We start from the raw sequence: 116,821 nt of genomic DNA, 5'->3' as shown, positions 1-116,821 counted from the left end.
GCAGAATATCTTGGTTTAGATGAAAACCCGAGACCACCTTCGGTAGAAAACTAGGATGAGGGCATAACACCACTCTATCCTTGTGCATTATCAGATACGGTTCTTTACAAGAGAGGGCCACCAATGCTGATACTATTGTGGCAGAAGAAATGGCCACCAGAAAAATGAATTTCCTTGTCAACAAAATTAAGGGAATTTGTACTGGTTCAAAAGGCTGCTTCTGTAAAGCTGACAGAACCAAATTTAAATCCCAGGGGTTCAGAGGCGCCCTAACTGGAGGATTAAGGCGCATTACCCCTTGTATAAAGCTTCGGATCAAAGAATGCGAAGCAAGTGGACATTGAAACAGATAAGGCTGAGACTTGGCCCTTGATGGTACTCAAGGCCAGTTTCATCTCTAACCCATTTTTCAGAAATTCGATGATTCTGCTTGAGATTTTCTGGGGTGACAACCCCTGGATTCACACAAGGAGACATATGCTTTCAAGACTCTGTGATACAACATTCTGCAAGCTGGCTTTCTTGCATCACGGTAGATATCACAGGGCCCGAAAGCCCACGATTCTTCAGAATGTGGGTTTCAATAGCTAAACCATTAAATTTAGCATTTGTAAAGTAGGATGAAATACCGGTCCCTGGGATAGCAGGACGGGGCGGTAGGGTCTAAGGAGAGCCTACCGCCATCTTCACTATTTCTGCATACCAAGCTTTTCTGGGGCCACCAAAGCACAGACTTCTCCTGCCTGATCCTGCAAAGAAGTCTTGACAGTAACAGAATAGGAGGGAATGCATAAATCTGAGAGAACTGATGCCATGGAGTTACCAACGCATCTGTCCCACATGCAAGAGGATCCCTCATTCTTGACACAAAGTTGTTGACCTTTTTGTTGAACCTGGACGCAAAGATCTACATCCGGAACCCCCCCCCCCCCCCCATCTCTGGCATATGGGCAAGATGACGTCAGGGTGAAGAGACCATTCCCCTGGGACAAACTGCTGGCGGCTCAAGTAGTGTGCCTGCCAATTTTCTACCCCCCCCCCCCCCCCGGAATGAAGACTGCCGATATGCATTGCACATGTCTTTCTGCCCAGATTAAGATCTAATTTACTTCTCCCTGAGCTGCACGACTCTTGGTGCCCCCTTGGTGATTGATATAAGCCACTGCTGTGGCATTGTCTGACAGGGAAGCCCTGCAACCTGAGTGTCCAGGCTTTTAGGGCTAGATATGCCACACGAATCTCCAGAATGTTGATGGGTAAGCCCCTCTCGGTCTTGGATTGTGTCTCCCTTGGACAGTCGACTGTTCCAGAACTGCCTCCCAACCCGAAAGACTGGAATCTGTTACCACTGTTCAGGTAACTGGTAAAAGATTTTCCTTTCCGCAGATTTTCGGGTATAAACCACCAGCTGAGGCTCTGACGCGTTGTAGGGGACAGATGCATCGCAAAATCTAACACCTGAACCTTCTTGTTCCAGGCTGATAGGATACTGTTTTGCAGTAGCCTTGAATGAGACTGAGCGTAGGGAACTGCTTTAAATGAAGCCACCATCTTCCCCAACAACCTCATACAAAGATGAGAAGAAAGAAGGACCCTCCTTTGCCCTGACTACCCGAATCAGTTCTCTTATAGCACTGATCTTTGGGGTAGGAATACCCTCTGCTGGGCTGTATCTATGAGCAGACCCAAATACACTAGTCTTCTTACTGGTTTTAAAGAAGACTTCTCTAAGTTGAGGACCCAACCTAGGCATTCCAGGTAGTTGATTGTGGTGACCAAATTTTGGTCCAGGCAGGCTACCGCCCAGTCTATCAAGAGCAAGTCATCTAGGTATGCTATTATTGTTATACCTTGGGCCCTTAATCGGGCCAGAGGAGGGCCAAGATCTTTGTAAACCCCCGAGGTGCAGTAGCTAGCTTGCAAGGCAGAGCTACTAACAAAGTGACATTTTTCTACTTCGAAATGCAGCAATTTTTGATAAACAGGGAAAATAGGTACGTGCAGGTATGCATCCTTGACGTCTATTGACGCCAGAAGTTCTCCTTGTAAGATGGAGACTACCAATCTGATCGATTCCATGTGAAAGGACAGTATCTTTAGAAATCCGTTTCGATCTTTGAGATCTAGAATGGGTCTGACATCTCTGTTTGACTTTGGTATCGTGAAAAGGTTTGAATAAAACCTCATTCCCTGCTCTTGCATGGGAACAACCATGATAACTTTTTGCGACAACGCTAGGAGGAGAGACTTTTTCTCTGGGTACATTTGATCTAAGGAAACAAGGGAATTCTCTAGTTTGTAACCTAGAGTTATTGTGGAGACCACCCATTTGCCCCGAAATTCCTCCTGCCAGAGCCCTGAGAACTTTAGTAGTCTTCCCCCCACTCGAGTGAGTGGGGGAACCCCTTCATAAGGAGGTCTTAGCGTTTTGTCTTGAAGACCTTCTCCCCCAGGACTTCTTTTGTCCCTGGGGTTGACTCTGAGTTTTAACCTTTGAGCCTGACGGAGGAGGCCATCGTGACTGCCTGGAGGCTGACTCTGGCACTGGAGAAAGCATCCGTTTAACCACTTGCCGACCACCGCACGACGATATACGTCGGCAGAATGGCACGGGCAGGCATAAGGGCGTATATATAAGTCCCTGCCTTCCCGCGGGTGGGGGGCCCGATCGGGCCCCCCCGGTGCCTGCGGCGGTCGGCATTCGTTCGGGAGCGATCCCGGACGAGGGGACGGCCATTCATTCATGGCCACCCCCTCGCGATCGCTCCCAACGAATGGAAATCCTTCGTGACATCACTTCCTCTCCTGTAATGTAAACACAGGAGAGGAAGTGATGTATTCTCTCCTCCGTGTCGGTATTTTTCGTTCCGGCACCGAGGAGAGAGCATCGGTGAGTTGCACCAACACACCACACATACAGTAGAACATGCCAGGCACACTCACACCCCCCTTTACCCCCCGATCACCCCCCCAATTACCCCTGCCCCCCCAGTCACAGTGACACCAATTGCATTTTTTTATTTTTTTTTTGCATTGGTGTCATTTGTGACTGTAATAACTGTTAGGGCAGTTAGGGTTAGCCCCCTTTAGTTCTAATGTACCCCCCTAACCCCCCCAATAAAGGTTTAACCCCGTGATCACCCCCCGTCGCCAGTGTCACTAAGGCTGGGTTCACATTGCAGCGGTTTATGAGAACGGATGTGATTCGCACCGCACTGCAGTGCAAATCACATCCGATCTCTGTGCGATTCGAGTTCAGCCATACAGATAGTATGGCTGAATTCGCATCACACCCGCCGCAAATGCGCACGGGACCCTTTTTTTGGTCCGCAGCAGAATCGGATCGCATGGGTGTTCACACCATGCGATCCGAGTTTGCAGATTGCACTGCGATATGCGAACTGATCTGGGGGTGTCATTAACATTTCACTGACACTCCCAGCAGTTCGCATAGGGCAGTGTGAACTGCCGCCAGGAGGCATGCGATGCGGGAACCCGCCGCGGATTCGTGGCGTTCCCGCATCGCTCCAGTGTGAACCCAGCCTAATAAGCGGTCATTTTTCTGATCGCTGTATTAGTGTCACAGGTGACGCTAGTTAGGCAGGTAGGTATTTAGGTTCGCCGCAACTTTTTATAGCGCCATGGACCCCCATATACTACTACCCCTGATTGCCCCCTAGTTAACCATTTCACCAGTGATCACCATATAACTGTTACAGGTGACGCTGGTTGGTTAGTTATTTTTTTTATAGTTTCAGGGCACCCGCCATTTATTACCTAATAAAGGTTTAACCCCCTGATCACCCGGCGGGTGTCATTTGTGACTGTAATAACTGTTAGGGCAGTTAGGGTTAGCCCCCTTTAGTTCTAAGGTACCCCCCTAACCCCCCCAATAAAGGTTTAACCCCGTGATCACCCCCCGTCGCCAGTGTCACGAAGGCTGGGTTCACATTGCAGCGGTTTGAGAACGGATGTGATTCGCACCGCACTGCAGTGCAAATCACATCCGATCTCTGTGCGATTCGAGTTCAGCCATACAGATAGTATGGCTGAATTCGTGTCGCACCCGCCGCAAACTCGCACGGGACCCTTTTTTTGGTCTGCAGCAGAATCGGATCGCATGGGTGTTCACACCATGCGATCCGAGTTTGCAGATCGCACTGCGATATGCAAACTGATCTGGGGGTGTCATTAACATTTCACTGACACTCCCAGCAGTTCGCAGAACTGCCGCCGGGAGGCATGCGATGCGGGAACCCGCCGCGGATTCGTGGCGTTCCTGCATCGCTCCAGTGTGAACCCAGCCTAATAAGCGATCATTTTTCTGATCGCTGTATTAGTGTCACAGATGACGCTAGTTAGGCAGGTAGGTATTTAGGTTCGCCGCAGCTTTTTATAGCGCCAGGGACCCCCATATACTACCGCATAAAGCCCCCTGATTGCCCCCTAGTTAACCCTTTCACCAGTGATCACCATATAACTGTTACAGGTGACGCTGGTTGGTTAGTTATTTTTTTATAGTTTCAGGGCACCCGCCATTTATTACCTAGTCTCACTAGTGTACCCCTAAATTTAGGGGTGTCTACTTTCCAAAATGGGGTCATTTGGGGGGGGGGGGGGTTTGTGCCATCATGGCATTTTATGGCCTTCAAAACTGTAACGCCCTTAGAAAGCCTGAAGGCGGTGCTTGGTTTTCGGGGCCCCGTATGCGGCTAGGCTCCCAAAAAGTCCCACATATGTGGTATCCCCATACTCAGGAAAAGCAGCAGAATTTATTTTGGGGTGTCATTTCACATATGCCCATGGCATGCGTGAGCAATATATCATTTAGTGACAACTTTGTGAAAAAAATAAATAAAAAAAAAAGTTTGTAATTTTCCCGCAACTTGTGGCAAAATATAAAATATTCCATGGACTCAACATACCTCTCAGCAAATAGCTTGGGGTGTCTACTTTCTAAAATGGGGTCATTTGTGGGGGTTTTGTGCCATCTTGGCATTTTATGGCCTTCAAAACTGTAATAGGTAGTGAGGAGTGAAGTCAAATATTTACGCCCTTAGAAAACCTGAAGGCGGTTCTTGGCTTTCGGGGCCCCGTACGCGGCTAGGCTCCCAAAAAATCCCACACGTGTGGTATCCCCGTACTCAGGAGAAGCAGCAGAATTTATTTTGGGGTGTCATTTCACATATGCCCATAGCATGTGTGAGCAATATATCATTTAGTGACAACTTTGTGTAAAAAAAAAAAATATATTTTTTTTTTTGTCATTATTCAATCGCTTGAGGCAAAAAAATAAAATATTCAATGGGCTCAACATGCAACTTATCAATTTCCTTAGGGGGTCTACTTTCCAAAATGGGGTCATTTGGGGGGGTTTTGTACTGCCCTGCCATTTTAGCACCTCAAGAAATGAGATAGGCAGTCGTAAACTAAAAGCTGCGTAAATTCCAGAAAACATACCTTAGTTTGTAGATGTGACAACTTTTGCGCAAACCAATAAATATACAGTTATTGACTTTTTTTTTACCAAAGACATGTGGCTGAATACATTTTGGCCTAAATGTATGACTAAAATTGAGTTTATTGGATTTTTCTAATAACAAAAAGTAGAAAATATTTTTTTTTTCAAAATTTGCGGTCTTTTTCCATTTATATCGCAAAAAATAAAAATCGCAGAGGCAATCAAATACCATTAAAAGAAAGCTCTATTTGTGGGAAGAAAAGGACGCAAATTTTGTTTGGATACAACATTGCATGACCGCGCAATTACCAGTTAAAGCAGCGCAGTGCCAAATTGTAAAAAGACCTCTGGTCATTTACCAGCAAAATGGTCCGGTCTGAAAATGGTTAAAGGAGGGATGTATACTCCTTTTCTTGACTGGTAAAAGGGTGCTTTTCCCACTAGAGATCCTTTGGATATAATTGTCCAAATCCTCGCCAAACAGTTTTGCACCACTAAAGGGAAATCCCGCCAGGAGTTTCTTACATGGTGATTAGGCTGACCAATTTTTCAGCCATAAGATTCTACGCATGTGTGCCAAGCGTAAGGCAAGAGGTCTGAAGGATAGACTCTCTGATAGCATCAGCAGCAAAACACAAAGCCGCTGGTAGGTTAGCTAACCCCCAGGCTTGCTGTTAAGGTAAAGCTTTAAGCACCTGTTTAACATGGTCTCTCAAATATTGACAGACTCAAATTGCTGCCACTGCAGGTTGAGCTACTGAACCTGCCAACGTTCCTGCCAAACATTTTTTTAATAGGAATTCCATTTTCTTATCCGTTGAATCCCTAAGCATCGGAGCATTGCCAACAGGACAGACAAATCAGGCTTTTGTTTACAGAGGAAATGGCAGAATCAACCTCTGGTATACCCCACATCTTAGTAAATTTTTCCTCCATAGCATGAAGTGTAGAAAACTTTTTAAGAGGAAAGAAAATGTTTATCTGGGTGACCCCACTCAGAATAGATGAGCTTTTCCAGCAAACCATGAACAGGAAAAGAATGTGCAGTTTGAAGAGGTTTCAGTGAACCCAGAGAAGAAGTGGGTTCGTTAACTGACTCAGGTATGGGTAACTTAAACGTGGAACGGACCAATCCAGCAAGAATTTGCACCAACATCTTCTCATCCTGAGAAGCTGAAGAGGGCCCTTCTCCACTAGATTCCTCAGAAGTGGAATCAGTCTCCTCCCAATACTCTGAGGATTCCTCTCCTTTATCCCAGAGTTCCTCACTCTGAGGGTCCTGGGTGACAGAGGGGGCCTAGTGCGTTTTCTTCCACTGAGTGAAGATGCAATTAAGACCACTAATCTTTCCTCTAAACTGTTTATGGTTGAGGAAAAAAACCTCCTGTGTAATGTACACACGGGCTGAAGTGCCAGAAGCAGCTGCAGCCCCTGACACCTCTCCCTGGCCAGCCCCCCTGGGTCCTGCAGGGGGGTAAGGTGCTGCAGAGGGGGGGGGTCCTCTCAGCCCCTTTTCTTCGGGGTACTTGTACCTCTTCTGCCCATAGTGCAAAGCAACAAAAGGTAGAGGTACCACAAAAAAAAATGCACTGACTGCTAAGCACTGTAGTTCAGAAACTGTCGCTGCTACTAAAACTCAGTCTGGTGCCTAAGTAAATGGTGCCTGGGAATGCATGTGTCCTCCACACTCACATGCACCCGTCAGCTGTGTCCCTCTATAGGCTGTGTGCATATGAAAAAGAGTGCACTTTAAAGCCTGTGTAGCCTACTGCTCGCCCCCCCGCTCATTTTTTTTAACCCTGCTGGCAAGCATGGAGGGGAGGCTGGGGCAGAGGAGAGGGAAGGGCCGGTGGATGTGAAGCCGCTGTAATGGCGGTGTAGGGCGGCGGGTGGTGCGGTATGCCAGCGGTCTCTGCCCAGGTCTGTCTTCGTCCCCTAATCCGTGGAGGGAGAATCCCAGAAGGAAAAAAAAAACCCTTACCTTCATCCTTCCTGGAGCATGGCTTGAGGAGCATAGAGCATGGTCATCAAGCAGACAGATCAGGCATGAAAGGTATGTGCTCTTGGCAGCCCCCAGTGGCGACTATAGGCATAGCACACATTTACTTAAAAGGAGAAAACCTAGAATTAGAAAAAGACTGGGGCCCCCTTGAATAGGGGGATCTGCAGTTCTGGGCCCGTAAAACACCCTGCCTGGAATATGGCAAAAAAAAATAAAAAATACTGGGTCCCAGGGTCCAGCTCTCTAAAAAGAGAAGCGTTACAGGTAAAACCTAAATTTCTTCGGACACGAGGCCTGGGTACCATCCAATTCGGTCTGGAAAAGACACTTTGAATGGATCCAGTTGCATAGCTGGCCCCAGTAAGGATATTCCAGCGGAGCTCATTTTACTTGTGACCAACACCTAAGACACTGGTGAAAAAACTGGGAGGTAGCTCCAGTAGGGGGGAGGGGTTATATGGGGGATTAAACTTCCTGTCTAGGGTGTGCCAGTGTTCAATCACTTAGTGATACCCTATAAACCATCAGTAAGTACAGAGTCTCTGTGTCCCGTGATGTACGAGAAAGAAATAGGATTTTTGTGCCAACCATAAAATACCTTGCCTCTATTTACAGCCATTGCTCTTAATATTGCTTTCCACAAGACAAGCATGCCAGTCAAGGGGAGGAGTTATACCCTATGAGGCTGGCCTTCTAAATTCTTCTGTAGGCAGCAGTATAATCCAGTTCAAACATCCTGTCTTCCTTAAATGGACCCAGAATATGATTTTAGGAATACATAAAAAAAAAGTGTCCCCAATTGTCTTTCAGGGCAGCAACTGAAAACAATCTAAATCCTCTCCCCCTCTTTCCAAAATGAAGTTTCCCTTCTGCAATTGTACCCTTGGAAATTCTTAGTCTAAACCTTTGTGCAAAACATGCATCTCTAACCTGGATAAAGAAGAGTCTTCTGTCCAGTGTAGAGTGTTTGAAAAGTATCCACCAACTCCTTTGACACAACAATCTCTCTCTCTCTCTCCCCCCCCATCGATGATGGCTAGTTTCCCAGTGCAGCAGACCTCAAGTCAGTGTGGTTATTCCATCCAATACTGTCACCCACCTCAGCTGCTTAAGAGGCTAGTGACTCAAGGGAAGAGGAAAGCAGTACGAGGTCTTACTTTTACAAAGGCTCTGAGGAGAAGGAAGTGGAAAGGAATCCAGTTACAAATTGTCATTGGAGAAACACAAATTAAGGCAGTCTACACTACTGTTTAAATACAGGAAGAAGAGTTGTCTTTGCACAATTGTATGTACCAGGAACTGGATGAGGTGAAGGGTTAAGTGTTCCTGGTACATAAAGTTTTTCTGATGCAGTCAGGGGTGAAAATATTGGAAAGGGGCATTTTTTTTTTTAAACAAAATCTATTAAAAGATTATTGAGTTGAGGAGGCTGCGTCCTCCAATGTAGTCATGTCTGCGATGTTATGGTATGGCATGACCCTTTCTTGCGTTTGAATAAAATTATATTTGAAAAAGATTATTGAATCTATGGTCTGAAACAAAAGATCAAAGCTAGACTGTTTTTGCATACGTTTCCAAGAAAACGGATTTAGCGTTTGAAGATATTGGTGTATTAAAAAAAAAAAAAAAAAAGGACTATGGATTCCTCCCCAAAAAAGCTTGGGAATCTACTTTTTCAACAATACAATCAGCTATGGCCTTGACATGGCTAAAAACCTAGAGTATTAGCTTTGCCAATTAAAATATCACCTTGAGGCAGCCATCTCCTAAAGAAAAATTGTTGGAAAACGTTCTACACTTTTGAAAGCAGTAGGGTATAGAGCAGACAACTCAGCCAGGTCTATATTGTAAGGTCCAATGAGTAGGGTCCTCTGATTCCTCCTGTATTGTATCTGTACCATCTGCCTCATATTGTAAAGCGCTGTGCAAACTTTTGGCGCTATATAAATCTTGAATAATAATAATAATTCAAGCTCTGGTTAGAGAGCCCTTTTGGCTGAAAATTGATCTGGGCATTCTACATCTAAGATCAAGCTCTGTGGTGTCCCCTCTCTTGTTTGGGCCAGATTTGGATTTAAAAATATCCTGGTTAGGAGAAGGAAAAAAAAAAAAAAAAAAAAAAAAAAAAAAGCATTTTAGGGAAACATGCCTTTCTTCCCCACTATTGACAGTCCTAACATCTTAGTGATCCCAGAAGAAATTCTGTCCTGCTTCAGGCCTTCCTTTTATGGTGGGAGAGTGCGACATCCAGTGCATTCGTAGGCAATGTAAATGCTCAGAGGTACAGAAGGTATAAATAATATAAAGTCCAAGTCAGGCTTATTTAGTGGCATCATGAGTGTCCATAAGGTTGGTAAATCTTCTAAATAAGCATCTATGTTGTCAAAATGTTGATCTTCCTGACTGTACAGCCACATACTGCTCACAGAGCTCTTGCCTCCAAAAAAAAAAAAAAAAAAAAAAAAAAAAAAGGAGAAAAATAAGCCTCAGAATAATATCATGTGGTGGGATCAATTGTGTGGCGTCCGTGTTCCCAAACGACATCTGAAGTAACTGATCAATTCAATCTATTATTATTATTATCAGTTATGTATTCCTTTGTCTAGTCCCTATAGTTCAGCTATCTATCTATACGCCAAGCACATGCTATCGTTAATATCACAATACTACCACCATTGGCTATGAAATCAATACACGGTCTAAGATCAATTAAATCTCATTTATTTCCCAAGGAAATAAGAAAGCGTGCATAAAGTATCAATAGAAGTTACAATAATACATAGCATACAATTAGAATACAATATAAGCCTTATACTTATCCAACCCTCGTGACTGTGCCTCCTGATGGAATAGAGACCGAACTCATTGTTGCAACCCTTTTTGTTAGACATACCTCAGCCATACCACACCCCATAGCCCACCCTACTTTTCCCGTGGACCTGGGGCATTTCCTCCCCCAGGCTAATCACCTCGGACAGTCCTGCCATACTTGGCCTCTGGGGGGGCAGTGTCTGCCCATGAATTGCAACTGCTCCGACTGGGTTCCCATCTTGTGGTTCGTTCTCGGACGCCCCTCCTGCTCACTAATTATCTTCTTTGTTCTTGCAGACAGACCGGCACCATATTGTCTTTGAAGTTCCGTACAATCCAGGTGGGCTGAATAGAACTCATTCTGCTATTCAGATTGTGTTTTGGTGCAACATTCCTTTAAACATGTGGGACTGCAAGTATCAATATGGCCGAATTGGGCTGTACAAACAGCTGTGTAGAACTTTATATGCATAACATTAATTCCTGTTTGATTCCAACATATGCCGCTTTGCGCCTAAAAGGCGCACACCACCCTTCTTTAGACACGGCTCCTATTGAACAGTCCATAACTGTCTTAACGTGTGTAGTTCCCCAACATGTGCTTCCCGAACCAGTACCTGTGGCACAGTCCTTAGCTTGTGTAACACGTGGTTGTTTTCAACGAGCGCTCCAGAGACATCTCTCATGGAACAGTACACAATTGTCTTACCACGCTGTGTTTTCAATGTGTGCAGAAACAGGTCCTATGGAGCAGTCCATAATTGTTTTACCATGTGATGTTTCCCAACAACATCCATGTAGGGGATTTTGGATATGGGTCACGATCTATTGGAAGAGTCTTCTCTCTGTTGTAAAGTGGGTTAACCGCCAAGTCCCATGGTTAACGTTCAGCATTCATCATTAGGCAAAGTAAAAGAAAAACAGGCCTCCCACAGTGTAATATATAAAAACATGCAATTTATTTAAGTAAAAAAACGCAAGCTTACCTGTGTACAGCACTTGTAAAACACGCTCCTTGCGTCACTTTCGGTTTCTCGAAATTCCGGCCACGCCCTACACATTACGGCACAACATGTGACTACCCCTGATGAAGTCACATGTTGTGGCGTAGGGCATAGTTAAAATTGCTTTTAACCAATTTTAATTTAAGAGGCCATTTGGCATCTTAAATAAATTGCACATTTTTACATATTACACTATTACAGTGGGGGGGGGGGTCTGTTTTCTTTTACTTTCCCTAATGGTGAATGCTGAACGTTAACCACGGGACTTGGAAGTTGACCCAGTTTACAACAGAGAGAAGACTTGTCCAATAGGTTGTGACCTATATCCAAAATCCCCTACACGGATGCCATACATCTGATCCCACCACATGATATTGTTTTGAGGCTTATTCTCCTTTTGGAGGCAAGAGCTCTGTAGCATTACGTGGCTGTTCAGTCACGAAAAACAACATTTTGACATCGATGCTTATTTAGAAGATTTGTCACCCTTATGGACACTCATGATTGTCGCCACTAATTAATAAGCCTGACTTGGACTTATATAGATATATATTATATATATCTATCTATTATACACACACACACACACACACACACACATTCTTCATTTCATTTTGGATTATATTGTATTTTACACATACATTTAGATTATTTCACTGCATTATTTACTTGTTAGAGTTCACTCTGAAATCTGCACAGATCATTATTTACTATTTGTGTGTAAAGTGTACACTTTAGATCTAGCAGTGGTTTCATATATTTTTAGTTTGGATTGTTCATCACATATTTAGTAGTAATAAAAAACGTAAATGACTTAGGATAGACACAAAAGTGGTTGGAGAGGAGGGGGAAGCCAACTGGAGGGGCAAATAGGCCAGGGTTCCTGGCCAAGACAAGAGGTGGGGAGATCCTCCAATGGCAGAGACTTGAAAGCCATAGCTCTGGCTCTTGTTTCTTCAGCAGTCTTTTCAGAGTCAGCACATCCAGATTCTTTCAGACAATGACTAGGCTGTTGCATACTACAAGTTTTAAGAAGAAATATCAGATTCTGATCACTCCATTCTGGACCTGGACTACACTTCTAGGTCTTTCGACCAGGTCTCCTTGGATTGTGCCATTCACAAAGGATCTGCTGCCTCAAGGCCCCCTGTTCTGTCCAAAGATCAATCACCTCAGATTAACAGCTTTGTTTGAAGAATTGCTGAGACACAAGTTTTATCATATCAGCTTATTTTACACCTTACTGTACTATAAAAACATGGTCATTTTTCAATTCATGTTGAATGTCAAAATGACTCACTCTTTGGAGATCGTGTTCATTTTAGAATTCCTTTAAGACAAAACAGATAAAAGGGTTAGCCTTTAGCACCCTAAAAGCTCATTTGGCAGCACTGAGCGTTTTTCTGGAGAGAACCTTGTCATTGGACCGTTAGATTGTGCTGTTCTGTAAGGCTCGGACCAGGTCCAGGCCAGTACTTTAGATTTTTTTTTTTTTTAAATCGTCAAATGTTTTGCAAGGCCTTACTAAAGGGCCTTTTTAAGCTTTGGAAGAAGCATAATTAAAAGGATGTTGTCTTTGAAGACTGTGGTCTTCGTTGCAGCCACCTATATTTACCTCAAAACATAACCAAGAAAGTCTTCTGCCTTAGGCTTCTTGCACATGGGCAGAAGAGGAAAGAGGGGGAAAAAACAAAAAACAAAAAACCTTTTTGAATATAATCGGGGATGCATTGTTCTCTATGGGGAAAAAAAATGCACACAGCTGTGTAAAGATCAGTAATAAGTACAGAGCCGTAAAGGCATTTGAGCGTAGTCATTTATGATCCACATTTAGTAAAGACACATTTTGCAACACTGGCAATGACAAAGAATTTTACTTATGCATTTTCGCAAGGTCTTTATGGAAAAATATAAATTAGGATCCGTCAAAAAATGGTTCAGAGTAGAAATATCAGTCAAAACCTTACATCTGTGTACAGCTACCCTTTAGTATATCACACAAGTGAATAATACATCTTAAAAAAGTGACCCTTTGCAATTTACATTAGGAGAACTTTATTCCACTGTATACACTAAATTGCACAACACACAAAAATAAAAACTGTTTGTGAAAACATAAAGATCATGTTGGGTTGGCAAGCATGCAAAAACAAATGTTTGCAATTGCTACATTTCCTAATGACACTATGTTCACAATACTATAAAACAGAAGGGGCCTTTTACTGTTGAGCTTCCAAAACTACTAGTTTACTTTGCTGTTGTGCAGACCCAATGGCCTTAGATGAAAAAGGTTAGAGAATTTTTGTAATGAATGGCACGCTTGCTTTGGGTCATTGATTCACAGTATTAAAGCAAGAGGGTTAGTATAACAGACAGGCATATAGACTTTACAGAAGGAGAGCTCAATATACCTGCAGCGTTTACTTTGTGTAATAACAGGTTTCCTTTAGGAAAACCTGTGGGGGTGATGACTTTTGTAAAGAAGCTATTCCAGGTGGCTACAACTCTTATTTTTGTACAGTCCCCTGGGAATCCCTGGTCCCCCCAGAAAAGGGGCCAGATGTACTGGGTCTGCAGTCCCACGCCTCACATCTAAAAAGGGGAGAGAAAAAAATCAAACTGGCCTCCATTTGCAATATAAAAATATCTTGTTTTCCTGACTTATGTGGGTGTCCTATAAAAATCAGAGGTCATGCAGGAACCTAAAATTTACCTTCTTCAAAACGTGGCAGTTTAACCGATTGCCGACCGCTGATATACATCAGCAGAAGGGCTCGTACATGCAAACTAACGTACCTGTGCGTTGCCCTTTAAGAGGTGGCCTGCATGCGTGCACGTCAATATTGTTTGGGAGCCATGTCGCACAACCACGCAATTGTCAGTTAAAGCGGCACAGTGCAGAATCGCATAAAGTGCTCTGGTCAGGAAGGGGGTAAATTCTTTCGGGACTGAAGTGGTTAAAAACTTTTACTCATCTCACAGGTTCATCCTAATGCTACCCAAAGCAGATATTTCGCTTTGGGGGTGGGAAAGAAAGCAAGCAAGAAAATATTCTTATATCTTTGAGAAACTAAATCTCTAAAGCCGGCCATAGACTGTTTGAATCTTGGCTGATTCAGCAGGGACTGCCCAAGGCTCGAACCATGTATGGGGCAGACTGATTGTAAAATTTATTTATAATAGAGAGAGAGATAGATAGAGAGATAGATTGATATATAGATATATATCTATATATCAATCTATCAATCACACACACACTGTATTCTCCCTGCCGGCATGGTTCCAAATCCCCCTCAAAGTCAGTGAACATCACAGAAGCAAGCAATTTTCCCCACCAACCCATGGCTGCAGGAAAGAAAATTGCACATGTATGGTTGGCTTAACACCGCAGCTCCTAGCTTTGCTCTCTTCCTTAGTCTCATTTCATCTTCAGAACTTGGGTTCAATGAAAAAAAATATATATATTACGGGGGAGTAGTTGCAGAGTTCTTGTCTAAGATTCTACTAGGCGATTTAATTGGGCTGTACCTACCCAAAAACATAACATCTGTTTTGGGTGTACCAGTCCTTTAAATGTGCATGCTTCAATACACAATGTAGATTAGATATAATGTATGCATGTATGCCACAATCACCGTTTCTTCAATTCACTTATGACGATTCACAGTCAACATTGTAAAAAAAAAAAAAAAAAAAAAAAAAATTATATTATATATATATATATATATATATATATATATATATATATATATATATATATATATATATATATATATATATATATATATATATATATATAAAAAAAAATATGTGGAATGTTAAAATGTTGACACAAAAATAGTAACATAGTTAGGGCTGCAACTAACGATTATTTTCATAATCGATTAGTTGGCCGATTATTGTTTCGATTAATAACCTTAAAAAAATAAAAATGTGGGTCAAATTGATGTTCATTTTCAACCACAGTGACGGGAACATTTGGAAATCGAAAATGTCTTAGTCAAAGGAATTTTCAGACAGTGTATGTGGTTTTCGTTCAGAAATTACATCGATTTTAAAAACAGAATGTTAAAAACAAGTGAAAATTTCAAGCAAAATTCTTTCATTCAGTGAATGTACAAAGATTTTTCATCTGAATATCCTCATCTGAAAACTGATCTGTGTGGCCAGCATAAGGCTCGGTACACACCTATGCAGTTTGCTTTTGATCTGTTTCTGCAGTGCTTTTTGCTGTGCGTTTTGATTTTTTGGCATGTGATTTTACTGCAATTTGCATTTTATTTTAGGCAGATTAAAAAACACAAATTGCTGCAAAAATGCATTCCATGCTTTTCTGCAGCTTCTCCATTGAAGTATATTGAACCAATAAAGCACCATTTTGCATTAAAAGTCCCTGACCCTTTCAGATGTGAACGTGACCCATAGGAAACCATGTAAATGAACTGTAGTGTATTTCTGCAAAAAGCACCAACAAACACATAGATCTGGTTCACATCTAAGACATTTAGTAACATAATGGGGTTAAACTAAAATGAGCCCTTTATAGTACAAAATAAGCAGATAATCACTACTGTAAGGGGTTCATTTTTTTTACTGTAGAACAGTGAAAGTAATATTTACAGTAGCAATTTGCTGTTTTTGTACTATAAAAGTCTAATTTTATTGTTTTTAACCCCAATATGTTACTGGCCAATTAATCGATTATGAAAATAGTAATCAATTTCATAATCGATTAGTTGTTTCAGCGCTAAACATAGTCAGGACCTCACAGTTACAATATAAAAAGTTACAGCTTGCTACATTTAGTTCTGCAATAAAAGTAAATCTACAAACCCGAGCTACCTCATCCTACAACATATTAAAACTGTACCAAAAATATTTTCACATTTAAAAATGCCTACATAAAAATAAAAAAAATATTCGATTGCACTAAATCCCTTGAATTTTTAAACAATTACTATAAATTAATACAAAATATTTCCTATTTCAGAACAGCTAAAATTTACCACATCAGTTAAAAGAAAAGGAAAAAACAATTGTGAACAGTAATTTGTCTCCTGCTTAGGCTGTACCTCCAGCACCCCCCAACCCCCCCCCCCCCCCACCCGAAGCGCTAACCGTCTACAATCCTTTTATTTTGCAGTTCAGTAATAATTCAGATAACATTTCTAGCTTTTTCATAGAAAAATATAAAATTGAGGGCTTGCATAAGTGTTAATTTAATAGGTTACATAGCCCAACCTAGTTCAGCTCAACTTTTGCAGGAATTAGGTGGTCTCTTAGGCCCCATTCACACCTGAGCGTTTTGTAGCTTGAAGCTACAAAACGCTAGAGGGGACAAAATCTATTATTCTCTATGGAGATGGTTCACATCTCCACTCCATGTCGACTGAAGCCCAAACAAGTTCCAGACCCTTTTTTGTTGCTCGACCCCGAGCAGATTTGGGCGTTTTTCTTCTTTTTACATTGGTCACCTTTTGCCCTGCATAAAATCGCAATAAAATGCCGTAAAAAACGCTGCGAAATCGTGGTAAATTTGCGCAATTTTCTGCTTAAAACACTACGCTCAGGTGTGAATGCAGCCTTAAAGGACCATAAAAAGCCCTTTAAAAAGCAGCCAGTTGCTGAATTGTCTTGCTTACTCTTTTATATTTCATTTTATTTATGTTGGGGAAAAAACACAACACACCTGTATTGAGAAAGTCAGTGCTAGGCTTGAGTGAGGAAAATTATATTGGATTTTAAACACTTACATTCATATTTTGTGGCCGATTTACTAAAGGCAAATGGGCTGTTGAATTTGTAATGGAATTTTCCCTCAATTCAGTGAAGGTAGTGAAAAATTTCCAAAGAATTCCCAAACAGTGAAAAGAAACGAAAAACTTTTACGCATGATTGGATAATATAAGGCAGCTGAGCTTCATCTCATTAAAGCAGCCTAGAGCATTCCTAGGGAGGGAAGAGAAGGGAAAAAAAAGGACCTACCTTGTCAGAACACAGATTACTGCTAGCAGCTATACCAGCTGGCAGTAATCAAAGCCAACAGGGCATCTATGGGCAAATCAGCCTGCCCATAGATGGATTGAATCTTGGAGAGTCCCTGGTGATCCATGTATGGCTGGCTTAAAGTGGTTGTAAAGGCGGAAGGTTTTTTTTTTTATCTCTGTGCAGCAGCCCCCCTAAAGACCCCTTTCACACGGAGGCGTTTTAGCACCTGAAAGCCTCCAAAAAAGCACCTGAAAACTGCCTTGCATTCTGTGCAGTGTGCTTGTAGGACGTTAAGGAAATACAAAAAAAAAAAAACACCCCGATTGCAGCCAAAAACGAGGGGCGCATTAGCGCCAATGGCGCTACAGTGTGAAAGCCCTCTAATACTTACCAGAGCCTGATCTCCCTCAAGCGATGTTGCACGAGTGCTTCGGCCATTCGGGACTCTACCTCCTGATTGGCTGTGAAACAGCAGCTGCGACATGGCCTCCGACAGCTGTCAAAGTCAGTTAGCCGATCAGGAAAGAGGGCAGGGCCGAACTGCGACTCCATGTCTGAATGGACACAAAGCAGTGGCTCGGCTTGGGTGCCCCCTTACCAAACTGCTTGCTGTGGGGGCACTCAACAGGAAGGAAGGAGGGGCCAAGAGAGATGGCGAGGGAGACAAGTAGGATCTGGGCTGCTCTGTGCACCACTGCACAGAGCAGGTAAGTATAACTTTTTTTTCCCCCCTCTTTAAAATCTTTAGTATCGCTTTAAAGTGATGGGATAATTCCCTTGCAAAGTGAACAGCATATGGGCTTGTAGTAAATAGACCACAATATATTCAGTGCAACATAGCTTTTAGAATGCATTTGTACAGGTTTATTTTCAACAATTACTATATTGCTGCATCTGATGCTACTAAGCGTGCAGAGATCACAAGCTATGTGTTAGTACCAAGCATTCATGCACACTTAGCCAACACCAGTATTATAAATTGATCACCTAAAACTTAATAAAAAGTAGTCACAGATTAGTATTTGCCAAATTAGAACCAGGGAAAACCATCCTACATGCACTACAATAAATTATATATCCCCAATATTAGTTTGTGCAAAAAGCAGATAATGGAAAGTAAATGAGCAGAAGGAATTTCTGCATCTTTCCTTTAAGGTGAACATCTTAAAAATTAACAAAGTGCATAAAAAAAAAAAATATAAATTTCACCACTTCAATTAGATCATGTTGGGAGTGGGCCATTGAAAGCTAAAGGATGATACTTCTGGAATTCTTTCATCATTTTCTTTTTCTTCTTATCTGGAACAGCACAATTCCTGTCCACCACTAGCTTTAAATGCTGGATTTCCCTTATGGTGTACGAAAACTTCTCCCTTTCATATTCTTCAGGCGTTAAACGCTGACAAAACGTAAAGCCTGTCACAGGGCAATATAAACATATGAAGTGACAAAATTCTGTAATTTTTTTTATTTTTTTCAAAAAAAAAAAAAAAAAAAAAAAAAAAAAAAAAAAAAACTGTACACAATTTCTACTTTACATTGTTGAGGTTAAACAGACAAATGCAGTTGAAATAGACACGTTAATGGCTTTATCTGCCAAAAGATTTTTTGTTTTCTACATTAGTTTGACATCAGGATGAACAGCAGAGCCTGGGAACCACTGTTGGTTGGGGTGACTTTTCAAAGCCACCCTGATCACCGTTACAAAACAGTCATTGTCGGAACAAAAAAAAAAAAACAACACACGACAGTAATAATATTATATACCTGCATGGTCATCTGGATCCAGTCCATTCTGTAGACTTCTTAATTTTGTGCTTACAAGATCCAACAACTCCATGGGAGTCTACAATGAAGTACATTTAAAATGAGAACTACTTTTATGATGCACGTTAAAATTTCAATAGAAGCAAAGAAGCAAACGGAGGAAAGGTAATGTATTTTAAAAATTACCTGTAAAATACTTTACCTGGCATACACAGCATCTCACAAAAGGGAGTACACCCCTCACACATTTTTGTAAATATTTTATTCTATATCTTTTCATGTGACAACATTAAAGAAATTACACTTTGTTACAATGTAAAGTAGTGAGTGTACAGTTTGCACAACAGTGTAAATTTGCTATCCCCTCAAAATACCTCACACAGCCATTAAAGTCTATACCGCTGGCAAGAATGGTGATTACACCCCTAAGTGAAAATGTCCAAATTGGGCCCAAAGTGTCAATATTTTGTGTGGCCACCATTATTTTCCAGCACTGCCCTAACCCTCTTGGGCATGGCATTCACCAGAGCTTCACAGTTTGCCACAGGAGTCCTCTTCCACTCCTCCATGACAACATCACAGAGCTGGTGGATGTTAGAGACCTTGCGTTCTTCCACCTTCTGTTTTAGGATGCCCCATAGATGCTCAATAGGGTTTAGGTCTGGAGACATGCTTGGCCAGTCCCATCACCTTTACCCTCAGCTTCTTTAGCAAGGCAGTGGTAGTTATAATGGAATACTGCCCTGCGTCTCGGTCTCCGAAGGGAGGGCGATCATGCTGTGCTTCAGTAGGTCACAGTACATGTTGGCATTCATGGTTCCCTCAATGGACTGTAGCTCCCCAGTGCCGGCAGCACTCATGCAGCCCTAGACCATGACACTCCCACCACAACGCTTGACTGTAGGCAAGACACACTTGTCTTTGTACTCCTCACCTGGTTCCCGCTACACACGCTTGACACCATCTGAACCAAATAAGTTTATCTTGGTCTTATCAGACCACAGAACATGGTTCCAGTAATCCATGTCCTTAGACTGCTTGTCTTCAGCAAACTGTTTGATGGCTTTGTGCGGCATATGGTCTGAGTACTAACGGGCTGAACCCCCACCCCTTCAACCTCTGCAGCAACACTGGCAGCACTCATATGTCCATTTCCCAAAGACAGCCTCTGGATAGGATGCTGAGCACATGCACTTCCACTTCTTTCGTCGACCATAGCGAGGCCTGTTCTGACTGGAACTTGTCCTGTTAAACCACTTTATGGTCTTGGCCACCGTGCTGCAGCTCAGTTTCAGAGTCTTGGCAAACTTCTTATAGCCTAGGCCATCTTTATGTAGAGCAACAATTATTTTTTTCAGATCCAGAGTTCTTTGCCATGGAGGTGCCATGTTGAACTTCCAGTGGCCAGTATGGAGAGAGCAAGAACAAAGAACACCAAATTTAACACACCTGCTCCCCATTCACACCTTAAACCTTGTAACACTAATGAGTCACATCACATCAGGGAGGAAAAATGGCTAATTGTGCCCAATTTGGACCTTTTTCTCTTAGGGGTGTACTCACTTTTTTGCCAGCGGTTTAGACATTAATGGCTGTGTGTTGAGTTATTTTGAGGGGACAGAAAATTTACACTGTTATACAAGCTGTACACTCACTACTTTACATTGTTGCAAAATGTAATTTCTTCAGTGTTGTCACATGAAAAGATCTAATAAAATATTTAGAAAAAATGTGAGGGGTGTTCTCACTTTTGTGAGATACTGTAGTATAGGACGCAAACTTTCCTTTAATCAAGGCCATAGGTTATATGTTGCCACCTTCAGATGACAGCACTGGAAAACTAAGTTGTTAGGACAGCCCATATAATTTGTCCATCTCCCAGTAATCTTCATTTTTTAGCAAATCTTTTACTATACTCTAAGAACTTTACAGACAAGACAAAAATGCTTATTTCTCAAGCATACAGGACACTGACTTCCAATATTCTATACCATGAGATATCCAAGAATTAGAGCTGGAGGATGGACAACACAGCAAACAATGCCAAAAGGCCCAAAGTAAGAGAATAGCAGATCGGGTCGGTTGCAAAGTGCACACGAGAATACAGAATGCGTTTGTACCAAGCTCCCCTGGGCCAGTTTGGTGCCACCAGAATTAACAGATACCCTCCATCTCAAATCTGCAAAACAGCCTAGGAAGAATCCATAGCAGGAGAAAGGCATATTTTAGCCAGGACTGCTCCCACCAGGTCGCCACTGTGAAGGTCCTTTGATACCTGATCCTAGCCAAAAACTGCCCACCTTGCTAAAGCAAGATGCCAACAGACCTGCATCTGGCATTCCCCAATGGTGATAGATGTCTCCCACATTCAGGTGGCAAATAGTCCACCTGCCAATCATTTAGTCTGGGACTATGGACTGCAGACAAGGTTGGAAATGTACCTTTTGGTGCTGCCTTGATCATTTTTTGTAAGGCACAGCTGTGGTGTTGTCTGACTGAATTTTCTTTGATCCTCTCTGAAGCTGCTCAGTCCATCATATCAGATAAAGGCAAACAACCCTTAGCTCGAGAAAGTTGATAAAAGCCTGGACTGCCTCAATGGCTACATCCCTTGGACCATTTCTGTCCCCTAGGACTCCTCCCCAGCTCAAAAGGCTGTCATCCATTGTGAGAACAGTCCAGGTTTAAAGTAAAAAGGGCTTTCCCAATTCTGATCAAAGGGATAGTCAGCCACCAAGTCAGTGATATCCCAATCTTAGTAGAGAGGCGCATGGGCTGACCAATGTACACATTTGCAAGCACGCCATGGATCCTTGAGTAATGTCCAAAAAAACTTTTATTCAAAGAGATCACATTACAGCAGAAAAGTACAACATTTTAAGGCCACACATGACCCCTTTTATCAGGCGTGTTGAGGTGGATGAGCTGGTCCCTTGTAGTCAGCACTTTCACCTGTAGAGGCCTGAAGTGAGGCTGGGACTCAAAAGGAGGCCATCATAAGGCCTAGTACAAAAAAATAAAAATAAATCTAATCTATCTTCGAATGAAGTGTTTTAACATGTGCACCTTGGGACAGGAACAAGAAAGAAAAACACCCTGGTGTGACCCAGACCACATTCAAGACTAGGCCCAGGTATAAGCCACAGTCTTTAAATAACAGAAGCCTGTGTCCTGTACAATTAAGAAAAGTTATTTAGATACTGGATACATGCATATAGTAGTAATTAAAATTGAAGTACCTAATGTGGTTCTAAAGGCTACTTTTTTTACCTTCAGAGCAGCCGCTCAGGAGCAAGCCTGCTTGGGTGTCCACATAGCAAGCTGCTTGCTCTGGGTGCACTCGGAAGGAGGGAGGATCCAGGAGTGCCACCCAGGGACCTGAGAAGAAGAGGAGGATCGGGGCTGCTCTGTGCAAAACCACTGCATAGAGCAGGTAGGTATAACAGGTTTGCTTTTTTTTGTTTGTTTTGTTTTTAAACAAAATCACCTTTAATATTGCTTTAACCACAAGCAAATCATCTTCCATAAATATTGTCACAGTAGAATGTTGTTAAAACAGGTCTCCCATCACAGATTCCAAAAATAAGGGCTTTATTTATAATTTCAAGATACTTGGTAGAGCCATGCAAATTATTCATTTTTTTCCCTTGGGCAAGCTGTGTATCCAGGACTGCTGGTTTAAAAACAGATACACAGTCTATGGCAGAGGTTTTCCTTTTGTCTTTACTACATTTTGTTTTATTCAATGCAAATTTCAGCTGATAAAAATGGTAAAGAATATCATTCAAAAACGCATTCTACAGAACACAGACACTTACCCTAAAGAGTTCGCTGGATTTTTCTATTAAAAACACTGAAAATTCTTCACTTTGTGCTTTTGATACCACAGTGTTCTGTGCAATCACTTTAATAAAGGTTTTCATCACTATAACCTTGTTATCAAACTGAAAAGGGAGAAGACCGTAAGACAATTAATCAAATAGCTTTTTTTTTTTTTTTTTTTTTTTTTTTTTATGGAAAACTGTCGTATGCTCTTTTTAAAAGCTAAAGTTTCTCTTTAATAACTAAAACTCAAATGACTTATACATATAGGGCTGTAAATGTTTTTCCTGATTATGAGCTGCAGCACTACCTGTAATTAATGTTACAAAACTCTTCATAGCAACCGAGAGCTGCTTTATCCAGTCCAAAGAAAGCGGATGGTTTAGATCTGATCAAATTGCATTTTTGTGCATTTTATACAACCCAAAGAAGCAGAATGTGGTTTGTTTCAATTACAAGCCCAAAAGCTTTGTGGAAAACTATTGGTTTCCAAAAGCAAATCTTTAAACAAATTTCCAGTTTTGGGCTCTGTACTCCTTAAAAATCTCTTTAACCACTAGCCAACCAGGCTTTTTCAGGCACTTTTTGTTTACAAGTTTAAATCAGTATTTTTTGCTAGAAATTTACTTAAAACCCCCAAACATACATTTTTTTTTTAAAGCAGAGACCCTAGGCCTAGGGAATAAAATGGCGATTGTTGCAATTTTTTTTATGTCACACAGTAGTTGCGCAGCGGTTTTGCGGACAATTTTTTTTATTTTTTTGCTTAAAACACACTTTAATGATTAAAACAAAAACACAATAGTTACCCCAATTTTTTTGTCTAATATGAAAAATGATGTTACGCCGAGTAAATAGATACCCAATGGGTCACGTTTTTAAATTGCGCACACTCGTGGAATGGCGACAAACTGCAGTACTTAAAAATCTATATAGATGATGGTTCAAACGCCGTTACATATAGTAGGTGAGGTTGAAGACACAAGTCCAACCTATGTGTATGATTACGTGTCAGTATTACATTGTATATCCCTGTATGTTACGGTCATTCAGGTTCTTCTCTACTAGTTTTTGGTTTTTTTAAATTATCGATGCCACTGAGACCACCTGTGGAAGGGAATTCCACATCCTTGTCAGTAAAGGGCCCTCTACGTAGTTTAAAGAGGGCCATTTAAAAAAATTAAATTAAAATTAAAGGTCAGCAGCTGCTGGCTCTCGGCCGCCATTCCTTCTAAGGGAAATAGGCAGTGGAGCCTTATGGCTTCACTGCCCGTTTCCTACTGCACATGCGCAAGTCGCGCAGCGCTTTGTGAATGGGACGCGCTGTGTTCTGGAACACACAGTTCCCAGAACACAACGCGACCCATTACCCAGAAGACAACGCGACGAGGAGAGAAGAACGAACATCTCCGCGGAGGAGGAAGAGGAAGATTAGGATTATGTGCCTAGCAACAGGCATTTCTGGTAAGTAAAAAAAAAATAAAAAAATGTTCATTTTTTTTTTTTTTTTTTTTTTTTTAGATTTTTTTGTAATTAATATTTTTTTTTCAGGGTGGCCCTCCACTTTAAGGTTAAACCTCTTTTCTTCCAATTTTAATGAGTGCTCACGTGTCTTGTTAAAGTGGTTGTAATGTTTGTGGCGATAGCTCACATGTGTAGTTCCAATACCGTTTACATATGCGTGCGCGACTTACGCATGTGTTCCATTCTGTGCGAGAGCACACTGAATTTTTTTTTATCTTAATGCATTAAGAAAAAAAAACCTTCTGACTTTAGAACCACTAACTCTTATCTCCTATGCGAGCAGCCAGCCACACGGATTGTTTCTCGGGTGAACTGGTGGAAGCAGTAAGTCCAAGAAACACCAGCGAGTGGCGGGAGGGGAGAGTTAGATATAGTCAAGCTGGAGTAATCAAAAAGATAAGACTATGTTTGGCTTTAACATCTCTTCAGATCCCCGCTATAGGCGAATGACGGCTACAGCGCACGGACCTACTTTGCCGGGAGGGCATCAATAGATGTCCTCCCGTGTTCGAGTAGCCTGCGCGCCCCCTGCAGGGTGTTCTAAGAGACTCGGCTGATCACAGATCGGATCAGCTGATCATGTGATGTAAACAGAGCCCGTAATCTGCCATTTTTCTCCTCACGCTGATAGTGTGAGGAGAAAAAAAAAAAAAAAAAAAGCCAGTCACCAGTAGCTCTTAGAGGGACATCAGTCTCGATCAAGGAGAGCAGCCCCTGCCTCATCTGTGCCACCAATTAGTGTTGCCCATCAGTGTCACGTACCATTGCCCACCAATGCAGCCTCATCAGCGCATATCAAGGAAGGAGAAAAATTTTTTTTTTTAGAACAAACGACAAAACTTTTTTTTTTTCCGTATTTGTTTGTTAAGCAAAAAAAAAAAAAAATGAAATACCACCAAAAGAAAGCTCTGTTTGTGTGACAAAAAAAAATATATAAAATTTAATTTGGGTACAGCGTAGCACGATGGGTGCAATTGTGATTCAAAGTGTGACAGCGCTGAAAGCTGAAAAATTGGCCTGGGCAGGAGGGGGGGGGGGGGGGTGCCAAGTGAGCAAGTGGTTAAAAATAAGTAGACACTTCAACGTGTTGGCACAGGTGCACTTTAGAAGTAGTGAATGTAAGCTCTCAATAAGTTACATATTTATGAATACAAATGTCCCGATTAGACCAGTAAGCATACTTTCAACAGCAGCCACAATAACCATGAACATCAAGTCATCAGCAACCTACATTTGTTTTACATACCTGCTTCTGCAACCTATAAGCGTCAGATTCAGAGGCAGTTGTCATAAATGTTATTAATCTGCGGAGCTCTTCTCTTGCTTGTGGCATTAGCAGCCTTAGATAAAGTTGGATGGCTTCCAAAGCTTGGTTTCTTTTTCCTTGTTCTAGAAAAAAAAAAAAATATATTGAGTCCTTTTACCTGATCTATTGGTATAGTCGGGTAGGGTACAGCTTAGTCCTGAGAGGGTCTTCAACAAATCTATGTCAATCCTGGGGCTTTTTACTGAAAGATAACTTTCTGTGGGAATCTTTGAAACGGGTACTGTTTAAATAAAATCAAGGCCTTAAGAAGCATCACTTACATACTCCTACCTTCATCCTTCATGCCCTAGTGATTCTATTATACCATAAAAATCCCTGGAAAGCACCTGAAACGTTGCTCTAAAATATTCTCATCCTAGGGTTAATACAATTTATTAATATATATATATATAATTTATACCAAAAATAAGAAATCATACCATCACTTCACATATTCAAATATGTGGGGGGAGCCTCGCATGGCCACACTCAATTGTGGCAGCGAGTACGGAGAGAAGATACCCGTCTCCCTGGCATAAAGGGAGGGGGTCTGATGCTGAACATGTTACAGCCAAAATGTGGGTGTAACCTGTAACATATTCATTAAAGGATAAATTCACCTTTCTGAACATCTACCCAGCTGGAAGGTATTCTTCACTAAAATCAAAGTCTAAGCCAATGGTTCTCACCCAAGAGTTCAACAATTCCAGGCAGAATCATAACCATTTGCCCTTCGATAAACGGGTCTCTCTCTTGTGAGTAATATTTTGCAACAACATCAAACAGCATCTTCTTATAAAGATCCAAATTTTCCTCAGAACCTTGTGGTAGTTGCTGACTTAGCATCACAATTTGCTCATCTGGAAAATACTCCAAGCAGTCCACTGCTGCAGCAAGCCATTTATCCAACCTGAAAAAAAAAAAACACACCAAGTACAATAAACAAAAAGTATGGTTTTAACCTCCGACAGACTAGATGTTGTAGACCAGTGAATAAATCAATGTTAAAGTTCATATTCAATACCGTAAGGCCTGTTTACAAGCTGCAGAGCCGTTCATCAGCAACCTTGCAGTCCATTCAGAACTACAAGCCGTCAGCCACAACTGTTGACAGTAGTTGTAGTTTGTGAATTGACAGGAAAATGAATGAATGGCGTAGTCATTGCTATTATCAAACAGTGACAGCCGGCATGGGGAGAAGATCTTCTGCTCACTGCCATGGAGGGGGTGTGGGAGAGACTGCATCAAGATGTTAACAGTCCACCCTAAATAAGGGTGGAACATGTAACATGTTCCAAAAGGTGAACTTCTTTGAGGTAGGTGCATGCACTGGCCTCCTGTGAAATCCCGGTTCACAAGATCAACTGTAGGTCTGAAGAAATGATATCCCTCATAGGCCAAGCGAATCGGATGATCTTTGGATATGGCCTCAGTGTCCCAGCACCTTAACCAGGGCGTCTTGTTGGACTGATGTCCATACAGATGCACAAGCCATCAAAACTGAAGCATAAAGCCCTTATACTTATTCCACCTACTCTATTGCGAAGGGTCTACACCTGGTAATGGAGAGATGCTTTTAAAAAAGGGATATAACCTATTTTGCCACCGTTCGAGAGATCAAAGTAGTTCCCAACACAAGGCAAAGGACAGAATTATCCAAAGAAAATAGATTTAAGGAAAGATTCCAGCTGCTATCCAGTAGAAGTTAAGCACACCCTCTACTGGTGTAAAGGCTTCCCCGTTAGGCCCCTTTCACACTGAGGCGGTGTGTGCGCCAGTGGTAAAGCGACGATATTTTTTAGCAGCGCTTTACCACCACTTTCGCAACGCTATTAGGCTGCTAGCGGGGCACTTTTGCCCCCAGCTAGCGGCCGAGAAAGGGCTTAAAACCACCGCAAAGCTCTGCTACAGCGCTATGCCGGTGGCATAGCCGCACTGTCCCACTGATTTCTATGGGCAGGAGCGATGTATGCACCGCTCCAAAGATGCAGCCAGCAGGACTTTTTGTAGCGCCTTGCCACGGCACCGCTCAAGTGTGGAAGCCCTCTGGGCTTTCACACTGGAGCTACAGCAGTGGCTCTCTCAGGGCACTTTGCAGGCGCTATTTTTAGTGCTGTAGCGCCTGCAAAGCTCCCAGTGTGAAAGGTGTCTTAAGGTGGGACACTGGCCGATCCACAGCGAGTATAGACTACAGTTGAACAAATTTCCTTTCAAAAATTCCAACATATCCAGTTGGGGCTAAAGAACCTTCAGGGTGTTTAAAGTCCAAACAGGTGTAGAGGAAAGGACTTTGCAGCTGTAGGGGCTCTAAAAAGGGGCCAAGGCTGGAGACAGAAGGCTGATTGAAATGGAAAACGGTGCATACTGTATCTACACAACCACTTGTAATTCTGAAGTGACAGCAGGTACCTCCAATAATGTAAAGAGAAGACTTTGGCGCTTCAGAGTCTGAGATGAAGTCTGCGACTGGTAGCTTGACCTGTTCCAAGGTCTCAGATTAACAAAAAAATTGATCTATGCAGTCATTGACGACAAGAATTGGAAAAGGAAGACATTCAAATGGAACTATACCCAAAAGGGGTTATTCTTGTTTGCATCCCATCATCACATTTGGCACTTTTTTTGTTTTTAGGGGGTGTACCCTCAGATAGCCCAGTTAGATGCGAAGCGGTGTTCTGAGCCGGGAATTCGCCCCCAACCCCTTCCTTTTCCACAGCATTGTAATAAAAGTCAGCAGCTGCAGTATTTGTAGCTTCTCTCATTTTTTTGGGACGGGAGCCTGGAGCTCCTCTTGAAAATAGAATTCCATCTTCACCCTAACTAGCCATCTCTTACCACCTATGCTGATGAACCTGTATTAAAAAAAAAAAAAAGGGGGGGGGGGCACAAAGGAGGGTACACATATACTTACCTATTTTCAGCCCACTTTAGTCTGGTCATGTGATCCAGCTACCGTGTCAGTCAGCCAGCCACGACTACAGGTTAGAGTAGGAAGTGCCAACAAAAGTATGGGCCAAGGGAGCCCATCACTGCTCCAGACGTTTCCAGCCGTTGGTTAAGCATTTTCTGCTCTACAACCAGCACAAGGGATCATGTGACCAGGCTGCAGCAGACTGAAAATAAGTATACAGTATACATCTTTTACACTGATTAGTCAGCACAGGTGTTAGGAAGGGGTAGAGGGAATTGTTTTATATAGTTATAGTTTAGTTTAAGGTATTAAGATTAACTACCACAAATATGCTTTATTTCATACATAAGCAAAGCATGCCGACATGTACTGTATGTTCAACAAGAATACCTAGCAATGCTATGTCAGATATGACAGCTAAAGGGTGTGCACTTCACAGTAATGTTCAGCAATTGACTTCCGGGGGCTGTGTCTGGTTCATTGTCATAAGGATTTCCAGTTTCAGTAAGTTTGCTAAATAATGTAAGCTAGGTGAACTGGCTGGACCTGTTTTCTACAAAGAAAAAAAAAAAAAAAAAAAAAAAAAAAAAAAAAAAGGAACCACGCACCCAAGAAAAAGTTGACTACAGTGCTTTAGGAGCACTTTAGTCACAACTTTATTTACATCTCTAGTCCTCATTTGGGTTGCTCATGTATCTGCTTCACAATAAGAATCATAGCAAAAATAGGCTTAATTAAAATTGATCTCCAGGTTTCATTTAATGTTAAACAGTTTGTTTGGATCAAGTTGGCCTAAAAGAACCATTTTACTTCACTAACAGTTGCAGCAGCTGGGAGTGCTGTCTAAACTGTATCTATAGCCTCAGAGCATTCGGTGCTGTGTTCTGGCAGCAGGACAAGACCTTGCCATAACAGACAGACTCAGCTGGGAAAACACAGTTGAGCTTAGAGCTGTTCAGCCATTTAGAGGACGCTTTGTATTCTAGAATCCTCTGATTGGCTATGGTGGAGTTTGTGACAGCCCACTTCTCCATCTCAACCTATTAGAGAAAGCTTTGTATTCATTCGCAGAAGCAGTGACACTCACCATACAGAGAACACCGGTAAACCACATCACTGACTTCTCTCCAGTTACAAAATGTACAGTATATAAAACAGTACTTACTTTGGAAGTTGTAGTGTCTGCATGATTTCTCGGTCCAAGAAAGTATTTGAAACAATATAATCTGTGAAATGCCTCTTGTAGTCTGCTTTTGCTGGGGAATCTAAAATGTCTTCCAAAATGGGTATGTCTACAAGCTGTAAAAGCCGTACCATAACCTGCTGTTTCCACACATTTTCAGTATCTTGATATAAACACACACAAAAAAAAAAAAAACAAACAAACAGACTGTTAGCAATAAGCAAAAAATAAATAAAAATAAAATGGGAATTAAAAAAAAAAAAAGTTTGCATTTCCTAGTCCCAACCATTAACAGGCCAATGACTTATTTTTTTTTTTTTTTAAATAAAGCCTTTCCATTTGCAAACCTTATTTTAAACTCATCTCCTCACTGGCACTCTGTACCTCTATGCAATCTAGGCAGAGATGGCAGATGAAAAAGGCTGGCACAGGGTGCTGTTCATAGCCTTCTGAAAACATCACAGCACCCTGCCTTAGTACTCCTCTCCATCGCTCTCACCCTGATACAAGCAGTTAGAGGGGTTACGCAATTATGCTTTTATGGGTAAAGTCAGTCTGAGGGAGCAGGCGTTCCTAGGCAGACAGCCCTAGATAATACCCACATGTGTGATGCTAAACTACCATGACTGAAAGAACTATAATCCAATGAATCAAAGAGATGGGCCAGAAATGTTAAAGGGCAAGTTCACCTTTGTACACTTTTTTCCAGATGTTTCCATTAGTAGTTGACCAGCTGACCTCATTAACACCCACCCCGCATCATCCACCCTCCCACTCCCAGCTGCATGTTTTTTAAATGAAATGCCAGCAAACAACCATGCCACATCCAAAGTCACTTAACCACTTCAATACAGGGCACTTTCACCCCCTTCCTTCCCAGCCCAATTTTCAGCTTTCAGCGCTCTAGCGCTCTTTCAGTGACAATTGCGCGGTCATGCTACACTGTACCCAAATGAAATTGTTATTTTGTTCGCAGAAATAGAGCTTTATTTTGGTGTTATTTATTCACGACTCCGTTTTTTTTTTTGCAATATAAGCGCAAAAAAAGCGGAAATTTGGAAAAAAAAAACAATATTTTCTTTTTTCTATTTGAAAAGAAATCCAATAAAATCAAATTTTGTCATAAATTTAAGCCAAAATGTATTCTGCTACATGTTTTTGGTAAAAAAAATTCCGTTAAGTGTATAATAATTGGTTTGTGTGATCACGGACATATGTACGCAAATGATCATGTATAGATGTGTGCAGGTGATCACGTACATATGTGTGCAGATAATCATTGGGACATGTGATTTTAGTGGGACATATGTGGGGGACATGTTTTTATTATTAGGGACATGTGTTTTTATTATTTGGGGACATGTATGTTTTGGGGACATGTGTGTTTTGGGGACATGTGTGTTGACTGTGTTTGTACTGTGTGGTGTGTTGTGTGTTTACACTACACTGATGATCAGTAAGTAAAAAGCTGTAAAAAGCAGCCCATACTCACTGATCATCAGCCGGCTGCAGCGTTCTGCTCTCCTCTCCTCAGCGGTGACTTCCGTGTGAGGAGAGGAGAGCCGATTGCCTAGCAACCGGCTGTTTGTTTACATCACATGACGGCCGTGATTGGACACGGCCGTCATGTGATCAGGAGGGCCAATCACAGAGCCCTCCTGCCGATCTGAGATGTGCCGTGTCCGGGTGACACGAGCACATCGGGATCGCGCCGCTGCGCGGGCGCGCGCGCGCGCGCGATCCCGCTACTCCTGAGGAACGTTCCTGAACGTCCTATCAGGAGTAGACGGCTCCCACCCGGCCGTATATATGCATTGGCCGGGTGGGAAGTTTTTAAATACTTTCTTCCCCATTCTGATGCTCAGTTTGAACTTCAGAAAGTAGTCTTCACCACGTTTAAGTTGCTGCCATATTATTGTTTGGTAACACAAATTGCTAATCAGCCAAACAGATGTAACTAATGGAGTGTGAGTGTATACACATACACAGTATCTCACAAAAGTGAGTACATCCCTCACATGCTTGTAAATATTTTATTATATATTTTTATGTGACAACACTAGAGAAATTACACTTTGCTACAAAGTAAAGTAGTGAGTGTACAGCTTGTACCATCATGCTTGACTGTAGGCAAGACACGCTTGTCTTTATAATCCTCATCTGGTTGATGCCACACATGCTTGATACCATCTGAACCAAATAAGTTTTTTTTTGGTCTCATTAGACCACAGGACATGGTTCCAGTAATCCATGTGCTTAGTCTGCTTGTCTCCAGCAAACTGTTTGCAGGCTTTCTTGTGCGTCATGTTTAGAAGAGGCTATATGCAGTGTGCGGCATATGGTCAGAGCACCAACAGGCTGACCCCCCTTACCCCTTCAACCTCTGCAGCAGACAACCTCTGGATATGACGCCGAGCATGTGCACTCAACTTTTTTGGGTTGACCATGGTGAGGCCTGTTCTGAGTGGAACCTGTCTTGTCTGTATAGTCTTGGCCACCATGCTGCAGCTAAATTTCAGAGTCTTGGCAATCTTCTTAAAGCCTAGGCCATCTTTATGTAGAGCGACAATTCTTTTTTTTTTCAGATCCTCAGAGTTCTGTGCCACGAGGTGCCATGTTGAACTTCAAGTGACCAGTATGAGAAAATGAGAGCGATAACACCATATTTAAACACACCTGTTCCCCATTCACACCTCAGACCTTGTAATACTAATGAGTCACATGACACCAGTGGAGGAAAAATGGCTAATTGGGCCCAATTTGAAAATTTTCACTTAGGGGTGTACTCACATTTGTTGCTAGTGGTTTAGATATTAATAACTGTGTGTTGAGGGGACAGCAAATCTACAGTGTTATACACTCACTACTTTACATAGTAGCAAAGTAATTTCTTCAGTATTGTCACTTGAAAAGAGAGAGATATATATATATATACACACACACACACACACACACATATATACACACACATACACACACTACGTTTTTATTGTTTCTCTAATATAAATTACAAAATATGTAGTCTTCTATGCAGCCAGCAGGTGGAGCTCTAGTCTTAACATGCAAAACATTGCATCACTCAGCTTTCATATCTATACAGACTTAATATAACAGGTTATAACATATTCCCTGTGTGTAATCCAGACATTTTTAACTACAGTAAGATATCTTTTATCCAGCTTCACCGCTTACAGCATACAGATTACCTGTGCACCACATTTCTTCTTATAGTTCCTATGTAAACGATCAGTTGAAGCAGGCTTCCAAAAATACCTCCATTCCTATAGTTTGTGTTAATTGATTAAAAAACTACTGTGGACTTCAGTTTTAGAACACAGTAGCTAAAAAAAAAAATCTGCCAGATGGCTTACCTTTTTGTGAAAGGGCACTGGTTTGTTTACCGAGTTCAGAGGTCATATGTGCATTAGGATGCTCACAAATGCAGTGAAGCAGTATATTTAGCTTCTCATTTGCAGAGTCCAAGGCTGAAGGGTTACATATTGTTACAATCCGCTCAGTCCTAAAAAAAAATAAGAAATAAAAAAAAAAAATAAACACACACCATGTGATATACTGTATATATTTAATGTACTTAATACGTGATGTTACTATAGCCAGGTTCAAGCTATAAGAGTACTTAATAACCTTATAAAAAAGGAAATTCTTACTACTGACTCCCAAATAGTAATATTATAAAAAGGCATGCATAATATAACAAAAGAAATTATCAAAGGGAACAGCAAAAAAGTCTGAAGTCATCATATGCTCTTCATCCAATGTTATTCAGGCCAATTTTAGATGTTATATTTTAGCAGCGACATCTATCCACATATTGATTAACATGAGTACCGGCCAGCAATACCCCTTCTAGAGCTGCACGATTATGGACAAAATGAGAATCGTGATTTTTTTTTATTGCTTAGAATAAAGAGAGATTATTCCCACGAGGTAAAATCTTTCACAATATAAAACAAAAAAAATAAAACTTAAGTAATTTTTTCCCCCCAAAAAAATAATGCATTTGAAAGAGTGCTGCACAAATACAGTGTGACATAAAATATAACCACCATTTTAGTCTCGAGGGTGTCTACAAAAAAAAAAAAAAAAAAAAAAAAAATAATTGATTTTAAATTTGAAACCAACAAATGTCATAAAAAGGTTTAATGTTTAAGTGGTTAAACCTTTTTCACTTAGGGTCCTTTCACACGGGGCGGATCAGTTCTGATCCGCCCCGTGGATATCCGTTTGCTCAGCGGGGATCACTCCGCCGATCCCCGCTGAGCAGGGAGATGACAGCTCCGTCTCTGCACACTCCCCTATGGGAGATCGGATGACGACGGACCGCAGTGCCCGTCGTCACCCGATCCGATCCGCAGACGGATGGAAAAATAGCTTTTTCCTCCGTTACACTTTTTCGGATCGGAGCGGGTCGGATGTCAGCGGACATGTCACCGCTGACATCCGACGCTCCATAGAGCTCTATGGAGCACCCGTTCAGGTCCGCCTGAAAAACTGACAGGCGGGCCTGAACGGGACGTCAGTGTGAAAGAGGCCTAACACACAAAGTCTATCCTATTGACAAATTGTTACAATGTTTATACTTAAGTTCAACTGATAAAGAATGTTTTGATTCTTGGCAGACTGCCCAGTTTTTCTCTTCCTTTCTTTTGATGGCTGTGGCTTCAGAAGAGTAGAGCGAAATCTTTGCATAGAAAGAATTGTGAAACACTTTAGTCAAGATCACGCTCTAACCCCTTCATTACCAGGCCATTATTTTAAGTGCTGTAATATAGTTTCACTGACAATTACTCAGTCACCAAACACTGTATCCAGATTAGTTTTTTTTATTTTTTTATTTCTGAGACCAAGCTTTTTGGTGATGTTTATTAGCCACTTTGTTTTTATAGAGAGAGACAGACGCAGAGGTAAATAAGGTTCAGATATGTAAAAAAACAGGATAACAAGGTACAGAGCTAGAAAAAAGTCCCACTGCTCATAGGCTAGAAGGCATCGGCTGTATTCCTATAGGTAATCTCAGGCACACCCTGCCACTGCAGCAGTCAACATGTAAATAGCAAGTTCTGGATGAGCTGCACTCCCACACATGAAATGCTTTATTAGAAAAAAACAAAAAACACACTATTACAGGATGGGTACAAGCGGGGGGTGAAATTTGAAAGAGGTTGACGCGTTTCACACAATTCACGTGCTGTCAAAAAAACAAAAAAAAAAAAAAACCCAAATCTGCAAGCACAATACAGTCTATTATATAGGGTGGATCACGTGAGAGTCCAGGTCTATCTGATGTAGTGATTGCAAAAATCTTTAAGAAAACTTCTCTCATTAAGGCTTGGTTTCCACTAGTGCAACATGTCATGCGACTTGAAACTGCAAAGTTGCATGACCCCATGATTTCCAATGAGTACCGTTCACACCTGTGCAACTTTAAAAAGCAATCCCTGCACTACTTGGTCCCACTTTGATGCGACTTGAGGTACATAGACCTCAAGAATACACAGGCATTGCTTCGAGGAGCATCAAAATCTTGACTTTCAGGTCACAATATTGGAAGCGTAGCCTTAAAATTAAAACAAAAAATCCAAGTAACAATAAAAATAAGAAAAAATAAATAAAAAGTTCAGCACAAAAATAGCATCTTACACACCATGTATATCAAGTGTGACCACAGATCGGAGAAGGTCCAAGATGAACAAGGACATGCCAATAACTTAATACATCGCCAATCTGCTCATTAAAAAAAGGTTCAAAAACCAAACCCCCCCAAACGGTGGTGACACTTATTCATAAAAATTGGTTAAAGCGGTTCTGCACTCATAATAATACATTTGCCCATTCTGTTGCCTCTAGACCGTACATTTGATAATGCCACATTTTTTTTTTTTTTATTAATCTACCTTTTGTAATTCGTAGTTTTATTTTCCTCCCCTGCGGCGATGGGCGGTCTCTTGCGGGGATCAGTATCATTTCCTGCTGAAGCCCGCACTGTCTCCTGGGATCTCGTCCAAGTAATTCCAGGAGACATTGCGGCTAATGCACCCGAAATCTCGCGAGATTTCGGCTAATGCACCCGAAATCACGTGAGATTTCGGCTAATACACCCGAAATCTCACGTGATTTCGGGTGTATTAGCCGAAATCTCGTGAGATTTCGGGTGCATTAGCCGCAATGTCTCCTGGGATTACTTGGACAAGATCCCAGGAGACAGTGCGGGCTTCAGCAGGAAATGATGCTGATCCCCGCAAGAGACCGCCCATCGCCGCAGGGGAGGAAAATAAAAAAAAACTACAAATTACAAAAGGTAGATTAATAAAAAAAAAATAAAAAAAACAACATGTGGCATTATCAAATGTACGGTCTACAGGCAACAGAATGGGCAAATGTATTATTATGAGCGCAGAACCGCTTTAAGTCCCACAGGTATTCTAGTATTAAGGCAAAATAGCCAAAAAACCTTGTGACTTTTTCTATTCCCTGTATCTGCATGAGAATACTGCCGCCATCATGAAAACTATTAAAATGTCGAGCCACATTAGTACCATGTTCCTTTACTATGTTGTAAATGGAGATCGTTTAAACGATCTCCAAGTCTCCTTGTTGTGTGCCCCATATATTGTATCTGGCATGTGATCAGATAGATCATGGTATTGCAGTTAAAACATTTAAATTTTAAAGCTCCTATTATTAGTGTTATACTGAAACCAATCTCCCTTCAGTATACAGGGACAACATGGACAATCATTGACATCACAACTAAAATAACCCACAAAAAAAAAAAAAAAATCAAGCCAAGTCCTAGATTGAATCTGAAATCACTGGGGGATAAGGAATTACTTAAGGAGCCGGGCAATACGACTTAAAACCCCTAAGCAAGATCTTGGCATATATATCATCCTCAGGAGGATAGATAGTGTGCTAGTATATTTATAATCTTCTGAAATTCAAGACTATACAGGGGTCGAAAAAAAACAGGGTGTTAACAGAATCTCACTTATGCTCTTTATTACATAAAAGTGTATCCCTAGATGTGGTGTAAGCAATGTTAGTGGCTCTATGAAGTGTACCCATATCCTAGCCTCTCCTCAAAAACCGCACTTTTCTTCTTCTGAAAATCATCTTCCTCATTAAACACCCACCGTAATCTCAAAAATTGTCCCATTGGTATACTGCAAGTCACATGATTAGGTTGTCCTGAGTCAGCATGGAGTAAGGCATTACCTGAATTTGGTTTGCTGTATATACTAGATGTAATATGACCATACCACTACTTGAAAGTGTAACATCCAGAAAGGAAATAGATTCATTGTCTATCCATCCAGTAAATCGCAGGTTCAAATCATTATGGATTTAAATATAAAAGAAATTGATCTAACTCGCCCATGGTATCTGAACAGGCGAACAACAAATTGTACCTATGGCAGAATTTAATAACCAAGTGAAAGGGGTTTCCATCTCCAAAGATGCGTCCCCTTTCCCACCAAACCCATGTAGAGTTTGGCGAGGGACAGTGAAAAATCGATCTCCCATGGCTGCTCCGCATCTCTGGAGATAGAGACCCCCATCAAAGAAGAAGAAATTATGGGTGAATAAATACTCAAGACACTCCAGGATGTATTCTTTATGGATGGAGGGAGTATTGACTTTGATGATCCAAAAAGAACACAACTGCTTATAGACCCAGATAAGGTATGGAAGAGTAAAGACTGGAGAAGTCACAAGTAATCCAAGTGTCACCATTCTCCCATGTTAACTTTTCACAACACTAATAACTGTTTGGTGTCCCCTTCAGATAGCCAGGAAGGCCCCTCACAATAGGCTGTAATTGGCAATCCACCCATCATTGAATCATCAAAGTACAGGATGGGTACTAGCGAGGGGGTTGAAGCGTTTCAGATGATTTACATGCTTTGTCAAAACCACAAATCTGCAAGCATAATATGCTCCACTATATAGGGTGGATCACGTGAGTCCAGGTGTACTGTATCCAATGTAGCGATTGCTCCGATTGGCTCAGTACACGTTTTGTGACCCTAGCAGTCTAAAGGCCCATACACACGATCAGACTTTTTGACAACAAACATGCAAATTAGCTGTTTTGGAGCAACATCCGACCGTGTGTACGCTCCATCGGACAAACTTTTTTGGTTTTCATCAGACTTTTGTTGGCTGTGCGAACGGACAAACTTTCTGGCAACAAAAGTCCGATGGAGCAAAGTCTGATCGTGTGTACAGAAAACCATAGGACTTTTGTACAAAGTACAAACAGGCATGCTCAGAACCAATGCAAAAGATCAGACAATACAGAAGTTGACCAAAGGTGGCGGTAAAGAGCAGAAAAACCACATGATTTGGTGAAAGTTAGCTGAAAAAGTCCTGCTGTGTGTATGCAATACAAGTTCTCGGCCGATGCCCTTTGTACAAAAATCCAAGGGAAAGTTTGTACAAAGTCCTATCGTGTGTATGAGGCTTTATGATCACTTGGTTCACAGCCATTAACAGGCACAGTAGCTGTCCAACAATTTCTTCAATGTTGTTTACTAACAGCCCAGCACGCTGCCATTTATAATTTTACATCAGTAGAGAAGTGGTTTGACTGCCCATTACTGTGACAGGTTCACTTTACATGAATGCAAGTCAAAGCCATGTCTGGCCTAACAGGAGATACTCCTCACAGGGGTCTTCAACTTTTACAACTGGTTGGAAAATAAAACCAGACTGAATCTAAAATATATATATATATAATTTTTATTTTTTTTCTTCATTTTTAGGTATTTAGCAGTCTTTAGCAGCAAGAACACTGCTAAAGACACTACTCTAATAGTAGTGCTATTTTGTCAGATAGAACACATTATAGTCTATTATTGCCTCACCTGGACTGTCTCCTCTCCTTTTCAAAGCTTTTGTCTTCTGCTGAGTAGACTGTACTTCCTCTGGACTCCACAAATCGATATAAATAACTATTGCTGTCCTCAAACACAAGTTCAGCTTCAGCCTTAAAAAGCTTTGAACCGACTGGCTCAAATATTTTGTGATCCATGAGTGCTTGGCACAGCTGTACGCCTTTAGTCCGAGATATATCATAGCTGCTTAAATACATATTCTGCATAAGATGACACAGAACAACATCTACAGCATCAGAGCCAAGAAAACAGTTTGGGTATGTTCGGAGATGCTGACGTCGGCTCTTTACTTCCACCCGAGTTTTCAGGGCATAGATGATACTGTTCCACAAATGGGTTGCCTGGAAGGGTCCTTTGTAGCCTGCACAGACAACAGTGTCAAATATTAACTTAAAGCTCAACTCCAGACAAACACAGTGAATGAATTAAAATGAAAAAAATAAATAAAAAAGGATTCAAAAGATACAAATTGATAGGTAAAATCAAAACACATAGGACAGAGGTAGTTTAAGCATAAAAATAAAACTATCACTAACACTACAGAGGAACATGCAGCCGAGTCTAGGAATAAAATAGACATTGCTGGTGCAAGGAGACAAGACAGTGGTGTCTGGTTCCTTTACTAATGCATGCTGTGGTACGTCTCCTACCCTAGATAGTTGGATAGTTTGGGCATCTTTTCATGCCCAACAGCTAGAAAATCACGATGTCCAAATTTACTAAACCCAGACATAACAGGGTTGTAGTCCCACCAAGACCACCCCTCTAACGTTTCATCCCATACAGTCTTGATGATCCCTGATCAAGCTGATGAAAATGATAGAGAGTGGTCCTTGTGTTGGCTGCAGCTCCTAGGTTTAACAAAGTTGGATGTCAGCTGTCACCACTGTGTGACTTTCTGCTTTCCAATTGAGTTCATAGAATGTGACTGGGGATTTTTGATTGGTGTCCCAATCCCAACAGTGAAAACAATTGTGCAAGCGTTACAGTGATGTTTTTCACAACTCAGCAACAAAGCAGGACATGGGCACTGCTAACTGGGAGTTCTTTGGCCAGGCTCCTGGGGGGCCTAAATGGCTTACATTTGTGATAAAAAAATTAAAAAAAAACCCCTGTGCAGATTTGTACTACCAACTGGGGCCCCCAGACTGCATACACCAATTTCTTCGCCTTTAAAATCCTTTTTTTTCCCCTGCTAATTTTTTTTTGTATGTGTAGGAATGTGCTACTCAAAAGCCTTTAAAGTGGAAGTAAACCCATCAATTTAAACAGTTAAAAAAATAAAAATTAAAAAAAGGCATTCCAGGAATGCTAACTGCACATTGGCTGTGCTCTCAGCCAATCTATCAAACCATCTAATGGCTGGTGTCATAACAAATCACATGTGCAGCACCATAGCAGTTGAAGATTAAACAGAGGCAAAGATGACAGCTTCCTTGGCTGAAAACGATAGGGGAAGTTTACTTCCACTTTAAATTCCTTTTTTTCCCTAATTTGCGTGTCCCCAATATCATTCCTGCTGGTATCTGCATTGGCTTGTACCACTGCAGACCGTATTGGGGGCATGAGAAGCAGAGTGGCTACATTCCAACATACAGTGGAACCATGCAGAGCAAACCCACTCTCCTATAGGAAATTGGTGAGGGAAAAATGGGCACTTATACCAGGCAAAGTCAGGTCAGTAAACTTATTTACTCTATATGGTCACCAACCTACCACTGGTCAATAAAGCAGCAACACAACACAGATGCGGTAATCTCTCTAGTCTACAAGAAGCAGGTTCAAAATTTAACCCAGCAGCCCTATGTAAAGAAATAGATTGGATGAGAGCGCTGCCTCTCCCCTCTGCCAGTGGATGGCTGCAGAGATATCAAGGCAGATTCTGTTTAGCCAATTCTATGTAAACAAATCTATTATTTAATACAGAACAGGATGAAATTGTGATTTTATTAAAACCAAAATAATATATACATAATAACACACAGTATCTCACAAAAGTACACCCCTCACATTTTTGTAAATATTTTATTATAATCTTTCATGTGACGACACTGAAGAAATTACACTTTGCAGCTATTGCTGTCCCCTCAAAATAACTCAAACACACAGCCATGAATGTCTAAACTGCTGGCAACAAAAGTGAGTACACCCCTAAGTAAAAATGTGCAAATTGGGCCCAATTAGCCATGCTCCCTCCCCAGTGTCATATGAATCGTTAGGGTTACAAGGTCTCCGGTGTGAATGGGGAGCAGGTGTGTTAAATTTGGGGTTATCGCTCTCACACTGGTCACTGGAAGTTCAACATGACACCTCATGGAAAAGAACTATATGAGGATCTGAGAAAAAAAAAAAAAAAAAAAAAAAGGATTGTTGCTCTACATAAAGATGACCTAGGTCAGTGATGGCGAACCCTGGCACCCCAGATGTTTTGGAACTACATTTCCCATGATGCTCATGCATGCTGCAGTGTGGTTGAGCATCATGGGTAATGTAGTACCAAAACATCTGGGGTGCCAGGGTTCGCCATCACTGACCTAGGCTATAAGAAGATTGCCAAGACCCTGAAACTGAGCTACAGCACGGTGACCAAGACAAGTTCCACTCAGAACAGGCCTTGCCATGGTCAACCAAAGAAGTTAAGTGCACGTGTTGACCGGCATATCCAGAGGTTGTTTTTGGGAAATAGATGTACGAGTGCTGCCAGCGTTGCTGCAGAGGTTGAAGTGGGGGGGTCAGCCTTTCAGTGCTCAGACCATACGCCGCACACTATATCAAATTGGTCTGCATGGCTGTCATCCCAGTAGGAAGCCTCTTCTAAAGAGGATGCACAAGAAAGCCTGTAAACAGTTTGCAGAAGACAAGCAGACTAAGGACATGGATTACTGAAACCATGTCCTGTGGTCTGATGAGAGCAAGAGAAACTTATTTGGTCCATATGGTGTCAAGCATGTGTGGCAGCAACCAGGTGAGGAGTACAAAGACAAGTGTGTTTTGCCTACAGTCAAGCATGGTGGTGGGAGTGTCATGGTCTGGGGCTGCATGAGTGCCGTTGGTACTGGGGAGCTACAGTTCATTGTGGGAACCATGAATGCCATGTATTTTGCCATACTGAAGCAGAGCATGATCCCCTCCCATCGGAGACTGGGCCACAAGGCAGTATTCCAACATAACCCCAAACACACCTCCAAGATGACCACTGCCTTGCTAAGAAGCTGAGGGTAAAGGTGATGGACTGGCCAAGCATGTCTCCAGACCCTATTGAGCATTCATGGGGCAGCCTCAAATGGAAGGTGGAGGAGTGCAAGGTCTCTAACATCCTCCAGCTCCGTGATGTCATCATGGAGGAGTGGAAGAGGACTCCAGTGGCAACCTGTGAAGCTCTGGTTTACTCCATGCCCAAGAGGGTAAGGCTAAGCATACTGCAGCGACACCTGCTGCATCGCATTTTTTTTCTTAGCAGCACTATTCATTTGAATGGGTCTCCTTCCGCTCCAAAGTAGATATTTACCAGCACACCAAGGATCGGCACAAAGTGTCGTCCAAACGGATAGTTTATTGCATGATCACAAACACAAGAAAGTGGCAATGTTTCGGAGTCACGCAGGACCCCTTTGTCAGGCATGTGATCATCACATATCTACGTTTGTGACTTGAACCAGTATTCAGCTGGCTGTTGCTGCAGCACCCAAATCTTGAGAGCTTGTCCAGGAATGTGTGCAATGGGAATATGAAGTATTCCTTCCACTCAAAGTGCATCAAAGAACCTCATATACAAAATTTTGGCACAGAGCCAGGTGTCTTTTGCATTGCGGTTATTACCGCGATGTGTCACTTGACAGTCACCGGGGGGGGGATAAATAAAAACACAAACACTGTGTTTGGGGTTCCATTAAGAAATAATGACACCGCAAACACATCCCTTCTTTTGCCCAGGATTCCAGTATGCCCAGGTGTGAATGGAGCCTAAAGGTGGCTCAGACTTAGGCTTCATGCGCACTGGCCATTTGCCCACCTCTGCTGAGTGCCCTTTTCCCTGCAAAATAAAATCACCTTAAAAAAAAAAAAAAAAAAAAAATGCGTCTAATGCCGCAGTTTGCAGACACATCAGGTGGGTACTTATTTCATTGGGCAATTATTTTGCCCATTGAAATGAATGAACATTTAGGAGTGTCAGATTTTTTTTTTTCTTGAGATTAAAATATATACTGAAGGAGCTGCTGGTTTTATTTGGGCTTACCATTACCTCACCTGCTCGCTTCTCCGTCACAGGGGACCCGTTGGAAAGTAGCCCAAATGATATTGAATCAAACACTTAATTCTTTAACATTTATTCAGGATAAGAACAAAAGTCCGTCAATAGAGGGTCAAAAGATAAAGGGGGAGTTCAGGCACCTGGTAATTGCGGGTTAGAGGTATTGGTCAGATCCAGAGGACAAACAGCTCCACAGACTGGATCCAGCAAGCATCAGATAGGCCCCTCTCACTTGACGTAGCAGCTGATAAGATGCTCAAGAAAATCTCTGCCACAGACTTGTCAATTTAACTTAGAAATCTTGAGAGTTTTGAAGAACTACCATACAGTACCAGTTTTCTTTCAGCCGAACCGGCGATACTGGATGGGTGTTGATCCAGGTTGCGTCCTCCAACTGAGTTTTCAGGCTCCTCCAGAGACACCAGCCTTGCACTCGGTCCTCTATCAGAAAAGTCCACCCCTGGATCCTCCAGTTTTCTTGGCCTCTCCCCGCAGGCGAGACAGCACAGGACCACCCCTGGATCAGTAGGCCTCAAGGCTTTTCTGAGCCTACCCTCTCAGTTGCAAAGCCTTGGGCCAGCCGGCCCCGAGGCACAAGACCATGTGACACCGACCCCAGGCCAGGAGGGCCATGAGATCGGGATAGCGGACTCCGGAAAACAAACCACCAAAAATGGTGTCGGTACCTTAAATACCCTCTCCCAGAATGGACAGCAGAGAAGCCACTCCCACTGAGCTATTTCCAAGCAAGAGGTGGTATTCAATACATCCAGCCTGCTTCATTTCCACACTTGCCGACGGTGACAGCGACACCTACAGTCAAGTGGGAACCAGTGCAACCCAGCTGGACTGGTACAGAAACCAGAACCTTTAAGAAAAAAAAAAATTAGCCTGAGCCCAACAGCAGCTTCACACAACTAAATTTGAAAAATAATCGGGTTTGCTCAGATCAAAATATATATATATATATCACACACACACACACACACACACACACACACACACACACACACACACACACACTGCAACTAACGATTATTTTCATAATCGATTAATAACATTTAAAAAAAAAAAAAAAAAAAAAAAAAAAGTGGGTCAAATTGATGTTCATTTTCAACCACAATGACTGGAAAATTTGGAAATAGAAAACTTCTTAGTCAAAGGAATTTTCAGACAGTGTATGTGGTTTTCGTTCGGAAATTACATTCATTTTAAAAACAAGTGAAAATGTCAAACAAAATTATTTTATTCAACGAATGTACAAAGATTTTTCGTCTGAATATTCTCATCTGAAAATTGATCTGTGTGGCCAGCATAAGGCTCGGTACACACCTATGCAGTTTGCTTTTGATCTGTTTCTGCAGTGCTTTTTGCTGTACGTTTTGATTTTTGTGCAAGTGATTTTACTGCAATTTGCATTTTTTTGGGGCAGATTAAAAAGCACAAATTGCTGCAAAAATGCATTACATGCTTTTCTGCAGCTTCTCCATTGAAGAATATTGAACCAATAAAGCACCATTTTGCATTAAAAGTCCCTGACCCTTTCAGATGTGAACGTGTCCCATAGGAAACCATGTAAATGAACTGTAGTGTATTTCTGCAAAAAGCACCAACACATAGATGTGAACCAGGTCTAAGACATTTAGTAACATAATGGGGTTAAAAAACCTAAAATGAGGCCTTTAGGCTGGGTTCACACTGCTGCGGGGGGAGATCCGGATGTGATTCGCACCGCAAATCACATCCGATCTCCGTAGCGATGCGAGTACAGCCATACAGATAGTATGGCTGAATTTGCTTCGCTCCCGCAGCAAACTCGCACGGGACCCTTTTTTTGGTCCGCAACAGAATTGGATCGCATGGGGGTTCACACCATGCGATCCGATTCCTGTGCGAGTCGGCAGATCGCACTGCGATATGCGGACGGATCTGGGGGTGTCATTAACATATCATTGACACTCCCAGCCATCCGCATAGGGCAGTGTGAACTGCCGGCGGGAGTAATGCGATGCGGGAAAACGCCGCGGATTCGCGGCGTTCCCGCATCGCAGCGGTGTGAACCCGGCCTTATAGTAGGAAAAAAAAAAAGCAGATAATCACTACTGTAAGGGGTTCATTTTTTTACTGTAGAACAGTGAAAGTAATATTTACAGTAGCAATCATTTGCTCTTTTTGTACTATAAAGCGCTCATTTTAGTTTGTTAACCCCAATATGTTACTGGCGATTAATCGATGAAAATAGCAATCGATTAATTTCATTATCGATTAATGGTTTCAGCCCTAATATAAATTATATATATATATATATATATATATATATATATATATATATATATATATATATACATACATACATACACAGGGGCGGACTGACCATTCGGTCACGGACCGAGGGCCCGGCCACTAGGGGGCCCCATCAGGGTTGTCAGCCATAATAAAAACCAGGGACAGTATGTAAAAAATCTATGTTTTTTTTTACTTCTGTCCCTGAAATGTCCCTTACCGACATACTTTTAATGTAAAAATCCCGAGATTGTAGTTGCCCCGCCTCTCCACTGCCTCCTCAGCCAATGGGAAAACAGTGTACCCGCCCCCTTCTTCAGTGCGGCTTATTCGAGATTTGAGCAGGAGATGCCGACAGCTGGAGGAGAGAAGAAGAAGAAGGAGGGGGAGGGGGAGGGCACAGCCTGCAGCCTGATAGAAGGTAAGCAACTGAGCTGAATGTATTATTATGAGTGGTTTACCCTCGTCAGCAGGGGGGAGGCTGTGTTTGCTCAAGCAGAGCTCTTCCTGTCTCTGAAGCAGTTAGATCGTTTGTCTGAGAAGTGAACTGCTTCTGGAGGATGTGCTGAATGTCTCCCCCCCCCCCCCCCCCCCATCTGTGCTACACCTCCCTACTCATTACCTGCTTACCAGTACACAGGCACAGTCCCCTCACATGCATTCCTGTGTCTGTGAGCTGCTGGGGTACTACAAGTCCCAGCATGCCAGGAAATGGAGGCAGCAGTGTGTTCCATCAGACTTTTTATAGTGTGTGTATATACTGTGTGTATATATACTGTGCAGGCATGTGTCTGTGTCTATACTGTGTGCGTGTGTGTGTGTATACTGTGCACTAGTGTGTGTGTGTGTGTGTGTGTGTGTGTGTGTGTGTGTGTCTGTAAGTATACTGTGTCTGTGTGTTACTGTGCATGCGTGTAGGTATACTGTGCATGCATGTGTTTGTGTATATACTGTGCATCTGTGTGTATACTGTATGATCCATGTGTGCTCACTGCCGCTCAACAGAATTTGATCCAACAATCCTGTGCCCGTGAAAAATGCCCTTGTTGCCATTCGGAGCCATCTGATTGGTGCACTGCTGAGCTCAACCTCGGATCAGGCAGCAAGGCAGGTCTGGGTGCACACCTGTGCAGTGATAACATGGTGCACAGCTTTTATTCATATGCCCCACTGCCCGATCTGAGGCCAACCACTGCAGTTCACTATTCCGCTGACTCTACGACAGCACATGTGCAGTTCAGAGCCTGCAACATGTGGCTTTATTTTTTTTTTAAAGGCCTTGCCCACCAGCTGCCTACCTCACCAAGCACCAAGGTGCAAAGGTGTATGTGTGTATATTCATGGAAGGTGGCAATCTGGGGGCTCTGCCGTAGGGCATGTCAAAAGTGTCCAATCTGTCTGCCATAATGTCGCAGTCCCGCCGCCATTACTAGTAAAAGAAAAAAAATGATAATAAAAATAACATAAATCTATCCCCTATTTTGTAGACGCTATAACTTTTGCGCAAACCAATCAATATACGTTTATCGTGATTTTTATTTTTTAACAAAAATATGTAGAAGAATACATATTGGCCTAAACTCTGGAAAAAAATGTGTTTATATCTATCCATCTCTCTATCTATCTTACTTTTTTTTTATAGTATAAAGTAAAAAATATTGCGTTTTAAAAAAAAGTGTCTGCCTTTTTTCGTTTATAGCGCAAAAACTAAAAATCCCACAAAAGAAAGCTCTATTTGTGGGAACTAAAGGACATCACTTTTGTTAGGGGAAATACCTCGCACGACTGCGCAATTGTCAGCTAAAGCGACACAGTGCCGAATCGCAAAAAGTGCTCTGGTCAGGGAGGGGGTAAATACTTCCGGGGCTGAAGTGGTTAAGACTCTCCCATTGACCATGCCCATTGTTCGCCATGGTTCACTATGCATGCCACAGATCATCATCTCCTTGGTAGGGGTCCCAGTGCAGTATTTTGCCCAGGGGGACCATGATGTTAAGGTGGCACTGCCCATGAGAGGCTCGTGGTGCCTTTACTAGGTCACCAGCTCTAGGTCTCCTGCCACCCTGCATGTCGCCGAGCTTGGTGCCCCTCCTCTAAAAAAAATAAAAAAAATGTCTGCCACGTGGCGGCCATCTGTAAGCCTGGGGGCCCCATAATCTCTTTTTGCCCGGGGGCCCCATAAGTTGTCAGTCCGCCCCTGTATGTATGTATGTATGTATGTATGTATGTATGTATGTATGTATATATATATATATATATATATATATATATATATATATATATCACACATACATACATAAAAAACGTATGCTCATATATACTATATACACAAATATACGTTCATGGACACCTAGGTTACCATATGGGGGCGTTTAGAGGCAGAAAAAAATGCATCTTTTACGCCCAGTGTGCATGAGGCCAATAAGCACAGCTTTAGGCATAAAGAGAAATAATTGCATTATAGATCAGTTTTTCCATTGGCTGCATATGTACATTGACTTCTCCGGGAGGAGAAGAAAGCAGCACAATAGAAGAAGCGCTAGGAATCTGCCATGGCACGTATAGGACGCACAAGGCATGGCTGTACCTCTCCGGCGGGTTCGAAGCTCGCCCATACTGCGGATCCTTCGGAACCTAGGATTAGGAGTCAAATCTGCCGCCATCCCACCTGCTCGTATCACCTGTGCCTTAGGGCAGTCATGTGATAACGCATTACCCAATCAGACAATTCAGACGGAATCCTGCAGAGCCGAATACGGCGTATGAACGTCGGCTGCCCCCGGCGGCCATTTTTAAACCTGGCAAGTGCCATTTAGGAAATGACTGTCAAAAGTACTTTTTTTATAACACTTCACAGTAACTTGCATTAAATAGTCAATCACTGTACATCTTGTTTTTTATGGTATTTTTTTAATCACTTATAGCTCTAAAGGTGTTGGCAAGAGGCATTCTGGGAACTGCAGTTCTATCACGAAATACCAGTTTATCTCAGGATTTTTTTTCCATTGTAGACGTCAGAACGGATGTGATGCAATTGTTTGTCCGCTTAAATGACAGACAATAACTAGATAGCGGACTGTCTGTACCTGGGTGTCTTCATTTTTGGAGCCATTTTGTTGTCGTCCACTCGTCCTCCATTAAGGTCTAGTCTTCAAAAACATGGCGCCATGCTGTTTCTGCTGAAGGAAGGTGTTGGGGACACTTTTCACAATAGTTTTTATATGTGCCGTGCTTCTAGTGGCGAGAAGGTGTGCTCAGCTGCTGGGAGATGTGGAGCCGCCTGGAAGAGGGAAGCAGTACTCTGGCCTGACAGGTGAAGCGGATCCCCGTATGTCCTGATCACAGGCTCCTCTACAGTCACCGCTGGGGACAGGTAAGGACCGCAAGGAGTCGGCCCTGTGTCTGGGCATGCTGGGGGTCAGTATAAACACAGGGTGGGCTCATGGTACCTGCTGCCCAGTCCCAGCATCTTGTCAGGTGATAGAGGGACAGAGTGGGGTCCCCTTTCCCTTGTCTAGGCTTCCTGTCCCCGGAAATGGTCCTGAGCACTGGTGTCACACTATATGGAGCTCTCCTCCTATGAATGGCATGGGGGCTCCCTAAAGTAATATTTATGGACGAGCAGGCTATACTGTGTCTCATTAAAGTAGCTGGAAATCTGATCAGTAGCACATTATATGCGCTGTAACATGTTACAAGTAATAATAAAAATCATTTTTAAAAGCGGAATTCGCCCTCTGCGCTTTTGTATTTTTATTTTAAAACCCCACTTCCCTTTTTGCTGGATTATCCTTTATTATCATAGTCACATGGCCAGCAAGGCCTGCATTGCTCTGTCATGCCTGCTGTTTCACCACATTGCCATTTTCCTCTCTTATCTCACCGGGGGCGGGTTGGTTGGCTCCTCCTGGTTCTTGGGCCCCTGATGATATGCCATGGCATATGCATATCATGAGGAGGCTGGCTGTTTTAGGATCTTGCAGTTGGCCCTGGTGATGCACTATGGTGTATTCGTGTCATCAGGGGCCTGGCTGTCTCTATCTAGTTCTTTCAGCTGGCCCACTAATTCTGCACCATGGTACATGCATATCATCAGAGGGCTGGCTGTCTCATTCTTGGTTCTTTCAGTTGGGCTTTGATGATGCACTATGCTGTATGCATGTCATCAAGGGCCTGGCTGTCTATCTGGCTCTTGTTGTTGGCCCCTGATGATACACCATGGTTTATGCATGTTATCAGAGGAATGGCTGTCTCTCTCTGATTCTTGCAGTTGGCCCCTGATGATATGCCATGTCATATGTACATCATCAGGGGGGGTCGCTGTCTGTGCAGTTCATACAGCTGGTCCTTGATGGTGTACTGTGCTGTATGCAGGTCACGAGGGGGCTGACTGTCTCTTCCTGGTTCTGGCGGCCAGACCCCCAATGACTTTCGGCAACCACCCCCTAGTGACATGTATACGCCATGGCATATCATCATCAGGGGCCAACTGCAAGAACCAGATAGAGATAGCCATACCTCTGATGACATGCATACGCCATGGCATATTATTAGGGGCCAACTTCAAGAACCAGATAGAGACAGCCACCCCCCTGATGAAATGCATAGCCATCCTTCTGATGACATGCATACTCCATGATGTATCATCAGGGGCTAACTGCAAGAACCAGATAGCCAGCCAACTGCAAAAATCAGATAGAGATAGCCATCCCTCTGATGACATGCATATGCCATGGCATATCATCAGGGGCCAACTGCAAGAACCACATAGAGACAGCCATCTCCCTGATGACGTGCATATCATCAAGGGCCAACTGCAAGAACCAGCTAGAGATAGCCATCCCTCTGATGACAAGCATACGTCATGGTGTATCATCAGGGGCTACCTGCAAGAACCAGATAGAGACAGCCATCCCCCTGATGATATGCATATGCCATGGCATATCATTAGGGGCCAACTGCAAGAACCAGATAGACACAGCCAACCCCATGATGACACGTGCATGTACCATGGTGTATGATTAGGGGGCCAGCTGCTAGAACCAGGAAGATATAGCCAGCCCCCCAATGGCATGTGTATGCCATTGCGTCTTATCAGGAGCCTGCTACCAAGAACCAGGAAGGGACAGCCAGCTCCATGATGACATGAATACAAGACAGCTCATCATCAAAGGGCCAACTGCAGGAACTAGAAAGAGACAGCCAGCTCCCTGTTGACATGCATATGCCACAGGGCATAATAGTATGTATTTTCTGAAATAAAAGCCTACCTGGTGGCACATTTTAATATTTTTTTTGTTAAAGTTTTGTTTAAAATTTAGCACAATGTCTCATCACTAACACAAAAAAATAAAAATCCAGCCAGTTACCCCACTGGAGTAGAGGAAGCTGAATGCCTACCCGTCTTGCAGGGTAGCAAGTTAAATATTTGTGTTTTCATGTGCTCTGTGTGCTGCTGCATGCTGACATTTCCAGGTAAGGATGGGCTCAGGGATGTTCAGATTCTAGTCACTACCCACCGGAGCAATCCCGCCAGGAAGCCGTCACTGCACACTGCCAGTCATAGGCAGTGAGGCATTTTCCGGCCTGCAGCTGCACATACACACGCCCTGACTAGGCTGCTCATAAATGGCGGTGTACAGTGGTGGCTCAGTGGCAGGATTGCTCAGGTGGGTTGGGACTAGGATGAGAACATGCCTGCGCCAATCCCTGCTTCCAGGTATTGGCTAGTATCCAATGCTGGGTGCTGTGGTCCCTTCAACCTGCCAAGAGGGATAGGGTGAACTGATATAGGGATAGCAGTGGTGATTAAGGATGAGCTCCGGCGTTTTCACACAGCCCACGTGCAGAGCCCGCCACAAAGTCTGCACTGCGCTAATCACAGGCAGTGAGACATTTCCCGATCTCTGCAGCCCCGTATCAGGACAATGTCTCACTGCTTATGAGTAGCGCAGTGCCGACTTCCTGGTGGGCTGTGTGAACACCCCGGAGCTCATCCTTAGTGGTGATTCGTTAGGCTTGCCAAACACTGTTCAAAATTTGCGTGATCCAGCAGGGACCTGCTGAATTTGGATACTTGTGTGGGCTCCCCTGCTCAACAGACATTTATATGACGAGTGTAAATGACTCGTGCCAAAGGGACACGTTGGAAAATTTTCCATTGATTAATATCTGCAGTCAATCAGTTGCATCCAGTGATCAGTGTATTCTGACAGTGACAGGTGCCACTGTCAGAATACAATGTCCAAGTTCCTCCAGCCACCTCATTTGTTTGGCTGGAGGAATCCTGTTATTTTTGTATTCACTGAATGAAAAAAGCTCAACATCTATGGCCAGCACAAACCTTCAATTGCATGGGCACCCACCAGCAAGAATCTGCAAATCTTGCCAGTGGCTATACGACCGCAGAGTTGGAGACTATGAAGTCTGCAGCCGGAGTGGTTAGAAAGCACAGTGGGGGCTAGACTTTCTCTGCCATATAATCTAAATTTACAGGTAGGGTATAGAACTATGCCTGCATGGCAGTGAGGTCCTCCCTTTGAACTAGAATGTTTCCCTTCATGGAACTTGTAAAGGTAATCTTGCTCAGAGTTGGGCTTTAATACACAGGTCATAATTCGTCTTTGGTGCTTTAGAAAAGTGCTTAAGCTTCAATATAATCAACTTTTGATAGATTTGTGGCCTTGTCAGACAGACAATTTATTACCAGTGATCTTTTTTATTTTAACGTGACTTCCCACTAAGGAAAGCATAATCATTTTCTGTAGAATCGCTAACTCACTAATCTAAGCACACAGCCTCAGGCCGCTGTGGATTGATACATACTGTGTGGCTGAGTGTTTAAAGCCCACCTTTTTTCCCACTGCATATATGTTTTATGCAGTCAGCAACAAGTTAAAGAGAACACACAACTGCATAGACATGTATGAAAGTTCAGTTAGCTTGATTAGCTTCAGAAGAGGGAGGGCAGTCCATTACGTCACTTACAGACAGGAAAGTAAGACTATCCCAGTCTGCGAACAATGCGTTGAAAGGGTGAAACTGCATTAGAGGCAGGCAGTGATTGGCAGGGAACGTGGCAGCTAATCTGACCATGGAGAATGCAGGCACATGGTGTGTTGGCATGGTGTACTGTACCTCTGAAAAGCAAGCCCTGAAATGTAAAGCTGACCATGCAAGCATACATCTGCTTCTGTGCTTTGCACAGTCAGTATATAACAAGGAAAATGGGGGACTGACAGGATCAACAATTTGCAGCTAAGTCTTAAAGGTGAATGCAGAGCGACTGTCACGCTATACAAACTGAGCAGATGAGCAATCAATTGCTGTAATGCTCCTCAACATGTGACCACTGTGAGAGCTGACATGATACAGAAGCCATTTAGAGGGCTGCAATGAGGTGGCATTAAAGGAATTCTATGGTCGTATATACTTTCATTTTATAACATCAGCATTGTAATAATAGAAGCAGTGTTTTTTTTTTTTTGGCAATCCAGTATAAGCGTACTTGAAAAATCTTCTTTCATGTTGGTGGTCCTGCTTGTTTGCAGGCCATCTCTTTCCACAACTTCTTGCATACTTTGTACCTTCTACTCTGCATTTTATCTTCAATTTTTAAGGACTACATAATCCATGGTACCTTGCTGCCTTTAATTAGAGTTTCTTGCATTGGCTCTGTGTCCTGAAACTCCTCATTTCAGCACCTCTGTAGTTCAGAAGGTGAACTCTGTGAAATGTAACATCAGTGCCTACTCACAGGGCATAATGATTATGTGTCACAGAATTCAAGGAAGTATATGTGCGGGGATCTTCACAACGTAAAGTTGGGTACACACATGCCGAATGTCATCCGATTCAGCAGGAACCAGCCGACTTTCGGTATGTGTGTACCGCTGTCTGTTTAACATAAGCTTGGCTTCTTTTGAACCGTCATGCTGGAAAAATTTGCATTCTATCATTGCTAGTGGGAGAGATCCCTGCATCATACATTGTCGTGTTGAGGCAGGAATCTGTCAGTTTTTTTACCCACTGTTTGAACGGGAAAAAAAACTTAGTGTATATATCCAGCTTAAAGAGGAGCTACATGCCCCCCCCCCAAAAAAACTGCTGTAGCTGCTGATTTTTAAAATAAGGACACTTACCTGTTCAGGGATCCAGAGATGTTCTCACCCAAGCTGGATCTGCAATTGCCTTCGGGTGCAGTCTCCGGCATCTCTAGTAAGGGAAACAAGAAGTGAAGCCTTGTGGCTTCACAGCCTTTTTCCTACTGCATACGCCTGAGTCGTGCTGCACCTTGTGAATGATCCTGTAGTCTTATGGTACCTGTGAGATGTGTCCCAAAAGACTGCAGGGGAACCGATCTAAACCAGAAGTAGGAGCAGGTACCTATCAAAACCAGGTGCCTGCTCCCCCCCAAAAGTGGCAGTGGAGGGTGCAAACAATGGAGCTTTCCCTTTTGGGTAGGGCTCTGCTTTTTAAGAGGTTGTCTCAAGGTTTTTCACCTTAATGCATTCTATGCATTATTGTACAGATTAATAAGCGTAGGGTAAAAATAATTGAAATACAGTGTGGAAATGATTTCAATGATTTTACATTTTGACTATAGGTACACTGTAAGGCAACTGGATTAGTGGTAACAAATTTTTCCACGGACCGGGTGGGGGGGGGGGGGGGGTTTGTTCACGTAGTTGGGCCACAGCTGTACCACAGTGTTCTCAGTTCCCCATCACGTGCCCCTTTACATTACAGTGCAGTACCCTTTAAATGAATGTAACAGGGACTGCACCGTGAAAGGGCACTGTGATATAGAGGGGACTGCACTGCAAATGGGCAATGTAATGATTACAGTGCAGTCTCCTCTATATAACAGTGCCCCCTTTACATTACAGCACCCCTAGCAATCACAGCGCCCCTTGCATTCATGGCTGCCCATTTCCTGTCTAACATCACAGAGACCCCTTTAAATCTCTGCCTCCCCTGCTCAGTCCTACCTTTTGCAGGGCAGAGGCAGGATTCAGCCTGTGTCCTCTCCCGCCTGGCCACCAATGTCATCCTATCAGTAGAGCAGAGGGCAGAAAGATCTGGATGGAGGGTGGAAGCTGGGCACATTATCATGTTCACAAGCGGGTGATTATCTGCTTGTTAATATGAAAAGACTCCCACTCTCTGTGCAGATCTCCAACTACTCCTACCCCCTGCTCTGCTGATAGGATGACATCAGTGGCCGGGTTGGAGATGTGGGAGAAGACACACAGGCTAAGTGGCACGGGTGCACAGCAGGAAGTGAGAGGCGACCCTGGTCTGTGATAGTCCTGTCTGGATTGCGGTCGCCACTCACCTCCTGTTGTGGGCAGCCCTGTCATCAACAGGCCACAGCTTGGGGGTTGGGGGACTCCTGCTGTAAGGGACCTGCACAGAGTCCTGACCTCAACCCGATAGAATACCTTTGAGATGAATTGTGGAAGAAGAGTCAAACATTCCCATAGACACACTCCTAAACCTTGTGGACAGCCTTCCCAGAAGAGTTGAAGCTTTTATAGCTGCAAAGGGTGGGCCAAATCAATATTGAACCCTACGGACTAAAGCCCCATACACACTATCAGATTTTCTGCTGATTTTTGTCTTCAGATTTACCAAAACCATGTAGTGTTAGGGCCTGCCTGATTGCATACAAATTGAAAATCCTAAGGTTTGGCCTCATATTATATGGTTTTGGTAAATCGGAAGGGAAAAAAATCAGCAGAAAATCTGATAGTGTGTATGGGGCTTAAGACTGGGATGACATTAAAGCTCATGTGCGTGTAAAGGCAGGCGTCCCAATACTTCTAGTAATCTAGTGTTTGATGGTATATGTCATGATCTCTAGATGACATACAAAATTCTTTCAATTTCAAGGAGACATCCCCTAATAGTTTCTTACACAAGAAGTAATGCTTGTCTTTATAATTTTATTTGCAGATAAGCTAGAGAAGTGATCACAAGACATACTATTTACTGTTGTTTAAGGCTGGTTTTCTCACTTAGTTCCTGCAGGCCGCATAGTGCTTTCTTTCTCAGGTAAGATCAGCACACGAGCACACAATCAATACAAGAAGCCAATGGGCAGGAATGTCACTCATCAGGTGTCTCCAACAGGGCTTTAAGGTACCTAGCTATGTTGTTTTCTATATCACAGTTAAAGTGGTTATAAAGCACAAACATATTTTTTTTTTTACCTTAATGCATTCCTAGCATTAAGGTAAAAAGTGTTTGGGCATCAGTATTGCCCCTGCCCCTTCTCCCATGTTACTTACCTGAGCCTTCATTCGTCCCAGTGCTGTGCCAGTCTGCAGCTCTTCTTTCTCCTCACCTCAGAATCTTAAAGGCTTTGCTGAGGCAGTGAGGGCCATTGGCACTGTTTTTTATTTTTTTATTATTTTTGTTTTTTTACATTTTATTATGCCCAACAGTGATTTTGTATCATGTGAAAAAAATAAATAAGTAGTACATGTCCTACTTTTTTTTTTTCCAGCACACACCACTGTAGTGCAGTGGTGTTTACTGAACTCGCAGGATTTAAGGAAAATTGCCTTGTCGTGGACCTGTGTTGGGAAAGGCTGCCCAATGCATGGGTTTTAAGTGTTCAGTGTGTTAGATATTAAAGTGGAAGTAAAGGCTAAACCTTCTCTCCTGGAAAGTCTAAGCCTAACCTATCTAGCCCTGTAAGGAAAAAAAAATCACTATACTTACGTGTTCTACAGCCACTTCGGTCCGGTCCCAGGCTGAGCTGTCAGTGTGCAGGAGAGGCAGCCGTCAATGGAAGCCCCATAGTAAGTCTATGGGGGACGTCACTTCCCTGGAATTTCACTACTGTTGTCGGCTTTCTCCTGCACACAGCCTCCACCGTTGGAGACCAGAGCGGTTTTAGAGAAGGCAAATATAGCGTTTTTAATTAATTAATTTTTTGTTTTTATAGAGCTAGAGAGATTAGGCTGAGAATATGACGAGTAGGTTTACAATTCGTTTTGCCATTACTTTCACAAGCTTTTAGTTTTTAGTTTTGGAGACTGTTGAGAGGGATTAGAACATTTGTCAGTTTTTATTGCTGTCTGTGCCCCTGTTAAGGAGATTTAGCCTCTCTATTTGTCCCGTTTTACTATTATCATTAAAAAGAAAATCACAAATTTGGATTTGCCTGTAAAACAAGTAAAAGAGTGGAAATATTTCAATGGGGACACTAGTTCTGTTAAGCTGAGGGTCCCCAAGGAATTCCCTTTGGAAGGATTTCCTCTCTCTTCCTGTTTTGGCTATGGGACAGGAAAGAAAGGTAAATATCTGCAATGGGATACAGATGCAAAAAAATTAAAATAAAAAATCTGACGGAATACAATCCTCCCTTGCTATATCCAAAATGGGACGGAAAAAAGGTTTTGCCCATAGTTTTACTTTAAGTATAAAAAGCTTATTTACTTAGGGGTTAGGTAGGTTCTTTAGTGTGGGGGAGAGTTCTTTTTTTATTTACTGTTATGGTCTGTATACACGATCTGAATATCGTACGAAAACGTTCGACCGAGGAAGGATTGTTCGATTTTCGAATTGTGTGTACACTACTTTCGAAAGCCGATCACGACCGTTCATCCGATATTATTCAATTGGACATGCACGGAAATTTTCCTCGTATGATTTTCGTTTAGTCAGTATAGTTGTCATCCGAAAATACAATACAAATACATTACAACATATGACATCACTTCCGATTTTTTTTTTTTTTTTTTTTTTATTGTGCGAGAATTTTCGTGACTTTATTTAGCTATTCAATTTTTACTTGCGCTTATTAACCAAAAACGGTAGTAGAATCGGTCGTACAATATTCAAATCCTGTGTACGGGGCATTAGAGGAGCTTCAGATTGTTCACTTGTTTTTGACAATGAAATCCATGTATTGAAAAACAGACAGATCTGTCAGCAATAGACCAGTAGATTGGCGGACACTTTTGGTAGCCTCTTTCCCAGGATGAATGGAAATAAATCAATGCAGGGCAAAGAAACAGGTTCTCTCCCCAACAGCAAATACCATTTGGTAAACCTGAGACAAATGAGGAAAATGCCAGTGCTGGGATACTGGATTGATTGGGTAACAAGTGCACGTTAGGACTCTGTGTATGCTTGTTCTGGATAACAGGCTCAAAATATAAGATAACAAAAAGAAAAAAGGTCAATGATCAGATGTAAAACCTTTTTTTTTTTCTTGTTGTAACTGCTCTATTCTCACTTGAAACACCTGAACTTAACCTTGATTTCAATTAGGATAAATATATTCCAGGCACGTCAGAAGAAAACGTGTGTATTGTATTTCAGTTAGATTTCCTTCTGAAAAGTAGAAAAGCCTTTTTCCTGCCAGCGTGCTGGAGAGTGGGACCCTTGCTCTCAGTGGGGAAGCAGTGGTCTAACTGACACTCCCCCTGCTGAGTCTGACCAATTGCTCTGCAATCCACTGAGCTCCCTACTGATTGGCAAGCTCTGGCTTTAAATCATTAGGATGTCAAACCTCTGCAGAGAGACCAATGCTTCCATGTAGACTTTGTAGCGTAATGCTGGCCATACACCTATAGTTTTTTCAGATGAGAATATTTGAATGAAAATTCTTTGCACGTTCAATGAATGGACAAATGTCATTTGAAAATGTCACTTGTTTTTAACAATTGATTTTAAAATGAATGTAATTTGTAAACAAAAACCACATACCCCATCCTAAAAGTTGTTTGAAAAGTTTCTTCTATTCTGCTCCTTCAATTTTTTCCATCACAGTGGTTGGAAACTAATGCCGATTTGACCCCACTAGCACTTATAAAATAAAACGAACGTTCTTAAAATGAAAGCTTTCAAACAAAAATCTATATATGTATGGCAAGCACAAAGCCATGTACACACAATGGGATATTCCGACGGGAAATGTGTGATGACAGGCTGTTGGTGGGAACAGCCGTTTGTGCGCTCCATCGGACAGTTGTTGTCGGATTTTCCGTGAAACAAATGTTGGATGGCAGGCTTTAAAATTTTCTGCGGACAAATGTCTGTTGTCAGATTTTCCAAGCGTGTATACAAGTCCGTCGGTCAAAAGTCCAAAGTACAAACACGCATGCTCGGAAGCAAGGAAGAGCCAGAAGCGGTCTTGTAAACTAGCGTTCGTAATGCAGAATTAACATTCATAACGTGGCAAATGATGAAATCTCGAAAAGCAGCGCACGATTCTCTTCTTCTTTAATGGGATAATAATGCAGCTGCTCTGCTGGTGATACCGATTGAGTTATTACAAACTCATTTTCAAAGGCTTTTTTTTCTAGTGATATCAAGAATTATATAATTTTTTTTTTTTTTTTTTTTTTTTTTTTTTTTGGTGAAAGTTACCACAACATCATTATCCTGGAATTTTTAAGATCAAAGATACAACTATGTTGGTGTCCCTTATTAATGTTACATTGTATTTTTTAAAATGTAACTGCCTACTCCCAAACTGTCATTTGAAGTAAAACACATAGCCAAGTATTATTCTCCACAATTTTTATTATTCTGCATTAAAAAAAGAAAACAAATAAATAAAATTAGACATGCTATCTGCCCATAGTACATAACCAAAAAGTGCATACTATGCAAACAAAAACATAGAAAATATACCAAATCAAATTATTCAACCAAAAAATAAAATAAAAGCCTCATCCATGTTTCCTGCTTCTTAATATAGGGGTCAACAATGCCAAGATTTGGCGAAAGCAGGGGTCTGTCATACGGAGATGATTCCAAAAATAATATGGATTATTCTCCTGGAGCTCCCGCATCAAAGGCATATGACCTAATTGGTCACGATTAATAAAGCAACCAATTTTTGGTCCAAGGTATACTCCTCCTCCTCCTCCTCCTGTTCCTGGGCTGGACTTGGGTCAAAGCAATAACTCTCAGGCCAATAATAAATAACACGTTATCTCCTCCAATTCCGCAACATGGTTGGTTGACGAACGGCCTTTCAGGAACAGAATGAAAAGTGCGATTCAACACTCGCCAAACTTCTACTAACATGAAATTAGCAGAAGGAGCCCAAACGGTGGCGTCTGACAATTGATCTTCCTCTTTTTTGGCTCGTAGTAAGTCTAGTACGTCACTACGTTTGTGTTTGTTGGTCGACAATTGTGTACCGTTTGTATGCAAGACAAAAATTCAGGCACACACCTTCGGACAAAAGTCAGAGGTTTTGTCTGTGGAAAATCCGATCGTATGTACGAGGCTTTAGAGTCCTTCTCTGCAACATACTTACAGGGGATAGGCTTTTCCACACCCATTGTGGCTGGTTTGTTAAAGTGGTTGCCGCCCTAAAAAAAAAAAATGCTTCTGTTTCTTTAAAGCATGATCAAAACCACTGTGCTTTTGCAGTGTCATTTGTCCGATTGTATGTTGTAAAATACCTGGCTGATTCTGCCTGTTCCTGTTTCTCCCATGTGTATTGACCATGGTAATCACAGCTGCTGATCCATGTTACTGTGGTCAGTCTACGTGCCTCCGTCATCCGGCTGTTTGTACAGTCTCCCCATCCCTCCCCGTAGTCAGAGTTGTGATCTCCTCCCAGCCCCTCCCCTCCTGCCTCTTTTCCCCTGTGGCTGTAAATTAACATATATAAATCACTTGAATCCCCACTGTTGTATGAAAATATTAAGTACAGTGTGTCAGTTTAAAAAAAAAAAAAAAAAACTCTAATCCTAAATACTTTTTTGCACATCTGCACTGTGCGATCACATGACCTCGCTTTGCTGGCTGGCATACGTCAGAGGGGAACCACAGCCCCTCCCACTGCTCCCCTTAGATCAGGGAAGGAGACCGGAGGGAGGTATTTAGGATTATGATTATTTTTTTTTTTTTTAACGGACACACTGCACTTAATATCTTCCTAAAACAGAGGGGGTTAGAAGTGATTTATGAATCTGACTTTTCAAACACTTTAAGGTAAAAAAAAAAAACCTGTATACTTTGCACACTTTGGGGGGAATTTATCAAAACTGGAGCATAAAGAATCTGAAGCAGCTTTGCATGGCAGCCAAGCAGCCATTATCTCCTGATTGTTCAGTTAAGCTTTGAAAATAAAAAAATAGAAGATGATTGGTTGCAATGCACAGATGCTCCAGATTCTGGCTGTTCCTGTTTTGATAAATTGCCTTCATTTTGATTGGATGCAGCTGGAACGTTATTAGCAGATGTAAACTGAAAGTTAAATTGGCCATTTAATAGTTTATTGAGATTTGCACATACTTTTGACCATGTAGATAGGTGTAATTGTCAGGTATCCACACATATTTAACAGTATAATGTATACAGTCATCTTCCATGGTATGTGGTACAATGTAAATAGGATTGCAATTTCAGAGCTTATACCTGAAGTGGTTTTGAATATGTTTACGTGACAAGTAAAATCCTGGAAGGACAGATTCATTTAAAATCCAGCAGATACTCTGTACTTCCTATGACCATATACCTGTATATGCAGCTCTGTAATATTTTAGGCACGTTGTCTGTCTGGCTCCTGGAATTTGTCCAGCCTTGCTGGATTACCATATGTCCACGTTATGCCTATGTCACACCTGTAAGCCCTGCCCCCCTGCAATGCATAGGTGTAATTCTGTACTCTTTTGGCCTCACATCCAGTCACTGTCCAAATCTTGCTGCCTGGACCTCCATAACAACACCACAAAGATACTAATACACTCCCTGGTTATCTCTCGCCTCGATTATTGCAACTCGTTGGCCAATCTTTTACATAAGCTGTCTCTCTTTAGTCCATCATGAATGCTGCTGCCAGACTCGCCCCCCCCCCCTCTCTCACCAATAGTTCCATTGGCTTTTGTCCACTTAAAGTGATTCTAAAGGCAACGCTCAGTATGCAGCTCACTCCATACCCTGCTCCCCTAATACTTATCTGAGCCTGTTCTTGGTCCAGCAATCTGCTCTCCCAGCTCTCTGCCTCCCTATTGGCTCAGAGACAGCAGCAGGAGCCATTGGTTCTTGCTGCTATCAATCGCAGGCAGTGGGGGGGGGGTGGGGGTGGTGCTGAGCTCTGCTCTGTGTCTTATATGGGGGGGGGGTTCAGCAGGAGGGAGGAGCCAGGAACATCGACCCGAGAAGAAAAGAACTGGGTCTGCTCTGTGAAATATCATTGTACAGAACAGGTAAGTATAACATGTTTTTTATACAACTGTTTATATTATATTTTATTATAGAAAAAAACGAAACCTTTAGTAATTATTTTCATAATCGATTAGTTGTCCGATTTATTGTTTTGATTAATCAATTAATAACCTTAAAGAAAATGTGGTGTATAATTTTTTAGTTAATATGTAAAGTTAAAAAAAAAAGCAATTCATTCCTAAATATCTCTATACGCAGGGGTAAATATAAATAACCAACTATATGGTCAGGGAGTAAAATCTTGAATCCACTTTGAGAATAACAGACAGAAGAGATATACTCTATCTACTATTAGAGGTTGAATCTGGTAAATATAATCAGACTCCGATCAAATTTTTTTTATTTAAAGAAAGAAAAGTTAAAGACTGTTTTAAGATTTTCAAACAGAACTGTAATATTATATGCTGGCCATACAAAAACAATGTCTTCCTTGGAAAAAAATAGTAATTTTAACCACTTGCCGCCCGCCCTATTACAAATTGACGGCGGCAAAGTGGTTTCATTATCCTAACCGGACGTCATATGACGTGATTAGGATTATGAGCCGCTGCGCGCGCCCCGGGGGCGCGCATCGCGGCGATCGTTGTTGCGGGGTGTCAGTCTGACACCCGGCAACTACGATCTCGGTAAAGAGTCTCCGACGGAGACTCTTTACCATGTGATCAGCCGTGTCCAATCACGGCTGATCACAGTGTAAATGGGAAGAGCCGGTGATCGGCTTTCCCTCACTCACGTCTGTCAGACGCGAGTAGAGGAGAGCCGATCGGCTGCTCCTCTGACAGGGGGGGTCTGTGCTGATCGATTATCAGCACAGCCCCCCCGAGGATGCCCACACTGGACCACCAGGGACACCACTAGACCACCAGGGAAAAGGTAATAAAAATCCATAATCCTCCCTAGACCACCAGGGTGCCAGTCAGCACAATGGGTGCCAATCAGTGCCCATAATGGATGCCAATCAGTGGCCACAATGGGCATCACTGATTGGCATGCATTATTGTTTGGCACTGATTGGCATCCATTACTATAACACCGATGCCGCCTATGAGTGCCCACCTGTGGGCATCCATTACTATAACACCGATGCCGCCTATGAGTGCCCACCTGTGCCGCCTATGAGTGCCCACCTGTGCCGCCTATGAGTGCCCAAATTTCATTTGGGTACAGTGTAGCATGACCGCGCAATTGTCATTCAAAGTGCGACAGCGCTGAAAGCTCAAAATTGGTCTGGGCAGTCAGCACAATGGGTGCCAATCAGTGCCCATAATGGATGCCAATCAGTGGCCACAATGGGCATCACTGATTGGCATGCATTATTGTTTGGCACTGATTGGCACTGATTGGCATCCATTACTATAACACCGATGCCGCCTATGAGTGCCCACTCACCTGTGCCGCCTATGAGTGCCCACCTGTGCCGCCTATGAGTGCCCACCTGTGCCGCCTATGAGTGCCCACCTGTGCCGCCTATGAGTGCCCACCTGTGCCGCCTATGAGTGCCCACCTGTGCCGCCTATGAGTGCCCACCTGTGCCGCCTATGAGTGCCCACCTGTGCCGCCTATGAGTGCCCACCTGTGCCGCCTATGAGTGCCCACCTGTGCCGCCTATGAGTGCCCACCTGTGCCGCCTATCCATGCCCATCCGTGCCGCCCATCCGTGCCAGCTATCAGTGCCAATTTGTGCCACCTATCAGTGTCCGTCCGTGTCGCCCATCCGTGTCGCTCATCAGTGCCGCCTATCAGTGCCACTTCATTGGTGCCCATCAGTGCCACCTTATCAGTGCCCATCAGTGTAGCCCCATCAGTGCCCATCAGTGAAGGAGAAAACGTACTTATTTACAAAGTTTTGAATCTGAAACAAAAAAAACATTTTTTTTTTTCAAAATTTTCGGTATTTTTTTATTTGTAGCGCAAAAAATAAAAACCGTAGAGGTGATCAAATACCACCAAAAGAAAGCTCTATTTGTGGAAAAAAAAATGATAAAAATTTCATTTGGGTACAGTGTAGCATGACCGCGCAATTGTCATTCAAAGTGCGACAGCGCTGAAAGCTCAAAATTGGTCTGGGCAGGAAGGTGTTTAAGTGCCCGGTATTGAAGTGGTTAATAACTTTGTTTGATTTTCCAATTGTTAGTGTGGTCATATCGAAGTTTATATTCAACCACAGTGACGAGAAAATTTAGAAATAGAAAACTTCTTGGTCAAAGTTTTTTAGACAGTGTATGTGGTTTTCGTTCAGAAATTACATTAATTTTAAAACAGAACGTTAAAAGCAAGTGAAAATTTCAAACATTCTTTCGTTCAGCGAATAAACAAAGATTTTTTGCATGAATATTCTCGTCTGAAAATTGATCCGTGTGGCCAGCATAAGGCTCGGTACACACCTATGCAGTTTGCTTTTGATCAGTTTATGCAGTGCATGTTGATTTTTGTGCACATGATTTTGCTGTGATTTGCGTTTTTTGCATTTTTTTTTTTTAGCCAATTTGTTGTTGGGAAGGTTAAAAAACACAAATTGTGGCAAAAACACACTACATGCTTTTCTGCAGCTTCTCCATTGAAGTATATTGAACCATAAAAGCCCCGTTTTGAATTGAAAAAAGGTCCTTGACCCTTTCCAAATACGCAGCAGCTGATAAAAAGTAAGATGTGAACGTTAAATTAACTGTAGTGCGTTTCTGTAAAAATCACCAAAAAACACACATGGGTGGGAACCAGGTCTAAAACATTTAGTAACATAATGGAGTTAAAAAAAAAAAAAGTTGGCCCTTCATAGTACAAAAAGAGCACATAATCGTTACTGTAAGGGGTTCATTTTTTTTTTTTTTTTTTTTTTTTACTGTGCAATAGTGAAAGTAATATTTACAGTAGCAATTATTCACTCTTTTTGTACTATAAAGGGCCAATTTTAGTTTTTTTTTTTTTAATCCCATTATGTTACTGGCCGATTAATTCGATTATGAAAATAGTCATCAATTTCATAATCGATTAGTTGTTTCGGCCCTAAATGAATGTAATTCAAAATGCTAACAACCTGTCCCATCCTCTGGAACTCTTTAACCCATTCTGTCTTATCTCCTACTCTGTCCATCTTTCAGGTGGTGCTTGAAAACCCATCTCTCCAGAGAGGCCCACCTTTAACTAATAAACTTTTACTTTCTCCATCAGATCATCCCCTAGTCATTTTTTTTTTGGTTTGTTTCACTTGACCCTTCCTATTGGATTGTAAGCTCTAATAAAATAAGCAAGGTCCTCTGATTCCTCTTGTAATGAATTGTGTTGTAAATATAGGTCTCCCTCTATTTTGTAAAGCTTGGGGCAAACTGTAGGCATAAACAGTATGTAAATCTTGTATAATAATAATAATAGATCACAAGTTCTGTGCTGTGTAAATTGCCACTTTTTAAAAGCAGGATAACCTATTCATTGTAAAATAAAAACGTGTTAGGCTTGACACCAGTCATGCAGATATCTGTTGAAAGTATTCTTTATGCAGCTCGGGGACTGATATGCTTTTTTTTTTTTTTTTTCTTTTTCTCTTTTCTTTGTTATAATGAAAGGTAAACGAAAATGGAGTCCATGCTGAACAAGCTAAAAAGTACTGTCACGAAAGTGACAGCAGATGTCACGAGTGCCGTCATGGGGAACCCCATCACACGAGAGTTTGATGTAGGGAAACATATAGCCAGCGGTGGCAATGGGCTGGCTTGGAAAATTTACAACGGCACAAAGAAATCCACCAAGCAGGTATGTGTTTAATAAACAGTATTTTAAGTACAGGTTCTATGTCAGCCTTATATAGTCTGCTTTGCTTTGTTAGAAGGCTTGCAGAACCTATTATGCACATTTGTTTTATTTTTTTTATATATATAGTGTGTGTGTGTGTGTGTGTGTATATATGTATATGTATGTATATGTATATGTATATATATATATATATATATATATATATATCTATATATCTCTTCTTCACTCTACTAAGATTGTGTCTGACATTTTAGATTTTTATTGCAGACAATGGTTTTCATTTTTAATTGTGATTATAGGGTCACATAAAGCATGGCCGAGACATTACAATACTCACTACTCCTGTATATTTAACTGAATCATAATATATATGGAAATGTATTTTAATGAATAAGCCCATTTTGTCATTCATTGCTGACTGAAAGGAAGAGGTATGAAAGTGCACCCAATAATTGTGTTCATTGAGTTGCTCTTCTTCTTTAACAGGAGGTTGCTGTTTTTGTGTTTGACAAGAAGTTGATTGACAAGTATCAGAAGTATGAAAAGGATCAGATCATAGATTCTCTAAAGAGAGGAGTTCAGCAATTAACACGTCTCCGGCACCCACGGTTACTTACTGTGCAGCACGCTCTGGAAGAGTCAAGGTAATGCAGCTTTTGCTGCACTTTAACTACATTAAGTTCACTGATTTTAAAAATGCTCTTTTTATTTTTTATTTTTATTTTATTTTTTTTGCAGGTAAAAAATGTGCATTTATTTTTTACTAGGAGCCTGCAATGTATTGTACCAGTGATCGCTGGTGCAATGCAGGACTCCTGCAGACTGTCTGAGTAAGCTATCTGGTCATTCCTCATACGGGCAAGGAGCTGACAGGAAGCATTGATGAACTACCTAGAGCGCTCAACAGCAACCTGGTAGTTCATTGAGGTACTTGTAATTCTCTCATTCACAGATTTCTGTGAATGAATGAACCAGGTGGGCAGAGCTCTGCACAGTTGCTTTTTAATTTTAATTTTTTATTTTTTTTATTGTGAGAACAGGAATGGGGAGAGATCCCTGGCTTGCTGTCCCTACAGGCAGCGGATCAGGGAGATGCTGCAGCAGTGGGGACATGTTCCCAAAGGTTAACTTATCCTTAAATTGATATTAAATCAAAGGTTAAAATATCCTTAAATTGATATTGTATTGAACAGATTAACCACTTGCCCACTGGCTCATGCTGATATACGTCGGAAAAGTGGCACGGGTGTGCAAAACAACATACCCGTACATCGCTTTGTCATCGGCAGCCAGCGGGAGCATGCCCACGAGTCCCGCGGACTCTGTCTGCCAGTGGCCTGCGATCGTGACACGGAGAGGCAGAACGGGGAGATGCCTATGTAAACAAGGCATTTCCCTATTCTGCCTAGCACCATGACAGGGATCTACTGCTTCCAGTGATCGAGAGCAGTGATCTGTCATGTTCTAGTGAGGCCATCCCCCCTACAGTTAGAACACACCCAGGGACCACACTTAACCCCTTGATCGCACCCTAGTGTTTAACCCCTTCCCTGCCAGTGTCATTTATACAGTAATCAGTGCATTTTTATAGCATATTTTTATAGCACTGATTTGCTTTATAAATGCCAATGGTCCCAAAATAGTGTCAAAGGTGTCTGATCTGTCTGCTGCAATGTCGCAATCATGATAAAAATTGCAGGTCGCCGCCATTACTAAAAAAAAAATGAATAATAAAAATGCCATAAATCTTTCCTCTATTTTGTAGACTCAATAACTTTTGCGCAAACCAATCAATATACGCTTATTGCAAATTTTTTTTTTTTTTTACCAAAAATATGTAGAAGAATACATATCAGCCTAAACTGAGGAAGAAACTTGTTTTATATATATATATATATATATATATATATATATAATTTTTTATATTTATTATAGCAAAAAGTAAAAAATATATATATTTTTTGGTTTTTTTTAAATGTTCGCTCTTTTTTTTGTTTATAGCAAAAAATAAAAACCGCAGAGGTGATCAAATACCACGAAAGAAAGCTCTGTTTGTGGGAAAAAAAAGAATGTGAATTTTGTTAGGGTACAACGTCGCACGACCACGCAATTGTCACGACACAATTGTCAGTTAAAGCAACACAGTGCTGTGAAAAAAGGGCTTGGTTAGGAAGGGGGTAAATCCTTCCGGGGCTGAAGTGGTTAATCAGTAAGATCACTTGCAACCAAAAATCCTTGAATTTTACAGCATTGAGCACTAGGGCTGGTGATTTGGTTCTTGTGATGTTAGGAGGAGGTAGTTTGCTACTTTCCAATGCCAGCTTTCTCCAAATAAAGCAAAAAGGCTTGATTTTTGTTTGTTTGTTTTGTTTTAAAGCAAACCTTTGCTTTCTTCATTCTGGGCAAAGCAACAAGTTCGTTTTAATGCTCCCAGTAGCACATACTCGCTCACATTTCCTTTACTTCAGTGCTGGTCTGTTTGGCCACTGAGGCAAATGTGGCTCACTCCCCTTCTTCCCAAATGACCGAGCTGGGGCTTGGCTGTTTACCAAGTTCTGTCACTTGAGGGCAAGGAGTGAGTCCTCAGCTATGTGTAATATCTGATTAGACCAAAGTAGAATATTCTTGCCAGCGGTGGGGGCGTGATGGACAGGTAAGTATATAATGTCAATGAGAGAGTTTAAGGTCAGAGCTGTTTGCTTTAATTTTGTGTCTGACTGGTTTCCAAAGGCTTCATTAAGTTTTCTGTGAAACATTAAAGGGGAAAAAAAATTGTATTCATGTGTGTATTCTTAACTCAAAAAGTACAATATTTCTCTAAGCCTCCACCAAATCTCCGAAGAGGGTGTCTGTATTCATTCTCAGTGTCCCGTTGTATGAAGCCTCTTTTGCTGAGTCCTGATGTAGACTTGGGACTATGGACTATGGGATTTGTAGTGTACACAGTGAAGTGCACATGACCTCAACTAAAGTGCAATGCTCGTTCCAAACAAAGGGAAACGGGGGGGGGGGGGGCTTGGGTCAGGAAAACACAGTAAAAAACGATTTCAAAAATATGTTACAGGCTCATTAAGTAATGGATGTGTATGGATTATTTTTGAAGCGTAGGGATATCATTTAGTGTCATTTTAAAACCCTTTCTATTAAAAACACATGGTTTTCCATAGATACCAGTCAACTTTGCCAATAAAACTTTTTATCTACAGCCTTGTTTTTGCTATGCTTTAACCACTCAAGCCTTTCTTTTGGTGGCATTGGATCACCACTGAATTTATTAAATGAAAAAAGATCGAAAATTTGGAAAAATAAACCCCAGTATTTTTTACTTTCTGTTATAAAACATATCCAATAACATCAAATTTCTTCATTAATTTCTGTGTGTTTGTAATAAAACAAAACAAAAAAAACACGACTTTGTGTGTGATTGACCACAGCCAATCAGATGACTTCAGCCAAAAACCATTGGCCGAAATCGGCTGCCAAACTCGCGCGCATGTACGTGCCCGCTGCCGACCTCTGCTGTGATTGGACACAACACGGGTCGGTAGGGGGCACGTGCATGCGCTCCCCAAACCTGAAACAAAGGCCACGACATATAGGTACACCATGCAACCTGGAGCTGTCACCCACTCGTAGTACAGCTACTGTCGGCGGGGAAAAAGTGGGTTAAAAGTTGTCATCGCAGCCCCAGATGAATGGAAACATTGCTTTGTTTACATTTGGCTTACAATACAGACAAGAAAAGAGAAGAAGGTAGGCTTCCATTTTTAATACCTGCTAATTCAGTGTCTTCTATGCAAGGAGTCCTAAACAATGATTTCTGTGCTACAATGATCTCATGTAGTATATTGAGATTTCAAACAGCCCGTTATGTTGTCTGTTATTACTGTTGTGCTGTGAACTGATATGTCTTCTATTAAAAAATTCATGGGGTTATTTTTAGAAAGCTGTCACAACACTTGCAGTGCGCTGACTATGATTATTGATTGTTCCATACAGGGATTGCCTAGCATTTTGCACAGAACCTGTTTTTGCAAGCTTAGCCAATGTTCTTGGCAGTTGGGACAACCTTCCATCCCCTATCCCTGCGGACATAAAAGATCATAAGCTCTATGATGTGGAAACAAAATACGGGTTACTCCAGGTAGGACTATTTTATGCTCCTAATGACAGTCTTTATAAAAGTTGACCATATTCACCAGTAAAAAAAAAAGGAAAAAAAACTGAGTTCCTAGCAATATCTAGTATCTGCATTGCTTTCAGAAACAAAGCAAAGACAGGAATATCAGCTTTCCCACCAGAAATGGATGTGAAATGCAGTGCTTCATAACACACGATCTGACTTTTTGACAGAAAACATGCAAATTAGCTGTTTTAAGGCAACATCCGACCGTGTGTATGTTTTAATCGGACAAACTTTTTCGGTTTTCATTGGAGAAATGTTGGCTGTGCGAACAGACAAACTTTTTGCCAACATAAGTCCGATGGAGCAAAGTCCGATCGTGTGTACAGAAAACCATCGGACTTTACAAACACGCATCACGCTCAGAACCAATGCAAAAGATCAGACAACAATACAGAAGTTGACCAATGGTGGCGGTAAAGAGCAGAAAAACCATGGGATTTGGTGAAAGTTGGCTGAAAAAGTCTGATCATGTGTATGCTTAACAAGTTCACGGCCAACGCCCTTTGTACAGAAATCCACGGGAAAGTTTGTTTAAAGTCCAATCAGGGTGTATGAGGCTTTAGTTATGACATGTTACAACATACATGTACAGATACTGTCAGTCATCTTAAGCAGCTTGGTTAGTGTTAATAGAGATTGTTCTTTGGGCTAGCTTACATGAATGACAGAGTTTTGCAGGTAAATGAGGTAAAATCCACTGATATATATATTATGATTTGCAGAATATTGTTAGTTTTCAAACAGTTGTCTATTCATAAAAGCTTTATATTCTTTTAACAGAATACAAGATATTCTGTGAATGGATAAAGGCAGAGGAGGGGTGGGTAAACAGAATCTTTCCATGTTCACAAAAAGCCTAGATTTCTGGGGAAAGAATACAAGGCTGTTTTGTGAACTGATTGAGTGAATGGGTAGGAGATGCATGATCTCACACTACTATAGCCAAAACTGTCTCAGACTCGCTTGTTTTGCTTTGAAAGGCATGGTAAGGGATTAGAACCTATGTCAGGTTTTATTGTTGTATGTGTCCCTGGGAAGAGGTGTGTGTGTGTGTGTTGGGGGTTTACTCTATTTGTCCTGGAGACCATTGTCACCAGGACAGAATGTAATGAAAAATCTAAAATGTTGTCACCAAGTCAGGAGGTAAGAGGAAGTCTTCCAGTGGATCCCCAGTTCTATTGACAGCTGTCTAAGAAATGATTTCCTTTATGTCCTCTTAATTTTAAGGCCAGAAGTGAATGATGAGCTTCCCAAATGGGATAAAAAGGGCAACAAAAAATTTTTTTTGATGTTATGTGTCAAAATCGCAAGATGCTGCTGCAAAGTACATTAAGAGAGCTATGTGTGGTGCTTTAAACATTTTTATTAATCGGGGTTATTTTTTATTTTTATTTTTTTTAGGTATCTGAAGGCTTGTCATTTTTACATAGCAGTGTAAAGATGATCCATGGCAATCTAAGTACAGAAAATATTATTTTAAACAAAAGCGGAGCCTGGAAAATAATGGGTTTTGACTTCTGCAATCCATCTGTAAATCCAACAGAACAAGAGGTAATATTCCCAGACAAGTAAGACGTATATGACATGTACATTTCTTAAGACAATTTATATGACCCCCTCAAATGAGAACTTTCCTAAGATAATTGTCAATGGGTATATGACTTTTTTTTTTGTTAAACATGTCTATCAATGTCTTAGCAGCTTTCTGCTTAAGGGATTCCGTAGCTCAGTCAGTGATTTTAAATACATTTTTATGCATTGTACTTCTCACAGAACTTTCAGAAAATCTGATTGCTGCCATTTCTCTCTCTGTCATTATGCGGGAGCATTTGGTTTAAGAGAGTGGTTCTCAACTCCTGTCCTCAGGGCCACTAACAGGCCAGGTTTGCAAGGTAACTGAAATCCATCACAGGTGATATAACTTGCTGCTCAGTGATTGCAGTATTCTAGTCTGCATCTCCCCAAGGTAATACTTAAAATCTGTCCTGTTAGTGGGTCCTGAGGACAGGAGTTGAGAACCACTGGTTTAAGATGACAGACTGGCTTAATAGCAGGGATTTTCCTTGGAATTTAGTGGTTATTGCTAAGCTACAATTATGACCTTAGTTTATGCATCTGTTAAAGCCTATGTGCTCAAATGAACTAAAGGATATTGCATGTGGTATTTGGGTTATGCAATACTGGAACTGTCAGTTCACTAACCCTTTATGTGGTATTTACCTCAAAAAGAAAAAATGCGTTGTAAATACTGTATAAAATAGCGTTAAAGTAAAATTCACTCAAGTAAATAAATGCATGGTAAAATGTTAAATAAGTAGTGGTCCAGGCATGCAATAGTTAAAGAATGTATTTAATTTCAGATGGTCGTTAAGGAGCTGGTACCCACCGTGTCCTTGACTCATCTGCTGTTAGTGGGGTCAGGTGAGTCATAGTTGTTAAAGTTGCAGTGGGTGTCGGCTCCTTAACTACTTCCGGCCTATAGCAGAATGATGGCCAGAAAGTGGTTCAGTTATCCTGACTGGGCGTCATATGACTTCCAGCAGGGTAACTGGCTGACACACCGCAACTCCGATTTAGTTAAAGAATCTCTGACAGAGACTCTTTATCATGTGATCAGTTGTGTCCAATCAAGGCTGATCAAGATGTAAATAGGAAGAGCCGTTTATCGGCTTTTCCTCACTTGCGTCTGTCAGACGCGATAGAGGAGTGCTGTTTGCCTGCTCTCCTGACGGGGGGGGAGTCTGCGCTAATGGTTTATCAGCGCAAACCCAACCTCGGATGCTGGTCCAGGACCACCAGGTATGCCACCCTAGTTCACCAGGGATATGCCAATTAGTGCCCAGGCAGCTGCCAGTCAGTGCCAATGAAAAATGCATGCCAGTGCCATCAGTGATGCCTATCCATGAAATCTATCAGTGCCCACCAGGGCCGCCTTTCAGTGCCCATCAGTACCATCTATCAGTGCAACCCATAAGAACCCATCAGTGCCATCTATCAATGCCCATCAGTGCCTGTCATCAGTGCCCATCAGTGAAGGAGAAAACTTTACTTATTTACAACATTTTATAACAAAAAAAACCTTTGGGCTCCCCCCTCAACAGACGTCTATCTTTTTGAATCAATTTCTTTCAGTGGATTCTGTTGGAGATTTAAGAAGAGCATCTGCATATTATCGGTGTGAGTTCAATGCTTGGCACAAAGAAAACTCAGCTGTCACTCAGTGCAGGAGGATTCAAAGGCAGCAGCCAGACCAATTGTCCAGGAGGAGAAGGCAGCAGTGTGGGCTGCCTGGTAGGGAAAGCCTGCAAAAAAACTGTAGCACTGTTACTCACAAAAGGCACAATGATTTGTTATAAAAAGGGCAGCATCGACAAGTGTCAATCTCAGACATTTTATTTATGTTAGTAGCCTGAAGAGAATTGATTGAAAGTGAATGAAAACCCCTCGATCCCCATTAAAAGCAGCACGTTACACCCGTAAACACTTGTTAGGCACACATTTAACCCCTTGATCACCCTAGATGTTAACCCCTTCCTGCCCATTGTTTAGTACAGTGACTGCATATTATTAGCGCTGATCGCTGTAATAATGTCACTGGTGAGAGAGTAAGAGAGGGTTAAAGCCCCTGTGAGGTTTTTTGTTTTTTTTCCCCCCATCTTTGTCCCATCGGAGAAATGTCCTTATCACCAAAATTAGTGTCCTCTTGGAAGATTGGCTGTATGTCTCCTGTGGATCACAGGAGTGCAGTTTGTTCTGCTTCTGCCCCTCCACAGCCCAGAGCTCCAGTGAGCTCAAGGGAGGGGCAGAGCAGAGAGCTGTGACTGACACTGCTCTGGGAGCTGTGAGAGTCAAGCGATCAGCACAGTTTGATCGCTTGGCTGTCAGTGTAGAGGCGCAGGGGACAGGTGCAGCCTCAGATCGATGCTGCACCCATCTAGGTAAGTATGATTCTTAAAAAAAATAAAAATAATTAGGACTTTATTTCACTCTCACTTTCAGTGATAAGTCACCAGGACAAATACACAGGGTGAATCTGTCTAATGGGGACACAGACGACAATAAAAACCTGACAGGTGTTCTAATCACCCCCCCCCCCCAAATCTATATAAAACTAGATGGAAAGATTTGGCTGCAGTTGCGCTTTAGTGGTTACAATGGAGAAAGAGAGCTCCAAAGTTCTCAAAAGATATAGAAAAAAGATCTGTCTGATACAACGCTATATATTCCAGCCAAACCTGGTGTGCTTTTTATTTCCCTAATGGGGACACAGACAGCAGTAAAGACCTGACAGGTTTTTTAACCCCCACTCTATCTGAAACTAAAAAGAAAGATTTGGCTGCAGTTGCGCTTTAACAGCTGCAAAGTTCTCAAAAGATGAAGAAAAATGATATGTGTCTGATTCAATGCTCAATACACAAGTTTCATACAAGACTATGAGATGTCTAAAACCTGCGTCAGTGAGGATGCATTGTTTTTATACATTATTATTATTATTATTATTATTATTATTATTATTATTATTATTATTGATATATATATATTTTTTTAACTAGACCAAGTTCCTGTGTAAAGAATGGGATCCTAACTTACCGCCATTGTGTTTACCGAATCCAGAATATTTGGCACCAGAATACATATTGTCAGTAAGCTGTGACCCTGCCAGTGACATGTACTCACTTGGCATTATTGTACATGCGGTATATAACAAAGGCAAAGCTATCTTTGAAATCAACAAAAAAGACATTTACAAAAGCTTTAGTAGACAACTGGACCAGGTACTTCCTGCATTCCTCACACTTGGATACATACTTTTTACTCATATGTTGTTTTCATTTTGAAATAATGGAACAAGTTAGGTTCCATTCACACCTGAGTGTAGCGGTTTACTTGCGTTTTTCGAGCATATTTTCTAAAGCACTTTTGCAAGCATTTTTGAAGCGTTTTAGAAGTGTATTACAAGTGTTTTACAGCTTCAGGCATTTTGTTTAGCTAATAGAAAGCACTAGGGGGAATAATTTTGGGTTAGAGAGCTGCTAATTTGAGCAGAAAACGCTTGTAAAATGCTCGTCAGACGTTCCTATTGAAGTCATGTGGCCAAAAACGCTTGTAATCTGCCAAAAAGAAGCTCACTTTTTTGAGCGACAGGCGTTTTGCTTCAGGTGACAGAACGCTCATATGTGAACAGAGGCCATTGAAATGAATGGGATTTGGCTTGTTGAGTGATTTTAGAGCTTTTCCAGCAGAAAATCGCTCAGGTGTGAAAAGGGGGCTTTATACTATTTTCGTTAAAGCTGAACTCCAGGATAAGCAGATATTGTCTAAATATAAGAGGCATGTGTATTCCTACTTGAATCTTGGTGTGCTTTGTGTATTTAAATCTTCCAGATCTGTGCAGTAATTGAGCATAAAATATTGCCTCTGTCCAGGAGCTTGCAGTAATAAAGACTAAGGATGATTTCTGGCGTGTTCGCACAGTCCACGTGCAGAGCCCGCCATGAAGTCGGCCTTGCGCTAATCACAGGCAGTGAGACATTTCCCGATCTCTGCAGCCGTGCATTGGGATAATGTCTCACTGCCTGTGATTAGTGCAGTGCCAACTTCCTGGCGGGCATTGCACGTGTGCTGTGCGAACACCCCGCAGCTCATCCTTAATAAAGACCAGTCACTGCTGTTTTTCTCCTTGTGTAGGGTGACTGGTCTTGTACCGTCTCCTCCTGTAGTGGATTGGAACCTGCTCTACTGTCTGCACAGGCTATCTACAGCACAAAAATTATGTCACCGCTATTTTACAATGCAATAACTGGATTTACAATGGCATTTGGGGCACATAAAGTGTGCCCCAAATGCAGCTATTGATTATATTGAAATGAAAATTCTTGTATCCAGAGTTGGTGGAAGATTCAGCTACCAGTATTAACCCTTTAACTGTCAGGACCATACAATGTAAACTTTTGCCTGTCAGATGGAAGTACTGCTGCTTTCACACACCCTTGGTAACATGTGTACACCTTCTTGTGTACACCTGCTTCACGTTTTTGTAAATATTTTATTATATCTTTTCACACGACAACACTGAAGAAATGACACTTTGCTTCAATGTAATGTAGTGAGTGTACAGCTTGTATAACAGTGTACATTTGCTGTCCCCTCAAAATAACTCAACACACAGCCATTCATGTCTAAACCGCTGGCAACAAAAGTGAGTACACCCCTAAGTGGAAATGTTCAAATTGGGCCCAAAGTGTCAATATTTTGTGTGGCCACCATTATTTTCCAGCACTACCTGAACCCTCTTGGGCATGGAGTTCACCAGAGCTTCACAGGTTGCCACTGGAGTCCTCTTCCACTCCTCCATTACGACATCACAGAGCTGGTGGATGCTGGAGACTTTGCGCTCCTCCACCTTCTGTTTGAGGATGCTCAATAGATGCTCAATAGGGTTTAGGTCTGGAAACATGCTTGGCCAGTCCATCACCTTTACCTTCAGCTTTTTTAGCAAGGCAGTGGTCATCTTGGAGATGTGTTTGGGGTCGTTATCATGTTGGAATACTGCCCTGTGGCCTAGTCTCCGTAGGGCGGGGATCATGCTCTGCTTCTGTATGTCACAGTACATGTTGGCATTCATGGTTCCATCAATGAACTGTAGCTCCCCAGTTCCAGCAGGACTCATGCAGCCCCAGACCATGACACTCCCACCACCATGCTTGACTGTAAGCAAGACACACTTGTCTTTGTACTCCTCGCCTGGTTGCCTCCACACACGCTTCACACCATTTAAACCAAATAAGTTTATCTTGGTCTCATCAGACCACAGAACATGGTTCCAGTAATCCATGTCCTTAGTCTGCTTGTCTTCAGCAAACTGTTTGCTGGCTTTCTTGTGCATCATCTTTAGAAGACGCTTCCTTCTGGGAGGACTGCCATGCAGACTTATTTGATGCAGTGTGTGGCGTATGGTCTGAGCACTGAGAGGCTGACCCCTCACCCCTTCAACCACTGCAGCAATTCTGGCAGTACTCATATGTCTATTTCCCAAAGACAACCTCTGGATATGATGCGGAGCACATGCACTCAACTTCTTTGGTTGACCATGGCGAGGCCTGTTCTGAGTGGAACCTGTCCTGTTAAACTGCTGTATGATCTTGGCCACCGTGCTGCAGCTCAGTTTCGGGGTCTTGGCAATCTTCTTATAGCCTAGGCCAGTGATGGCGAACCTTGGCACCCCAGATGTTTTGGAACTACATTTCCCATGATGCTCATGCACTCTGCAGTGTAGTGGAGCATCATGGGAAATGTAGTTTCAAAACATCAGGAGTGCCAAGGTTCGCCATCACTGGCCTAGGCCATCTTTATGTAGAGAAACAATTATTTTTTTCAGATCCTTTCTTTGCCATGAGGCAATGTTGCAGTTCCAGTGACCAGTATGAGAGAGTGAGAGCGAGCGCCAAATTTAACACACCTGCTCCCCATTCACACATGAGACTTTGTAACACTAACGAGTCACATAACACAGGGAGGAAAAATGGCTAATTGGGCCCAGTTTGGACATTTTCACTTAGGGGTGTACTCACTTTTGTTGCCTGCGGTTTAGACATTATTGGATGTGTGTTGAATTATTTTGAGGGGACAGCAAATTTACACTGTTATACCAGCTGTACACTCACCACTTTACATTGTAGCAAAGTGTCATTTCTTCAGTGTTGTCACATGAAAAGATATAATACAACATTTACAAGAATCTGAGGGGTGTACTCACTTTTGTGAGATACTGTATTTACGCGGTGCAACCTCATGTTTTATAATTTAGCAAAAGATTGGGTAATTTATTGCGTTTGTATGCCCTAACATTAACTTAATATTTTTTTGATGAAATTTACCTTGCGGTAATATCGTGTGAAACAAAAAATAGAAACTACCGCTATTTTATTCTCTAGGGTGTCTGCTTTCAGAAAATATAATGTTTTGGGGGTTTTATGTAGTCTCCAAGCCTAGAATAATTTTTTTTTAAACATGTGCAAAATGTCAGCAAGAGGGCTAAAGGAAAATCATTTCAGAATGCTCGAAAAACTTTGACTGACAAGTGTACCTCTGACACCGATTTATAGTGAACATGCTGTATAAAGCTCATGGTAACAAAATAGTGTATTTTCACAATTTTGTCTTTTCATGTGTGTTGTGTGTTTTTTTTTTTTTTTTTTTTTTTCAGCTCACTCATTTAAGTCCAAATATCCTGGTGAATATCCCAGAAGAAGCCCGGGAACACTTGAAACTTGTTCTAAATGTCACCCCAGCAGTTAGACCTGATGCTGATCAAATGACAAAGGTAGATCCAGTTTACTAAGTTAATATAATATTGTCTATTGGAACATTCTCATTTTTTAGGATCAGCTGTGCCGCAGATGCTTGTGAATATCACCTAGTAGAGAAATTCCAGCAGATCTAACCATCTAAGTGATCTTTTAGCTGAGCGTGCAAATTTATTCATTGTGCAGACATGGTTGCTAACATTATCTAATGGGTGAACTAGTTGCAAAAATCTGATGGGCATCAAAATAATACATAAGAAATTCCAGTCCTATTTATACCCGTATTCAATAAAATTATTTCTAAACTACAAGCTAATGTCTTATTTGATGAACCATCTGTGCTGGAAGTTGACAGCTACATTACTGTACCCAAAAAAACAATTTCTGCAGTCATTCTCACCTTGGCTGTAAAAGAGCTGTGAGGTTATGCTTGCCTTTATTTGCTGCATGCTATTTGTGTAGCTCAGTTCTTTTTAGTTATTTTAGATGTTTGAAGTTAGGTTCTTTTATATACATTTAAATGTCCTCATAAGTGTAATCTCAGTGTAAAACCTTTCTTTGTTATTCTGCAGATTCCATTTTTTGATGACGTTGGTGCCGTGACACTGCAGTATTTTGATTCCCTTTTTCAACGGGATAATCTCCAGAAGTCCCAGTTTTTTAAAGGGTTACCCAAAGTTCTTCCAAAACTGCCAAAGGTATGTATGGAACAAAAAAAGCATTGTTATAGCAATGAATATAACGCCAAGTCTAAAATAAGAATCGGTTTCATCTTCTTTTTTTTTTTTTTTTTAGCGAGTTGTTGTACAACGTATATTGCCAGCACTGACTTCGGAATTTGTGAACCCAGATATGGTTCCATTTGTGCTGCCCAATGTTCTGCTTATAGCAGAGGAATGCACCAAGGAGGAGTTTGCCAAACTTATCCTACCAGATCTGGGCCCTGTCTTCAAGCAGCAGGAACCTATACAGGTATGTTTGTTATGCATCTAATTTACAGTGGCTGTTTTAACACCTAAATGACAGAAGCTAACGCCTGAACACAATTTTGCAACTTTTAACATGTGTTGGTAAGACATATCATTGCAACTACTTTGCGTATCCAGCTGAATTATACCTTGTTTTTTTTTTCAGGATGAATTGGGCTTTCAAATTAATATATATATATATATTTTTTTTTATCATTTGAAAACTAGCCCAAAATAGATTAATAAAATTTAGCTCTACGTTTCTTGCTATTACCAAGAACAACCCAAAATTAATTCTACTCCTGACGATCACAGTGATACCACATATGTTTGTGTTATTTGTTGTTTGTACCTGCAGTACAGCCCAAAGACAATAGTGCACATTTTGCTTCTTTTTTTTTTTTTGTCCTACCTAAGATACACTGAGCTTTTTTAAAAAAACAAAAACAAAATCCTACTTAATATACTGACCAACTTTATTGGAAAAAAGAACCAAGATACAGTAGCATGCCATGGTACATAACATGAAGTACATAAGTGGTGTCCAGACTATTAAACCACAATGCAAACTTAACAATCAGCACTCTTCAGGGTAAGTACAGTCGTGATATAATCAAACAGTAACAACATTCAAGGCCTATGAGCCAAGTAGAGTGTGGGGATCGAGGGCAGGGAGAGGAGGAAAGAAGGGCACTATCAAATTGTGGTCAAGTGAGCGTAATGAGGAGTTGGGCCACAAATGGCCTAAACATCTTCCATCTAGGACGTGACGGCACTGAAAACAGAATATGACAAGGGTTCTATCATAGGAAACCTCTAGACATTGTGAAAAATTATTATTATACAGGATTTATATAGCGCCAACATTTTGCACAGCGCTTTACAATATGAGGGCACACAGTACACTTACAATACAAATCAATACAGGAGGGATCAGATGGCCCTGCTCGTTAGAGCTTACAATCTAGAAGGGAGGGTAAAAATGAAGAAAACAAAACATTAACATAGAGCCTCCAGGGCAGTGTCATACACTGACTTTGATCTTTGACCCTGACATTGACTCTAACCCTACCCTGACACCGAGATAGATCAAACCTTGACCTAGTTAATTTTTCCTTTTCATATTTTTTTTTTTTTACACACACTTTATTCAGAAGAGAAAGCATACACAATTGTCGACTTTACAGTGATTGATCAGTTGATCTGTAACCCAGCTATCCAGTTCTCGATCATTTGTAAAGGACCCAGGGTTCTCTCTGAGAGCATGTTCCCTGTGCTTGTAACACTCTGCAGCATGCTCCCAGCACAAACACAGGTATGCATATACACTATATTAACAAAAGCATTGGGACACCTGCCTTTACACACACATGACCTTTAATGGCATCCCAGTCTTATTCCTTAGGTTTCAACATTGAGTTGGCCCACCCTTTGCAGCTATAACAGCTTCAACTCTTCTGGGAAGGCTGTCCACAAGGTTTAGGAGTGTGTCTATGGGAATGTTTGACCATTCTTCCAGAAGCGCCTTCCCAGAAGAGTTGAAGCTGTTATAACTGCAAAGGGTGGGCAAACTTAATATTGAACCCTATGGGCAAAGAACTGGGATGCTATTACAGTTCATGTGCATGTAAAGGCATCACTTTTGTTGCTGTCTTGAGTGTGATCTATCTGTCAGACTCTTATTTTAGTGCCTGGTGACTTCAGGCTACTCTACATGTCTGATCAAAGTAATTACACAGTTAATTTATTTTGATTGCACAGTGAAGAGTTTTAAGCCCCATACACACAGGCTGAATGTCAGAAGACCTTGGTCGGTTCAAATAAAAAAAAATGGCAGACATTTGGCCCATGTGCATGCCAACCTGTCCGATGTTGGAAAGCCAGCAGGCGACCAACACCAGATCAGTGCTCTCAGCCAATGGCAGAAAGAGCTGATCAGAGTGTCCCCCTGTCAGAAGACAACAGCTTAGAGGAGATCTCTGTACTAATGTTGCATAGTTAGTACAGCGGGTCCGACCAGAGTTGACAGTTTTTGTTTTTTTGTTCAACTTGCTGGGTTGAACGAAAAAAACTGCGTGTACCACACTTTAGATCCAGGTCAAGCGTTTGTTCCACACTGATAATAGCAATCAAAATTAAATAGAGAGGGATCTTTCTGTGTTTTTAAAAGGAAGTGCTCATGTAATATTCCCCTTATCGGCAACCATTCCTCCTACTTTATTATTATTATTTAAGGTATGTCTATAGCAGAGCTTTACATATACATTGCACATTCACATCAGTTCCTACCCTCAAAGAGCTTACAATCTAAGATCCCTAACTGACATCCATATACTAGGGCTAATTTAGACAGAAGCCAATTAACCTACCTGCATGTCTTTGGAGTGTGGGAGGAAACCGGAGTACCTGGAGGAAACCCACGCAGGCACAGGGAGAACATGCAAACTCCAGGCAGGTAGTTTCGTGGTTGGGAATCAAACCAGCGACCCTTTTTACTGCTAGGTGAGCGTGCTAACCACTACACCACCATTTTGTTTGTGTCCTCTCTTGGTTACTGCCTATGAAATACAGCATCTAATATTATTATTACATTTTGAAAATGGAACTGATCTTGGTGTGAAACTGGTGCCATCATCCTAGGTTAAGTACATTAAATATGCCTTTTTATTTTTTTTAATCAGTCTTTTATTTCAATGCTATAGAACTTGTTTTCTGACCTTTAAATTTGATATAATTTCAAAAATGTGTTCTCATTTTTCATGCTGTCAGGCTAGCAACATGGTAAGTGAATACTATTGAGTTCTACTATTTCTTTTACTTGATTTGTCTTTCTAGAGTGACAGTATTAATGAAGTGTTTGTATTTGTTTAGATACTTCTAATATTTCTGCAAAAAATGGATCTCCTTCTCACCAAAACTCCATCAGATGAAATAAAGAACAGTGTATTACCCATGGTGTACCGGGCGCTGGAGGCGCCATCAATTCAGATTCAGGTATGTGAGCTGTATCTGTACATTTGCTGGCCCCATGACAGTAATTACAGTCCTGCATGAAGCTTTAGTGATGGAAAAGTGTGGTTCTGCCTAGATCAGTCAGATACTTGCTTCCATTTTTATTGATGCATAGATTTTCTGGTCTACACCCCCTTTTTTCTTTTACTTTTAATGTGTAAATTATGTCAAATTATCTTTGCAAGACAATATTTTGAAAAAATACAAAAAAGCTGCCCAATTTTTCTGTAAAACCTTTGGTATCTGTTAATGGCCCGTATTAATTTAGTCAATAAAAATAACACAATTTTACTCTACTAAACAATTCAGATGACTAAAATAAAATTAAAATGACATTTTAGTCAAAAAGGCTAAAACTAAATGGAAATTTGACATCAAAATTAACACTGCATTACCACATAAGAATAAGTAGGGGGCATCCATTAAACTGTCATATATATATATATATATATATATATATATATATATATATATATATATATATATATATATATATATATATATATATATATATATATATATATATATATATACTGTATTTGCTGGCGTATAAGACTACCTTTTACACTTAAAAAAAATGCCCAAAAATTGGGGGTCGTCTTATACGCCGGGTATACAGGTATACAATGCTGCCCGATGGATGTCAGCCCCCAAATGTCTGCTAATACTGTATGTGGCTTCAGCAACAAACAGTATACGCCGTTGAGCCAATCCCGGCGAGCGATGTATTCTATTAATGAATACAGAGCCTGCTTGGATTGGAGTAACAACCACTGCCAATCTGAGCAGGCTACATAGAGTAGCCTGCTCGGATTGGCTTTGAGAGAGAGAGGGAGAGAGGCAAGGGCTGATGATGCTACAGCCTCTGCCAATCCAAGCAGGCGTTGTATTCATTAAAATAATACACCGCTCACCATACTTCCCTGGGTAAATCCATTCACTGATCTCCTACTACTATACATCCTGCTATTTGCCTTTGAGGTCTCAGGCACCCAAGAGGGACAGGTAAATCTGGGACATATGACAGGGGGGTTATTAAATGCATTTTGGTGGACAATTCCCATAGAATGTAACCCAAAAGTGGTATAGGTTTGGTTAGTGAAAAATTCTACTTTCCAGAGTTGTGGCGTTCAATAGATCTCTGTTTGTGTTATTATTGTTTGATTTACTTTATGACATAACACAGCATGGCGGATGAGTAGTTGGCATTCTTGCTTTGTATTTTTTAATCGTTCTAATGTTTTTTTAAAATGGTGTTGCCTCAGAAGGGGGGTAGTCTTATACCACGAGTATTGCCCAAAACCTATGTTTTCACTTGAAAAATAGGGGGTCGTCTTATACGACATTTCAGGCTTCAAACATAAAGATATAAAATTTTAATTTTTTGTGAAGAATCACCAACAAGTGGGACACAATTGTGAAGTGGAACGAAATCTATTGGATAATTTTAAACCTTTTTTTAGCAAATAAAAAACTGAAAAGTGGTGCGTGCAAAATTATTCGGCCCCTTTACTTTCAGTGCAGCAAACTCACTCCAGAAGTTCAGCGAGGATCTCTGAATGATCCAATGTTGTCCTAAATGACCGATGGTGATAAATAGAATCCACCTGTGTGTAATCAAGTCTCTGTATAAATGTACCTGCTCTGTGATAGTCTCAGGGTTCTGTTGAAAGCGCAGAGAGCATCATGAAGACCAAGGAACACACCAGGCAGGTCCGTAATACTGTTGTGGAGAAGTTTAAAGCCGGATTTGGATACAAAAAGATTTCCCAAGCTTTAAACATCCCAAGGAGCACTGTGCAAGCGATCATTTTGAAATGGAAGGAGTATCAGACCACTGCAAATCTACCAAGACCTGGCCGTCCATCTAAACTTTCAGCTCAGACAAGGAGAAGACTGATCAGAGATGCAGCCAAGAGTCCCATGATCACTCTGGATGAACTTCAGAGAACTACAGCTGAGGTGGGAGAGTCTGTCCATAGGACAACAATCAGACGTACACTGCACAAATCTGGCCTTTATGGAAGAGTGGCAAGAAGAAAGCCATTTCTCAAAGATATCCATAAAAAGTCTCGTCTAAAGTTTGCCACAAGCCACCTGGGAGACACACCAAACATGTGGAAGAAGGTGCTCTGGTCAGATGAAACCAAAATCGAACTTTTTGCCCACAATGCAAAACGATATGTTTGGCGTAAAAACAACACAGCTCATCACCCTCAACACACCATCCCCACTGTCAAACTTGGTGGTGGCAGCATCATGGTTTGGGCCTGCTTTTCTTCAGCAGGGACCGTTAAGATGGTTAAAATTGAGGGGAAGATGGATGCAGCCAAATACAGGACCATTCTGGATGAAAACCTGTTGGAGTCTGCAAAAGACCTGAAACTGGGACGGAGATTTATCTTCCAACAAGACAATGATCCCAAACATACAGCAAAATCTACAAAGGAATGGTTCACAAATAAACGTATCCAGGTGTTAGAATGGCCAAGTCAAAGTCCAGACCTGAATCCAATCGAGAATCTGTGGAAAGAGCTGAAAACTGCTGTTCACAAACGCTCTCCATCCCACCTCACTGAGCTCGAGCTGTTTTACAAGGAAGAATGGGCAAGAATTTCAGTCTCTCGATGTGCAAAACTGATAGAGACATACCCCAAGCGACTTGCAGCTGTAATCGCAGCAAAAGGTGGCTCTACAAAGTATTAACGCAAGGGGCCGAATAATTTTGCACGCCCCACTTTTCATTTTTTTTATTAGTTAAAAAAGTTTCAAAAATCCAATAGATTTCGTTCAACTTCACAATTGTGTCCCACTTGTTGGTGATTCTTCACAAAAAATTTAAATTTTATATCTTTATGTTTGAAGCCTGAAATGTGGCAAAAGGTTGAAAAGTTCAAGGGGGCCGAATACTTTCGCAAGGCACTGTGTGTGTGTGTGTGTGTGTGTGTGTGTGTGTGTGTGTGTGTGTGTGTATATATATATATATATATATATATATATATATATATATATATATATATATATATATATATATATAATTTAGGTAATATGTACAATCGGTTTGGTTAAAAAAAAGTTGCAATAAGCGTACATTGATTGGTTTGCAAGTTATAGCGTCTACACAATAGGGGGACTTTAATTTATTTTATTTTTTTATTGTTTTTACTAGTAAAGGCGGGGATCAGCTAATTTTTAGCGGGACTGTGACATTGCGGCAGACAAATTTGACCCTCAGTGACACTTTTTGGTGACCAGTGACACCAATACAGTGATCAGTGCTAAAAAAAAATGCACTGATCCCTGTATAAATGGCACTGGCAAGGAAGGAGTTAACTCTAGGGGGAGATCAAGGGGTTAAGTGTTCCCTCGGAAGGTACTTTCTAACTGTCAGGGGGACGGACTGACTGGAAGTAGAGAGCGATCGCTGTTCCTGATCACTAGGAACAGCTGATCTCTATCCTCCCCTGTCAGAATGGGGATCCGCATTGTTTACTCTTCACTGCCATCGCGGGTGACTGGCGGATATTGATTTCGCCAGACCCACGGGCGAGCTACCTGCGGCGCACCTGCAATGACACATGCACAGACCGTTGTACAAGTACCTTTCAGCAGGAAGGCGGTCGGCAAGTGGTTATAGAAGTTGTTAAGACAGAAGTTTTTTTTTTTATCTTAATGTATTCTATGTACAACAGCTGCCCCAGCAACCCCCTAATTACTTAACTGAGCCCCATCTCATTCCAGTGATGTCAATGAGTGTCTTACCCATCCGGTACTCTCCTCCAGATTGGCTGAGACACAACAGCAGCCTTGGCTCCCGCGGCTGTCAGTCAAAGTCGGTTAGCCAATTTAAGGGGGAGAGGAGGCATGGCCGGGTCAGGGCTCTGTGTCTGAATGGAGCTGTGACTCGGCTCGGGGGGACCCTATAGGAAGCTGCTTGCTGTGGGGGCACTCAGTAAGAGGGAGGGGCCAGGAGCACAGGCGAGGGACCCGAGAAGAAGCGGATCCGAGCGTCTCTGTGCAAAACCAACTGCACAGAGGAGGTAAGTATAACATGTTTGTCATATTTTTTAATGAGATTTTACAATCACTTTACCATAAATAATGTTTTTAGATTTAGAGTTGGGCAATTATAGAGAAATGCTTAAATAATGCATTATTATTAAAAATAATATTAAAATGTACTGAAAATTTTAGTAAAAAACAATTAAGACAGCTAAAACTAAAATGGCATTTTAGTCTAAAGACTATGACCAAAACTAAATCTACATTTCACGTCAAAAATAACACTGTTAACAACTGTGTTTATAAAAAAAAGAAACAAAAAAGGGAACCTTTTATGTTACTATTGATACAGAAATAAAGCAACCCAGACTTTGATAGATTTGATTAAACAATTCATAACTCAAAAGTGGTGCGGCAGTATTATTAGTATTATGTTATTACTTTTCGGCTCTCCGGTGCTAGATGGTTAATTTTGGGTGGATTTTGAAATGGTTGTTTCAATGTCAAACTAAAATGATTCACTTATTCATTTTTAGGAGTTGTGCCTAAACATTATTCCTACGTTTGCAAACCTCATAGATTATCCGTCCATGAAAAATTCTTTGATACCACGTATTAAGACTGCTTGCCTACAAACCTCTTCTCTTGCTGTAAGTACAAAAAAGAAAACCACTCAGTCTGGGGAATGTATACACAAGTCACTTTTTTTACTTCAGTATTTCTGTAGCGTTTATATTACAGAGAGGATGAAAAGTATTCTGTTGGCATTTTAATCCTAACATGTACGTTTCTAAAAGGTTTGATGTTCTGAGGTTCGCAATGCATGTCTTCATATTAAAATAGTTTGCCCAGCTTTGCTCACCCCACTGTTCATATATAATGTTGAGTAATGCTTGTAGTCTTCCTATTGGCAGTTTGGGATTGTGAACAGAAGTTAGTTACACTAAATGATATCCTTATTTTTCCAAAAAAAAAATGTTTACACATCAAACTACCTAATGGCCCTGTAGTCTATTTCTCATGAAATAGTTTCTTGCAGTGTTTATCTACCTCCATGTAACATTCTGTGAGCTCTTAAACCTCTCTTTTTCCTCTTGCTTCAGTTTCTTTGGAACAAGCAGTGCATGTTGGTTGTGGTGATGTGTGCTACTCTATACACACTACAAATCCCATAGCCCCTAGTCCATCTCTGGAGCAAGCAAGAAATGGTGGCCATGTTCCTACCTAGAGTGGTGGGACCTTGGGAAAATTAACAAAGCCGTCCTCTAACAGGAAATCAGACCACTTGCTGACCGCTGGCCATCATATGACGTCCTTGACTTTGTGCGGGGATATCTGAATGATGCCTGCAGCCACAGGCATCATTCAGATATCAACTTTTTCAGCCAGCGATTCTCTACACCATAAGAATGATCATAGTGGCTCGTCAGCCACTTGATCATTCTTACGGGCGGCGAGAGGGGATGTCCCCCGTCACCTCTCCCGCCGCCCTCCGGTGCTTCTACCGACTCACCGTTTCACCTTCCATCGGTAAACCGCCAGCCCGTATTTTTACCATAGAGATTTCCAGCAGACCGGATGGTCGCTGGTGTTTCTATGATCTTTCGGAGGCCATGCACGATGTTATGACATCACGCCTGGCCTCTGCATTCAAAAAAACGTCACCTCGGCTGGGAAGCCGAGATCTTCTTCTTCTTCTTCTTCTTCTTCTTCTTCTTCTTCTTCTTCTTCTTCTTCTTCTTCTTCTTCTTCTTCTTCTTCTTCTTCTTCTTCTTTTCTTCTTCTTCTTCTTCTTCTTCTTCTTCTTCTTCTTCTTCTTCTTCTTCTTCTTCTTCTTCTTTCTTCTTCTTCTTCTTCTTCTTCTTCTTCTTCTTCTTCTTCTTCTTCTTCTTCTTCTTCTTCTTCTTCTTCTTTCTTCTTCTTCTTCTTCTTCTTCTTCTTCTTCTTCTTCTTCTTCTTCTTCTTCTTCTTTCTTCTTCTTCTTCTTCTTCTTCTTCTTCTTCTTCTTCTTCTTCTTCTTCTTCTTCTTCTTCTTCTTCTTCTTCTTCTTCTTCTTCTTCTTCTCTTCTTCTTCTTCTTCTTCTTCTTCTTCTTCTTCTTCTTCTTCTTCTTCTTCTTCTTCTTCTTCTTCTTCTTCTTCTTCTTCTTCTTCCTTCTTCTTCTTCTTCTTCTTCTTCTTTTCTTCTTCTTCTTCTTCTTCTTCTTCTTCTTCTTCTTCTTCTTCTTCTTTCTTCTTCTTCTTCTTCTTCTTCTTCTTCTTCTTCTTCTTCTTCTTCTTCTTCTTCTTCTTCTTCTTCTTCTTCTTCTTCCTTCTTCTTCTTCTTCTTCTTCTTCTTCTTCTTCTTCTTTTCTTCTTCTTCTTCTTCTTCTTCTTCTTCTTCTTCTTCTTCTTCTTCTTCTTTCTTCTTCTTCTTCTTCTTCTTCTTCTTCTTCTTCTTCTTCTTCTTCTTCTTCTTCTTCTTCTTCTTCTTCTTCTTCTTCTTCTTCTTCTTCTTCTTCTTCCAGCTGTCCCAGCCTAGAGGTGAGGTCTTATTGACCCCATATCGCACTGTAAAGAGGACTGATCATGCCATATTCCTATTACAAGGGATGTTTACATTCCTTGTAATAGGAATAAAAGTGATCAAAATTTTTTTTGGGGATAAAGTGTTAAACTAAAAAAATGAGTAAAATTAACAATAACATTTTTTTTTTTTGAAAGTGCCCCTGTCCCTGCGTGCTCACATGCAGAAGCGAACGCATACGTAGGTCCTGCCCACATATGAAAATGGTGTTCAAGGCACACGTGAGGTATCGCCACGAACGTTAGAGCTCCTCTGTAACTCTAAACACGTAGCCAGTAAAAGATTTTAAAGCGTCACCTATGGGGATTTTTAAGTACCAAAGTTTGGCGCCATTCCACGAGCGTGTGCAATTTTGAAGTGTGCCATGTTGGGTATCTATTTACTCAGTGTAACTTCATCTTTCCACAAAAAAAAGGTGTTTGAAAAATTTCTGCACAAATAATGTGCGAGATTAAAAGTTGCAGTGACCGCCATTGTATTCTCTAGGGTCTCTGCTAAAAAAAATATATATATAATGTTTGGTGGTTCTGTGTAAAGAAATGATGATGATTTTTACATTTAGGAGAGAAATATCAGAATTGGCCTGGTTGGCAAGTGGTTAAGTTAACAATACATACTTGACTATCTTACTTTTAAACCAGAGTTTACTGTCACTTAAAGTGGTTGTAAACCCTTACAATACACTTTGACCTATAGGTAAGCCTAGATTAAGGCTTACCTGTAGGTCCAAGAAATATCTCTTAAACCTACACGGTTTAGGAGATATTTGCCGAAAGACAGGCACCGCTGTCTACGGCGCACTGAGCGCGGGACCCGTCAATGGCAATATGCCGCGCGTGGCGGCTCCCGTGCGCATGCGCGGGAGTGACGTCATCGCGGCTTCCGGAGCGGCGAGACCCACCGAGAAGATGGATGCGCCGGACTACAGGGGACAGTGGTGACTTCGCTGGCTCCTGTGTCAGGTAAGTGACACATAATGGGCTACTATGCGATGCATAGTAGTCCATTATGCTTTACCTTTGCAGGGAATGAAAGAGGAAGTAAACCCATTAGGGTTTACTTCCTCTTTAAATTTCTTAGGAACATCGGTTGCATAGTTATAGGATTAGCATACCTTGTAATTAGGCTACAACATAGCAGTCTTTTTCCTATCTAGTGCTGTTGTTGTAAAACTTGATTTCCTTTTTCTTTTTTTTCTTTTCTTTTACAGTCATGTTCTCTATTGCGATTAGCATCCTGTGCCTGGCATGTCACAGTTAAGAATGGGCTTTGCCCTTCAGCTGCAGAGTACCGGTTGCATACACTCTAGCAGACAATTGAGGATTGAAATTTATGCAGGCTTTGGATATTTTTGATAGAGACCAGTGGCAAAATTTTCCAAACCCTCTATTGCTAGTGGACTTCCCAGTTATGTGTTTGTTTCATATTGAAGAGTGGATTAAGGCAACTTTCACACTGAGGCAGTTTTGAGGTATTTTAGCACTAAAAATAGAACATGTAAAGCGCCTGAATACTGCCTCTCATGCCTCCCCAGTGTGAAAGCTTGAGTGGTTTCACACTGGGGTGGTGCACTTGCGGGACGGGAAAAACGTCCTGCAAGCAGCATTTTTAGGGGAGGTTTGAGAACGGTGTATACAGCACTCCTATACCTGCCCCTGCCCATTGGAATGAATGGGCAGCACTTGAAAAGCGCCGAAACACGGGTGCTTTTAAACCATTCTTCGGCCGCTAGCGGGGGTTAAACGTGCCCCACTAGCGACCAAAAAGTCAATCAGTTTATAAATATCTTTATTCTGTGCAAACTTATTAATAGTAAATGTAACCAATGCATATTTCTGTAACTATATCAAAATATTTCTAGTAAAAATGATTGAAAATGAAATTAATGGTAATCTAACACGTTTATAGTGGCAACTGGCACAGGCTCATTGACCCCTAAGATGTTTGCTCCAAACATTGCCCGCCAGAAATAGAAGGGGCAACATGTTATTAATGACATCTTATCTTAGCTGAAGTCAAAAATTGCCTTTAGCGAAAGATAAATTCCTCATTGTTTGTACACTGGGACACTCTAGATCAGGGGTCTCAAACTGGCGGCCCTCCAGCTGTTGTGAAACTACGAGTTCCATCATGCCTCTGCCCATGAGAGTCATGCTTGTAATGGTCAGCCTTGCAATGCCTCATGGAACTTGAAGTTTTGCAACAGCTGGAGGGCCGCAAGTTTGAGATCCCTGCTCTAGATGGAATTCATCGTTTTGATAAAGTGGAAGTTCAGGCTAAATCTTAATAAGCTTAAAGCTTCTCCCAGATGCTTATAATTTCCTATTCTCAACGCTCCGGTCCAGTCTTGTGATCCTCCCCCAGAGATGGCTGAAGGGGAAAGGAGGGAGAGACTACAACGGATGCCCCATATTAAGCCTAGTGTCTCGGTGATGTTACCAATTCCATATGTTGTCCGCACTCTCTTCTCTCCCCTGAAGCTGGCCGGGTGAGAGAGAAGCACTCTGAGAATAGAGTTTCTATTAAGTAAGTATAAGCATCTTCTTTCTCCAGGGTAGTTAGAAGGTGGGTGGGAGCAGTTTTAAGCTTGGTTAGGTCTAGCATTGAAATCCACCTTTAAAAAAAAAAAAAAACACTAAATAGCATAATTTCTCAGTATAATACTTTGGTAGGTAATAGAATGTCAAATTCTGATAGATTTAAAGTAGTTGCAAAGGTCCCTTTTTTTTTTTTTTTTTTTTTTTTTGTATATGTTATACTTTCCTGTTCTGTGCAGTGGTTTCTCACAGAGCGACTCCGATGCTCCTCTTCTTGGGGCCCTTGCCGGTGCTCTCATCTCCTCCAATTCTCCATGTGCCACCATAGGAAGTCGCATCCTATTGACACACACAGTGTGGCTCTGCCCTGCCCTCCACTCCTTCGTCATAGGATTTGATTGACAGCAGCAGGAGCCAATGGCTCCCACTGCTCACTGAGTCCTGTAAGGAGAGAGAGAACAGCACTGGATTGAGATCAGGCTCACATGCAGAGAATGAATTAAGGTAAAAAAAAAAAACCTTAAGCCCTTAAACTTTAAAGTGGATGTGAACCCTCTCCTATTTCCAGTGAAGTGAACAGCCTCAGATGATACACAGAGATCAAACAAATCTCCCTATATAAGTTTTATTTCTATATCTGCTGTCTTCAGCTTTCTAAATTCTTTAGAAAGTGCATATCATGTTAGAAATATTTATTCCTTTTTCAGCAGTGGGTGTGGAGTCTGGTCATACACTGTGTGTGAGCCTATTGGAGGAAAGACACACACACTCCCCCCTTCCAAATAGGCAGAGGAACAAAGAGACCTGCAGAGCCGTGCTGTGAATAGACAAGCTCTCTGCTTATCTGTCTCTAAGTTCCTCCCCAACACAAATTTCCAGCTGCATTAATCTCCTGTGTCAAAGAGCTTGTCAGAAGTTATCATGCTGATAACAGAAGAACGGCGCAGTAGAAAGACACAGGACTTAGAGGTTTGGAGAGAGATAAGTAAATACTACAGATATGTGCCCAGGGAAGATTTAATGAATGGGGTTTCCAAGTACTTTAAAGCTTACTTTTTTACTTTTTTATTTTTATAATCAAATATTTTTCTGTTTATTCAGGTTCGGGTAAATTCACTGGTGTGCTTAGGGAAGATTTTAGAATATCTGGATAAGTGGTATGTACTAGATGAAATTCTGCCCTTTTTACAACAAATTCCATCAAGAGAGCCTGCAGTTCTTATGGGAGTTCTTGGTAATTATCATCCTTTTTTATATTTTGTTGTAATTAGATTGTATTGTACACACATAGTTTAGAAACATAATCATGTTTAGTTTTTGTGCAGAATGTATGATTATTAGTGTAGCGGCATGTGTGTTCCCTAGAGCAAATGAGTCGGTGTTGGACCCATCCTGATACACTCATATTGATACCCAGAAAATCTTTAAGGTGAACTTATTCTCACCCACATCCCCCTTACGGTTTTTCTTTAAAGGTGAACTTACACTATATAAGGAATTCTATATAGCAGAAAATCAAGGTATTTTCTAACAGTTACAATTAATTGGTTGCTCCACTTCTTGTAAATCAGCCCATAAAGCCAAACTCTAGCCTACATTTTTTTTTCCTGTTTGGTTTTATTGCAGTTTGTGTAATTTTTAGTGAGATGTCATATATTTTCATGACCTCCTCTTCTGATTTCTATTAATGAAAGGCTAAACTTGAAATCTGCCAGCCATGAAGAAAACGTAATATGTTTCTGATGTTTAATGAGTAAATTTATTCAGTGCAAAAGTAAATTCTAATGTAAATGTCCAGCTTTTGGGGGTGGCTTCAAGGTTGTCCAACTCTGAAGCTGCCCCGCACAGCGTGACCTCGGTGCGGCTTACAAATGACTTCTGTATAGAAGTTAATGCAAGCCGCATCAAAGTCAACCCAAAGTAGTACAGAAACCTTTTTCTCGGAGCGACTTGATTCGCTCCAGTTAGAACGGTTTCATTGTACTGAATGGAGCGTGATTTGTCAGGCTGACAAGTCACCTGCCAGGTTGCCCCTGTGTGAACCGGCACTTCTAAACAAACTATATTACCTTTACTAAGATACAGCAGCTCTCAGCGCTGTATGAACTGTTTGTAGCCTCCATTACATACATTATACAGTGCATTGTTCTGGCAGTGGATTGGGTATTTTTCATCCCACCCTCGGAACAAAATCGAGTCACACGGAGCAATGCTCAGCCTTTCACGGGGAGCTTTGTATATTATGAATTACAAATATTCCTTCCGCTTGGCTGATCGGGCAGATAATGTCTATTTAAACTTCACTAGAAACCGGAGATCAGCTGTAAATGATAATAATGAGATACCGTTCGGCAAAGTAGATTTGATGCTTTTTATTTTATGACGTGGTATTTGTGCAGCCATAGATATCAATGAACACCAGAGCATCCACTGGCATTAATACCTGAGATAATAGAACGAAGACCATTTTGTATGCATTATGGAAGTTCTGCGATCCTATTAAAGCAGAGGTCCACCCACCGCTGCAAAAATGAAAAGCCAGCAGCTACACAAGCTGCAGCAGCTGACTTTTAATAATAGGACACTTAGGGAGCCTGGTTGTGAAGCATTTATGGCTTCACGGAGGGTCCCTACTGCGCTTTGCTCTCCTACTGGCCCGGAGGCGGGGGAAGGAGGAGGGAGCCGAGCGGAGACATAAACGGCCGTGGCCCAGACTCCCAGAGGAGGGGACAGGAAACCTGTCAAAGATGGGTATCAGCTTCCCCCCAAAAGGTGCCAAATGTGGTACTGGAGGGGGGAAGGAGACACTTTTGGGTGGAACTCCGCTTTCATTTGTTTCTTTAGTTCGGGGGTGGGCAATTTGCAATTTTAATTCTGGACCTGGGAAGGTCCATAAGTATGTAAACATATAGAAAACAAATACATGGTGACAGGAATAATAGCTCATTTAAATAGGACTCTTTCAGATGGACAGTCAGGGGTGGTAAAAGTGGGAGGCTAAGACGCTGGAGTGAAGGACAGGTGCACAAATTCTGGGGCTGGAGTGAAGAACAGGTGCAAGAACTTGGCCAGGTAGCAGATTGGTGGGAGAGTGTCAGGACATCTCCTAGGCAATGCTCTTCTGCCAGAAATAAGCTCTCCCCACTGTACCAATCAACTTCTAAGGCTCTGCCCTTCCAGTTCTTGCAACTTTCCACATGAACATCTGTCAGTGAGCCTCTCTGTGCAGCTTCCTCAATGAGGACCTGACAGGCTTAGAGGGACATGCTGACAGTGAAGGCATAGAGGGCTGAATAAGGACAGCCATGGTGCCACATGGGGCCGCAATTTGGCCAGGTCTGCTTTAGTTTCTTTTCATTTAGCCCCATGATGTTTTTATTTGTTCATTACAGGCAGTTTATTAAATAAAATAATATAAATGTGTTTTATTCTGGCAGGTATTTATAAGTGTACCTTTACTCATAAGAAGCTTGGCATTACCAAAGAGCAACTGGCGGGAAGAGTTCTGCCACACTTGATTCCCCTGAGTATAGATAATAACCTCAATCTCAGCCAGGTGAGTTTGACTTTTGTAGAGTGAAAATCAAATATAATACATCATAACCATAATGTGCTACAACAGTAATATTTTTTTTGTTGTGCATGCCCAGGACTCTAGCTTTCCAGCTAGAAAAATCATAACCAATATGTTTACCAAATCAACATACACAGTATATTGGCTGTGTGAATGTTTTGTCAAATGTACTTAATTATACCCTCGCTCAGAAGTGATGGCCTGAGAAGGAACTATCTAACAATGCACAGGAAATTGCAGGATCACCTAACAATCAAATAGTATGGTGAAGAATTTTAAAACTGATCTCCAGCATTTAGTGAAGTTTAAAGCAGAACTATACCCATCAATTTAACAGTTTCAGAAAACATTTACATTCCTGGCAGGTCCTGGGAATTTACTTGTGCTCTCAACCAAACCGTCAAACCATCAAAAGGATGATGTGATAAGTAATCAATCAGACGTGCAGCATCATCACAGCTGAAGGTCAAACGGAGGTCAAGATGGCAGCTTCCTTGGTTGAAAATGTTAGTTTAGTTCCACTTTAAATAGTTAGTTTGTTTGGATCACCTGCAGAGTTGCAGTAATCGTGCTCAGCAAACTGTAGGAGCCTCTCAAAATAACCAAGCTTCTGCTAAATGAGTAGGCACATTCTACAAGTGAAGTACCATCACTTGTGGGAAGCACCTAATCTTGTACTAACACCTGACCATTAGAAAGTCATTATTTAAATAGGATCTTCAGCAGAGGGGCCACCATTGTGACCAACGTTTTGATTTTGCTACCAAATGATGCTCCCTGTACGCAAGTAATGGGAGCATTTGTAGTCCTTTCTAAAATCGGCATTAGTACTTTAAATGGAATCTAGACAAAACGGTTGTTTTATGGCGTGAAAAAAAAGTGCTTTCATGGCTGTCCTTGTCCGTTTTGGACAGAGTCTCCTCACTAATTTGGTCATTACACGGGAAATAAAAGGAAATCCCACATAGCAAAAGAAACTTGGTACAAGTGCTACCTGTTGCTTGCAGTAAAAATTTGCTGTTGCTAGGCAATTTTCAACTTTCATTTCTGTCGCATTTTGAATGCTATGCCATAGACACAGCTATCACATGGTATAGATGTGCTGTGATTGGCCCTGTCTGTACCATGTGAGCACTGTGGCCAATGATCATCATCACAATAGTACACAATGAATGGCTATGAATGAAAGATATTCAATGCGTACAGCTGAAATGTGACATGGGGCCGGCCCGGTACAACAATCTGTCATCCGGTGGGTACACTGGGTGACAGATCAAGCTGCAGTGTGTTTGTTAGAGCCGGCTGGAGGCGCAATTGGGAGTATGTTATGATGTCCACCCAGGATGGGAATGCTCCCACTTGCCTGTCATTTGACCATAAGCTGGACGGGAAGTAGTTAAAGAGTGAATTGTCATTTTATGTCAGTATTTGGTTTTAGAAAAACAGTCATTGCAGATGCGGTTTAATGCACCTAAAATGTTATTGTCTTGTGATAATAGAATACTAAAGAGCCCGGGTTCCAATCACATAACCTGTTCTTTAGTATAGGACATGTGATCTGCTAGTACTGTGCATCATGGGACACCAACTTCAGCAGAGACTTTAGGCATTTCCCAGTTAGATTGGGTGATTCTGCAATGCAAACAGCCCTGGGTAGGAAGGTACAGAGACCACTATGAAAGTGATTGTTTATGCTTGTAATAATTTACAGCTTTTACCTTCCTTTGCAGTTCAATTCATTCATGGCTGTGGTTAAAGAGATGTTGAGCAAGCTAGAGGCAGAGCATAAAACCAAGCTGGAGCAGCTTCATGTTATGCAAGAACAACAGAAGTAAGCAGACATTACCTATTTACACTTTCCATTAGTTCATCTACAGCTGTCACCCTAATGCACCCGCTTGTTGGGCTGTACAGCTAATTTGTCATCTTTGAGATTTCCAAAGCAATATTGGGGCTCATTGTGATGGGTACACTAACTTCCAAAAAAATGGGGAGTGGGGAGCTAGATTTTCACTGTGAGGCCCTGGTGCTAAGGTATTTATTTTTAAATTCTGGCATTAACGAAAGGCCTTAAAAAGTGATGAGACTATTTATGAGCATTCGTGTTGTTTTGTGCATTTGTGTTCTACTTCAAAATGACCATCACAAAAATTGTGCGGTTAAGTATACAAAGCAAAAACTATTTCCTTTTCAATAATTTTGATTAGAGAAACGGAAAAATAGGAAATGAATATTAGTAAGTACAGTATCGCATGTCAATGTATTCCCATGATACATTTTAATAACCTCAGCTACTTGGCCATTCTCTGTGGTTAACAATTCAATCTAAAGTTAAAGTGAACCTGTGCTTTGCCCAGTGTTAGAGTAGCTTGTAAACAAATATTGTATCCTTTCTGTTCTAGATCTTTGGATATCTCAAGTCAGTTAAATATGACTTCAGAGCAACAAACTAATAAGACAAACAATCAGGTAATAACAGAAAACATATTTTTTTTTTTTTTTTAGAAAATTGCATTCTACTTGTGTTTTCTATAATGCAACTATTGGTACTATGGGCTAGGTTATATACAACAGAGCCTCCTCCTCCCTAGATGTTCATTTTGGTAGTTGCTACCATGTTAGTAACAAATACAGTTGGAATATTTTTCTGAGATCATTTTTATTCATCTTGTTTTTATAGTTAATCTGTGAAAGTAAAAAATTGTTGAATGTGATTTGGTCTATTCCATAGTCATAAATAATATAGGGCAGGGGTCTCCAAACTTTCTAAACAAAGGGCTGGTTTACTGCCTTTCAAACTTTAAGTAGGCCAGACCATGTCCATTGGGGGTAGAAAATGTCTTGGCATCAGTTGGAAAAAAACATGCCCTATCTTTGGTGTCATTGATAGGAATTGTGTCCCATCATTGGTAGGAATCCTGCCCCATTGTTGGTGTCATGGGTAGGAATCCTGCCCCATTGTTGGCGTCATGAGTAGGAATCCTGCCTCATTGTTGGTGTCATTGGTAAGAATTGTGCCCTATTGTTGGAATCATTGGTAGGAAGAATGCCCCATCATTGGTGTGATTGAGAGGAATTTTGCCCCATCATTGGTGTCATTGAGAGGAATTTTGCCCAATGATTGGTGTCATTGAGAGGAATTTTGCCCCATGATTGGTGTCATTGAGAGGAATTTTGCTCCATGATTGGTGTCATTGAGAGGAATTTTGCCCCATGATTGGTGTCATTGAGAGGAATTATGCCCCTTCATTGAGAGGAATTGTGTTCCATCATTGGTGTCATTGGGCCTTATCGTTTGTGTCATTGGGAGGAATTTTGCCCCATCATTTGTGACAGTGAATGAAATGGTGCCTCAAGAGCCAGATAAAAGCAACCAAAGGGCCGTAGTTTGGAGACCACTGATATAGAGCTTGAATACTTGAATACTTGATTAATATTGTGTTGGTAAAAACAGAAGTAGCAGAAACCGAGATCAGTCAGTGTATGTACCCAACTCGGTGGCAAGATGTGTTCTTTCTGAATTAGGGTTCTTCGCCAACCCATTTGTTTAATGTAGAAGTGCGATCAAAAGCCAACTAAGCTTAAACCTACTCCCACCCTTATTCTAAGCCCTATGTGTACTACTCTATAAAGGAAAGATGTGTATACTTACTTAATTTAAGTGCTATCCGGTCTGGTAACCCCCCACTGCCCAGCAACTGGCTTGAGAGGAGAGAGCAGCAACAACATTGGTGGTGATGTCACCCGTAGACTTAATTTGAGGCATCCAATATCCTCTGTCCCTCCTCCCCCCTGAAGCCTGCACTGGAACCTAATCACATGACCAGACCAAAGCACCCTTAGATTAAAGTGTAAGTTCACCTTTACAAAAAAATCTCTAAGGTAAACTCACACTGGACCCCCCCTCTCCACCCCCTCTAGATCTCACTGACCTGGAGTCCTGCAATCACCCGCTTGTGACACATCAGGTTGCCACTTTGCAAGTCTAGAGATTTGAAATCCCCACGGCTTTCTCTCCTCTTCTCCAGCCCTGACAGGATGGGCTAGATGGGTCCTGACTGGACCAATTAGAATGCCTCCTTATACGTACCTTTATGTGGTACATTTAAGAGGTTAAGCAGCAGGGATTTCAAATCCCGGGACCGGTGAAGTGGCTACCTAATGCCTCACAGTGGGTTGATCGTGGGACTCGGGTACATCGGGACCGGGGGAATGGGAAGGGGGTCCAGTGTAAGTTCACCTTACAGATGTTCTGTAAACGTGAACTTACCCTTTAAGTATACACATCTTTTCTTTACATTGTAGTTATCATGGGATTTAGAATAGGGGAGGGAGTAGGTTTAATCTCAGTTAGCTTTTGACTGGACTTTTACTTCAAGACAACCTGCCTATTAAGATTGCAATAAAAATCTTCAAGCATGCATGCATTAAAAGTAAGTTATGTGGCAGGAATTGTGTAAAATGCATCTAAGCATTTTTTTAAATAAAAGATCAAAGATAAAAATATGCTCCATCCTCCTCTTTCAGAACAAAAATTGTATAGATACTTTTAACATGATTAATCTGTATAATTTTTTGTTCAGAGTGTTTTTTCTTAAAGTTTTGCAAATACAGAGTATGCAATTCTATATACATAATGGATACATACAGTATCGATAAAAGGTCCTTGTATCTAATACAAAATTCCAAGATTGCTCTTGACCTTCTTTTTATGAATGTGTTGAGTAACAGTGTTGAATAGATTATTCAGTAATGTTAAAATAATAGAAAGCTATGGCATATATTGATCTTTATTTTGGTACCGTTAGATTTAAAAGAGACCAGATTTTTTGAGTACCGATTTGGTAACTTCTATATGGTAGTCTGCTGTATCTGCATTAGCTATAGGGTCTTGGGGAGGAAAGAAAAAATAGTGGAGTGAACAGAGGGGCCGATAGAAAAACCATTGAAAGACCCATTGGATCTATGTATGGGGATAGGAGGTAACTTGGAAAATAAGAGGAAAGAAGAGGGGTCCCTCTCTCTGGGGGTTAACCTCACCCTCTACTAATCAGTTTGTTTAAAAGGGCTTAAACAAGGTCTTTGCATAAGTTACAATTTAGGACTGTATGTACAAGAAAATAAATCCTAATCCAGAGTCTGCAAACTTCAGGGCACAGCCACCAAATATGTAACTAAGGATGCACCGATAGCATTTCTTTTTTTTTTTTTTTTTTTAAGTACTCGCCGATACCAGTTACCGATGCCTATGGCAACTGCTTTGTTTTTTCTTCAGCTGTCAGCAATGGTACAAAGCTTTGAAAAGTTATTTATAAATTAAATAAATAAATTGTTTTTTTTTTTGTTTTTTTATTTTGTGCTTTTTCAAAGTGAAATGTGTAAATATATGTTAATATGTGTAAAAATATTCACTAACAAAGTAAACAAAAAAAAGTTTTAATTGTCTATTGTTTATTAAATAGATGTGAACAAAAAAAGCAGGAAATTAAGTGGAGGAGAATAGGGAGTTAATTAAGGCTGATTAGAGTAAATTAAGGGTTAATAATGGGTTAAACAAAGGAACATTTGTTCATCCCTTTGCTCTGCAGATGAAGAAACAGAAAGATACTAAAAGAAACAATCTTTCTTTTTATTTTAGTGTTTCAGCGGATGAGCAATGTTGTTAATAAATATCTCCGGCTGCTTTTTTTTTTTTTTTTTTTTACTTCTTTACCATTTCAGCTGTCAACAGGGGAGACCCACTGACAGCTTGAAGAACCGAGCCTGCAAGTATCAGTTTCAGGTATCGGTGCATTTGCACGAGTCCCAATGCTTTGTGCAAATACTCAGTATCGGCACCGATACTAAGATCGGTGCAACCGTATATGTAACATAGTTCCTGCTTGTCCACAGCCACAGAACCAAAGAGGTGAATAATTTGGGACATATTTAGGAATTTATTTTATACCAACAAAATATAACTTGTATAGAGTTCTCTAAAGCTAGAATATTAAAAGAGCTCTAGGCAGCAGAAAACCAGACTGCATTCCAGTCTTTCTCTGGGATAGTTATGTTTATTTCCTTTTCCCAGCAAATCCTCTAAGATATAGAAACTAAATGACATAGTTGGGCATGTTGGAAACTATCTATCTATATATTTTTCAACAGGCTGATAAAACATTTGACATGGGGCAAGATTTCCTTACTGGTGCAAGTGAAAGACAAGAAAATGGCCATGTCCCAAAGCAGGCCAACAAGGTAGGTACTCTGTGAATATATACAAAAAAAAAAAACATAAAAAGAAAGGGGAACATCAACTGTGTTTTCTTTTGCTGAAGATAGCTAGTCGTGTGTCTATGTAGAAATAGCCTGGTAATTTGATGAGCATACTATTACAAATCACCATTATTTAGTAGGTTATTCATAAATGAGAAGCACAAAAATATTGTATATATTATAACTCGATAAACAGATATGTTTCTGAAGATTGAGGCGTTGGTTCAAATATAGACACTCAGGCTTGGATGTTGGAAGCCTGACTTATATGGGCTGATTTACTAAAGGAGTTTTTAACCCTTTCGCTGCCTGGCCCTTTGCTCCATTTTTACCCTCAGGTGGCCAGACTATTTTTGCAATTTTTCCTTTGTGTTTTTTATTTTCGTAGCTTTCAAGGTTTGTAAAAGACCCCTCATATATTTTCTGAAAGCACATGACCAGTAGAATAAAAAGAAGGTGCTACTGATTTCTAAGGTCCCACAATATTTGTGCAAATGTTTATCAAAACAATACATTTACAAAAAATCCACTAAAATCATGATTAGCAGATAAATACACAGCACATTTTACAAATTTCCTACTAAATATAAAAGCTTGACTTGTATTGAGTTAATAAATAACAAATATTTGTGAATTTTTACATTGCGCCTTTTTGCCAAATGGTGAAAATCGAACATATGCAAAAATGTAAATATCAAATTTCTCTTAAAATCTGTAGGTTTTCATTTTTCACTTACAGCTTTCAGGATTTGTAAAAGACCCCCCCAGACCATAAATTTTCTGGAAGCCAATGGCCAGTAGACTAAAAAGGTGTTACTGATTTTTTAAGGCAGTGCAATATTTGTGCAAATGTTTATCAAATCAATATTTTCGCTAAAAATACACTAAAATCATTAACAGCGTACATAAACACAATATAACAAAATTCCTGCTAAAGCATCTTTCACATGTGGCATACTAAATTGTATGCCCATGGGGGGGGGCATGTTTACCTGGACAGGCATGCATAGGTGTTCCATGCATCCCCGTACAGGCAGTCCCCTTTATGTCAATTGGGATGTAACAGCTGCACAGGCATCCGTGTGGTTGTATGTACATGACCCTGAAAGCATACAGTGTGAGCTCAGGGACATGAATGCGGACCTACATGGATGTAAAATTGGGAGCAACGGCTCTGTTCATGCAGGTGCTACATCCCAAATTACATCAATGGGACGGCCTGCACACAGATGCCCAGAACACCTGTGCATCCCTGTAAAGGTACGCTGTGCATGCCTTGTGTCACACAGGCTGTGTGAACAAGGCCTTAGGCCCCTTTCACACAAGCAGACCAATTGGGCCCACCTGAAAAATGCACAGGCAGACCCAATCGGACCCCCAATTGTTCTCTATGGAGAGGCTGATGTAAATGGACGTGTGTCAGATTACTTGTGCTTGCATCCGATCCAGTCTGCTAAAAACAGACGGATGGGGATTCTTTTCCCCATCCATCTATGAGATTGGATCAGATGGTATCAGATGGAAATGGACAGGTGGTCCATTTCCATCCAACCTCACTATAGAGAACAGCGGGCTGTGTCCGCTCTGCATTAATGGAGCGGACATGGACCTGTCATCCGCCTGCTCAGCGGAAATCAGCAAAAGGTTAAAGAGTAACTCCACTTTTGTTGAGAAAAAACATTCCCCTCTGGGAGATCTATGTACACTGCAGGGGTTTTAACCTCTGGTAGTATGATTATGTCAGATTTTTGATGCTCAAAGCAGTACATTGTTTTGCATAGAAAGTTGGCGTTTTATATTGTAGGCCTGTAATTCTTATCAATAACTCACTTAAATCTGTCCAAATAAGAGTCTAGTAGACATCCCTGGGTATGATAAGGTTTGATAAAGTTTGAAACACAAATCATAAATTATAATGTAATAAATAACTATAAATAATTATAACAAATAATATAATACTAACATTTATTTAGTAATGTAATCAAATCAAAAACACAGAAATTTGCTGAAAGTTTTCTTCCCGGCAGGGTCTGGCATCTGCCGGACTGTCAGCCGAGAATCCCGGAGCACATGCGCCGCTGAAGTCAGTGGCTGATTGCGAGGGGAATACCTGTAGGTAAAAGAATATCTCCTAAACCTGTACGGTTTAGGAGATATATTGTTTTTACCTACAGGTAAGCCTTATTATAGGCTTACCTGTAGGTAAAAGCTGGAAATATGACTATACAACCACTTTAATGACCAAGCCTATTTTTGACACTTGTTGTTTACAAGTTAAAATCTGTATTTCTTTAATTGTACATCACGGGACACAGAGCGATCGTAATTACTATGTGGGTTATAGTCCACCTTCAGGTGCTGGACACTGACACACCCTAAACAGGAAGTTGCCTTCCTATATAACCCTTCCCATACCGGGAGTATCCTTGCTGGGGCTAGCTATGCAGCCAGATCCATTCAAAGTGTCTTTTAGGCCAAATTGAATGGTACCCGGGCCTCATGTCCAAAGAAACCAAGGTTTTGCTTGTAAACGCTTCTCTTTTTAGAGAGAGCTGGACTGTTGGTTTTACCGCAGAAAACCCTGCGGCGGGAAAGGTAAGTGGAGTTTTCTAAGGAATTTTTACATTTTCTTGTAGAATGTCTCTTTTAAAGTAAATGTTGTCATGCCTAAGTGTCACCACTGGGGGCTGTATGGAGCACGTACCTTCTCATGCTTTGCACAGAGATCATGCTGTGTCACAGAAGCAGCAGACTTTTTTTCCTCCAACTAGCAGGTAGACCTCCGGTAAGTTTGGGGGGGGGGTTTGCTTCCTCCAGACACCCCCACCTGGGCTGAACTCTTCCCCTCTTCATGAGGCGGAGTATAAGGTAGACCTGAAAACGATCGGCAATGCCGTTTTCTTTCACCGCCCCTACTCGGCGATAGCTTCCAGGTCTTCCATGCCATCCCTCCCTCACAAGCCGATCCCGTCAGATTGGGGGCCTGTGCGTGAGCAGGAAATCTCTTTTTGAAAGAGAAAGGGGGGGAGCAATGCGAGGTGGGGACATGGCTTAGCAGGGCGTTGGCGCCAGTGTCCTCATTTTGGAGGCTAAGCAGGGTCGGGCCTGGTTAGCACCTGGATGGACCATCTGGAAATATCAGGTACTGTAGGCTGGGTACGCCGGAGCGTAATGGTTAATATCCAAAAATCTGCAAAGGGGAAAATCATTCCTTCAGTTACCACTGAAGTGGCCCAGATCAGAAATTGACTTGCCCATTATTCTAGAAATTCAGGCAGAGCACTTTGTTCTGAGGGCCTGAACGTTCAGTTTACAGTATTGTCCTGCCAGGATTCAATCCAACTATGCCACAGCAATGGCCTATATTGATCACCAAGGGGGCACAAAAAGTTGTTCGGCCTAGAGAAAGGTGAATCATATCTTATCTTGGGCAGAAAACCATGTACTTTGCCTATCGGCGGTCTTTATTCTAGGAATAGAAAATTGGCAGGTGGAATACTTGAGTTGTCAGCAGTTGTTCCTGGGAAAATGGTTCCTTCACCCTTGCTATTCCCGTGGAATCAGTTCTCACTGATTTATGCATTCCTTCCTATTCTGCTTTTGTCCACGACTTCTTCGCAGGATCAAGCAGGAAGGGAAGTCGGTGATTCTTGTGGCCTCCAGCGGGGCCCAGGAAATCTTGGTATGCAAGGATCGTAAAGATGACAGTAGGGGACCCATTAACCCTACCGCTATGGCCAGACCTTCTTTCGCAAGGTCCGGTATTCCATCCTATTTTACAAACGCTAAACTTAATGGTTTGGCTATTGAGACCCACACTCTGAAGAAACGTTCTAGCTTATGGTTTAAAGAGGTAGTTTCTACCCTCTCAAATCAAAACTTACTCCTCTAGGGCTGTTAGTGCTTCATGGGCAGTGCATCACCAAGCCTCCATGGCTCAAATCTGCAAGGCCGCAACTTGGTCTTCAATCCTTACATTTACCAGATTCTATCAGGTGGATGTAAAAAGACATGAGGATGTCGCCTTTGGGCGCAGTGTATTGCAGGCGGCAGTATAAGTCCTATGATCTCATGGTGCCCTACTTTTGTTGTCTACCTCCCCTCAGTTGGCACTGCTCTGGGACATTCTACATAGTAATTACTATGACTTTGTGTCCCGTGATGTACGATTAAAGATAATAGGATTTTTATAACAGCTTACCTGTAAAATCCTTTTCTTTTGACGTACACCACCGGACAGAGAGGTCCCGCCCCTCTTTCTAGTATACACGTGTATTGCTTGTCTACAAAACTGAGCTACTCTGGTATGGGAGGGGTTATATAGGGAGGCAACTTCCTGTTTAGGGTGTGCCAGTGTACAGCACCTGAAGGTGGACTATAACCCACATAGTAATTACTATGGCTCTGTGTCCCGTGATGTACTTCAAAAGAAAAGGATTTTACAGGTAAGCTGTTATAAAAATCCTATTTTTTAGCTAGAAAATTACTTAGAACTACCAAACATTATATATATTTTTAGCAAAGACTCTGGAGAATAACATAAAAATATTTGCGCAGCACACATTTTTGGGGGGAAAAAATACACTTAACTGAATAAAAAAAAAAAAAACTAAACGTTAAAGTTCGCCCAATTTATTTGTATATTGTGATGTTTCACCAAGTAAATAGACACCTAGCATGTTATGGTTTAAAATTGCGCACACCTATGGAATGGTGAGTTACAGAGGAGATGTTTTGCTAGTTATTGCTCCCGCTCTCCCTCTGGCGGTCACGTCCTATACCTCACATGTGTGATTTGAACGCCATTTACATTTGTGGGCGCAACTTACGTATGCATTTTCTTTGTTGTGCAGGGACGGGGGGGGGGGGGGTTAAACATTTTTTTTTTTTCTTATTTATTTTATTTATGTATTTATTTTCTTTTAAAAATCTGATCACTTTTATTGTCACAAGGTGAAGTAATTATACAATCTAATATATCCTATATATATATAACTATTGCATACATGTATTAACTTGCCTATCCCTATAAATTAGCTAGTCTAAAGAGTCTGATAAGCACAATGATATAACAAACACATCTGCTTAGTAAACAATGTTACATTTATTTCCCAAGAAAATAAGAATATACTACACAGCAGAATTAGAAAGAAACACTATAAAGGTATTAAAAGAAATCACAATGTTACAAAGCTTACAATCAGAACACAATACAACAATAAACTTATCACATCCTCTAGCTAGACTCCTGGGCTGGTCTCAAGATGTTGAAAAAGAGAGAGCTCTGTTTGAAACCTCCCTTTTTACAATGACACCTCAGCCAAACCCCCTCCCATTGCCAGCCCAACTCTATTTTGGACGAATCAGAGTGTCCCGGGGGGCGTTCCTCCTCAACAGGTTATATTATTGACCGTCCTTGGGTATTGTCCACTAGGGGGCAGTGTTTGTCCATGAATTACCACTGTCCGACCTGAGTCAAACCTTCACAGATATCTGGGTCTTTGATCTTCTGTATCTAAATTCATCAATTATCTCTGCCAGTCAGGCTCTTTGAAACTCGCAAGTAGAGCAGTTAATCAGGAATTCTCATAGACAGCTCGGAACCAGCATTGTCATGCACAGCTAGAGGCTTAACGGGCTACATTCCAACCTGGGGGGCATCCTGTCCTCCAGGGAGTGTGAATATCTCATCCTTTCAAAAACCATGGAAGCCTGGCTGATCTTGGGAATAAAAACAGGTATTTTGAAAATCCAGAAATATGACATTGGACCATGTCGTTTTCCAACACAAGGAATGTAAACGTCACTTGTGACAGTAATAGTTGGTGACAGGTACTCTTTATGGAGGGATCTGGGGTCCAAAACAGCCCAAGTCCCTCCTTTGCACTGAAAATTATTCAAAACGCCAAAATCTGCGTTTTGGAATACTGTGGTGACATTGGCAGCCGAGTGAACTGGAAGTGATGTTGCTTCCAGGCTACTACATCGGAAACATGATCGAAGCCCATTCCGGCTTTGTTCGGGACTCTGGCCAGCCGGTGGATGTGCCGGCTGGTGGCTGGGGTTTCCCGGCAGGTCTCCACCCGCCCGGCCATGTCATCCATTCAGAGTGTTCTGTGAATGGGAAAACTACAAGTCCAGACAGCCTTTGTGGCTGTCGGCTTGTAGTTCTCAATGAACTACCCTGGCCCTGTTAAACACTGTGGTAGTTGATTGTCTCTTCCTGTCAGTGTGTATCTGCCTGCTCGTACCAGGTACGAGCAGAAAGATACACTGACGAGCCTGCAAGAGTCCTGCATGGCACCCATGATCTGCTGATCACAGGTGCAATTCTTTACAGGCTCCAAGTGAAAATAAGAATAAATGCACACTTTTTACCTGCAAAAAGATGTTTTGTTTTTTTAAACTACTTCCCACCCAACCAATGTATATATACAGCCGGGTGGGAGCTCTCTACTTCTGAGTGGACGTTCCTGAATGTCCTTCAGAAGTAGGGCGATTGCACTTGCAGCGGCGCGATCCCGATGCGCTCGTGTCACCCGGACATGGCACATCCCGGATCGGCAGGAGGGCTCTGCGTTTGGCCCTCCTGATCACATGACGGTCGTGTCCAATCACGGCCATCATGCGATATCATCAAACAGCCGGTTGCTAGGCTATTGGCTCTCCTCTCCTGACACAGAAGTTGTCGATGAGGAGAGGAGAGCGGATCGCTGCAGCCGGCTGGTGATCAGTGAGTATGAGCTGTTTTTTACAGCTTTTTACTCACTGATCACCAGTCTAGTGAAAACACACAACACACCACACAGTATAAACACACTGTCCCCACACAATAAAAACACATGTCCCCAATAATAAAAACCCCCCACATATGTCCCAATAAAATCACATGTCCCAATGATTATCTGCACACATATGTCCGTGATCATTTGCGTACATATGTCCGTGATCACACAAACCAATTATTATACACTTAACCAAATTTTTTTTTTTACCAAAGACATGTAGTGGAATACATTTTGGCTTAAATTTATGACAAAATTCGATTTTATTGGATTTGTTTTAAAATAGAAGAAAATATTGTTTTTTTTTCTCCAAATTTCCACTCTTTTTTCACTTATATCACAAAAAATAAAAAAAGGAGTCGTGAATAAATACCACCAAAATAAAGCTCTATTTGTGCAAACAAAATTATACAAATTTCATTTGGGTACAGCGTAGCATGACCGTGCAATTGTCATTGAAATTGCGAGAGCGATGAAATCTGAAAATTGGGCTGGGAAGGAAGGGGGCGAAAGTGCCCTGTATTGTAGTGGTTAAAAAGGCAAACTTATCCTTTAACTTTCCTTTTGCTCTTTTTGTATAGTTCTTACTTCTTTTTTCCCTATTCTTCCCACCTGTTTTCTTTCTTCACCTCCTCGTTGTTCACTGGATGGAGCATGCCTACACACCAAAATATATAATGGCAAATAAAATGGCTTCTGCATGTGAAAATTCCCTCAATTTTAACTCCTTATAGGATAATAGGGATACTATAGACAGCTTTTGAAATCATGATATATCTATATTAACCTCTGTGGCGGTATGATTCAGTCTGGATTTAGGTGCTGAAAGCGGTACAATAATTTTGCATGGAAATTTGGCGTTTTTATATTGTAGTCCTGTAATTCTTAGGAATAACTCTCTTAAATCTGTTCAAACCAGAGTCTAGCAGACATCCCTGGTATGAGTTTATAATATAATAAAGAATAATAAAAATTATTCAATAATGTAATCAAATCCTAAAACATTGAAAAAGGGAAATTTTTTGGTTGCTATGGACAATCTCCAAATTTCAGGCAGAAAAAACAGTATTTATAATATAAAAGGGCATGCAGGGCATTGCACAGACCACTAGGGACAAAGGGGGTGTGTATTTTTTAATACAGTACTGTAATCTGTAAGATTACAGTGCTGTGTGTGTTTTGTGTGCTTTTACTTTTTTGAATTTGCCGCCATTCTCCGTTCCCGTGCGCCGTAACGACGCAGGGAACGGAGCTCAGCAGCATACGGCACTGTGAATCGAGCGGAGGACAGCTCGACCACACAGCGCAGAGGACATCGCTGGATCCAGGGGACAAGGTATGTAACTCTCCCTGTGTCCTCCCCTGCATCCAGCGATGCGATCCCGAGTCTGCCTCGGGATTACCGCTAGGGGGGTTAAAGCTTGGTTGATCAATTTCACCCTTTTGCCTGGGTTTGTTTTATAACCAGAATATTATATGTTTGTCTTTTGGATTTTCACTTCAAAGGAAGAGGTTTTATATTTATTTGCTACTTTGAGTGACACATGATTTGTTTTATAAGGTATCACTTACACTTGAAGAGAAGCAAAAACTTGCAAAAGAGCAGGAGCAAGTCCAGAAGATGAAAAGCCAGCAGCCTCTCAAACCCACCGCAATGACGCCAGCTGCTTCAGTAAAACCGGTAAGGAGGGATGTGCAGTCTTGCTGGCTGGAAATGGAAAGTCTAAAGCTGGGCTTAGAAGGGCAATATTTTTACTGAGCACTGACTAGTCTGAAATCCAATTAGGACAAAGAAAGGAAACCTGTCGTGTTTATGGGACAGATTGCAGAGTACTCACTTCACAGTTTGTAATCAGACAATTATAATTCATGAATAGTATGATTTTCTGCAGAGGACAAATTTCCTGCATATATTCAGGAGAATAAAATTATTCACCAATTGTTTATAGGTCTAGCATATGTATGTTTGTGTAGATTGTTTTTATGTAAAGGTTTAGAGCTGAATTTGCGCTTGATTTTTCTCCAGACAAAGGACCTTACAAAGACACTGATGGAGAACATGACCTCTCTCAACAGCCAGTCAAGCGTCAATGCTAAACCAGCCATGAGTGGCTTTCCTTCGCTCAGTAACATGCCTGGAAATATTGGATACCCAGCACCTGTTGATAACATGAGCTTAAACCGAAATGTCCAGAATGGTCTTAACTCAAACACAGGGTTCCAGCCTTCTGGATTTGGGAACATGGGGTCTGTAACTCCTAATCAGAACTTCTTCACTGGCACAGTTCCCATGGGAATGAACAAAATGGCTCTTATGTCAACCCCAAATAGCATGCAGAACTTCAGTACAATAAGCAGCCCTCCCGGTGTGCTGCAGCAGAACTCATTGAGCAAGCCTTCTGCTGCCATGTTACCATTGGACAATCTCTTTGGCCCACAAAAACCCAAAGTGAGTCTGAACCAGATGTCGCAACCGAATCCCTGGCTCAATCAATTTGCACCCCCACCAAGTTCTCAAAATATGAGTGGCACAGTGACACAGACAGGCGTGACTGGACAAACTGGCTTTGGCGTCCAATCTAACCCATTTTTTAATCCTCAAGGCTTTACGCAGCCAGCAACCACAATGAAAAATAGCAGTTCAGCTAGCAATGATTTAAAAGACCTTTTTGGCTAAATAACTTTTTCAAGGATTGTTTTATAATTGTCTTTGGCCTGCTTGAGATCTCTTGGTTCTACCCTACCATTGTGATATTACAAGATTTCCAAAATGTATGTTTTATTGTTTCTTCCCTACATTATGTGATGACCCTGTGGTTATATTAGCTGATTTCTATAGGCAATTGATCTTCTTTTTGTAAAAGCGTCTACAGAAAAACACAGAATATCACCAAAAGTGTACTGTTTAATCATATCTCAAAATTCTACATGGCTATACTTTTAAGACTCGCGAACCTTCTCTGCATTCTCAACATTCTCAGGCTTCTTCTGACAAGACATTGCAGATTGCGGTTCCAACTACAAAGATATGTTTTTTATCATGTCCGTATTTTAGTTTGGGGTAGTGGGCTCACAGTTATTGCAACTGGGATTCATGAATATATCCACTTAACCAAAATCTGATTTTTTTCACATTTTATTACATCTTCCTCAGGGTATTGACAAGTTTTAAAATAAGATTTTCCAAGAGCAAAGGTGTTCCCCCCCCCCCCCCCCTTGACTTGTACTACTGTAAAAGAAAACTAATACCTTAGTGGTATTGAGAAGCACTTTCAGCCTTAAATATTAATATCAAGTTTTTTCCTGTTTTTCACCAAATTTAAGATTAGAAAAACATTCCTTACCTTTTAGAGCATGTCAACAGATCTGCAAATGTATATGTTTTTGTTCTTTTAATGAAGTTAATGACATTTGTTCTCAGCAGACCCTCCGCAGATATGCTGCATGTTTTATCATTTTAATTCCAACAACGTATATTTTTCCTCATTTCAGTTACAACTGGTATGTTTATTTATAATTTTAAAAAAATGTATAAATATTTTTTTCGTTTCGCACATTTTCTTAACAGGTTCTTAATTTGCTTAGGAAAAGAGGCCCTAAGTCAGAAAAGAACGATTGTTACTTCAATGTAAAATGTGTTGTGTTGCTGTCCTTCCTTTTTGTCACATATTCTAGCCTACCCAAGCACTGTAACGGGTCCTAACTGTATCATGGGAGTATCTTTTTTTTAATTTTATTTTATTTATTTTTTTGTGCCCATCTCTTTTCCAAAATTACCTACAGATGGTAATTTTCCTTATAATTAATTAGCAAACAGTCCAGTCTACAAAACATTTACCTATGTTTAACATACACAAGCTTCTTTGCACATATCCTGCGAAAAAAGATGAAATCTGTGAATATGCTCTTGTGTATCTATCTGGGATTGACAGAAACATCCCAATCTTTTAGCCAGCAGAGCTTTGTGTTTTATGGTTAAGGTTCCTGGTTGTTATAAAATTCATAGTATCAGCAGTTGCAAACCCTTTTCTTATCAGAGGTTTTTGCTTGATGAAGTACTTTTCATGAACTACTTCTAATGCCGCGTACACACGACCAGAATTTCCAGGCAGACTAGGTCCAACGATCTTCCCGACGGACTTTCGGCAGAGTTCTGATGGACTTTCCCACACACGAAGGACTAAAGTCCGTTCATTTTGAACATGATGGCGTAAACGGGACTGAACAAGGAAGTTCAATAGCCAGTAGCTTCCCTTGCGTCGTATTTGGTCCTTCGGACCAGGACACAGACAAACGGTTTTCCTAATTTTATTCCGTCGGATAGATTTGAAAAGTCCTATTTCTAGGTCAGTTGGATTTTTTTAAATCTTTTTTTGAAAAACAATCAGACTAGCCCACACAAGATCGGATTGTCCGGGCTAATCCCTTCGGACCTAGTCTGCCATAAAGTCTGGTTGTGTGTACGTGGCATTACTGCCTTATTTTGAGGAACTTGTACAGAGGTTAGCTTGAGGTGGGGCGTCTGACTGTCTTGTCAATACCACCACACTGGCTGTAATCTATTGACGTTTCTTACCAGCTTCAGCTGACTTTGGGGTGTCATTTGCACATAGAAACTATTGCCTGTTGCTCATTGGAGTATTAGAAATTATCTTAATCAGTGAGATTTTCAAACACTTTGGAAAGGAGTGGATGTTCTATTTAAAAAAAAAAACATAATTCAGAGTTCTGTATGACTGTTGTTAAAGGCTCTTACCCAGCAGCCCCAGACACACATTCTGTAATTTGTTGACTTTTTCCAGCCATTTGCAATGGTTGTAATTGCTCATGTGTTAGCCTCTATAGTCCTAGGCAGTGCTTGAATCAATTACAGCACTCATCAAAAGATGTCCATGTAGTGACACCCTAAGTTATTTAGATCTGATATATCATTTATTTACATTAAATAATAATGGCATTTAAGCTGAACCTTTTACATATAATTTGCACTTAGTTTGTCTGACCCTAGTACTTTAGCTAGGCTGCCAGAGACAACTGTTACTTGTAAAGTAGGCAACTGTCAGATTTCAGATTACCTCTGATCCACCTTAGCAGCAGCAGCACTGCCCATATCTGCATCCTTTCAGGTTCCTTTTAAATATTTATTATACTTTTTACCTTGACATAATTGGCTTCCGCCATTATGAGGACCACAGACTGAACACTGTTGCATTTGTTGCCGTTGTGGTTATCATACAAAAGGTCTCTGCCTCAAATATTTTTCCATTTACAATCCTGTACCTTAAGGGCTCATGCACACTGCAGCCCCCCCCCCCCAAAAAAAGCTGCTTTTACAGGCATTTTAGCTTTTCTATCAGCTAGAAGAAGCTTTTACTTTTTTGGGCTCTTTTGCACATTTTTTTGCACATTTTTATTGAGCTTTATTGAGCATAAGCGTTTTTTTTTTTTTTTTTTTTTTCACCATCCCTTCTCTCAGCTAATTTTTCCAATTTTTTTTTTTTCTTTGTGTTTTTTCTTTCGTGCCCTTTCGTGCTTTTTCCCGCATTTTGGGCACTTAGGCCTCTTTTTTGCTCGAAAGCTCCTCTCAAAAACGCAACTTTGGTGGGTTTTTTTTCTGCCTGTAAAAGCAAATGCCTGTAAACTCTTTGAGCTGTAGTGTGCATAATAGGCTTATTGCCAGCATTACCAGAATAACTTAATTGTTTGGATTTAATGACCACTGTGAATGTTTGTCCTTTTTTTTATTTCCTAGTATAGCAGCATATTTTTATATATTTGTTTTTGTTTAAGCCACCATTTTGTTGCAGTAATGACAGAATTCATGAATATTTAAAAATTCTATAATTAAATGGCACAAAAAATTACATGAATTACTACGCATACAATACAATATACCACTGTCCTAATTATGCTAAATATATTTTTCACTGGTTGTTGCAACTGGTCAGTGTGTATTGTTTGAAAACTAAAATGCCTAAATTTACCTTTTTAGAATATAATGGATTTTTTTTTATTTACAGAGGGAAAATTAATGTTCCAAAGAAAATCATATATTTGCACTGCATTTTTTATTTTATTTTTTATTTTTAGGCAATTGCATTGCAAATGGATCTTCTAGTTAAACAGTTATATTTCATATGATCATTGTCAAAAAATATCAGCTGTTCATATTCTAAAAGTGACTCCTGGAGTGCTGGAAGGGATGACAAGCATTTGTTTTATTTTCCTACTTACACTAGTAAAATGATACATACGATCTGGTTGCTAAGGGCAAAAGCTTCTTTAATTACTCCAATTCCTACCTTTTTTTTCCCAGACACTCATTTGATCAGAACACTGCAGATTTTCTCTTTAATGCTACATTCCAGGAATACTCGGCACAGATAACGTCACAAACCAAGCAATATGGCCACCTGCAGCTTTTAGGTCCTAAATAGGAAATGTTTGCTTTTTTTTCTTCTCCTCCAATTTGGTTGATTTCCTGTTTAGCTTACTGTGTTCTGGGATTGTGTATATAATCAAATAGGTTTGATTAATAGTGACTCTCCACCTTTTTTTTAAATTAGATTATGTTTATCTAGTTAATGTTGAAGACCACGGGGCCTTATGGTGTATATGGATTTGCTACATAATATTTAAGGAGTCAACAATATACTTTAAATAATATATAAAATTGTAAATCATCTGAATTCTTAACACGCTCTTTGAAGTTTGTGCGTGATGTTATCAATCTCGTTTGTGTTGTTAGTTTTGAACAAAATGTTTATAAGGAGACCATTAATAAACGAAGCCTGGTTACAGCACTCTTTAAAGAATGTTTGTGTATTTTCTATTGATAAAAGTGTGGATGATCATTTTTTGAACTCTGCTGTTAAACCTGCCCCTATTACTGATGTTTATACCCAAAGAGGACAGGGACATCACAGAAGCTGATTAATACACCTTAATTACATGAATGTTCTAGTCTAAACTTTTCGAGTTCAACTCAGTTTCACTTTATATTTGAAGGAAAACCTTTAATTTAGGCTCCATTCCCATTTAGACTTGTCATGCAACTTTGGACATCAAAGTTGCATGACAAGTTGTTTTCCAATGACAACCATTCATATATGCGTGACTTAAAGTTGCGTGACTTCAATGTAGATGCTCAGAAGTTGCATGAACGTCATACCTGAATGTTATACAATGCAACTTGTGTGCAACAGTTGTCCATTATGACTGGTCAAAGCCAAAGTCTCAACCAAGTTGCACTAATCCAAAGTTACACTACAAAGTCAGCGCAACTTTGGAGTCGTACAGATGTGAATGGAGCCTTAAAGTGAACCTGTCAGTCATTCTAAGCTTTGAGAAGAAGTCGTCTTTCTTGGCTCACATCAAGAAAACACTGTTCATCCAGTAAATGTTTTTGGAAATAACATTTGCCAAAGTTTTTGCCCTGGAGTAGCCTGCAGTACTAGGTTTTCTGTGTGTGGCACCTGGTCTATCTCTGTGTATCTGTCAGCAGTCCCGTCCCATTGTAATCTGTGGAGCTTGGCTGTCAAATTGACAGACCGTCCAGCTCTGTATCAGGAACCAGTTTTCAATGTGTTGTCTCACTGCTATCAGAGAGGCTTGGTTATTGGCCAGCAAAATTTTGCAGCCTAGGTAGACAAAGCACTGTTTATTGAAATGCAAATGGTAACTTTTTGTCCAAACGCAGTATTTATTTATATCTCTAACAAAAACCCCTGGACACTGAAGTGACAGAAGGCAGTGACATGTGCATGTCATTGGAGGGGAAGGTCAGAGGTGTATTTGATTGACAGCCTGGCTTTACCTTTTCTACACCGTGAAAGAAGTTGGATGGTAGCAATCAACAGAGCAATAACTGGGACATTTGGCACCATTTTTTTGATTATGTGCCAGTAAATTGTCCATAGAATGAATATTTGGAAGTGGTTTCTGTAAACCTTGGCAATAAAAGATGTTGCTTTAAGATCTTGAAAACTGTACTCAATAATATGATCTGTGATATCACATGTTGAGCAAAGGGGATACATTTTGGAAGCATTACTGTGTGGTATTAACTTTTGCAACTTTTTTCAGCATCTGAGTGTCTGACTTTAGTTCCTGCACCACTAACACTGATTATTTAAAATAAAAACTCATATTGCTGCTGCCCAGCACAGCCTATATTGGCCCAACAACAGTTTTTGTATTTAATGGCAAAGCACACAGAAGGGGAAAATACATGATATGGACACTATTGTCAGCTACAGCAGCCCCTTCATTGTCAACTCTCCTGGGATGGAGGCTTTTTCAAATGTTTTAAGAAAGTACACTGTTCACTGAAGGGAAAGGGTAATACATACAGTATTAAGCTGTCAGACACTATACAATTTAAGAGTTGGACATTGAGATATGTATCCTGTTTTTACTGACAATCATGCTGGCTTAACCACTTAAGCCCGGACCAATTTGCAGCCAAATGACCAGGCCCCTTTTTGCGATTCGGCACTGCGTCGCTTTAACTGACGATTGCGCGGTCGTGCAAAGTGGCCCCCAAACAAAATTGGCGTTCTTTTTTTCCCACAAATAGAGCTTTCTTTTAAACAAAAATAGAGCGACAATTTTGAAAAAAATGCAATATTTTTTACTTTTTGCTATAGTAAATATCCCCAAAAAAATATGAAAACTTTTTTTTTCCTCAGTTTAGACTGATACGTATTCTTCTACATATTTTTGGTAAAAAAAAATCGCAATTAGTGATTGGTTTGCGCAAAAGTTATAGCGTTTACAAAACTGGGGATAGTTTATTATAGCATTTTTATAAAAAAAATTGTACTAGTAATGGCGGCGATCAGCGATTTTTTATTGTGACTGCGACATTATGGCGGACACATTTTTGGGACCATTGTCATTTATACAGCAATCGTTGCTATTTAAATGCACTGATTCCTGTGTAAATTACACTGGCAATGAAGGAGTTAACCACTAGGGAGCAGTATAGGTGTTATGTATGACGTTATGTGTTTTTTTGGGGGGTTTTTTTGTATTGTAGGGGGGCGTGGCCTGACATGTGACGTCACTGATCGTCTTTCCCTATAAAAGGGAACAGAGGATCAGTGACAGCCACAGTAGAAAGCATGGGGAGAGGTTTGTTTACACAGACCTCTCCTTGTTCTTCAGCTCTGTGACCCGATCGCGGGACACCAGCGGCAATCACGTCTGCTGGTGCCACGGTGGCGGAGCTCAGGACCGTTTCAGGAGCGCGCAGCTGGGCATTTAAAAAGCAACGTACAGGTACGTGTTTGTGCCCAGCCGTGCCATTCTGCCAACGTACATCGCCGTGAGGCAGTCCTTAAGTGGTTAAAAAAAGGATTATTGCATGCAATGGAACTTCTGAATAGTAATTGTATTATGTAACTGTTCATAATGGAGAATATCAGCAAAAGCATAATTACAGAC

At 41.2% G+C, this 116,821-nt stretch overlaps 2 protein-coding genes across 2 annotated transcripts; one reads left to right on the top strand and one right to left on the bottom strand.

The window, feature by feature from the left end:
- Positions 1 to 16,388: 16,388 nt before the first annotated feature.
- On the bottom strand, positions 16,389 to 47,956 carry DEPDC4 (DEP domain containing 4). Its single transcript, XM_077472294.1, has 9 exons — positions 47,820 to 47,956; positions 38,668 to 39,058; positions 33,151 to 33,299; positions 29,762 to 29,942; positions 26,375 to 26,595; positions 25,626 to 25,768; positions 22,852 to 22,977; positions 19,034 to 19,112; positions 16,389 to 18,682 (listed from the first exon to the last, which is right to left on the bottom strand). Exons 1-9 carry the CDS (start codon positions 47,893 to 47,895, stop codon positions 18,489 to 18,491), a joined length of 1,560 nt encoding a protein of 519 aa, XP_077328420.1. The 5' UTR covers positions 47,896 to 47,956; the 3' UTR covers positions 16,389 to 18,488.
- Positions 47,957 to 48,454: 498 nt separating this feature from the next.
- Positions 48,455 to 114,177, top strand: SCYL2 (SCY1 like pseudokinase 2). Its single transcript, XM_077472293.1, has 18 exons — positions 48,455 to 48,605; positions 64,999 to 65,185; positions 65,672 to 65,829; positions 69,185 to 69,329; positions 70,773 to 70,922; positions 73,925 to 74,146; positions 77,578 to 77,694; positions 78,250 to 78,375; positions 78,473 to 78,649; positions 81,517 to 81,639; positions 86,196 to 86,309; positions 91,862 to 91,994; positions 94,198 to 94,316; positions 96,065 to 96,165; positions 96,737 to 96,803; positions 100,482 to 100,571; positions 108,936 to 109,055; positions 109,401 to 114,177. The coding sequence occupies exons 2-18, from the start codon at positions 65,009 to 65,011 to the stop codon at positions 110,049 to 110,051; spliced, it is 2,790 nt and encodes a 929-aa protein (XP_077328419.1). The 5' UTR covers positions 48,455 to 48,605; positions 64,999 to 65,008; the 3' UTR covers positions 110,052 to 114,177.
- The last annotated feature ends 2,644 nt before the right edge of the window (positions 114,178 to 116,821 follow it).

The sequence above is a fragment of the Lithobates pipiens genome, unplaced genomic scaffold (genome assembly GCF_037356315.1).
Source record: "Lithobates pipiens isolate NorthernLeopardFrog02 unplaced genomic scaffold, aLitPip1_a1.2 Scaffold_8, whole genome shotgun sequence".
In the NCBI taxonomy this organism is placed as follows: domain Eukaryota; kingdom Metazoa; phylum Chordata; class Amphibia; order Anura; family Ranidae; genus Lithobates; species Lithobates pipiens.
Note: the sequence above shows the minus strand (reverse complement) of the source record. Positions and strands in the feature narration are given on the sequence as shown.

What these genes read in the sequence shown, in the direction of transcription:
- DEPDC4 (XM_077472294.1), bottom strand. Translation starts at nt 47,895, where the DNA reads ATGGCGGCAGATTTGACTCCTAATCCTAGGTTCCGAAGGATCCGCAGT. An exon ending in AAGGAGAGGAGACAGTCCAG is followed by an intron (nt 33,300 to 38,667) that starts GTGAGGCAATAA and finishes ATTTTTTTTTAG; the next exon opens with GACTGAGCGGATTGTAACAA. An exon ending in AATCCAGCGAACTCTTTAGG is followed by an intron (nt 19,113 to 22,851) that starts GTAAGTGTCTGT and finishes ACTTCATTGTAG; the next exon opens with ACTCCCATGGAGTTGTTGGA.
- SCYL2 (XM_077472293.1), top strand. Translation starts at nt 65,009, where the DNA reads ATGGAGTCCATGCTGAACAAGCTAAAAAGTACTGTCACGAAAGTGACA. An exon ending in AGCAGCAGGAACCTATACAG is followed by an intron (nt 78,650 to 81,516) that starts GTATGTTTGTTA and finishes GTATTTGTTTAG; the next exon opens with ATACTTCTAATATTTCTGCA. An exon ending in GTTATGCAAGAACAACAGAA is followed by an intron (nt 96,166 to 96,736) that starts GTAAGCAGACAT and finishes TTTCTGTTCTAG; the next exon opens with ATCTTTGGATATCTCAAGTC.